General features: G+C 45.5%; 5 protein-coding genes across 5 annotated transcripts; 2 read left to right on the top strand and 3 right to left on the bottom strand.

Annotated features, from left to right (window-relative positions):
• Positions 1–1,753: 1,753 nt before the first annotated feature.
• On the bottom strand, positions 1,754–17,792 carry LOC115320381 (zinc finger protein 184). The gene is made up of 3 exons (XM_029980523.3): positions 16,067–17,792; positions 12,199–12,464; positions 1,754–2,914 (listed from the first exon to the last, which is right to left on the bottom strand). The coding sequence occupies exons 1-3, from the start codon at positions 17,558–17,560 to the stop codon at positions 2,026–2,028; spliced, it is 2,649 nt and encodes an 882-aa protein (XP_029836383.2). The 5' UTR covers positions 17,561–17,792; the 3' UTR covers positions 1,754–2,025.
• Positions 17,793–18,015: 223 nt separating this feature from the next.
• LOC8031988 (pleckstrin homology domain-containing family M member 2) lies at positions 18,016–42,767 on the top strand. The gene is made up of 16 exons (XM_029980438.4): positions 18,016–18,527; positions 18,663–18,763; positions 19,557–19,791; positions 23,238–23,300; positions 23,569–23,682; positions 24,441–25,213; positions 25,698–25,767; positions 28,529–28,690; positions 29,039–29,124; positions 30,622–30,757; positions 33,973–34,154; positions 34,812–34,877; positions 35,758–35,929; positions 38,671–38,814; positions 40,806–40,925; positions 41,277–42,767. Exons 1-16 carry the CDS (start codon positions 18,420–18,422, stop codon positions 41,391–41,393), a joined length of 2,649 nt encoding a protein of 882 aa, XP_029836298.2. The 5' UTR covers positions 18,016–18,419; the 3' UTR covers positions 41,394–42,767.
• A 40-nt stretch (positions 42,768–42,807) lies between these two features.
• LOC8031989 (neprilysin-1) lies at positions 42,808–104,244 on the bottom strand. Its single transcript, XM_029980359.3, has 18 exons — positions 104,205–104,244; positions 85,020–85,181; positions 83,999–84,082; positions 82,365–82,570; positions 76,385–76,567; positions 74,348–74,434; positions 73,820–73,944; positions 69,819–70,041; positions 66,729–66,827; positions 61,327–61,404; positions 60,809–60,912; positions 59,806–59,916; positions 57,417–57,484; positions 54,986–55,116; positions 54,146–54,211; positions 53,961–54,056; positions 45,743–45,819; positions 42,808–44,273 (listed from the first exon to the last, which is right to left on the bottom strand). Exons 2-18 carry the CDS (start codon positions 85,159–85,161, stop codon positions 44,174–44,176), a joined length of 1,980 nt encoding a protein of 659 aa, XP_029836219.2. The 5' UTR covers positions 85,162–85,181; positions 104,205–104,244; the 3' UTR covers positions 42,808–44,173.
• Positions 90,533–92,746, top strand: LOC120840393. Its single transcript, XM_040210892.1, has 3 exons — positions 90,533–90,602; positions 91,393–91,433; positions 92,306–92,746. Exons 1-3 carry the CDS (start codon positions 90,581–90,583, stop codon positions 92,744–92,746), a joined length of 504 nt encoding a protein of 167 aa, XP_040066826.1. The 5' UTR covers positions 90,533–90,580.
• Positions 104,245–108,263: 4,019 nt separating the features above from the next.
• LOC120836310 lies at positions 108,264–111,570 on the bottom strand. Its single transcript, XM_040210891.1, has 2 exons — positions 111,276–111,570; positions 108,264–108,557 (listed from the first exon to the last, which is right to left on the bottom strand). Exons 1-2 carry the CDS (start codon positions 111,447–111,449, stop codon positions 108,264–108,266), a joined length of 468 nt encoding a protein of 155 aa, XP_040066825.1. The 5' UTR covers positions 111,450–111,570.
• Between the last annotated feature and the right edge of the window lie 6,214 nt (positions 111,571–117,784).

The raw sequence follows: 117,784 nt of genomic DNA, 5'->3' as shown, positions 1-117,784 counted from the left end.
TAAGTGCCATAAGCCTCCCCCCTGGCTATTCCAATGAGCGGCGCCCACGGAACAGAGCAGATAAAGCGCTGGATAGATTTTATAAAGAAGTACTGCCAAGCTGCTGCATGCTGGGATGCACCCGAGCCAAAAATGGTAAAGCGTCCCCGCCAATCTAGTTTTGTTTAGCGGCGCGGCGCCGGCATCTGCAGGAGACGAATAGGAGCATGCTTTCAAACGGCGGAGCATCACTAGCAGCCATAGCAGCCTAAAAGGAGCATGCACGTCTGGATGTGGGGGGATCGGTGGCTGGGTGGGCTAACGCACACCGGTTCGGAGCAGGTGCAGCGAAAGCTAGCGCTGCAGAACCCAAGGTTACTGGGTTCAATCCCCACCGCTGCTCGTTTCGATCTGGATGAGCATCGTACCGGCGTGGGGTCGCGTATCACTACTGCGTGGTGCACGTTAAAGACCCCAGGCTACTGGTTGTAGCGCACTGGCTAAATTGCTTATCTACAGCTGAGGCACCAGACACCCACTGAGGCAGACTAACCCCGGCCGGCTGTAGAAACATACACACAATTTGCTTTTGGTTTTGGGATGTGGGATGCGCCAGGAGCCAAAAATGGCAACGTGTCGCCGACATGCAATAGGAGTGCCCACGGCATGATCAAAATACGAATGGGCATCCAGAGAAGGAGGGGGGGGGGGGGGGGCAGGCACTGGCCTCTCGCTTAGGATTCTGACGATATTGATGATGAGATGTTTCGGTGGTGTATTTCTTGGCCGCGGTCACACTGTTAATACAGCCTACAAAAGACAGTCTAGGTACCAGTGGCGTCGGAGCAGGGGGGGGGGGGGGGGGGGGGCACCCCCCAGACAGTTTAGAAATTTGATGGAAACAATACTGAGGAGGGGGCACAAAATCGCTCTCGCCCCCCCCCCCCCCCCCCTCCTGAATAGTTCCGATGCCTCTGCTGCAGACACAATCTAGGTGCGTTTCCTCCTCGTATGACGGTCACATTGGTCATACAGAAACTGTCCGCAGGCATGTGCATACATACATGTATGGAACATACGTGCTTGGGATATGCTTGGGGTGTGTCCGCCAACACATCTGTCATTGTTTCTGCAGCAAATAACATACCTTTTGCATAATGTGCATGGACAATGTGACTCCGGCTTTATAGTTCCTGCTCGGGACGACATGACTAGGACTATTAAGTGTGAACGACAAGCTCGATGGCATGTGTATCAAGCACGGCGGAAGCCTGAAGCCGTAGTGTTTATAAAACCAACACCGTCAAGGTTGACAGTCTGACGTCACTCTTATCTCCGTCAATGAAAGCAGAATAACAGGACCAAAGGACTCTGATCCTACCAAAACATTAGCTGCATTTGATTTACCTGCCCCTCTTACACCGGTGCAGAAAAGTGTGGGGCGTTGTACTTCCGGTCGTATCTCAATACACATACCGGAAATACACTGCCATACACTTTTCTGCACCGGTGCAGGTAAATCGAGTGCAGCTAGTATTGTGCCTATTCAGCCAATCGTAATATCTCCGCTTCAGTGTGCCCCACCCCTTTCGAAATCCAGTCGACCCTATAATATATGTATACATATACTTTTTGGCACTGTCCCGCACCCCAAGTCATAGACATTCCAGGCACCTCAACAATGAACATAAATAGCAATATAGTATCAGTCACTGCCAGAGAAATAGGGGGCTGTTTCTCTACTACAGTGAACAAGTGATGACATAACTTTTTATTGTACATTTGAGTTGCACCATTTATTTTATATGATAAAAAACAAAGAGAGGTTAGTTTTTTATTTATCTGTTTTCCCTCTTTTTTTTTATATCCCTTTCTCAATTCTCTATTTTCCTCGGTTCTCCTACTCCAGTATTGAGGTTGTTAGACAAAACACTCACTTTAGATGGCCACCTCCACGGCCAAAATAAGTCCAAAGAAAGGTGACAGACCCACACTCGACCAACCTGCGACAAACCCAGAATTGTCACGTGCCACGCCACTCCCCACTCACAAAATGATCTGGGAAAAAATAGAGGCAGGGTCCTCGACAATCACATGCGTCACGGGCACTGGAACATCCTCCATTTCCGGAATGTCCAGTTGGTCCGCCGCCGGCAAGGCTGCTGCCGCCCTCCCCGCGCCCTTGCACGTCCCGCCCACGGCCTTGTGCGACAGCAGCAGGTGCTGCCTCAGCTTGAGGTTGCTCACGGCCCCCTTCCCGCACAGTGGGCAGAACAGCTTGAAGTCCTTGGTGTGCTGCGTCACCAGGTGGTTCTTGAGGTTGGCCGGTATGCTGAACGCCCTGCCGCAATGCGGGCACACGTGGGGCTTCTCTCCCGTGTGAGAGCGGATGTGCAGCGACAGCACGCACTGCGAGCTGAACGTGCGGCTGCAGTAGGTGCACGTCAGCTTGTCCGCCTCGGTGTGCTTGTTGAGCCGGTGCGCCGCCAGGCTGCTCTGGTACTTGAAGCGGATGTGGCAGACGTCGCACGTGTGGCGCCACGTGTGGTCCCCGACCCCCTTGCCTGCGCTCGCTGAGGCGCCCCGGTGGTGGAAGCGCAGGTGCACAGAGAGCCCCTGGGAGAACTTGAAGCGCCGCTGGCAGAGGCTGCACTCGAACGGCAGGTCCGGCGAGTGGCTCTGCGCGTGGTGCTCCAGGGCGGCCGTGGTCTCGTAGTAGCTGCCGCACGAGGTGCAAGGGAAGCCCTGCTTCTGCCGGTGGGTCTCCAGGTGGAGCTGGTGCAGCTTGGCGGAGAAGAAGAGCCGTGGGCAGTGCGGGCAGGTCAGCCGGCTCTTGCGGTGCACCGACTGGACGTGGCGCGTCACCTGGTCCTTGAAGATGAATTGTTTGTCGCACTCCGGGCACTGGTGCGGGTACACTCCCGTGTGCTGCACCCTGCGGCAAGGGGAGACCATGACCGGGTGCTTAGAGTCGCCAATCAAGTTACGTTTGAGTACTGTCTGTAAAACGTGTCTCCAACTGGTGTGTTTAGCGTCCTATTCCTCCGCCTATACATCAAAAGTGGTCCCAAAGAGGCAACAAATGGCGTTGCAAAAGCCGGAGTGTCACAATGTCGGATGTCCCAATCCTAGCGCTTGGTCATAGAAATGCTGGCGAAAAAGATGAGTGTCTCCGTCGTCGCACCATCCTGGCTGCTGAAGCTTCCATGGACTATCAAGCTGGAGAGCGACCTGCGGCAGAAATGTCGTCTGCTGCATCCACCACCGTTGCTGTGACACTGCCAGGATTGCAGACGGCGACAGCGTGGCAGTTTTGCGACATCACGAGGCGGAAATGGAGGGACTTCTTTTTTCGGACGCAGTAAACACACCAGTTGGGGGCGCGTTCCAGGCACCATGGGTTTTAGACGATGACACTTCAATCTAGGGTCTAGGGTGACCAACTTCCTGCTAGTGAAATGCGGGACACGCTGACCGGGGGGGGGGGGAGTGTCATCACATTTGCGGTATCTAAGAAGGATACGTTAGAGAAAATGTATTACCACGCACACCACAAAATGTGGATGAAAGCATATTATACACCTGCACACTGTATTGCGGCGATTAAGCTGAAATAGTTCTGACACCCAGTGATGTATATATTCTTTTTTCCATGACAAGTTATTAAATGTGTCTAAGTTGAAAACATCTAAATTGACTGCAACAAAGCTTAATGCATCAAAAGTAAACAAGCAACACTAAACCTTTTTTCGGCTTATTGTTTCCTGTCGATATACGTTTACCAATATACTCTTACTCATTCTAGAACCCTATGCTTTTATTAAAACTTAGGTTTGGACGAGTCGGTTCATACTCAATCAAAAGGTTCAAAGCATAAAAAAAACGAGGACAATAAAGACACAAAGACGACAGGACAGGCTCTAATTATTCACTAAAAAATATTTCACAGCAACCCTTTCGCATTGGCACAGTTTGATTCGAAAATAATTACAATAATTTATATTTCATATTTTGGCTGGAAATTGTCTCACGCAGTACTTTTTCTCCAGGGAGAGGGGCACAATAGCACATGCGCGTCGATATCCTGCAAGAACGCCGGTCGCTTCCCGCAATGCTAGGATAGTAAATAGCGTACCATGGCAATTCACACGATTACCAGCAGCCTCCACGCTTCCCCGCACCCCGTTGTTCGGCAGTGCCATGAGATAAATTGTGAACTTCACAGCGTGAAATGCGGGACATTTTGAACATTTTTGGTATATCTTGCAGGATGCGGGACACAAGCCGTCAATGCGGGACAGTCCCGCGAGTCGCGGGACGGGTGGTCACCCTACTTCAATCGTATTGGTGTGTGGACTCAATATTGCCATTTGACACTGGCTTTTGTTGATGTGCCAGGTAGGAGAGGCAAGAAGTGTTTTCCACCATCTTGCTTGCTGAAATATTTCGCAATAAATAAACAATACTGCAATGATCTCCCACCACAGTACGTACCGCTCAAAGAGTCGCGTCTCAGAACAACAACTGTCGCAGACAGCGCCCGTGCCGTTGTCATGTAACTGCATGTTATGTGACGTGAAAAGGACAAACGATTGTCATGGTGGTGCCGGACAATGGGAGAAAAGGGTGCAGGTGCTCCGAAAGAAGGTTTCTAGTGTCTCTAAAATTGATCAAGCAGGCTGCTTTAGAGCCAAGAATAGAGTTGTGCAGGATGGTGGTAGAACAATGGAATGCCCAACCTTTGCCGTTTTTCAACAGCTTTCCTCAGTAGCAGCAAACAAATAAATAACTGATGGATGTGCATCGTAAGAATGAAAACCTGATCAAGAACAGGGCCTTCTTTGTTTGATGCAAACTGCTGCTACATTCTCCCGGAGCTTTAGAAACATTGAGCAAACAAAGTCTGACAGTCAAGGTGAATATCTCAATTAACCCCAACAAAGAAGTTTGATATCTCATATTCAGGGTTCTGCATTTTGGGATAAATCCGCTCAAACCAGAAAAACACTCGCCGATAAAATTTACTTAGATTCAAACTTATCCGAAAAACTCAAAATTTCAGTGCCACGATGGCAAAAAATAATCCACGGTACTTTACAAATAAGCTTGGTCTGAGCACAGGGTCAGCGGTCCAAAGAAGAGGCCTCCCCAGTTTCCTTTAAAATCTTGGACTACCATATTTATTTGAATATAAGACGAGGTTTTTTTCCAAAATCCATAGTCTCAAAGTCATACCTTGCCTTATATTCGAAGCTCAGTATAGCAATATGACGATTTTTTTTCTTTTTCTTGGGTCCTTCAACTGCCCCCTCGCCTTAAAATCGTGACCTCCTTATACTCGAATAAATACGGTATTGACAAAATGGGGTTCACCGTTTTCTCGTCAAGTTTTGTACAATAAATTGTTGCAATTTCAGGCAATGGCATCAACGTCTATTAAAGCAACACTCACTTGCAAGTTTTTTTGTGCGACAGAACTATCATGGCAAGGGTGCAAATGCCCAATCCAGGTGAAGAAATATCCCTCAACACAAGTGAGTTTTTATAGACCATTCCATTTAGCGCTCTCAGGGTGGCACCATTTTGTACAATAGCAGCGCCCTCTCCACACATCCGGGAAGTTCAGCAGGTTAGGTGGGGTAAAACGAGAGAGAAAGCATGCGCCTGATTCCCTTCGCAGATGGCAAACCGGGAGGTTGCCGTTCTCCATCTTTGGGTTGTACCGGCAGGCTGTACCGAACATTGAACTCTCGCTCGTGGCTGCCAATGTGAAGTGGTCTGCATTTTTAAAATATTTACGGCTACTCTAAAATCAGCCTATGACATTCTGTAGTTTTATTTCAGTAAATGATAAATTAACATATCTTTGTTTTGTTACTTCAATAGCATAGGAGTCAGCCGGCAGTACTACCCTCAACCACTCCATCTATCACGTCAGGAGAGCAAGTTTTTATTCATTATTCCAGACTTGAAAGCCTACACCAGCACAAACTGAGTATACACGGCTCGTATGGACGTCATATCAGCCGCCATTGCTCTGTACCATGCTCCTTTGCCCGTACTTTCTGCTGCACACATTTCACACCATCGAATTTGTTCTTCTTGGCAAGCTTTGCCAGAAGAACAGATACAATTGCACCAAATATTTGCTGCAGAAGGTATGGCACAGGATCATGGTATGAAGCAATGGTGGCTGTACGAGGTAATTTGACCTCACGTGCAAGGCATGTATAGTAAAAAAGGTGCAGCAACCGGATTTTACTTTTTGCTGGAGGTTACTCTGGCAGAGTTTTCCCATTTCTTTTTTTTATTTGCACGCAGGTAACAGCGCAGTTGGACCCGGTTAGCCTTTTATCAAGCATAGCATTACACAATAACTTGCATATCAAAATCCACGCATCTGTGCTTGAAATTTCCAAAATAAAGTGATTTTAAGCCGAATTTAACGTCCAAAATAACGTGATTTTAAGCCGATCTGAAAAACCTTCCCAGGTTTTTCAGATCACCTGATAGTTGAATGAATGAATGAATTTGGAGTTTTCTGGCGCAGCAGCAACATAGGCCATAGTGCGCCAAACACAGTTTAAGTAAATATTACAAGACTAAATGTTTATTATTGCAGTGGACCAAAATATCAAATATCACTTAAAGAAAACTGTAGTTTAAAGTCGATGTAAAATATTAAACTTTTCTAAGAGGTTAGAAACTTGTCTGTACAGAGTAACAGGCTCGTCTCCAGGCAAAAGTGCCAAGTGGAAAGGTATTTGTTTTCTGAAAAAGATAGAAAAGTAGGAGCGGCGTTCGTTATTGAATTGTGGGCATACTAAAAGGGTGTGAAGTACACTTAGGGTTTCTGAGCAGTAGTCGCACATCGGTGGGTCGTCGTTTCTTAAAAAGTAGCTGTGAGTCAAGTGTGTGTGGCCTATCCTGTCGACATAAGATAACCTCATAGAACCTTTCTCGATGTCTGGCACTGCGCCATTCACTTAAAACAGGTTTAACTCTATGCACCTTATTGTGAGGATCAGAATCCCACTCTACTTGCCAGGAATCTTTGATTTTATTTCGTAGTGTAGTTCTATAGTCTGTCACTGGGAGGGTGTGAATTTCAATCGACCTGTTTACACAGGCACCTGCGGCTCCGTCGGCTTCCTCATTGCCGTGTATTCCTATATGGCTAGGAACCCAGCAAAAGTGAATAGTGATGTTTTGCTTTATAGCATTCGTTAAAAGCAGAGAAACAAGGGGATGCTTCCAGCATGTTGCAGAGTTAAGGGCAAGGAGGGAACTGAGCGAGTCTGTAAATATCACAGATAATCTATATTTTTGTTTGATTATTTCATCTACCATCAATAGGAGTCCATGAAGTTCAGCAGTAAACACAGACGCATTGGCATTAATTCATCTAACACGTTGGTAGGACTGCCCAACCGCAGCGCAGCCAGCATAGCCCAGCACCTTTCGTCCCATCAGTAAAAAAACTTTTGTCCGTCTCTTAACGACTAGCAATCTCAAAAAATTCTTGCTTTATAACACTAGTGGCGGCCAGTTTCTTGTTGTATTTTGTCAAAGAGAGGTCGCATGTTATAGCTAGGTCATCCCAAGGAGCAAGTCTTTGTTCAGTTTCCATGACAGAATAGGATATGCCAAAACTGTGAGTCGCTGCAGCATCCGTGGACACCATCGGTTGTGCAGGTCCCCTGTGCACAGCCTCTGCATATGAGCCACGTGAGGCAAACAAGACACGCTTCTTTGCCTCGTGGTATGGAATGTTCTCTTGGACCTTCAATGTAAGTATTTCCTTTTCTTGCTTCCAGAAAGAACAAGACCAAGAGTATGCAGCGTGCTTCCCTTTGCAATTAGTGCACTTTGGATCGTTCTCACAGTGATCTGCACTATGCTCTTTGCTAGAGCACCTCGCACACGTGTCAGATCCGCGAGCCGTGGCCGAAGCGCTGGCACTTGAAGCAGCGCAGCGGGTTTGGTACGTATGGCTGAACGCGGCAATGCAGATAACCTGCCTTGACAGCTTGTAGAAGGGTGGTCATTGCAAAGGTCAGTACGATGTGTTTTGTCTTGTGTTCCACGCCTCTACAGTTTCCGTTTCTGGAGTTTCTAAGAAGTCTTCTTCAGAAATTACGCTTTGTACTGTATTCAGTGTGCGGTGGGGGGTTACGGTGGCTTTGTAATCGGGGACTGAGTTCAATGCTAGTAGAGCATCACTCTGGATCTTTGTGTGAATCTCTACGAAGAGGTCACCTGATGTCATCTTCTTAGCCTGAAAAGTCTTTCCCACAATGCCCTCTAGAGTTTTCGCGACAAGAAAAGGGGACAGTTTACTTAGTGGTTTCTCAGTCACTGAGTGCATCACCAAAAACTTTGGATACTGCGGAGTAACTACTAATGGAACATCAAGTGTACGTGCTTCGGTGCGGACTCTTTTCGGAGCCCGATCGAGGAAGGTTTTGTTTTGCAGACCCATAGAGATGGGAAAGAAAGTTCAGTGCCCGGGTGCACCGCCCACCACGGAGCCCAACAAGGGGGTAGGTAATGTGCCATAGCAAAAAAGGCTTGGCTGACACAATTACACTACCAGTGCTGCCCGGGCACTATACCCTAGTGTGGTTGTAGGGACAGGTGCTGTTTCCACTCAAGGTTGGCCCTTGCCGCCTAAGAAAGAGAAAAAGGAAGGAAGAGAGCGTAGAAGAAAAGAGAAAGAGGTGGGAGGTAAAGTGAAAGAAGGAAGAAGATGGTAGAAGAGGCGACTAACTGAATTATCCTGGTCGAGCCAAGCCAGGACACCCGTCTATGAGAAGCAGAGGCCGAAGCGGTGTATTGCCTCGCCCGGGGGGCCCCGAAGGGTCCAAACATACTTTGGGCTCAGCTCAACCACCAGGGACCCCTTTTCCCCGGACACGGGTACGCCACGCACAGCCAGACGTGGGTGGGCGAACCCACATGGCTCGGGGTTCGCAGTGACGCCACTCACCAAGCACCCACCAAAGTAGGTGCCCCCTGCGTGCGGGTATGGTGGCCCACGTGGCTGGGGTCCGTGGTGACGCTACTCACCAAGCACCTAAGGTGCAGGTGCCCCCTGTGGGGCTCGGGGTCCGTGGAGACGCCACTCTCCAAACACCTGCTTTCACAGGTGCCCCCTGCGGGGACCTGATAGTTAGTGTGATCATGACCTTGACGCCATTTAAAAAAACGCTCAGACCCGTTTCGTCCTACAGAGACTTCGGCATGGCTGATGACACGGCTATTTTAGACGAACTAGATTACCACTACGGACCGTTTGAGGAACTTAGTCGTGATGAGTCAGTAAGTGTTAATGACCTCTGGTTGAAATTTAAAACACTCGTTCATAAATGTATAAATATGTATGTACCATTGAAAAGAAAACGTAAACGAGTGCATAATCCTTGGGTGACGAGAGAAGCTATTCACTTAAAAAGGAAAATAGGGCGGCGCAGATCGCGGTGTCGTCGTACACGTAGTTCGGCATTATCGGATGATATCTCGGCTTTAAGCATGGCACTGAAATCTGTGCTAAAAGAATCTAAATGCAAGTTTTATAACGTGACAATGCAAAAGTTTATCCGTAAATCATCGCAGAAGTTTTGGAGACATTTGGCACCAGTTAGGAAGTCAGTTTCTGAGATCAAAATGAAGCAAGGAATTATAAATGACAAGCGAGAGATTGCAGTTCAATTCAACAAGTTCTTTGCAGGCGTCTTCACAAAAGACGATAAATAGTCTGTAGAGTTTAGATCACCAGCTCAAATTCCAAGGGCTGACGATGACCTGCAACTGTCAGTTGAGGGTATTTTGGCTTTGTTGCTAGACTTAAAAACTTCCAAATCCATGGGGCCGGACGAAATTCCAAATTCTTTTCTAAAGCGATATGCAGAGTGGACGGCAATGTATCTGCACTTAATTTTTCAAAAGTCGATTTTGACTAGCACTGTACCCTATGATTGGAAGCCCAGTAAGATAATTCCAATACTGAAAAGTGGAGATGCTAAGTCAGCATGCAATTATAGACCCATCGCGCTAACCTCTACATCGTGCAAAGCTCTTGAGCATATTGTTTCTAAACATATCCGGCAATTTCTTTTATCGAATAACATTCTCAGCCAGTATCAGCACGGCTTCTGTAAGGGGCTGTCAACAACGGTCACGCAACTAGTAGAAACCATGCATTATTTTTGTGAGGTATCGGATCGTAAGGGACAAACAGACATCATATTTTTAGACTTTAAGAAGGCATTCAACGAAGTTAATCATAGAAAGCTCTTAATTAAATTGATTTCCATCTTGGGAGATAATAAGATTGTTCAGTGGATTGAGGCCTTTCTAGATAATCGTCGACAGTTTGTAAGTATTGAAGGGGTTAGCTCGGACAAATGCAATGTGATCTCGGGTGTTCCACAGGGTTCTGTCCTCGGTCCCCTGCCGTTTTTGGTTTTTGTTAATGACCTCATTGCAGATTCGCCTGCAAAAGCCAGATTATTTGCCGACGATTGTGTTATTTATACTGAAGTAAGGTCCGTTAATGGTCAAATTATGCTAAACGAATATTTGTCCCAGATCAATGAATGGTGTGTTAAGTGGCAAATGTCGATAAACTTAGACAAGACAGTATGTATGACAATCACTCATAAACGACAGCCGTTAGGATATGTGTATATGCTGCACGGAAAAGCATTAAGCCGAGTGTCAGAGTTTAGATACCTTGGTCTTACAATAGCCTCAAACCTAAGTTGAACACCGCACGTTAGCAATATAATCGGAAAAGCTAATAAAAGATTACGATACATCAGGCGCTCTCTTAAACTCGCTTCCTCAGAAACCAAACTCACAGCATACAAGATGCTAGTAAGGCCTTTATGAGAATACGCATGCGAAGTTTGGGACCCGCATGTTAAATATCTTATATCAAATCTGGAGCAAGTTCAACGGCGTGCGTTACGTTTTGTTTTTTCTTGCTATAGACGGCTGGACTGTGTCACCTCTTTATAAAAGGGCAAATCTACCCCTCCTTCAAGTGCGGAGGAAGCAGAAGCAGCTTAACCTTTTTATAACATAATGAATAAACTGGTTCTAGTAAATAAGCAACAGCATATTAATGAGAGCATGTCGCATATAACCCGCAACAAGCATGCTCAGTATGTGGAAGAACAGAAGTTTTCCAAGGACTGTTTTAGGTATTCGTTCTTCTTGCAAACAGCGCGAGAATGGAACAAGCTACTGGCACACTTCGTGACCGCTGAAACTCAAGGAGAGTTTAGTTCCCTTATTTCAGAGATTTCCGACAGCAGTACCTAGTGTTGTCATTTCATTGTTGTGTTGAATATGTGTTATTAACCTGTGCATTTTGAGCGCGTTTATTTTTTTGTGTTGTGCAAAATCCACTCCTATCTTGGTCCTGTGTAGGACCGATAGTATTTCAAATAAATAAATAAATAAATAAATAAATTTGAATACCAGCCTTATGTTAGGTACAGCCCACTCGGCGGAGCAGACGACGCATGTGGTGAGAGGGGGAGGGCATTTCTTCTCTCTCCACTCTTGCTAGTGGAACGGTCTACATATACTTAGGGCAGGTTTGTGTCTGGATAATGTCTGTTTTTATACTGAATATAAAAAAAAATGGGTGCACACAGCAAGATTAAACACCAAGTTTCAGAAAACTGAAAACCGATGATAAAAACACTTTGACAAACTCGAAATTTTTGGCAAAGAACAAACTTAAGAAAAGACAAAAAAACACAAACAACGGTTTGCAAATTTCACGAGAAACGAACTCGGAAAACACATAGTCCTACTCCCATTTTATTGCTTTTCTAACTGTCAAGTTGTTGATGTAGCCATGTTCTCCAGTGCCATTACAAAAAGAAACCACTAGGTATTTCCCATTGCATATTGCCCCCTGCAGTGGAAGACAGTGATTTCCCTACACATCTCCTAGGTGGGGTGTACCCCCCCTTCCCCCCCCCCCCCCCCCTCTTGTTTTTCTGAAGGTACCCCATTAATTCGACGACTCCTCTATTTTCGATGCCCCCCCCTCCCCCCCTAAAAATTTAGACACCCCCTCCTACTTTCAATTCCTGGAGACACCCCTGGGGCAGGATTTGTAGCAGGTCGTAGAAGCGGTGCAAAGCTGCCAGAGAGGGTCACACTGTATGCATAGAAAACAGAGCACAGTAAGAGACTTACCTGTGCCTGGCGAGACGAGGGTAGCTGTAGGTGCGGAAGGGACACTTGGGACAGGTGAGAAGCCGCAGCAGAGACATCTGCCCGCTCTGAGACAAAGCCGCGCCTGCCGCAGCAGATGTGTTGTCGTTGAAGTGCACAAGCGCTTGGTGCTTGAGGAGCTTGCGCTCCGTGGCCAGTCGCTTGCCACACAGCTGGCATTCATGCACCTTCTCTGGGCCGTGGATTGCTCGCAAATGAATGTTGAGGGAACGCTGCAGCTTGAACACCTATAAAAAAACAATTAAGAAATGCTGTAAAATTTTTTTGCAAGAACCTAATTTTAGCAAATCTTGCAATCCAAATAATTTTACAAAATATTTATCACACAAATTATTTCCTCGTAAAGAAAACATAGCACATCGCTACAAATTGCAGAGTTGTGTGCCCGCAAATTATTTCCTTGACCCATGCCTCGCAAAATTCAGAATATATCGAGCTGGCGAAAATGTGTGTGCGTGTAAAACGTTTAATGAGAAAAAAAAAAAAGGAGTGGTTGCACTTGCGCGTGACTTCTTTCACGGGACTTTCCCCTTAGAAAGCTCCCCTTCTAAATGTCCTGACGTAGGTTGCCCGACATCGTATAATTGAGCAGGGTCCGTAAAATTCGGACTCGTCTTCCCCTCCATTACTGTTCATTACAGTAATGGAGAGTCGCCAAACAGTCTGATCCACTCCTCTTAGGAGCTAGGAGTGTCTTGGCCCAGCTGGGCCCAAGCATCACTTCTGTGCGTGGCGAGGGCCTCACATTCCCAAATTAGGTGGTAAAGTTTTGGGAGTGTGCCGTCTCCTTTGCAAAGTTGACATCTTTGGCCGGGGGGTTCGTAATCGGGGTTCAGCTTTCTTTTCTTGATGGTCTCAAATTTTTGAGTCATGTATGGTGTTTCACCATACATGACTCATCACCATTTCCTCGTGTTTGAAGTGGTTCAGTGGAATGGGATTAGGTTCGGGGTTCCAGGATTCCTTTAGTTGGTGCTTCCCTTCTTTTTTGTGCATCCGCATAGCTTCAGCCGGGTCGTATGTTGTGTCGGCAGTTTCAGTGTCAGTCGATGAGGGGTCGCATTCTCTGGCGACACGCAAGGGGTGAGGACTGCTTAGCTCCCTCGCGGCCGCGTCATGTGCCGCCTCGTTGCCGTGGATGCCCGTGTGTCCCAGAATCCATTGGATGCAGACCTCTGTTTGGTGTACGCGTAATAGGTGCAGAGCCGTGTGGAAAATGCGTTTGATGGTTCTGCATGTCGTGGCTCCGTGTCTTTTGCATTCTCGGATGGCGTGCTGAGAGTCCGTAAATATGTATATAGTTGATTTGCATCGTGCTGTCTTGTTTGTAAAAGGGTATTCACTCGGGCTAGTTGGTGGTACATTTTAGGATTAAAAGCACACTAAAAGATTATATGTAGATTATTGGACAATGTATCTACGTGACGTGGATGGCTGTTGAGAAGGCATATATGTTTCTTCTTTGGTTTAAGTCAGATTAAACCTCAGTTGCAAGTGTGCTCTACTGTGTGTGAGTCTTCTTTTACTGGTCCTCGTTTTTTAGTGCTTTTAATCCTGAAAGAAAATAAAGTTGTTTACAGTGGTTCAACGCCACACGGTGGTGTCACTGCTTAGGATCCCAACGGTTCCAGCAAACATTTGTGCTTTGTGCTAGAACTTTAAGACTTCTCATGGGACTTGATCATGGTATATGGATGTCCACGAACAAGGCTGTCACAATATGCTGGTAGTCGTGGCAGTATAGAAATACCCCACTAGGTGAAACAACTTTCTACAACATCCCAGGGATGAGATCGACCAAAGAAGGATTGGCCCGGTCAGTCTTGTTTCAAGCAAGCACATGTGCTTGCTGTGAATGGTAACTGCGATTATAAACATTTCCTGAAAAGCCTGTGCTTCAATTGTGGGGAAAACTAACGTGGAACTCAGTATGTCTGCAGAACCATAGGATGCATTTTTGGGTTAGCGGAGTGCCCAGATGTCCATTCCACTGTCAGCTGGAATCAAGCTGCTACCGCTTTTGGATGCTTCCCTCCTCACAACCCTTCCCAGCTTCGCCTTCACTGTGCTGCCTGCCCAACGGTTAACAACTACAGCACCCGCCCTCCCAGGTGCTGGTTCTACGAGCCACAGCCGTTTCCGTGCATTGTGCTGGGGTCCTCTCGTGTAGCCGGCAAAGCCCTTGCATCACCCCCATCCAGCTAAACCCCCTATAAAAAGCTCTCATGAAATCTCATTCATCCTTGATGCCTCGCATTTGGCACAGCACCTGCCATAAGATACCAAGCCCGCCAAGCTGGAGACGATTCCTAAAAACTGGGGGATAGACACTCGTTGGGTCTGAGAGCTGGAATACAGAAAGGACATAGGGAAGGGTGGGCATTACCAGTTAAGACCGGTGCGTGCGCGTCAGGGATAGGCAGTATTTCAAATACAAGTATTTGAAATATGTATTTCAAATACTTTGTGTATTTTGCATTTGCATTTTAATTACAAATTGGGTAATGTATTTGACGTGTGTATTTAAATACTAAAACGTGGGTATTTCAAATACAATTGTAATTAAATACAATTTTGTGAGTGAAAATACATCCCTCAAATTTATTGTCACTGTCCAGAGCAGGAAGAAAACTATGTTCTGCACTGAATGCAGTGTCTCTCAATCAAGCACAAGCGTTTAGTGACTTTGTGATGACGGTGCTAGTCCAGGGCAAGAATAGTGACGAAATCGACGTTCACAGGCAGACTGGCTAAATAAGTGCCTGTGACAACTTGTGATGCTTTCCAGCCTGATTTCCATCCATATTTTTGCCTGGAACATTCTAAATGCGCGGGTCGTCCAGATTTTCGTAACTGGTGCGAGTTGCAACAATAAAAAATTCTCTAGCTAGTGCTGCGCATCTTGGTCGTCTCGGTTCTTTGTTGGTCTATACCAAAATGTATAATCGGCAAAAAAAGCTGCTTGAAGCTCTGTACTTTTTTCACTTATTACGTCCAAGCTGATTACATTTTTTTTGTGATTATATTTCTATTACGTTACTAGAGCCTCGCACACTACCTCCCGAGTGTGCGATGCAAAATTAAATTGAGATACCCAGAAACCCGTTACAGGTGTCCTGGAGTCGCTGACGCAAATTTTGAGGAATGTATTTGGAAAAGTATTTGGAGGAGACCAAATACATTTGGTTGTATTTGTATCCTGTACTTAAATGTTTTTTTGGAAATGTAATTAGATTTGTAACTAAATACATTTTTGATGAAGTATTTTGTATTTGTATTTCGATACATATTTGCATGTATTTTGCCCATCCTTGGTGCTTGTCAAGGTTCATTGCGCTGCACCAATATGAGTGAAGAAACGTCTGATGCGTAGGAGCGTCTCAGTTACCCAGGTGTGCTCAGAAGTGTGGGCTGGGCACTCAATATCTCACGTGATTGTTTTTCGAAATTATGAAAAGTAGCGGGCGCACGCTTATTGCGACACGGGCGCATGCTTAGTATATTATGTAATTCTGCTTTCCACACCTCCTTGTGACAACGTTCTGGCACCCCCTCTCCCAAGCGTTCTCTACAAGATTGACGTTCAAGGAGTGTTCTATCACCCGGGTTGCCACCGCCACCTCCTGTTGCCTCGCAACATGCCACTTCCATTGTGAAAAAGAAAAAGTGTTCCCAAAGCATTTAAACATCTTTCCCTAAGTAGAAGTGGGGCATGCACACAAACACTGTGTAGATTTCTGAAATGCCCGGAACATGCAGATCGAGTTGGTACCCCGAAAACACAACAACAGAGACCTCCTTAGTTAATTTCCAACTTCCGGCGTCGTACCTTCGGACAGTGGGGGCACTTGGCATCGTCGCCGGGGTCCCCGTGGATGCTGACCATGTGCGCCTTCAGGTTGGCTTTGGACGACAGTGACGCCCCACACTCCCTACACTCAAAGGGACGCACGTTTTTGTGGAAGTTTGTGTGCGCTTGGATGCCCCGGTGGCTCTTAAATACCCGGTCACAGTAGCAGCATGGGTAGAGACGCTGCGGCGTCGTGTCCGGCTGGCTGTGACTGAGCGCATGCTGCTCCAGCATCGCCTTGTGAAGGAACACCTTGCGGCAGACATTGCAGCGGTACAAGGTCGCCTCAGAGTGCTCCACGCTGTGATCGCACAGCCTGGCGTAAGAGGACGCGACGTGGTCGCAGTGAACACAGGCAAATTCCCTTCTCTTTCGTTTGGCCGTCGTGATGCTGAGTGCCTGGTCGCGGTCGCCTCCGGCGCAGTCCTGCAGTCGGTGGTGGGCATTGAAGGTGTTGAAGTCAGCGAACTGCTCCCCGCAGTCCGAGCACTGCAACGAGGACTTTTCACCGGGGACCTTGGTGATGAGAATGTGGGACTCAAGCTCATCCGCGTCTGCACTGGCGGCGATTTCGGCCTTGGGCGACTCCGGCTGACACCACTTGATGTGAGCTTCCAACGACGCCTTCGTGGGGTAGGTCTCTGTGCAGTAGAGGCAGCGAAACGGGAGGTCGGCCTCTTTGCCGCTCGGCCGCACCACCGGGTAGCTCTCTTTCTGGACCGGTTTGGCGGAAGACTCCGCGTGACACAAGAGGTGCACCTGAAGCCGTTGGTTCGAGACGAACTTCTTGCCGCAGTGGACGCAAACGTAACGGAGCTTACTCGAGACACTGGCCGATTTGGCGCCGGATACCGCCTTCGGCCGAGGGCCCTTCAGGTGCGACTTGCAGTGGCTCACTGCCACATCCTTGTCGAATGTTTGGTGCGAACACTGCGTGCACAGAAACACTGTCTGAGTCTCGGGTTCGTTGGCGCTCACGATGTCGTCGATGGCTTTCGCGCATGCCTGCGAGGCTTCGGTGAAGACCATCTCGACGTCGGGGGGCGCATCTTTGGATCTCGGTAGCGCGCCGCTGGCGACGGCGTCGGTCGAGCCCTGCTGGTCCGTCTGGCCCAGGATGTTCTCAGGAACGGAAAGGGTTTCGGCAGAGACCGCCAAAGAAGGGACCGGGAGTCGCAGGTTTTTGAGTTGGCATATTCGTTGGCCGTTGACCCGAGGGGCTCGAACGCTGATGCCCCGAGAGAGGTAGGTCGCGCCGTACTTGTGGTCGTAGTTGTTTCTGGCGACGGGGACTTTTCGGCCGTTGACGTAGGCGTAGTTTAGAGCGAACCTAGGGTCATCCTTGGCACTTTTCGAGGGGGACGACGCCGCGAGGCACAGATCGATTGAACTTCCCGCTGGCAGTCCCATGGGGAAGTAGAGGTCAGCGCATACAGGCTGCGAGTCGAGGCTGATCACGATGTAGATTCCCATCACTCCGATTGACGCGGCCTTCTAACGCGAACTGTTGGGGACTTCGATACCGCAAGGCCGCAAGCGTGGAATCGGACATTCAATTCCGACGTAAATAAAGAACAGCAGCGGATAACTGAACTAAATACGGCGACACTACACGACTACACCAACTACAAATACGTGTACTACATCAAAACCATCAAAACCATCCCAACCATTCCACCCATTCCAAATCTTGTTGGATTGGATTGGATTGAATTATTGGCTTGCCTGGTAGCAACTCGCCCACAACTCGCCTACCTGGACATAATCAGACTTTCGAAACATTTATTGTTTTACAGATGTCTAAATAAAACTGGTAGACTCGCTAGACTTATAAACAAGACGTATTATTATTATTGTGTTTTTTTTTTTTGTTGTCGTGTACGCTTGTCATCGCATCGCTGGTACGCTGGGATCGTCAACATCACAAAGATCACAAACTCAAAAAGCAAAAGAGAAACTTCGACAATTTTTACACGAAGTGAGTGACTGGAGGCCGTGGCCGCTGAGGCATAGTGCACAGATGAACGGTCTCTATCTCGCACCCTCCCTGCCATCCTCCAAGCGCTCTACTGATAAGGAATGTTTGTACACTGACTCACAAGAACGTTTCCAAAACTGCGAAGCCAACGAGGTGCGGGCAAGAGTGGAGCGCGAGTGAATGGGGCATGGCTCCCGTACCATCGGTACCATCACCAGTGTCGGAGGTGCTTGCAAACTTGGTCATGTGAATAATACACGCCTCGTGCTAATTTGTCTTCTCTCGGGACAAAGGTCGACACGGCATCGGCGTTAGCAGCAGCTTCGAAAGTAGTATGATCTGACCGACGAGACGATGTCGCATTTCGGATACGTTCCGGTCTTCTACGTCAAGCAGCTCGACGCCCCGAGCCAAGACTTCAAGAATCGCTTGCTCACGACGCTTCAAAGTGCCATCAGACAGGTAGGCAGCCCTTTCTGGCACGCTAGCACGATGATCTCGGAGTTGTCACCGAAACTTTTTGACTGCCATGTTTTGAGTGCGATTCTGTCGGCAATGGAGAGCTCCTCATCATCGATCATTGTTCTTTTTCTTTAGGTGCAGGATGTTGCCGATGCATCCGCGGATGAAGGTTTGAGTGAGGATTCAGCCGAGGCGTGTTCTTTGTGCGAACAACTGGACAAGGTCTTTCTTTACGGGTAAAAACTTGGTGTCCTTTCCTACTTCCTTTCTTGGATCTACGGGCAACTCACTGCGGGGAAAATTTGGTGGCTTATTTATTGCCACGATTACTCGAATCAGCATTACGCACTGGGTACACAAAGTCTAGTCTTTGATGACAGCAGCAATCTCGCACGTCTTATGTAGTACAACCGAGCTTCAGTGCAGCAGTGTGGGACTGCTCTCCTTCTGATGAGCTCAGTGGCGGCGGAGGTGCTGTTGTGATAGGCTTATTTTCTATTCCAAGCCGCTGCACTTCAACGCTTCAACAGACACGGAATAGAAATTTTGGGACATAGATACAAAGTGTGCTTCGGAAACTAGCCCACCTATCCATTTTACTGCTTCAGAAAGAACCTGTACAATTTAATTACCACCTGCTGTACTGTTCAACTCCACCCTGGGTTAATATGCACCTGCACTGGGCTGTTCATCCGAACCACTGCTATTTGAATGGATCACTTATCCGTCTAAGGTTATTTAAGACATACCTAAATTTTTAAAATAATCTTTTGAATTACTTTTAGAGAGTTTGAGGCACAATCAGTTTTATTTTCATTTTGAAATGCTAGCTACCAGTTCCTGTTAGAGTTTATCAATGACATCAGGACATAAAAATAAAGCATAAAATATGCAGGGTGATACAAGGAGACGCCAGGCTCTTTAAATCGACCACACTACTCCCAGCTTAGTCGCAAGCACTACTCCTAGCTTAGTCGCATCCTTTTGCTTTTGTCGGTTCAAGGCGAAAACTACTTGCCGTCTTTGCAGCTTGCAGCAGCCGGAGTGGGGCTACTGGCCATGGGTTCGAAAGTTCACCCACGAAGAGAGTGTGCAGGAGATATCCTCGCTGTCCAACGTCTCCACGGGGCTGGGCCAGGGGCGTGCCTGGCTCTTTGCTTCCCTCAACGCGGCCCTTCTCGAGGGCTACATGCGCTCCTTTGCTCAGAATCAGAAGCTACTCAAGAAAGGTTACTCCACCGACTCCTTTCTCAGAGATGTTGAGGTGGGTGACCTCTCTGTGCCGTCCTCAAAACCTTTTATTTTTAATTTAATTTCGTTTCACTTGTTGTTTCCTTAAATCTCCCTCAGGGGGCTTTACGTAATGGGGAAACAAAACATCAAAATACATATTAACTAACACTGCGTAAAAATACACCAGTCTTTCGTGCTTCTGTCTGTTTGTACAGGAAAAAGGTTGACTCTACATTGCCATATCGAAGTTTCGTAAAACAAGCTTAAGTTCCTGGGAATAATAGACGGATTCAGAAAAAACACCTTTAGAATTTTCTCCAACTTCAGGGAATGTTATGTAAGGAGTCTTCATGACGAGGTTTGAATTTACTGAAACTCTGAAGTTAATTTGACACCTTTGTACAAGATTGGGCCATTTCCTCCTCTTTCTGGTGATATGTTAGACAACGTCCAACCTTTTCGTGCACAGTACTATATGCAGTCGAAGGAACTTTATAAAGAGGGCTTTGTAAAAGCATTCATGCATTTGAGGAATTTTGATCAACTAAGCATTTGTGCCTTTCGCAAGGCTCCATGGAACTTGTACTGTGTAGTTTAAGGGTCATCTGCACCCCCATGATTGCAAAGGAAAACTGTACATAAGTAAGAAGTCGAAATGGAAAGATTATGAGTTGTGTATGTCTGTTTCAATTTTTTCTCGTTACTACAGGCTGGGATTTGGACTAAGGTATAGAGAGTGAATAGTGCAGTATGTATACCTTCTTTGCACACATTTTTGTGTCAACCACTTTAGCAACATTCAAGTTCCTGTTGGGTCATGCAGATTTTAATTTATAATAATGCTGTTTATAAACAAAGACATTTTTGCTCAATTTTATTGTCCCATATCCCCCACTTTTATTTGACTGTGCACTGCTGCCCAGGCCACTTGACTGTTGGTAGGCACTCGAATAAATCAACCTATCTATCATTTATCTATCTATAACACATGGCCACTTAACCAGAAAAAATTTAGGCCTTTTCACACTTATGACTCCTTAGGTCCAAGTGCCTTAAATCTTCTTAAAATTTCTTGCAACGAGAAAAACAGGGTCACCGCATAAATGGCTTGGTGGCGCCATTTATGCGGTGACCCTGGAACTGCGTTTTACCAGAGCGAAGGCTTTGCGGTATTTGCGAGGCCAACGTCAGCGCTTTCCTTTGTCCAGTGCCATAGATAAGGGAAGAGTTCGGCCAATGCACGTGCCCTGTTCGACAGTCTGTCAACTACGTCACGCGAACAGCGTGGCCACGCCCCGGTTCGCCGTTTTCGAGCCCTAGCCGGTGTCGGGGTGCTATAGTCGCGTGCTTGACTCTCGGTTCCCTCCAACGTACGACTGTTTTATTTTGTTTGAAGGCAGTATTTATGCTGTCTCGCGTTTATTCAAGGACTACAGTAGGCTGGTTTCCACTTACCTTGTCAATTATACGTGTGGCGAGACCAGCCAACACCACCTAGAATAATTACAGCCTTGCATCGCCTCCTCTGCCTTTATCAAACATCATCGCATTCGGATTGCGCCAACTCAGCTGTCGGGCCCGAGCCCGACCTTCGACGTGCCAGTTGAACACAAGCCCCAGTTGGAACACTGACACGGCACTTCTGCCTAGTCTCGAGCTTCGATCGATCTGACTGTGACGATAGTGCAAAGGCGGTGCAGAGGCCTTCTGCTCGCCTAGGTGGTGTTGCACCGGCCCGTTCGTACGCTTTGCGTACGCTCCGTGTTTCGCGAAAATTTTGATATTTTCAGTTCCACTTCATTTTTTTTTGTTTTGGAGCGAAGCACGACGACAACGACTTCTAATTCGTAGCTGACCAACTTTCAGTATCATTTTTGGGTTAGGGAGCGTAGACAGGTGGTCAATGCTTTACAGAATTCCATTATCGCATGAGATTTTCTGGAGTGCACCCATATTTCCCCAAAAAATTTACGTTGGAATGTAAAATCAGCTAAAGCCATTTGTCCGAGGTGTTAGTTTTACGGAACTTTTACTTTATTAAATGGCACTTTCTTTTTTTATCATACATCAACTTGTCAATTGAGATGGCTTGCTCGATGCAATAGTCTTGAGATGGGATGATTGACTTTTGCATGCCTATCAGGAGCCTCAACTAAGCTGTTTCTTCAATGAAACGGCATTCTTGTTAACTGGACAACTTCCAGGAAGCAGGAAGGTTACTGAACAAACGAGCGACTCGGTTTTAGATGACTATCCACATATAGTAAGTTAGCTCGTTTTTAAATAATATATTTAAATTTAATTGATTGGTCCTTTCTAACAGTGCTGAGATCCTGCAGCCTCCATCATCGTGTCAGTACATAAAAATTAACCAGAGGCAAAAATCATCAAGCTCACTTTTTCATATGTAAAATTACATTTATTAGAAGTCATTGGTTAAAGTTTTAATTAATTAACTATATGGTTTGGAAAGGAAGGCAGGTAAAATAAGCTTTGCAGCGTGTAGCATAGGACATCCCTGTCTCACGCTGCAAATAGTCAGATTATTGTCTTGACCAGGGCAGGATCAGCATCATAAGTTGATGTGCAAGCAGCTAGTTAAAGAGCCTGTGTCACCAGCTCGAAGCTACTAAGCATTGTTTAGAAACGCGTACTTGTATGACCACAACTTCAAGGACAGCACAATTCTATAAATAAATGTGTCAAGTGAAAATGAAATTCTTACCTTCCAAAGTCGTGAGCCTGCCGTGGGGGTACACTTTATTTTCAAAAACTTTATATTTTGGTGTTTTATTTATTTTTATTTTTTATTTTTGGGTTGTACAAAAACAAAAACCTTGACGACTGGGGTTGGAGCATTCAATGGCACAAAATCCCACAATTTCCTTACCAGAAAACCTAAAAAAAAAAAACTGAGGTCGGTACGCGGAGAAACATGTGGCCCTGCATCAGGCACGTTGCCAGGGGGGGGCTATGGGGCCCTGGCCCCCCCCCCCCCCCCCCCGAAATCTTCCATTTTTCTGGGGCCTCCTTTCCCCCCTCCCTCTCATACAGCATTTTGTCATGGGGGGGCCCCCCCAAAACAAAATCCTGGCTACGTGCCTGCCCTGCATGCGTGTGCGTGGGGAGTCGGATTGGTAGTGGCTGACAGGCGAAGCGTCGTTCGCAAGGAATCACCCGTTTCTAAGCCGTCGCTAAGCAGTTGCTGGGCGGTTGCTAGATGCGACGTCACTCCTGTGGGAAGAGTCAAGAGGCAGCAAGAGATCGCCGAGGACAATAGATGACCAAACTCTTCCCCTATCTATGACTCTGCTCTCATTGTAACAGATTTTAAGAGGTTTCAAGGCACACGGTCCGAAGTGGTCGCAAGTGTTTGAGTGAGCTTTAAGGCTTCAACTAATATTGTTGCTTGAGTGGCATTGTTTTAAGAACGGAATCATCACTGTTAATGAATATCATGTTTGTTCTACTCAACAGAGTCTAGAGCTGCTGGCAACTATGGTGTCTGGACTTGAATTCATTCCTTTCCAGCTGAACCAGGTATGTCCCTAACAGTTCCATTAGCGCTGTGCACACGGTGTCTAGAAAGCATTTTTATAACATTCATCAAAGTATAAGGTGTAACACCTTGAAATATGTCCTCGAAATAACATTTATTGGTCAGACACCACGTTATGTTGCATTTGGCTAGAACTGGAAATTATGATATTACCGAGATGACCTCTGTAGTTGGAATAATATTAAAATCCTGTTTAGCAGTATTTTCTGAGTGCTTTTCAGTAATAAAGATGCTTTCTCTTCTGGGCAGAACAATTCACACCTTGACGATACCAGTGCTTGGTCCAGGCTGGGGAATGGGAGGTTCCTGCTGACCCAAAACTCCGGTTCCTTCTGTGGCTCCCAGGTCGTCGAACTAACTCCGGTGAGTGGTTCCAGCTGTGACAAAATTAGGCAGCACTTGAGAACCGTGCTTCCCAACAGCGTGTTTCTTGATGGTGGGACTTTGGAACAATGTTCCCCCGAAGCAGCTTGGATGAGCTGTTGAGAGTCGTATAAGACTAGTTTTCCCGTACTATTTATTCTGATGAGCATTCCTCACAACGTCATTGTGCGGTGTGGGACAAATTTCGGAGAATTTGGGAGTAAGACTATGGTAGAAATATATATATATATATTTTATAAATGGATAGCGGTTATAGTGCTAGCACTTGGCACTTTTATGTGCAAGGCAAGTAGACTCGATGGCAATGTCGTGCCAATGACGTTGTAGCGCTCACAACACACGGTACTGTGACGTTACGGGACACTGTGAAGTCACGGTGTCACACGGTCATGCGACGTAGCATCACGTGGCACTGTGATGTCGGTGGACTCAAAGACGTCACAAAGAACCTGTAGAGGCCAGCTGAATGGCAAGCCACATCTTCATGTACACTATTTACAAAGGACAATGTCTTTGTAAAGGAGCTGGCCAGCACTGCCTGTCGGTTGCCCCAAATGCTCCAGCTGTTCTGTCTCGTGCCGCTTGACGATCCTCGCGTGCGACGCAAAACGCACTACAGTTATTCGTGATGTAGAGCTTGCTGTAGCTTGTATGCTACAGACCTATAAATGATACGAATTTAGAGTACCTTTGGGATACACAAAGGAGACAGGCAGTTTTTCTCTCTTTGTGGGCAGGGTGTTTCCTCGTTGACCCTCTCATCGGCGGACGGCTCCTCGGGCGACTCCCACGACGACGGCGAGGACTCCGGCATCCTGAGCGCGCACGTGTCCTCCACGACGCTGGCTTCGCTGGCATCGCCCGCGGAAGAAGTGCACATCCCCGAAACCTGCGGCTGCACGGACTGCGCGACATTCCTCAACGACGAGCGGATAAGACGTATCATCAGCCTCGAAGCAGACTACACTGACCTGGAAGTGATCAGAGCTCCGAGAAGCCGACGGAAAAAGGGCAGCGAGCCCTCAGCGTCGGATGGGTCCTCGGCCGTCAGTGTGATTGTCGGTAGTGCAACGAGTGCAGGTTTTTGTGATTCGTCGGGTGACTGCAGTGGTGCGATCGAAATTGGAGCGGCGAATCCTTCCGGTGAGCTGACCCCCCAAAATAGTGGGGACCAAGCAAGTTTGACGAGAGAGGGCGATTCGACCGGTGTGTTTGGTACTCAGGAGGGCATAAGAGATGTCCCCGAAGAGCAGGTGGATTCTGGAGCCTTGTTGGAGGCCGTGGGCGGAGTTGGCGGGTCGGAAAACTCGGATGGTCCGGCTTTGGAGGAGGATGAGGCCTCAATTTATGACGGCAGAGGAGAAACTGCGACGGCCTGTGCGGTGCAAGAAGAGCAACTCGGGAAGGAGTCTAGCTCTGGTGACGTCGATCGACCCGAGCTCGTTGAAGATGTCCGGGAGGAAGATCTGGCATCAATGCCGCGGCGGAAAAGCGGGGGGCTAGACCTCAAGTATGTCCCATCTTTTTTTTCTGATCTGTTTAAGTTTATTGTCTCTTTACAAAAACTGCTTTGTAGTCATTTATTTGTTTAGTGACAGAACAGTGCAAGGTTACAGGCATAGGCAGACCCATACGAGGTCTAGCATGGAACTACGTCGCATTACAATCTCTCTTACTTGTAACCTACTGTCTTCCAGCACTTCTGTATTGAGGAGTGGTTTTAGCTATGGCTTCTTTCATTCAGTAGCCATCTTGGTAAAGTTTAAGTTGTACGGTGATTTTTTGTTTGTTGCTATGTTGAGTTTAAGCTATTTGCATTGTGTGCAATTGTCTTTTTGTTAGACATATAGACGTGTACCTTCAGTATGAAAGGATTGAGATTTAACTGTTATATGATGTTAGTTACTGGCTTTAGAATTCTTGCGGCTTTTCAATTCTTGCTTCTGATGACACATTTCTGAGATATTTATATTCCTTGTTTTTTCTCTCTAAAGGGTTGAAAACAATTCACTTCTCTTCCTGGTGCTGGAAATCTTCGAAGCCGACGATGAAAAGCTTTATAAGGTGAGATAGGAGGTTTTGCAGTTATCTTTAACAATGCCAACTTTTCAGTTAGCCATATTCACAACCATAATTTTGATGTCATTCATGCTAGCACAAGCTTTACTGGAATGTCAAATCTTTTTGTTTGCACAAGCTTGTTTGTACAAGCCATTTTGTAAAGCTGATTATTGATACAATATTCAAAGGAACAGTTCATGGTAATTTGTAACCTGAACTTTAAAAAGTTATACTGAGGAACTGGCAGGAGATAACAATCCATGTTTTCGTGTCTGTCCTTGTGTAGTATATGCAGTTTCTTCCCGCCCAAAAATATTTTTTTAGTACTTGTTTTATTTTTATATTTGTATTTATGTGCTATGGATTATGTCTTTATTTTGGGTCAAAGGTTTTTGTTGTTCATACTAACAGCTGCGCATGTGTTTTTCATTTTTGGCTCTACTGAAAAGCGGCATCCACGACACCATTGTCCCTAGCGTTACTCCCCTCAGGGCGCTTGAGTGAAGGACAAGACTGTGTGATTAACATAATACAAAAGTTAATGAGAAAGTTGAAATTGAATGCACACATTTTTGAATCAGCAATTTAAAGTTCAGAATACTGCATGTTTTTAAGAATCTGGCCTTGTCCTCCTGGCCTCTTTCATTTCAATGGGTAGTGTGTGATGGAGTCGACGGCGTGCGATGCCATCTAGTGAACTGAATCTTTCCTTAACGGCGCTTATACTCTCTCGTCTTCATTCTTCGGTGACTCACCATACTCCGTTTTACGATGACTTGACGAACTGTGGAGGCTGCGGCCCCCGCGACCCAATTAAAGCATTGGAGCAAGTCGCGTGATAACACTGCATGGTCGAGCCACGGAGGCCCCATTACCGCCACAGCTACAGCGCCGTCCGCAACAAAAAATAGTTCTAGGTTTTGTTTTCTTTTAACGACAATTGGACTTGCGCGATTCCATCTTTTTAAAGAACATAAAAAAAGTAAGTAATAAATATTGATGAATATATGAGTTTGCATTATATTTAAACAAAAAAAGTGACATCACATCCGTATCTGCTCCCGATTTTTTTCCTCCTTGTGGCGTCGTGGCCGTCAGCGATTGCAGTGATGTGATTGCTGCGCCATATGCACCAAAGTGCTCACTCTGCTACATCCTGCTACATTTTACCAAAGTGTGAAGAATTTGCACCAACGTTGCACAAACACTTAATTTCATTTTAATAATACTGAAAATATAATAGCTCAGGCCTTGCTGCCTGTCAAGACCATTACAATATGCTTATGCGAGTTTTCAGAACTTTTGATTATCGTCTCAAATAACATACTATTCGATCGCATTTCATATGAAGGACTATCAGTACTCGAAAGTTTCACAATAATTCTCATGTTCGTCGTCTGCTCTGCTGCGAGGTTACCTAGTCTCGTTGAGTGCACTTCTCACCGTGCACTGGTGTACTGCAGACTAAGGCATAGCGATTTTAGACTGCGATGTCGTGGCAGTTCCTTTTCTAAGTTTGGTATTTAGCAAGGATCCTTTGGTATTGCAAGAACATTTGTATGCACTCTTTTGTATGTCTATTTATTTATGCCAACTCATTCATTTAGCTATCACTTTTATATGCCGTAGAATACCACATATCCGCCCATACCACATTAAGCGCCCATTTCCGAATCTGTAAGACCCGAGAAAATATGCACAGTACATTTATATGTAAAATTGATGACGGGACAAGCGCCAATCCCCCATTTTTTCGCGATTATCTCCAAGTCTTGATGGGTGCTTGCCCGGTATTTTACGATAGATGTGATTAAATTAGAACTAAATTGGCAGGAGCAGTGGCTGGAAGCTTGGGAAGGACCTTAACGAGTTCAGCGAAGTTGTTTTTAAGTTTTGTTCACATGCCGTTTTTGTTATAAAGTTCAACACATAAAATGTAATTAATGTTCATAATCAAATGACAAGTGTTTTGTTTTTGATCTGAATTATACATTGCAGTTTTATTACAAGCACTCGAAATTGAAGGAAATGTTAATTTATGTGCTGTCTAGAGCTTCTCCACGCAACTTAATGCTAGTTTTGTGTTTGAGGGAATCGCTTCTGCTGTGCAATTGTTGCTAACAAAGGGTTGCACATAAATGAAAAGCTAATGTAGAGATTGCCTTTTAGCTTGACAGGCCAACACTTTAATCTTAACATAACGTTTGCATTGGTACAAATAAAAATAAATGTGCACTCATGCTACAAAAGTTTTTTTTGCTGCCCCAAAGTTGGTTTTTGGCTGCTCCAAGAACTGCTGCAAAATGACTTGGACCAATCACATCACTGCGATTGAAGGCGTGTAATCAACAGCTTCCGCTCAAAACATCGCCCTGGCGTTAGTACCCGCCACGGATTAGTGGATAAATTGAGTGTATGGTTGTCTCATGAACTGTTGCTTAAGTGCTCGCTACTCTAGCGGACGGCAATGTTGCGGTGGTGGTTGTCATCGGTGGTTGGTTTCGCAGCAGACGACTCTTGGCCAGCAGACGACAGCCGGTTCCTTGGTGCAGTGACACACACATTCCGTGGCATGGTGTCACATGCCTCGCTCTGACGCCCTTATTGGGTTGCGTAAACTGTAGCCTTCACAGTTCGCCAAGTCATCGTGAAACAGGTTATAGTGACTGCAGTAGAAGTTGGGTATTTTTCTACAAGAATTAGTTGGTTGTATCTCTAACTGGAGCCACGTTTGAGGACGAGCCTGGTGTGCCCGGTCTCGCAGATGTTCCTGTCGTGGAAGCGGTACGACGGGGCTGGACGGTTGCAGCCCGTGTTCTTGCTCCTCTCGACCAGGAACCTCTACTTACTCTCCCCGGGCGGGGAAGGGGGACCGAGATTCGTCAAGGACTCTGTGGTGCCTCTGCACAATGTCGGGCTGATCAATGTGAGCCCCTCTGCCGTTTCGACGCAACAGATAGAAGGAATTGATGGGAGCTGTGTTTGGTGACAAGCTAAGAATGCAACATATGCACCGCCTTCAGCACAAGCTTGAATAAACCTTTGTGGCTCATGCAGCTAGAGCCCAATGGGAGGTAATGAGCTCATGCTGGAGGCAGAGCATCTACCGATTATAGCTTACTCCATGATTCACCTGTCAACCAATGAATTGTCTTTTACATTTTTGTTTATTCTCTAATTATTGTGATTTCCTAGATGTAGTATAAACGTAGTGAGATGTGTTATATAGTGAGATTGTTTTATTTTTTACTTAGACTGTCGTGTATGTGCCCAGGTTTATCTAAACTACCAGGGATTTTCATTGACGACAGTGAATGGAGCCAGGATGGAAATAGCAACGGGTCGCGCTGAACTAACAAGGCAAGTTGTTCTCCTGCAAGGATTCTGAATCAATTCTGTCTAAATTTGGTGTGCATTTTTTTTTTTTTTTTGCTTGATAAAGTGGTATGATGTCCTTTGTTTGTTCTTATTTTAGGTTGTGGTAGTGTCAAATATTGAATACAAATAGGGGAATAGCCTGGCTTCAAATACTGACTTGAATATTGAATGGTTGGAAGGGTAACCAGAAGCCCCTGCTGAGCAATATTTGAAGGAACACTGACACCCCCCAAAATTTATTTTTTATTTTTTGCCAGGCTATTTATTATGGTGTCAGAAGACTACCCAATCAATATTTTGCTACCGCGTCGCATATATTTTAATAAAGTCAGAAAGCGCAACTGCTTGAAGCCGAAACCGAAACTGGACTGGGGAGGAAGAAGAAATATAAAGGGGCGGAAGAGGTGGCGGAAGTTACGGTGCTGTGATATTTCTTTTTTTCCGTATCAACAAATTTGCAGCTTTTTAGAAGCCACAAAAAATGGGCGTCATATTTCTATTCTACTTTTAATGTGGTGTGTGTGCCTTCGATGACCCACGACTTTGATTAAATTTGGTGGTTGTGTCTAAACCATAGAAAACGCCCCGTGACCACGGTGAAGAGAGTGAGCGCAACTCAAATCGGCCAGTTTTCGGGTGGAAAGAAAACTAATTTCGAGTCATGAATTGTTTCCTGGGTAGTTTGGTTATCATATGTCATGTACCAATAAAAATCTTGGCGAGCACAAATACCCTGTCAGTGTCCCTTTAAAGCTTTTACTAATATACCATGCTAAAGTTGAGGCTTGGGCGAGTTGGTACATACTTCGGAATTAAAAACAGCGCGGAAAGACGAAGACCAGACAAAGAAGTGACACGGATGTAGCGCTGACTTACGACTGAGTTTATTGAACGCAAAATCGCAATATATATTTGCGGTGTCGCGAACAAAAGAACAAAAAAAATTCAGCCCATGTGATGTATCACCAATAAAAATAAAACAATGATAGAAAACATTGAAAAAAAATATAATAAAATGCGCCATGACACAGCCGTACAGAGTATGTGCTAAAAAACGAGCAAGTCACATAATATACCATATTATCTTTAAAATGTTATGGTGGTCGGTTTATTCATTTTAATTGTTTGTCATTTCTCGGAACATTTGTTATTTCACCGCACATTCAAAAAGTGCCAAATAAGCTACTCGCATTTTGAACGAAAACCAATTCTAAACAAATATTTGATTATTTAAAAATATTTTAACCATTGCCGAGCTTTACTTTTAGTCATTATTTTGAATAGTCATCTGCTTGCTATCACTTATTTATGTGCTGCTGCAGCTCCTGGTTGCATCACAAGAAGGTCACCAATGACTGCTCTCTGACAAAAAGGACACTTTTTTGCTATACTGTATGAAGTCATCTTAGAACCGTGGCTATCTTACGCAAAGTTTGTTCTCCCATTTGTCATCGCTCTTATCATTGACTCTCTCGGCAGGAACATCATTTCTAGTCTGGATTTGGCCGTACGAAGAACCCACAGAAATGGCAAGAATCTTCTGTCCGTCCTCACAAACTGCTCCTCCCAGTTGACTTCCCTTCAGCATCTCCTGGCTGATGAATTCAAAGTTCCGGTGAGCTTGAGCTATGGTTCTCCCTGAGCTTTAACTTTCAACCTTTTTTTACATCTGACATTTTCTAAATATTTACTGCAATATACCTAGGGTTCTAAATAAGTTAGAGAGAAAAAAAAAAAAAAAAAAAACTTGCCGGTAAGATTTTTGTGGTCCAAAAAACTCAGAAGTTCAAGGTCATGAGAGCAAAACGAAGAGCAAAAAAAGATGGTGTTTCACAAATAAATTTTGCAAGAGCATAGTATTAGTGTTTTTGAAAAGAGGCCACTTTGGTTTGCTTTGCGATTTTGGACTACTGACAAAGAAGGGTTTACCTTTTAGCTTTTCAAGGTTCATTCAGAACAATGTGTCAGGGTACCTTTGGGTCATGATTAAAGCCATTGTTTTTGATTCTAATCAGGAGCATACTGTCTGTGCTTCTTAGAGAAAGGAGGGTAGTGCTTTTATAGCAGTGAAAGCTATGACCCCGTAGATATCAATGGAGGGGAAGTACAGCTGAAGCTTTCATGCTTCCCATTGTGGAAGTCCAGGAGTTTAGTTTTTTCAAGGTATCGACTGTTATTGAGGCAACACTTTGCGATTTTTGTCATGGGACAGATAGTATTCGCAACTTTCAGCGATGGTGGTACCGCGGTGTGAGAATCGCGCTCCCTAGCTCCTGGATGATCGGCTTCACAATAAAGGTGCTTGCCTACACCTTCCTGACGTAAAAAAATAAAGTAAGACTCCAATACTGCTCGTATATAGCAAAGCTAGAACTACTTGCACGTCGCAGACGCCGCCTTGTACTGCTGTTATACGACAATCGTCCAGATGACAGCCATTTTGATAGGTGCCAGTGCGCCCCCTATAGGAGGAAATAAATATCCATGTATATCACAGCGCCTCTACTCAACATATGGTTTGTTTCACCTTGGGTCAGATCACAGGCGAGGGCCCAAACACATACCTCCAACACAGATACTAAAAGCTCAAGTCACGGGACAATCGCTGCACCTGACTGATGTAGGCGATGAAAGAACACATACAGGAAAATGGAAAAATGCCATGATGTCGCGCTTTGACGTTGTTTGATTGGTCTCATTGGTTTGTAGCATTGGCTGTGCTTTGAATTAAGATGAAACAAAGTATTGAGATCGCTCGTCAACTGGCGCTGGCCGGTTGATGCACTGGCGGGCTGATAGCTGACATCGTCTAAATTTCCAGCTGATGTCGGTGATGTCAGGAGCTAAAGGGCGAGAAAACATTTAAAAATAGTGGCAGGATGGTGGCTACTGTGATAAGGCAGAACCTGGGTCTTGTACTCCTGATGAGTTCACTTGATTATCATGCCTGCCGCTTTTCTTCGTGCTGCCTTTCACCATTTTGCTCTCACCGATTTCATCACCACTCTCATCCTTCACTGCTTTGCACCGTAGTGCTAGGAGCAGCAGCTGACATGGATTAGCGCCTGGGTTAGCGCGATAGGTTCGGAAATTATGCTTTGTACTATTACAGGTCTACCTTTGGTCTTGGTTGTAGGTTGATCTCTAATTTTAAAAAAAAGCTTGCGACGAGGAAGAGGAAAAAAATTGCGGGTCTATTTTTAAATACTTACAGTAGTCAAGGTGCAGTGGTCGATCGAAAGAGCACCAAACTTTGACTTTACTCTGGTGCTAACGCCGTCAAAGAGCGGTGCAACTTTTAAATCACAAGTGTAGGTTTGCTTGATATTTGTAGGTGGTTGATTTTGCAGTTCATAATATTAAAGTCTCCAGTTTTGTAGGTTCATAACATTTGGGGGCTGCATCTTTATTGATAGACATGTTAGCAGATATACTGGTTTTTGCTGGCATTTTGCAGAAATTATATTTACAGGCTAAATATTCTACTGGGTGTAAAAGTAGGAGTAGAGCAAAACTTTATCCCAACTGAGGTGTTGCAGTATGATTCCTTTTTCATCAATTTTTTTAGTGCTTATTATAAATAGGACCTACTCTGACCATAGCCTCACATAAAAAAAAAAAAGACTGTTTTTTTTGCACCCTATTTATTCTTATTGCAAAAGGTTATAAATAGCATGCTCCACTTTCAAAGAGGAACTCTCAATGATTATCAAAGGTAAACTCATTTAGCAATGCAATCCATATTTTTAATTTTCAAGTGATGTGCTAACAGATGTTAGCATCTGCTCCAAAAGTGTCAATGGCTACTCCAGGCCAATTTTTTTGCCTTCTGCAGAACCTTATACAAAAGGTCAAATGTTGCCTACTTCATTGAAGTGCTTCTCTTACCCGGGTTATTTAATGAAATCAGCTAACAGCTTGACCACGACAAGCGAGGCCATGTGGTCATTCTTATATCCTTTCTTGTGTAGACTGTCAGGTTGCAAAGTAATGTCTGACTTGTTGGGTTTACACCCCAGTGAAAAAATTTAGTGACCTGGGAAGGTTAAGCTACCAATAGCATGCAAGTTTTAAGGAGCAAAAAGTTGCAACAAGCATGTCTTATCTCATCAATAGATGGGAGTTTTGACAATGCTGAGAGGAAGCTTCTTTTCTTCTGTTCTAGTATATGTGTTTTTTGTGCTGCATATGGTTTATTTTTACAGTGACCCAGTGCAACAATACATGGTTCTCTATAAACTGGTTGTTATAAGTATAGTATATCACTCTGGTTCTCAAGTGGGGTTTCAGTTCTGCAAACCCCCCCCCCCCCCCCCCTCATTTCTTGAAATTCTTTTTTTGTTGACTTTGGTTAGGTGGTTTAAACTACTGCCTATTATAAAGGGTAGAGCTGTTACCATCTATCCATCCATTCATCCTTTTACTTGATGCTTCTCACCACTTCTGTCTATAACAGTAAAGGATGCCCTTTCACAGTGCAATGAGTTGTCTTATTTTATGCCCCCTCCCTGTCCCCCTTCCCCCTTCCCCTGCTGACATGGGGCGGGTCCTCAAGAGGTCCCTGACACATCCATGCTTGAGAACCACTGGTATATTATAAGTGGATTGTACTGTACTGACTTTTTGTTATACATTCAGGTTCACCTTCAATCAGTTGTTTGCATGTATGAAAGTTTGGACCATGCCACAGGCATAGTAAAACCCAAGATTATTTTTGACTGGCAGGAATATGCACACTCTAAGGTTCAAGCCTTCAGCATAGTAGTTTATTTCCTTACAAGTGAGCCTAGTATTCCTAAATATCTGGTTGTGTTGTCCTGTTTCCTCTAGGTGGAAGAGGTGCTGGTAAAGGACTATCGCCTGGTCCACTGGGAAATCGACACGCACCCTGAAGCGGGAGAGTTGTCTCCGGCAGGAGCCACACGGTCTGGTCCACTCATGTGGAGGTTCCTCGAGAACCGGTCGAAGAAGGAGAAGAAGAAGCAGTGGGAAAGCAGCTACTTCTTGCTCAGGTGCTTCTAACGACTTAAAATTCTTTTATCCTTTCTTTAGTGGGTGCGGTTTCTCTTCTTATGCAAAACATCCCTGACTAGAGTCCTTGAGGTTTGGGCATCCTTTTGTGCATGGCAGTCACTTTGTTTTAGCATTACTTCCAAACTATAGGTCACATCTTTTTTTTTTTTTCTTCTAATTTGTTTTGGTGCATTTTATACAATCGGGTTACTTAGGTGCTTTTTTTATGTTATTACATATGGGTCGACATTTACAACAAATAAGGAACAGCAGAGCCCCCATTGATGGCCTGCTTTTCAACGTCCGAACAAAGGCAGCCCGAACCGTTCAGCATAAATCCGTGGCCGCAGCGACTTCGCGCGCTATCCTTCGCAGCACTCCTTATCAATGTGCGACTTGTATAGAAATATGCAACTTTTAGACTGGAAAATACTCTAAATGTGAACATATTAGATGTCAACTTCTCTGGGTTCAGTAGCTAACTTACAAAATGTTAATTTTATGTTTTGCATTTTAGTGTACTAATTTTTAAATATTATTTAAATGGGCTAGCGCAAGTTATCTCATTACATAAAAAGAGAAGTGCACGCCACAGGTATGACTCGACCGATGACAACAAGGCCAGAGCTTTTCGAACTGTTTTCGTACTTGCGCAGGGCGGGAGTCTTGTACAGGTTCAGGTGCCCCGAGGACACAATAGCAAGCTCCAGCTACCTCATCAGGTGAGTCCCGGTTTTCTCGAAATGCGCAACATTGCAGGCTAGTCTAGTCTAGGCTGGGCTAGTATAGTCTGGGCTGGCCTGGGCTGGGCTGGCATGGCCTGGGCTGGGCGGGCTGGGCTGGGCTTTGCTATGCTGGGCTGGGCTGGGCTGGGCTACCAACCAAGGTGAATATTGCCGCGCGCCACGCAAGGTTGGTAGCTGGGCTACCAACCAGGATGTTGGCACACAGGCACAAAAAAAGAAAGAAAAACAGGAATCTCGTGTTTTGTCTTGTAGAATTTACTCTTTCTCTTTTCTTTTTCTGGTGGCAAATAATTTTTTAAAGTTTTTGTTTTTATGTACGTAGGTAGACATTAGTTTATTATACCACTAATTCTTTTAATCAATGTTCCTTGGCACTTGCCAGTCACTTTTTCTGGAAAAAAATCAACTAACAACATTGACATGATCGCTGGCAGGACGAGAAGAGGAGAGAGGTTGTTCAGTCGTGTTTGCTTCCAGCACGAGCTTCTCAACTTCAGTAACGCTTGGGCGTCTCGGAAGCCCCGAGCTTGCACGGACGTCCAAAGCACGGCGAAAGGAAATGAGCGCATAGTTGCGTCGTTCTTATCTTTTCGGTGACTCTAGGAAGTGTTTTGGCGCATAGTTATCTGCCAGTGGGTGGCTCATGTCTGCTAAAGTAGGGCTCAAGCTGATATACAACATTTTACTTAGGGCCTGGATCGGTCAGGGAAGTTTTGGGCGCTTGAGGATCCCATGATGCCCCTCTGGGTTCCTAAGATGCCAGATAGAGATCTCGCGGCGTAGATTAAGAAAGAGGAGGATAACCGTCATGAAGAAAGCGTGGTCTTTGACGTTCCCCCGCCCTCTCGTGCCCCAGCTCGTCGGGCTGCGGGGCGTCCCAGCCTGCCACGGAGGCGGGCAGGCCCCACACCCTGCAGCTGAACCTTGGCCCTAAGGGGGCCTGCCTGCAGCTGGCAGCCTCCAATCAGGCCGACCTGGAGCTATGGGCCAAGGCTTTTCGACGGGCGGCGCAGCACCTCGGGCGTCCGGTGGGTTCGCTCGTCGTCTCGTGTCTTCCTACTCTGCTTTGCAGATGCTTGCGAGTATTTCCTCTGGCTGCCTCCGTCTTGCACCGCCATGTGTAGGTCATTTGATAGTTGAGCCTGGATGGATGGATGCAGGGCTTTAAGTCTGGGGGGTCTCAGGGGGTCTCGGACCCCCCCACTGATTTTAACGGATGGTCTGAGACCCCCCTCCACAGACCCAGCATTAGTGAAATCAAAATCATATCTTGCAATAAAATAGCCTGTTTTCAGGGATGCGACATTTGGGGATTAGCAATTTGATTGTTCCAGGTACAGTGTGGGCAGAGTCAGCAGTGGGGTTTATTTTATGTGCATCTAATACATCTCGTCAAACCCCCCCCCCCCCCCCCCCCCCCATCCCCCAAACCTTCTTGTAGGGACCCCCCTCAACTTGTGGGAGGCTTTAAGCACTGGATGGCATTAGCTCTACCCTCTGTAACGGGCGGTAATTTGCACCACCTAGCCTAGAGTCATTTACACCTCACCTCGCCACAAAATTCGTTTCTAAGTTCTGTTTCTCGTTAAATTGTCTACCCCATTATTGTTATGAATTATCGCACTTCTCTAGAGCTTTTCTACCAATTTTCTAACCTCCATTTTGGGATTGTAATATTTTTTTCCTCCGTTCTTCCATTCTCGTTGGCAAAATCCAGTGTTCTCGCCAAATCCGTAACTCCAGCACAAAGCCCACGGTTTCTAGCCAGTGCTTAAACGGAGCATTTTTCGTCTATGGAGTATTTTCTGTCCAAACAAAGCATTTTTCGTCGTGCTAAAAAAACAGATTTCTTTGTTTTATCACAGTTCAAAAACGTGGGCCACGGTATGTTTCGTCATTATGCAGCTATGGTACTTTACAGCTGATGGCTGTTATACCTATACGGAGTGTTTCATGAAATGCCAGCCTAATTGTTCCTGTGAAAAGTGTGCATTGCACAGAAAAAATAAAAAGTTAATGCCTAATTGATTGCTGCTAAGCAGCTTATTTAGGAAAATGAATAACGTTCATATAATTAAGTTAATGATTACTTTTAAGTAATTTGCTTTTCAATTAGCAAATTTAAAGGTATATTTTCGATTAAAAACTTTCTGGACATCATAAAAACCACTAAACCAGCCAACTTGACAGAAATATTAGGCAGAACCAGCATTTTAGGGCGTTCTTAAAAAACTAAATTTAGACGCATTTTTAAGTTTTTGGTTTTCTATCATAACTCACCTCTTCACAAGTAGTCATGGTGTCCGTGGCCAAAGTACGCAACTACAGTCTCGCCCCTCTCTTAGGAAAAAAGAAATTGTGGTGCCAGGAGGCAGGAGGGCCGCTGTCACAGTGGTGAGACTTCAAACAGGGTTCATATTTAATGTTATTTTTGATGGTAGTAAAATGCTGAGCATATAGTAATGCGTGCCGACTCTGTGCTTTTTAACAGTGTCTAGAAATTTTCTAATCGAAACCGTACCTGTAAATTTACAAAGTAAAAATTAATTACTGAAAAATGATTGAGAACATGATTATTGTGAGCGTGATCAATTCTTCTCTATAGGCCCTCTGGCAGAGGCCAGTAGGACACCAACCTTTTCTCTGTGCGATGCATACTTTTTGCAGGAGCGATTTGGCAAGCATTCCATTAAACATCCTATAAAATTAGGCCTAGTGTACTAAGCGAAGAGCAAAAGTATGATGATAATGCAATTAATGCAAAGGTAAAAGCGAGCTGGACAAGAATGACAATAATAATCCCTGTAGGAGGGGAACAAGGGGGACAATATCTGGAGAAGGGGAACAAGGGTACAATTCATAACCTTCAAAAAATGCAGGCCGTCTACTCTTGTTGGTGTTAGACTGGTGGCAGCTGATAAAACCCGTTCGCTCTACTGATGTCCAACTCCTGGTTAGCTCAGTTGGTAGAGCGCTCCACTGGAAATGGAGAGGCCCTTGGTTCGATATCAGGACCAGGTGGTTTTTTTCGGTCATGCACCAGCCATCTAGTTGTGTTTAGAGATTTGTGTTTGTCCTTTGTCCCTCTTGTTCCCCTTCTCCAGGGTTAGGAAATGTCATAATCTAAACCCTGAGACAAGGAGAAATAAAATAACGAACAAGAGGATAAAAAATCTCGAATATAGCTGAGTTTATTTGCGAGGGAATAGCAATTTATAGCCGTCCACACGGATGAGAAAGTGGGAAGACAAAAAGACATGCCGCTGCACAGTTGGCGGAACTGAGTCAGGCTGGCTGACCTCCACCAAAACATCACACCACCAGCAGACGCCCGCCGCAAAGCTACCCAGGTCAGTCGGTCTGGCTCAGTTCTGCCAACTTTGCAGCGGCATGTCCTTTTGTCTTCCCACTTTCCCGTCTGTGTGGGCAGCTATAAATTGCTGTTCCCTTGCGAATAAACTCAGCTTCATTTGAGATTTTTTGTGTCGTCGTCTGTTATATTTGTTTATCCTTGTCTCAGAGTTTAGATGATGATGCTAGTATAGACCAACACGCGGCCCTGACGTCACGCAGCTGCAGTGGCGCTGTCGACAGCACTGCGCATGCGCAGACGTGACGCTTCACGCAAATTCGGTTTTTGCGCACGCGCAGTGCAGTGCCCACACCTAGTGTGGGCAAACGTGGGCTTGTTTGTAACTAGTGTGTCGGTCTATAAACTAGCTGCTTTGACTGGAGGTGCTTCTCTGATGGCTACTACGTCTGCTTCCAGGCCGACCAGGGGGGCCTCGTGGCCTGCTGCCTGGTCCTGGTGGGCGACCTCGTGCTGACCCTCGTCGAGGGCGGGAGGGTCCTGGGTCGCGGAGGGGTTGTCGATATTGGCCTGGTGCACAGCGAGGACGTCTTCTGCGTGCTGGTCTGTCAACCTTTCTTTCGGGGCGCTCGTCTCGTTCTAAGGGAAGCTTCGGGTGCATGGAAAGTTGGGTAACTGGAAATGCTGTATTGAAAGGAAAAGGTTGCGAACAGTCGTTGTCGGTTGTAGCTTCGTTAGTGCTGGTGTTCAAAGTCCTCGTGGTTGTAGCTCTTCTACGGCTGACATGTTATGGTTTAGGTCGGGGGCAACACTCACAAAAGCGAGCTCCGCAGGTGTTGCTTCTCTGCAGTGCACCGGTTCTCGCTGAGAAGCGCCCTCAATGGGGCTAACCCGCTGCAATCAACATTTCGAAAAGCATGAATATTGTAGTCACATGCGTAAAAGAAAAGCGCGCTTTCAAAGCGGGGGGTGGTGCATGCACTTGCCTGGTGTATGTAAAAAGAAACATAAACTCTGTGAATGTTGATACCTGCACTGCAGTAAAACTTTCAAAATTAAACTGGGGCTATTATGCGCGAGTATACGTTAGGCAGGGATGCCCTGACAACCTGCGTTCATCATTCGTGATTTCTTTTTTAATCAGAGATTGAGGCAAGGATATTTGCATATAGTGAGATTTATAAATCCCCTTGATGAGGTATAGCTGGACATTTCTTTAGGTTTAATTTTACGACAAATCGGTTGTTTACTTGCCATTCCAATGCAGGTATCGGACTTTCTGAGGCCACAGTTCACAAGTATACCGTACAATCCCGTAAGAATGCCCTCTCCTGAATGATCGCCCATCCCATTTTTCTGGCTAAATATCTGTAACATAAAAATTCCGAAACATCGCCCCCCCCCCCCCCCCGATTCCCGTCGGTTGTCAAGCGGTGTCCGACAGAAATCACACGTCAACGGCGCGATTCGCGGTGCCGGTACATCTGACAAGCTAGTTGATATCGGCTCCCATAACACGCGAGTCGTTCCCGCGTGTATATTTCATTGTGAAATGCAAATCTGCTGCGTTTGCCATCTGCGGTATCCATTCCCGAGTTTGTGACAGATTCCCGTGTTTTTGTCCCCGATCTGCACGCTCAATTTCGATTCCTAGCTGTAACACGGGCGAGTTGTTCCCGCGTATACATTGCATCGTGAAATATGATTTTGCTGCATCCACAATCTGCGGTATTTGTTTTCGTGACACGCGAGTTTGTAGCGTATTCCCGCTTTTTTGTCTGCGATCTGCACGCGCGATATCGGTTTCCATGCCAGGCAAGATTGTAGCGGGTTCCCGTGAGATGCGAGTTCTCGGTAGGCATCCGCAGGTCCTTCGCACCGTGAAACGCGAATCCGCTGCGTCGGCCACTTGCGGTATCCTTTCCCCTGACACAGGAGTTTGTATCAAATTCTCGCGTATTTATCGTGCCCGTGAAACGCGAATTTGCCGTGTCCGCAATCTGCGTTATCAGTTCCTGTGTAAGTGGTTTGTAGCGGGTGCCCCGGTGCTTATCATTATTTTTTTATAAAGTTTTGCTCTGGCATCCCCAAAGATGCCCACCCTATGTTTTTCACCATTTATCTCTTCATTTTGGGTGGGCGTTCTTACGGGATTTTACGGTAGTTACATTATAATTTACTTAGATTAGAAAGAGGCAACTTGAAGCTTTAGGAACAACCCTCATCAGCTCAGCTGGGTTTTCATTTTATCATGGTGCAACAGTTGCGAAAGGCTCGGAGAACCTATTCAATATTCAATAAAAAAAAAAATATCCAGCCAAAACCAGCATTCACTTTGAATTCCCTTCAAGCTCAAAACCCAATATTCGCGAATGCCTAGTAATTTTCGTACGTAGAAACTACATGGTGTTTGTGAGAAAAGAAAACCATGTTTTTCTTGGCGCAGAAACAAACTATACCATATTTACAAGATTGCAAGTCGACATTGCACATCACATTGCGCATAGGAAAAAAACATTCAGTCGTCGTGCGCAGAAGCTCAGTACTGTGTGTCCCTCTATCTTTCACATTTCTGGACGCTGCCAATGAAAAAGGAGTTTGAGAGCGGAGAGGCGGAGAGCTGTTGTTTCAACTGGATACTCTGGTTCTCCACTGAGGAAGAGAAGAAGGAGTTCCTGGCTGTCATCTCCTCCTCGTGGCAGGACATATTCAAAGTATGTAATCTTTCTCGCCTTTTTCGTTTTCTTTTTGTTGATAATTTTTTTTTAGGTTTTTCACTTCTTGGAAAGGTGAAAACTCTCAAAGTAAACACTCATAACAATTCCTGCGCAACAGAGACATTCGTGCAGACAGATTAATTTGGAATAAGTTTACATAACAACATAATAGTCAAGATCGAGTTGGGTTCCGCTAAGCGGCTGTGAGATAGTCGTCTGCCTGGAGTGGAATTTCATGTGTTTCTGCCATTTTCATGCTAACAATAACTTGCTCTTGAATAAAAAAGAAATTTTAAAAATTAATGTTTAGTTTGCTGATTATAGTTGCTCTTCTGAACATTGGCGTAGGTTTCGCTCGACATCACGCACCTGAAGAACAACAACCTCAAAAGTCACTGCCTCGAACGAGCGGCGGAGCTTTCGGCGCGGATCAGCGAGCTGCAGGCTCTCTGCCTGGACGTCTGATGCAAAGAGCCGTGGCCCCAGGCCACCCACGACAAAGCCATCCGGTTGGCATGACAAACAAAGTGGAGGCAGTTAGAGAGTTGTTGCGCTGTTTTGGGGAGGCTGTTTCTAATCTACCCGTTTCAGTTGCATTTGAATATCTGTAAACGGCGCCAAAGTCTGTGCTGTTTGGCTGTGATAATGGGACGATGAATTGGAATTTGTGGCATCTAGTGTTGATTTGGAAGTTCTGCAGGATGCTAGAATGGCTGCTTCTGTCATTTTTGCGTAGGACAAGACGGGTGCGGGTGGTTTGATTCGGCGGGTGGCCGCCTTTCGGCGCCATGCATTGCGTGCAATGACTGCGTTGTGCAGCTAGAGTTAAGCCATTTTTTAAGGTTGAATGAATGAACGCGACGCATACTTCTGGCTCCTATTTTCGGTTGGCAACCGTAGCTAGTCATCCTTGAATTCGCACATAGATGTTTTGATGTTGTTTTGTGTGCATTGACTGCCAAAGAATTCTTTTGCTTGTGTTGAATATTTTGTTTTTAGCATGTCAGGATGAATGTGCTCACATGTGCACTGTCCTAATCACATTTCTCATAAGACCTAAAACGAAATCAAAGTGACACTTGTTGCAGATACTGTTCTCAGATTTTTCTGGAGTGTTTTTTTTTAGTTCTTCAGTATCGGACATTCTCAACAGATTGCCCGGTAGGTTAAGAAGTTGTAACAACGAGTTGGTAAACCATGCTGTCGTGCCTGGACATAGCGCAAGTGATAATTGTTGGAACCGTTTTGCAATGGTGGTTTATTAGTTATGGTACAGTTACACTAGCGATGGACGTTTTATGGCATATTTCATTTTGGTTGTTGCTTTGATTTTTGATCAACATATGTACCACCTCTGTCAGGTTCCTTTCAGATTCTTCATTTTTTGACCATTCTACTGAATCTCGGGCTAAGTGTCTTACTGCTTCTTGTTCACATCTATTATTTTTACGTGCAACATTGATTGGTGCAGAAACGCTCCGCTTTCTGTATCTATGTTTATTCTATAGGGGCAACACTGTAAATAGTACTAGTACTATCACTTTCTCTCTCCTTCTAATTTTAATATAATTATCACTGGACATGTATGTGATATGTTTTCACATTACATCAGATCTCATTTCATATGTTTTATGTATAGTGAGCAACTAAGTTTCCTAAGGCTGCAGCTGTGATACCATTGGGTTGATATGCACAAATGTCATTGTGTGTAGGATCGTTTGTGGTGCAAGCAAGCAAGCACATCTTTATGCAATAACTCTTTATAAATCTTGCTTGTGTAGCTGACTTGAACATGTGTAGCAAAGATACGCTATAATAAAAACCTTCTTGCCTGAAAGACTTACCCGTGTCAGAATTCTTCACAAGTGAAAACTGTATGAAAGAGAAACTTTATTTGTATCTTTCTTCTTGGGATGGGAAGGAAGCAGGAAAGAGGAGGGTCCTTAGAATGTGAAATCGCATGAAAATGAACACATTTATTTTGTGTGTGGTGATGGTTTTTCTAGAAATTGAGAGGAGATGGATATATACTTTCATTCTGATGTAATGCTTACAAGAAATCCTGGAAAGGCAAAAGAAAAGGCAATGGGAAACACAGATGAAGGTGCCTGAAGTGTAAATTCAGTTATCGGTGTGCACAATTGTGATCATATAGTCTTATGATTAAGTTGATGCTGTGTGAGCGTATATACATACGTGTCTGTAAAAGTTTGGCACTCTTTTTGAAGTCCAGTCCTTTTTGCTGGCCTTGGAGGAACATTGCTGTAACAATAATATTAGAAAGTAGGCAATCACATCTTCTTTCTTTGGATTCAATGCAGAATTTTACAGCTGGTGTGCAGACAGCGGCGTCACCCCCGCTGTCACGGCCCTCTGCAACACCGCCCCCCTTCTTCCTTTCACTGCCCAGCAGCACCCCCCCCCCCCGAGCACTGCACCCAAAGTGTGCGGATTGCACCCCTGCCCCCCCTTGCAACGCCACTGTGTTTAGATCATCGCAAAAAGTTTCTACGAGAACGGGTAACACAGCGAAGTCATGTGACCTAAAAACAAATAGCCAGACTTCCAAACGAGCGAAACGGCCTCAAACGAGTCAACACAAACACACGACGCATTCTGCCGTCCATAGGCTTTAGGCGAAGTATCGAGGTAAGTTTAGTTTATGTTGGACGCTCGAATGACAAGCAAAATCAAAGAACATGAACGAGCCGTTTCACATAGTGCACAGTTGTAAGAAAGCTTGGCAACTGTCTTCAAACAATTTTCTTAATATTTTTATAGAGTCCCACTATTCCTCTGCGCTATCATTTTTGTGGGGTAACAAGTACCTTGAAGATTGCCACAAAACTTTGTCGTGGGTCGTGGCAGGAGTAGAAATGAAGTGTTTTGAGCTGAGGAGTGTCCTTGAAATCACTGCCTTTTCAACATTTTTGCTGTGGGGTTCCTTTTTTTGTTGGGTTCAATGGGGCAATGAAATTCACTCGTGCTAACACACCACAAAGGTGCATCAGCTATAGTCACTGTCGACACACTCTTCCAATATTTTGGAAATGCTTGTTTGGCTTGTGTGCGTATGTTGACACTGCCGGGTGTTTTGAGCGTACGGGTGTTTTGAGCGTTAAACGCTGCTTCGTCCAACATTCCCGTGAGCGCCGTCGCGAGTCCGTTTTGGATAGATGAGTGCTTGTTGCTTTGTGGGTTGCCGGGTCTTTTCACGTCCTATTGGGCGTTTTGTTGTGCACTGATCACCACACTGAACACTTCTTGGCAGGGTTCATGCGACTCATGTTGGGGCAGTTGTAGGCCCTGGCGAAGTCGTACGAGTTGGACAGCGGCCCCAAGACCCTGCAGTGTTGTAGCAAGAGGTGGAAACAAGAAATTCAGTCATGTTAAAAAGTAGCGTCAAACGAAGGAGTTCAGTTGTTCTTGTAACAATTGCAGCACAGCTAGCCTTCAACCTCATTGCGATTCCAGTTATTTCGCTAATGTACAATAGATTTTCTCCGTGGATAGATGGTAGTGCTATATGCTTTACTTTGGTGCAAGCTACAGCTTCATATTCTTTCTTAACCAATCTAGCGCTGCGAACATAGCACGTGACTACGCGCTCCGCACTGCCTGAAGGCCACGTGACACTCGCATGACAAAGGTCACGTGACGCACAGATGGCTTGTAGGTCCCTCTGCGGCAGACCGTAAAGTACCTTATGATTAACATTTTGTGGCTGACCCACTCCTTTTTGACTTGTGAACAGTGAATTATATGCATTGCTGTCCGTCAACGTTACTAAAACACTCAGTTGAGAAACTTGCCCTTGAGGCCTGGGCTGCTGGCGTCCACCGAGACAGAGCGAAATACGATAACAGGGCCACCTTTTAGTGGCGAGTTGAAACATGAAATTTGCTTTATATGACTACTAGTAGAGTTACTGAATGCTCCCAGAGTACCGAAACTCCCAAGCTTAAGGTGCCAAGACGGCGGCTAAATCTTTTTTCTTTACTGTGGTCACCATGAGCTTTTAGAAAGCATGTTTTTGCGTAAAAACAAACGAAAAAAGCCCCTTCGTTGGAACCTTTATTGGAGATTAGTACAAAATGGCAGGAGCGTGACACTAGCATACAATTTTAGTTTACAGGGTTTTGCGGCACAAATAACACTGTTTTTATACAGCCATGTCTCACAGGTGACTTCAGGTAGCGCGTCCCTACCTGGGTGCGTCCTAACTTAGGTTAATAATTGCTGCGCGTCCGCTTGGGAGACAGGTTGGCAGCCCTCGCTTCCACTGTGTACGTTTAGCACGGTCGCAGCGGACGCTATCGAATGCGATGCACCCGCACCAATACAAGCAGCCGAGTGGCCGTTGCGGGAGAAATGGCGGCGTTGCGATCGTCATTGGTTCGGTTATGGTGCCTTCCGTTTTTGAGTACGGTCTGGTGCAACTCTTCCAGAGCAGGCTCTATGGCAGTTTCCCAACTGTGTCGTTCTAGTAACGTTGGTGTCCGTATATCGTGAAGACTGGTAGACAGGTGTGCTTGCTCGAAGTTTTCCTCTTTCTTTTATTTCCATTTTTTTTTGTTTTTTGCTCATGCTATTTATTTATTAGTTAACCAAGTATATTGCTCGCGCGACTTGTCTAGAAAAGGGCTAAAAAAGTTGTTTTGACATATTCAGCAAAGGCCCGTTACTTCACAACTATTACCCTTGAGGCCTGTTACTTTCTAATAACCAGGACTACAAATGTTTATTCCCCCCCCAAAAAAAAAAAAAAAAAAATCCTTTTCTTTTTTTTTCTTTCCTCCGCTAGTTATACTGACCTAATCGGGCCTGGACTGTGAACCGACGTACGTATCTTGTTGAGGGCTTCCTCTGGCCTCATGGAGCCACACCATATCTGCATATGACAGAATGAAATTGGTTCAGGCACTCCGGGGTATGCGCAGAAGGAAAAACGTGCAATAGCTTTGGGTCTTTTTATCTCTTCCGTTTTATAGCGCGCTTATACACTTGGGGATTCGCGGGTGGTGAATTTCGGAGCCAGATGACGAAATCGACTCGTAGCTGGCGGAAAATCTGGATTAGTCAGGGACCCATATCCAGATGTTTCGCCAGCGACAAGACGATTTCGCCACCCGGCTCCGAAATCCACTTTCCGCCTGCGCGGATCCGCTCGCGAATCCATAAGTGTAAATGCGCCTTTGCAGTATACAAATTTCATAAGAAGCTGTAGGTGAATTAATTCCTGTAGTTTGCCAAACGGAAAGACGAGGCTGTCAAAATTGTTTCATTTGTCTTCTTGAAACGTACTCTTAGGACAAAAGGCATATTTTCGGTGGATGATATGATTATTGTTCGCAGTACCCCTTACGATGCTACCTATCTTGTAAAATTAAATGAAGTAGTGCCCTTATTTTCCAGAAGATTCTAGTAGGACTCCGTGACCAGAGCCAAAACTGCTGACGAAGTTTCAGAGCCCCGAGCGCAGGTTTTGTTTAAAAAAAAAAGCCGTGAAAGCTACACTTACGTGGTTTGTGCATTGAGTTATACGGCCAGGGGTGCATAGTATAGGGAGCTAATCGTAACGATCAGTCGGCTAAATAAGTATAATTTGTTAGTTAACTTTTTAATTAGTGAAACTGGACATACGGCTCCAGTTAAAAACTTGCTAAGCATCATCGAAAACCACTAAGTCAACTCCTTTTACGAAGATATGCGACATGAGCAACAATTTACAGCGTTATATATATATATATAAAAATTGTTTAATTTTGACAAGTTTTTAGGTTTCGGTTTCTTATCCGTGCGCATCTTTCCGCCCGCGGTCCTGCTCCTCGGTGGCCGCGGCCGCGGCGCGAAGTCACCTTCTTGCCTCCTTCGTAGGATGGAGGAAAGTGGGGCGCATGTCTGTGGCGCGCCTCTCTTAACACTCTTCACTCTTCCCTTCAGGATAATTGATTTTCCTGCATAACGCAGAGAGCTTTTGTAAGCTGAGTGTAAGAAAAAACACCAGAATATGTTCATGGAATGTCAGACCGGTGTTGTGTATGACATTCCGCTTTCCTGCGGTGGGTCTTACGTAGGCCAAACTGGGCGTTGTGTAAATGATCGCGCGAGAGAGCATGCTGCTTCCTTAAAACAGTCACCTTCTGGGCACCTGGCTGTGCATCGCAACCGATGTGAGTGCGCACCAGTTTTCAATGACATGGCAATTCTGGGGCGCTACAGCAAAAACGATTACAAGGGAAATTCATGAGGCGTATGCAATAAAGGAGAAGGGTGCAGATAAGTGCGTAAGCGAACCTTTCGTGACTCTGTCAGATAAAGAGCGTTTATTCTTAGATAAAAAGTGGGCACGTGGAAAGTGACGTTGGGTGTCTTAAAGGGTATATGAGACTATGTTTTCCCAGAAATAAAACTTCAGTTGCGAGTGCGCCTTGTGTCGTCGTTTCCTTACTTTGTCCTAGTCTTACGGCGCTTGTCTTTTCCCATAATGAACCAACTGGCCCAACTCACCATTTTGTTATAACATATCTAGTTCGTACTAAAAATAACCGTATTTATTCGAAAAGTCTACTTTTTTTGGTACTGTTATTTAAAAGAAGGGTCGATTTAAATTCGTGACTAAAGAAAGGTCGACCGGTTATTTTCAGCGAAATTTCCAACCCCGTCTAACCAACCGATGGGCTCCCCCGCGTCATCAGCTTCTCCTAGCACGTCGGTGCAAAGCAGTGAAGGTTGATGCGAGCGTTGCAGGGGAGTAATTGCAGCTTGGAAGCGCGGGATTTTGGCTGTTCTGAGATTTCGGCCGATGACGTGGCCGGCGCGATTTACAAAGCAGTTTTATCTAGGGTAACTATGACATGCTGTAAATTATTCCTTTTTTTTTTTTTTTTTTACAAATTTTATTTTTACTGAAAAGAAAAATTCAAGGGATAATTGATTGTTTTGTTATTAATCGTGGTGAGTTCTATATACTGTGGTTCGACTTTTATTGGTAGTCGACCTACATTCGAGTAAATGTGGTAGAGGTGCTTCTTTATCATCGCATTATCGTAATCACCCAATACTTCCTGCCGTGGACAGGGTTCGGTGGACCACAAGAGGACCCGAACCATCAGTGGGTTCTACGCTATAAGTAGGATTATGTGTTTTTGGAGTTCGTTTATCTTGAAATGCGGGTTTTTTTTCTTCGGAGTTTAGTTTTTGCTAAAAAATTTGGGGTTTATCGGAGTTTTTTCTTGTTAGATTGCCAATTTTTTTTTTTTTTTTAAATTTGGAGTTTATTTTATTGGGCATCGAAATTATATATATAAATATATATATATATATATATATATATATATATATATATATATATATATATATATATATACAGGTAAAGTAAGGTAAATATAAAAACAATGGACCGGGAAAAGTTAATAAGTCAAAGATGCGTACTGTCGGAGTTACTAATTCGAAGTTTATTACGACGTTTCGAGCGGGGACCGCTCTTCATCAGGTAGCGAGTGTACAGCCCGCGAATGTTTATATACCCCTAAGAAGAAATTAGAGGGAGTAAAGTGCAGTAGGAAATAGAAACAGCGTTGACAAAACAGATAGTTTACACAGAAAGGAGAGGGCACCAAAACTTGCAAATGCATAAAAAAAAAAAATCGGTTTGCAAAAAGCGATTATTTACGCTCGCGCGCGCAAAAAAAAAAAACAAAGTTTGTGGAGAGATTATTTCCTCTCGCACAAAAAAAAAAAAAAAAAAAAAAAAAAAAAAAAAAAGTGTTTGAAAGTTTTGGGTTGGGAAGGGGTGGCTCGTCTTCAAACCAGAAATAGGATACATGTGACCACTGACGCCCCCCAAATCCCGTGACATTCCTTTGTGCTAGAGGTCGAAGTTTAACACTTTGGGGGATTTTTCCTTGGATAAGAAGTGGTAAGATGTGACAGTCTATGCCTGCCTGAGATTAACCGCTTGAGCCGCATTTATCCGTTTTGGAGGTATCTTCGGACTTAAACGCATTAGGATGTGGTTTAACTATCGATTGTTAAGTTTAAAGATCTTCTAGTGTCTTCAGCGTGTGCATCTAGAGAAGCTCAAGGGCGGAGAGGATCAGCTCTAAAACGAGCCAGCTGCAAACTAAACAGCCTTCCCAGACTTTCATTAATGCCCTGGTTGAACGTAATAAACTTATAAATAAAATATGATTCTTTTTGCTCTCTTTCAATTTTTGTGCTGAAGCCTGATTCCAAAATTACAACAGAAATGTGCTTGATTGAGTGATTAGAAAGAGACAGGTGCTTTGAGAGCGGAAGGTCGGGGAGTGTTTGTGCGTGACATTTGTGGTTGTTAAAGCGTAGTCTGAAAGCCAAATTAGTCTGTCCGACGTACTGTTTATTACAGACATTGCAGTGCAGGAGGTAAATCACGTTTGACGTACCGCAATCGTAGCTACCCCTTATGTTCCACGTGAACTCTGAATTTGTGCTCGTGGCGTTCTGTGTTTCTAACATGTGCTTGCATACTTTACACCTGGGCTTTCGGCATGGTCGGCAACCTAGGTTTGCGGGAGTGGTAGTTTTTGATTTTACTAAGACGTCCCGGAGATTCCTGCCGCGTCGATAGACGACCCGAGGAGCGGCGGGAAAGATTTCTTTGAGGCGGTCGCTCTGTGACAGAAGATTGTAATTTTTGCTCAGTATGTTATTGATGTTTGGAAGATTGCCTGTATACGTTAAAATAAGGTTAGACTGTCTGCTTTCTTGAGGACGCTCTATTCGGTTGCCAATGATGTCTGAGCGGTCGAGGTTTCTTGCCTTGTTTATAGCGTCATCGATTACATTTGCTGGATACCTCTGCTGGGTTAGTACGCGTTTCAGTTCCTGAGCGTTTTGTTCAAAGTCGTTGTTGTCTGAGCATATGCGCTTAAATCTGTGCGCCTGATAGTACGGCAGACTAGTCTTACAGTGTCGAGGATGGCAGCTGTTAAAATGGAGGTATTGTTGTCTATCGGTAGGTTTTCTGTAAAGTTTCGTACTTAATTTGTTATTGGCAATTTCCACAGTTGCATCCAGGAAGTTTATGCACTTTTGTGATACGCAGTGAGTAAATTTTATCGATGAGTGAGCTAAATTGAAGGCGGCGATAAATTTCATGAGTTCGTCTTCAGCACCGGCCCAGATCATGAATATGTCGTCGATGTATCTTGTGTAAAACAGCGGTTGAGTGGGGCGTTCAGCGAGAAAGGTGGTTTCCAGTTGCGACATAAATATGTTAGCGTAATTTGGCGCCATCTTAGTTTCCATAGCGATTCCATTGGTCTGCAGGAAGTGCCTATTCTCAAATTCAAAGTGATTGTTCTCCAAAACCAGTTTCATCAGAATTGAAAGGACGTCCCCCTCGATGTCAAGTGTGTGCTGAGCGTGTTCATACGCTTCGATCACTGCCGCAATTCCGTCTCTGTGGGGTATATTTGTATATAGGGAAGCCACATCAAGGGTTACGAGAAAAGCGTTATCCGGAATGTCTAGTGGGGCAATTTTCTGCAGGAAGTGGCTGGTGTCCTTAACAAACGAAGGGAAGGTTGGAGGAATGTCCTTGATCAGTGTATCGACAAGACTCGAGATGCGTTCGGTGACTGTGCCTATTCCTGACACTATGGGTCGCCCGGGGTTGTTGATCTTGTGTATTTTAGGAAGGAGATAAAAGCGACCGGGTTTCGAGTGGGATGGTTTTATGGCGCTAAAAACCTCCTTGGTTATTTTGCCACTTTTCTTTAGAACTACTAATTCCTTTATGATGGCCGTTTCAAGCCTTTGTGTGGGGTCTGTCGGTAGTTCGCGGTAAAATGATGTGTCATTCAATTGCCGAAAGCCCTCATCAAGATAATCTTGTCTGTTCATAACAACTATGGAGCCGCCCTTATCTGCAGGTTTAATAATTAAATCTGCCCTGGCACTGAGCCTTTTCAGGCACTCATTCTCTGGCCGAGAAAGGTTATATTTTGTCGGTCTTTGCCTCTTCACAGCGGAAATGATTTCGCGTTGCGTGATATCAATGTACATGTCGAGATACTTATCTCTTCGCGGATTAGGCGTCCATTGCTTTTCTGGGTTGGTCAGGATCGTTTGGTTAGGATTCGGTTGGCGGTCGTGAAAGTACTCGCGGAGCCTCATGTTTCGGGCAAACTTGTCCAAATCTTGGTACAATTGAAACTCGTTGTAGTGCCCAGCTGTGGGGCAGAAGGTTAATCCTTTAGAAAGGATGTTGGTCTCTTCCCGCGTTAACACTGCGTCCGATAAATTTACTATGTTGCCTTTGTCCACTGTTTTTTCGCAGTGTCTCCCGGAACGCGCTGCGACTAACCCTGCAGAGGTATCCAGCAAATGTAATCGATGACTCTATAAACAAGGCAAGAAACCTCGACCGCTCAGACATCATTGGCAACCGAATAGAGCGTCCTCAAGAAAGCAGACAGTCTAACCTTATTTTAACGTGTACAGGCAATCTTCCAAACATCAACAACATACTGAGCAAAAATTACAATCTTCTGTCACAGAGCGACCGCCTCAAAGAAATCTTTCCCGCCGCTCCTCGGGTCGTTTATCGACGCGGCAGGAATCTCCGGGACGTCTTAGAAAAATCAAAAACTACCCCTCCCGCAAACCTAGGTTGCCGACCATGCCGAAAGCCCAGGTGTAAAGTATGCAAGCACATGTTAGAAACACAGAACGCCACGAGCACAAATTCAGAGTTCACGTGGAACATAAGGGGTAGCTACGATTGCGGTACGTCAAACGTGATTTACCTCCTGCACTGCAATGTCTGTAATAAACAGTACGTCGGACAGACTAATTTGGCTTTCAGACTACGCTTTAACAACCACAAATGTCACGCACAAACACTCCCCGACCTTCCGCTCTCAAAGCACCTGTCTCTTTCTAATCACTCAATCAAGCACATTTCTGTTGTAATTTTGGAATCAGGCTTCAGCACAAAAATTGAAAGAGAGCAAAAAGAATCATATTTTATTTATAAGTTTATTACGTTCAACCAGGGCATTAATGAAAGTCCGGGAAGGCTGTTTAGTTTGCAGCTGGCTCGTTGGAGAGCTGATCCTCTCCGCCCTTGAGCTTCTCTAGATGCACACGCTGAAGACACTAGAAGATCTTTAAACTTAACAATCGATAGTTAAACCACATCCTAATGCGTTTAAGTCCGAAGAGAACCTCCAAAACGGATAAATGCGGCTCAAGCGGTTAATCTCAGGCAGGCATAGACTGTCACATCTTACCACTCCTTATCCAAGGAAAAATCCCCCAAAGTGTTAAACTTCGACCTCTAGCACAAAGGAATGTCACGGGATTTGGGGGCGTCAGTGGTCACATGTATCCTATTTCTGGTTTGAAGACGAGCCACCCCTTCCCGACCCAAGACTTTCAAACACTTTTTTTTTTTTTTTTTTTTTTTTGTGCGAGAAAAAATAATTTTTTTACAAACTTTTTTTTTTTCTTTTGCGCGTGCGAGCGTAAATAATTGCTTTTTGCAAACCGATTTTTTTTTTTATGCATTTGCAAGTTTTGGTGCCCTCTCCTTTTTGTGTAAACTATCTGTTTTGTCAACGCTGTTTCTATTTCCTACTGCACTTTACTCCCTCTAATTTCTTCTTAGGGGTATATAAACATTCACGGGCTGTACACTCGCTACCTGATGAACAGCGGTCCCCGCTCGAAACGTCGTAATAAACTTCGAATTAGTAACTCCGACAGTACGCATCTTTGACTTATATATATATATATATATATACTTTTACTTATTTTTTCAGATTTGTTTAAAAAAAGCCGTGAAAGCTACTTATGCGCTTAGTGCAGGTGAGTTATGTGGCCAAGAGCACATATTATAGGGAGATAGTCGCACCTATTCGTCATGTAACTAAGTAAAGTTGGTTAATTAACTTTTGAATTAATGCAAGTAGACATATGGGTCCATTTTAAAACTTGCTGAGCATTATCGAAAACCACAAAATAAACTCTTTTTAGAAGGTTATAACGCCGGGGCAGCATTTTACGGCGTTCTGTAAAAACGCTCCATTTGGACGCGTTTTTAGATTTCGGTTTCTTATCGGAGCGCATCTACGCGCCCGCAGTCCCGCTCCCCAGTGGCTGCGACGCGCAACACACATCCGCCCTACTTCCCCCCCGAGGGGGTGGCTTCGCGCCGCGACCACCAGGGAGCAGGACCGCGGGCGCAAAGATGCTTTCCGATAAGAAACCGAAATCTAGAAACGTGTCCAAATGGAGCGTTTTTGACCTTCTAAAAATAGTTGATTTAGTGGTTTTCGATGATGCTCAGCAAGTTTTTTTTGATTGGAACTATATGTCTACTTGCATTCATTCAAAAGTTAATTAACAAACTTTACTTAATTAGCCGACTAATAGTTGCGTCTATCTCCCTATACTATGTGCTCTTGGCCGTATAACTCACCTGCACAAAGCGCATAATGTAGCTTTCACGGCTTTTTTAAAACAAATCTGAAAGAATAAGTAAAAACACCCTGTATATATATCTATATATATATATATATATATATGTGTGTGTGTGTGTGTGTGTGTGTGTGTGTGTGTGTGTGTGTGAATTCCGGGCACCATGACCCTTTTTCCTGAAGGAACCTCGACGAGCTAAAAGACATACCCCTTTTATCGCTAATTCGAGATTTCAAAGGAAACTGAAGTTGCATCTTCTCAGGACCACGATTTTGTGTTCTTATAAAGTGTGTAAAACACCGTCCTTTTTCCTTTTTATTTTGTCGTTGTGACCTCAAAATTTCGAGTTTTTCGGATAAATCTGAATTTACGAAAAATTTACTAGCGTGTGCTTTTAGATTTGTTTTATTTATCCGAAAACACGGAACCCTGTAGTTATAACCATAGTTTTAAACTGTTTCATACAGCGTACAAGAAACACAACATTGAACATTAAATGGAATGCAAAAAAAAAAGTAAAGTGATTTGTTTTTAATAGCTCAAGCACACTTAGCATTATCCTACCTGGGCATAATTCAGGAAGAAGAGCTGGTCGTGGGTCAAGTTGATGCCTGGCAGCAGTGGTTCTTCTCCGTACTGCTTCACCCATTTTTTGTACGCCTGAAATCACGATACACTGGGTCAGTGGATCCTCTTTACAGACCATTCTCGAGCCGTGACTCGCATTGTGATCGACGCTTTTCGCGTACCCGGTAAGCCTGCTTGAGTCCACCGTTGTCAGCGATGTTCTCTCCCTGAGTCATTTTCCCGTTCACCTGAAATTCGAATTCATTTTCCCAAACCTGCTTACTCCTGACGCAGGAATAACTAATAATTTCCAGGCAATTTTGTCTATCTTTTAGCTGTCAATATTACTGCCGCGTGTCATTGGTGTCTGCCAATATCGTAAGCTTTGTCTGTCACCTTCATCTTTTTGAGCCATTTTGGTTGCGAAATCTGTTTTTACGTGGCATCAATGTTCTTAGCTGCAAGCTTGTGGTATTGCTCAAAATAAGCAGTACAACATGACTGATTGTGATTTAAAATGACGAAGGGGGATCGATGGCCGAGTGGGCTAACGCACATCAGCTCGGAGCATGTGGAGCTCGCGCTGCAGAACCCAGGGATCCTTGGTTCAATCTCCACCCCTGCCCGTTTCGATATGAATGAGCATCGTACCGGCGTGCGGTCGTGTATCACTATACTGCTTGGTGCACGTTAAAGACCCCCAGGCTAGCGGTTGTACTGCACTTGCTAAATTTCTCATATACAGCTGAGACAAGTCGCCCATTGGTGCTGACTGACTGCCGACTATATAAACGTACAACATAATTAATCAGAATGACTAGATAGAGAAGCAGCTATACCGTAAATCCGTAATTGAAACTAATGCACACTACAAAAGGCTCCCAAAGGATAACCCCTTTTGCCTCCAGTTCTTCAATCATGACCACCGGCAGAAAAGGTGTCCGTATGAATTATTTTTTAGCACAAATAGTTTATGCGTCGTGTTTTGGAAGTATGCGGAGCAGTAGTTTGCCGCGTCTTACATTGAGGTTGACGTCTTCGAGGACGTAGCTTGAGTACTGGTCCACCATGCACTGCGCCCGCTCTCTGAAGGTACGCACCGTCTGGTTGTTCCACCACTGCTTTAGGTTACCGTCCTTGTCGAATTGGCGACCTGGGAGAGCATTGTTTCGTTCAAGTCTCCTCCCTGGGACCCATAGCTAAACAGCCAGCAACCATGTCGATTGTGCGAGCCTTGACTTAAGCCCCATCATGGACATACTCCATCGACCACATCGCCTCTGTCAGTCTCACACATACAGACGAGCTGCTTAATGGAGTACAAATAACGAAGGATTCAAGCATGAAGGACGACTGCGACTGGCGTTTAAGCAAACAACATACTAACGATGATGTCTCTAAAAAGGAGTCTGTCGATATTCGAAACACGACTACCCTCATTTCATCCCATTGTCCTTTGGTTATTCCTGATCTTCCCAAATCTGTATAGGTATGTCGGGTGCGGCAATGAAGACGTAAAGGGGTGCGTCCTTAATCGTCCAGCGCACGAAAAAAAAATAAATAAATGAAGACAACTTGTTTTGATGTTATGTTTTGTCCCAAGAGAGAATGCTTCGATCTGGATGAGCAACGTACTGGCGTGAGGGCGTGTATCACTACTGCGTGATGCATGTTAACGACCCCAAGCTAGCGGTTGTACTGCACTGCCTAAGTCTTTCGTCTACAACTAAGACACCAGATGCTCACTGATGCTGACTAACTTCCGGCGGTATAAATATACATTATACATAGAGAATGATTCTATATTCCTCCTCTTCTAAAATCGGCTGGTCCTAGTATTTAACAGGTTAAAAAATAGTTGAATAAACGTTGTCAGCACCACTGCGCCCGTCAACATTGGGCAAATCAGAAACTTCTATGAAAATTGTAAACTTCGCTTCCTTGGGGCTCGCTATATCGCTAACCTTATTTATGTCGTAAATCAAACGAACGTATCACTCGTTTTGATAAATTTCGGAATCAGTGTACCGTGTTTTATTTGTACTGCTTGGAATACCGGTTACATCACCAAATTAAACCGTGAAAATCACTTCAGTATTCTAGCGGTTTTGGTAGGAAACCTCCGTGGCCGCCGTTACGAGAGGTTCTTAATTTTCCTCCACGCCACGATTCAGAAATAGCATTCCCCTGTCTCTCTTAAAAAATAAGAAGAAATATTTAAAAAAAAATAAAATAAGAAAGGAGAGCGAGAGAGAGAAGGGGAGGGAAAGAGAAAGAGAGAGATAGAGCTCTTTAAACGCCTTTTTCTCTTTCCTAATTACCTTTCACGCCACATTAATTACTGAATATTCGAAACCATTCGCCATCGCAATTAAATACCGCGCTACAAATACCAAAATCACGGTGTACTCTTTTCACTGCTCGATGACAGAGCCGTGGAAGCTACGTGCTCGCCGAACCGATCAATCGGCTTCCTCTTACCACCCAATGCCTCTCTCCGCGCGCGAGTACGCGCTGAAGGTGTGTTAACGTGATGTGAGACCGACCGTGCTGACTGGTTCAACAAAAACGTAATACCCACCGCTTTGTCAGCTTAGCGGCGAGCAGTGTTCAGTACAAGTCTCTAAACTACGAAGAAAAACAAAACATTGCATACAAATATAGTAAGTTATCGTTTAAAAGAAAAGGGCCTGTTAAAATTATTGCATATTGTTACACAGTGCCTGGTACGGCCTCATGGCGCCGCCATCTTGCTCGCTTCGCTTGGGGTGCGCCTCGGCGCGGCCATAATCCTATTATGAAGCCTTACTAAGGTGTCGTAATCGGATTATGGCCACGCCGAAGCGCACTCCAAGCGAACAACATGGCGGCGCCCTGAGGTCGTACTTGCAAACCTGTATAGCTCGTTTTTTTTTACCCCTCGTCGTTGCCGTCTTTTTATTGACAGAGAAGGGTCACATGCCCCAAGAACTGTCCAAAAGTACTGTGGGGAAGTGGCCCTGGAGAGCACCGACGTTTGGGTGAAACATATACGTTTTCCGAGTGAACTTGCATGCGCAGGCACAGAGGACGAACACGAATGAGTGAACAAGGACAATCGCTTAGTGTTCAAGAGGTGTGGATCTCCCACTCTGACCCGGAAGCGTCAAACTTCTAAATGTTGTATGTACCAGCTGGGCGCCGCTGCGCTTTATTTTCCTACGCAAGCAATATTCTAGAGCGTCCGTCGCAATGTTGGGGTAAGAAGGCGACGGGAGCGATTCTCGCATCTGCGACTGCTCCGGCGCTTCGCCGCACGCCGCCTCGTCTCCTGCAGACGAAGGGTCACTTCCAAGTTCCCACCAATACTAGACATGAGATAGCCGACCTCTGCCCTGGAAGCGGAGGTTAACCAGCTTCTCTTGCGTGATTCTTCGTCTCTTCGACGGAGATTGCAACTGCCGATGATCTCACCTTTGTCGTCAAAGCCGTGAGTTATTTCGTGACCAATGACGACTCCGATGCCGCCGTAGTTGAGGGACCTGCAAGCCAAGCCCAATGGCCGCAAAAAGAAAGAACGTCGCATCGCAATAGACCACTTTCAAAAGCGCGCACCTCTGAGCGAGGGCTGCGCCAGCGGTAGGCTCACGAACAGGACTCAGCTAAAGTAACTATTGATAAGAGCTTCCTCAACTATAAACGATGGACTAAAGGCGAAAGCTACGGACCGCCAGATCCAATCACGAGCTACTTCGAAATTGTGCAGTATTTCGCTTCGATGCACCTATCGGTGCCCGCGTCTGGGATCACTGATAAGGGGACGGGTGGACAGTCCTTCGAATCGAAGAGCACTGAGTGACTCAACAATTTTACATTGCAAAGGAAGCCACAAGATATAAACTTTTTGCAGCGTCGAAGCTATAGATAGAAATCATCCGGCGCTTTTGGATTCGAGCATTATTCGTCCACCCCTAATAAATGTTAAGCGTGTTATAGTATAGCGTGGAACGTGATTGGACCTCGCGGCCCGTGGCTTTGGTCTTTAGTCCATCATTGGATGAGACAAATTATACGCCTCGCAAGTAGGCTCATTTTCGTCTTCTGCGCATGAGAAAGGAAGTAGCGGTGACGTCAGAACGCCGAACCCTGATTGGCTGATCGCGACCCCCTATCTGAGCGTCGTCTGCTTTTTTGCAACGTCGTCTGCTCGCAACGTCGTCTGCGCCTGTCTGACCTTTCGTGCGACTTCCGGAAGTGCAGGTCTTTACGAGCGAGCTCGACTTCGCCTTTCAGAGAGGGCAGACGAAATAACTCGAGCGGTACGTTGTTTTTGTCTAACAACTAGCAGACGCGCATCAAGGAGAGAAGTCAAAGGACTCACTGGCGAGGTGTCCCGAGGCGCCGAGTTCCCTCCCAAATACTTTTTCCCTCCTTTCGTGTGCGGCGAGACTCCTCATTCTTTAACGGCGTCGGCGGGTTGGCGCAGTTAACGTTGTCTGCTTTACGTCTGCTAGTCAAAGCGATGGCTGCTTTACCTTTCGTGCGTCTGTCGGAGATTCACCACTTTTCACCGGCGAGAGTCACCGTTGCCTCGGGAACCAAGGAGATAACAAGAGGAAGAAATTGACCTCTTAATCTAAAACTGAGGTCAGCGATCAAAGTATGATACGGGAAGGGTTCACAAGGGTCGCGCGGGCATATTCCATTCAGCGCGCCAGCCGGTCGTGGGCAGACGGTCGCCGAGTCGCGGAGTGCCTGCTAGGCCTAACTGCCGTGCTCTCTTGGTCGCGTTCGGTGGAATCGTGGCCGTTGAAGCTTTTCCCGGGTGTTTGTGGATCCAGCGTTTTTGTTCGTCGTTTCAAGTACTTTCTACTTTTTTCTTGCTGCTTGAAGTCGGGACGCGTGAGAAGCGCACGTAGAAAAATAAACGTCCATGGGTCGCCGCGACCGCGACGCTGTCGGCCATGCTGATTTAATCGTAAGAAGTGCGTAAGACAGCTTCAGAGCTGTCGTAGGATTTCGTCGTAACCTGCGCAAAAGTTACGAAAATTTCATTTTGTGAATACGAATTTGTTCTTAAGTTATGTCTTACGCACATTTATGGCGTAAGATCGTTTCGTGAATCTGGACTCTGCACTTCCGAAAGTCGCAGGAAAGGTAAGACAGAGGCAGACGATGTTGCGAGCAGACGACGTTCCAAAGGAGCAGACGACGCTCATATAGGGGGTCGCGATCAGCCATTTAGGGCTCGGCGTTCTGACGTCACCGCTACCCCCTGCGCAAGAAGCAGACGAATTTGCCCTCCGCATAGCGACATTCTTTGAAGCACCGAATGCGTGACGGTCCAGCTTTAAAGAAGCTAATGGCGGCGCACAGCAGAAGACTGAACTGAATGACGCCATTTTGTTCCAGCGCAAATGCGTCTTGTCATTTGTATGTTGTCGCTATTTGTAAAAAGAAGTATCAAGGATTCTTAGGCTTAGCCGCTCAGCTCGTATCGAAAACGAGTGCTGAGTCAGCGTTTGGCGACGGCTTGAATCCATTAACATGCTTTTTGTCAAGATACGTCTATTAAAGTTGTTTGAAGCGGGTGTAACGAAATTTCACCCCTTTCCGCAGCCAGCGCGCCCTCATTCTGCACCCTTTGTACACCCTTCGAAAATAAAGGGTGTTCCATGCAACGGCAGCCTCTATTGCCATTAAAAAGAGTGTAAGGGTGCTGAAAGTGTGTAGCTATAGGTCTAAGTGTCTCTGAAACACCCTTTTTACACCCTGAACGGCGTAAATAGTTTTACCGTACACATCCTCAAATGCGGATGTGTATGAGCTGGGTGTGTAGAACGTGCGCCGTGTCATTACTCACTTGGGAAAATGGTGGCTGTAGAAAAGCGGCTGCAGGATGCCAGCCGGGAAGACGATATCATTCTTGTTGGGATTATAGAAAGCGTTTACCACCGCTGGCTCTGTTGTCCACCTGCACGAAAGAGAAAGAAAGAAAGAGAAAAAAAAAAAAAAAAACATTACGTATTTTAACTTTAGAGATTAAGTCAACTCGTCGTCCGCGCAATTAGTGCGACGAGTGCAACAGCTGTAACGGAAGTGTTGTTGCTGCTGCACTTCCGTTACACTTTTTGGGGACATTTTTTTAATGAACCCCTAGCTCTTATGCACAGTATCGAGCTTTTGTAGACCGTTTTTCTCCCTCCGCTATACTCTCAATAACAAAGACGTTGCTATGGCGCACGGGCGGCGCTATGCCAGCTGTTGCAGGTTAGGAAAATGAGAACAAGCTCCTCCCACTAAGCCCCCAACTCTTTCCACTTTAGCGAGCGAACGTTGGAGAGAAGGCGAGGGAGGAGACGCTCTCTCCAGCGTTCGCTCCGCTAAACTGCACAGGGTGGAGGGCTTTGTGGGAGCGCTCCACTCTTTCTTGGGCTTGGTGATATCCCACACTGCCTGGTGATAGTTAGGGGGAGGAATCATGTGGTTGTTTTTTACACTTAGGCTAGGTGGAGCACGCTACCGCCCGTTACAAAGGGTATAGCCATTCACATCCATCCATGCATCCATCCATCCGGAGGAGCTTGTTCTGCTTTACTCTCGCTGAGGAAACTTTTGCTGAACGGTTAAAACGATCTACCAAAAGTTCCTATGTCGCGTAAAAGAGCGTAGCGGCTACATTTTACGTAACCCCCATCGAAGCTATGGCGTGAAATTAAAACGAAACAAAACACAAAAACAAACTCGCGTCGAAGGTTTCTTTCTTTTTTTTTTTTTTTTTGAGACTATGCAACCGAAGTTGAGACGTTGCATCGTGACGCTTTTAAAACTGCTGATTCATGGTTAGGGCTGGGTTGAGTGCTCACTTCTCCTTGTTGACCGGCTGACGCAGCTTGAGCTGGTTACGGATTGCCTCGAAGCGGAGGATGTTGAACACGTTGTCCAGGTACAGGTCCTCGTGTACCACCAGCTGGAAATTAAGTTCGGATGTCGGTTCTATTATTTGCGGTACCGTTTATTTGAGTTCCTCGTAATTTGAGTTTCTTTTTAAACGTAAACTGAAAAAAAGATGAAAAAGCTTTCGTACCCATAATTATTTTTTTGGCACCAGAAGAAAACAAATCGTTATTTGGTAGCTTTAAGAATGGGGGGCCCCGTTGCTCTGAGTCCCCAAACAGCTTGAAGCGTCGCACTCCGTATGCGCAGAGCGTTGGAGCCCCCTATTATAAAATTCTCTGTAATTAGACACTGACTACACGATTGAAAGCCGGGTGTCTAGCTCCCGCCATGTCTCTGGTCGCGTGAGTATAATCAGCACGAGCAGCTGTAAGCCCGCCAAAGCTACCTTCACCTGCATGCACGCCTGAATGCTGAGAGCACTCACCGAGTCGTACTCCTTGGACAGTTCGTACGGGTTGGTGAGCAAGTCCGGGTAGCCGACGCGTTCGTTCATGGCGTTGGCCTGCAATGCACGGTTCGCATTCGGTCAGGCAAGGACGTTCACTGAGGGCTCGGGAGAGAACCCGAAATCAACTACTGCAGTCGAAATTCTGAAGCGGCTCATCAATTGTATACCTTTTGAGCACGGTAGTAGATATGGTACTTAAGGCAGAACTATGGCACCGCGCACGCTGCTCAGCTGCTGCCGCGCACCGCTCGCACAAAAGACGCATTGTTTGCTGCAGACGTGATGACGGAAGTATCTCCGTACACGCCTCAAGCACGCTCCGAGTTTGCATCGCACGTGTGTACACTTTGAACACGTCTGCAGATAGTTTTTGCATAGCCAGTGTGACCGTTATATGAGGAAGACCTCAGGCTGTGTCTGCGGACTGTCTTTTGTACGATGCGTTGTTGCAGTGTGACCGCGATGAGGCTCCGAAACAAATCGTGCAACACGGTCGAACATCTAGTATGCCAAAGGCCGATATAGCGAGGATATGGATATAGCAAAGTTCCGGATAAAGCGAAGATGTGGATATAGCGAAGGTGTGCATATTGACGGAAATGGTGAAGTTTTCAACAAGGTGAAGATAGCGAAGGTGCGGATATTGTGAAGATATTGATATAGCGAAACAATATTTAAAGCATATATACTTTCAAAGTGCAAAAAACAACTAATACACACGAGACATTTGTTTTTTTGAAATAAATAATTGAGTTTACTTTTGGGAGTTTGCATGTGGTACCCGTAAATTTACACATTTAGTGTAAGTTTATAGGCACTTACACACTTTAAATACAGGATATAAAACGAAATAAAATACTGGGCAGTCGGCTGGACATTTTGTGTTCGTGCTTTCATCCACCGATTCGGAAAATAATATTCATTGTGTATTTATCAGTTTTTTTTTGTGAATGTATAGTTTGGAAAGTCTACTAAAAACAGTTTTTAAACATATCGGTTCTAGTCAAGGCATATACAGGGAGTTCCCCAGAGAGGAGTGGCGTGCTTTTCGGCCTGGGAAAATAAACTATGCATCTCATAAAGCTCAAACTCCATGAGAAAGTGATGATAGCGGTTGCGACAGAACGCAAAAGTTTGAGAGCATGAGGTTACCTCTATCAAAAGATAATACCTTTCATACGGGTCGCGGCGTCCACCTAACCCTAGTACCGTCGACACAAGGACTGGCATTCTGGAGGCTTGTGGGATTTATATGACTGAAAAACTTTCGTTAGCAAGAAATGTAATTTTTATTTCTTTCTTGCTAACAAGTTTTTTTAAATTTTTTTTCAACTGCAATAGATGCAAAAGGCAACTACGTCATTTCTTGTTTTGACGATATTAGGCGTAAGTGGAGGTCGGCCCATATATACATTTTGTTTTTCGTAGATTATCTTTTGATCCTGCAAACTTTCGGGTTTTATCGCAGCCGCTAACGTCCTATTCTCCCGTAGTTTCAGCTTTCCACATTGCATAGTTTATTTACCCGGGCCAAAAGACACGGTTCTCTTTTCTCGGGAACTTCCCGGTACCGCAGTGATACGCATATTATCTCTTCTAGTATGTGAATTAGAGAACGCTGACGTTCATAAATTGAACGAATGATAAACAACGCTGACCAATATTTCGCCCTCATATAAACTTTGGTTTATTGTCACAGGCACGTAATACAGTCGCGAACAGACTAAGCTCCAACTTTACCAGTGGTTCTGCCTCAAAACGAGAAGTTGAATTAGGTTCGAGAAAGTGCGTGCAAACCAGAGTACTGCTCGACTTAGCATGATCATGTGAACGAATGCTTTGGCCGGTGCAACAAGACACAATTAAACCAGCGTCAAGCGATGGTAGGCATGCAATAGGGACGAACGTGGGGGGCAGGTGCATTTCATTTAATTTATTTACCCTCAGGGCATAAAGCATTACAGAGGGGGAGTAAGGGAACAGTGAGTCGCTAAAAAAAAAAAAAATCTCACGTGCGAAAATTGATAAAAATCATGATCAACAAAATCAGGTAAAGATACTAATCACCGTCTTTTTAAAAAGAACACTGTCTACATTGAAACAATGGGGGCCGGAAGGTGGTTCCATTCATGGGATGTGCATGGTACAAAATAATGGTAAAAAGCATTGCAATTTGAATGAGGGATGCAAACTTTATGTTGATGATCGACTCGTGATGAAACATAGAAAGGAAGCTCAAAAAGCCTTTCTCGCAGTGTAACATTAGTGTAATAAATTGTGTGAAATAGGCTTAACCGAGCAATTTTTCTGCGTACTGAGAGATGTGGAAGTAAAAGGTTAGCCTTCATTAACGATATTCTTGCGGTTCGATGATAGAGGAAATGAAACGTACTGATCCGTTTTGTACGGCTTCAAGTGATGCAATTAGTGAATATTGGCCAGGGTCCCAAATAGATGATGCATACTCTAGCTTTGGTCGTACGAGTGTTTTGTCCAGTATCACATTTAATGATTGGGGTGCCAATGAGAAGTTTCTCTTCAAGTATCCCAGCATGCGATTTGCATTGTTAGTTACGTCATCTATGTGATGTTTCCATGTCAGATCAGACTTGATATGTACACCAAGGTGCTTATACTCCGAGACCGACTGTAATGGAATTCCTTTAATGTTATAATCTGCAGGTACTTCTGTACATCTGGATATGCGCATAAATTTACATTTAGTTGAGTTTATTTGCATTGACCATGATTCGCACCAAAGTGACTCTGCATTAATATCATTTTGTAACTGTCTTGATTGAGGGTTGTTGGTTACTTCGCTGTATTGGACGCACTCATCAGCGAATAGTGAAATATTGGATGAAATATTAGATGGTAAGTCATTAATATAGATTAAAAATAGCAAAGGTCCTAAGACTAAACCCTGCGGTACTCCTGAAGTGACAGAAACTAAAGTGGAACTAGAGTCATTTATGGTAACCAATTGTTGACGATTAGTCAAGAAAGAATGCATCCAGGTGAGAACTTTAAAGTCGATATTTAGTTCACTGAGTTTTAACAGAAGTAGTTTGTGAGACACTTTATCAAACGCTTTTGAAATATCTAAAATTCAATCTATACTTGACCTCCGGTTAGGTATAGAATGAAGGTCATGTGTGAACGATGCAAGCTGCGTTTCGCATGAGAATGATTCCCGAAAACCATGTTGAAATGGACAAAAGAAGCAGTTTGATTCTAAGAAATTTACTAAATTGGAATAAATTATATGCTAAAGAAATTTGCATGGGACACTGGTCAATGATATAGGGCGAAAATTTAGAGGACTGTTTATCACCTCCCTTGTGAACAGGAACCGCCCTGGCGACCTTCCAATCATCAGGTCAAATACCGAACTGTAGGGATTGAGTAACTATATATATGTCAGAGAGCAAAATTGACGTATACATTTTCGTGTTTTTTAGGAACTTTGTATTAATATCGTCGATTCCTGCTGATGATGAAAGTTTAAGGGAATCAATTATTTGAACAATATTCTCAGGATCAATTGCTAGCGGATACATTGGAAGGAAGTCATATGATGTGCTATCAGAAGTAGGAGAGCTTGAAGGAACCGAGAAACAACTTACAAATACATCATTGAAAATATTAGCGCAATCCACACTAGCAATGAGACTACCATCATCGGCGTTCAATGACACTGAAGTTTTACTCTTTCCTTTCGTGACATTCGAAAACTGTTTAGGATTATTTATTGATGAACGATAAGGTGCAGGGAAAAAAATTTTTGTTTGGCTTCATCTACAGCAGTTTTGTATGAACCAGCAGCAGTGTAATAAGCGACCCATAATCGACCAGTCAAATCTTTTTTCGCAGCACGAAATAGACGCTTTTTCTTGTTACGCAATCTATTGAGCGCTCTATTAAACCATGGCGCATCTGAATTGGAATACACCTTTCTCAGAGGGATATAAAAATTTAAAAATCGATCAAGTTCCGTCTTGAATAAGTTCCAATTATCATTAACAGTACGCTCATGAAAGCAGGGTAAAACAGTTTCTATAAAAGTGCACAGGTCCCTATTAACTGCCTCAAAGTTAGCTTTACCGTAGTCTCGTACACGTTTGAAGGTATTTGGTACAGCCGCCGACGGCATTTTTATATCAAAATGTAATAGGCAATGATCACTTAGACCCGGTAAATGTAATATGGACGAGACTAACTTCGGGCATGTTGTTAGGATAAGGTCTAGTATATTTGTTGATGAGCTGGTAGTGCGGGTAGGTTTGGTTACCGATTGCGAAATACTATATTCAGAACATAAATCTACAAAAGTATTGCTTTCCATAAAAAAAAAAAAATGGCTGAGCAACTGGGGAAATTTCAGACCAAACAATGGTTGGAAAATTAAAATCACCCATAAGAATGATGGGTGAAGTAGGGAAGCGAGTGATTCCCTTATTGAGTGAGTCATGTAAATCGTCACAAAAAAAGTTGTTCGCACTTGGAGGGCGGTAACAGACACCCAATATCAGTCGCTTGTGGTTTACACACAGGTCGACCCACAGTTTCAATTTGGCTACATACAACGATGATTGAAGATGCAATGTTATTCACAACGGCAATGAGTACTCCACCGCCAAGTCTACCACCCTTATATCGATATACATTGAACCGTTTATGGCAGTTAAATATTTTATTGTTTTGAATTTTGTTAGATAACCACGTTTCCGTGAGAACCACTATTGAACAATCACTGGAATCAATAGCGGAACTCAGATCCTCTCGACAACATGCATGACGCTGCAAACATTACCAAAAAGAACTGAAATATTACGTGTTTCGAAGAAACGCTGCGACCCGATCCCCGCTCTTACCTAGCTTAATGTCCTTTCGAGCGCGTCATGGCTGCCAGGACGATGATCACGAATAATATGCCGTGCGCCAGAAGTAATAACCTCGTGAACCAAGTCTTCCCTCGGATCGTAAGCATATACCTTGTTGTTAACGTGCAATTTAATATAACATACGGAAAACACGGATCCCAGTGACTTTCCAAAATCAATCAGCCTTGATCTCGCAAGGGCGCATCCTGGAACAGAGAAGACAACTTGCCGAGTTTCGGTGGTAAACTCTCGTTAGATAGGTAACAAAGCTGTGGTGCAGAGGTTTCGGCAGCACCTAAAGAAGGCCAACGCGGAGCTTGGACACAAATGCTGTGCTGCAGCTACTACATACGCAAAAAAAAAAAAAAAAAAAAAAGAAGACGTGAAAACTTTTTGTTACGTCGTTTCTCCCAGTTTTTTTCCCGTGCACTACGGCGCAGCTTCCCATCAACTGCTGTATAAGCTTATGTTTTAAGCCGTGAAGTGAATGTTCACCTTTTCTTCGGCCACCTTTCGCGTCTCCCGGTCCATCCAGTCGTTTTCTTTGAGCAGTTCGTTGAAGGCTTCCCGAATGTTGTGGATCATCTTGAGGGCCTAAGAGACGAGATAGCACGTAAGAACTTCACTATGCTTGTGTAAATCGCACAAAAATGTGAACTTTTAGACGCATATCATTTCACAATACTATAGGCTTATGATTTTTTTAACCACAACGCATAAAAGCGGCTAGCCGTTAGAGAACGTATGACAACGGCACTTACTCTAGTCGACATTTCCGATCCTTATGCAGGGAAGCGGTTAATCTCTTAAAGTTTCGGAGTATTTTTATTTCTGAAGGGGAAAAAAAAAAACCTTCGGCCACAATATCATATTTTTATTGCCGCAGTTAATTTTGAGGGCGACTGTGTTGACGCAACCACAATTGTCTGGTTCAAAAGAAGCGATGCATCCTTTTCCCTCAGGCTCCCTGCAAAGGGTCAACTACAACACCGAACTTGGAAATGGTTTCCCGGTTACGAGAGGGAGGCTTTAGATAAGCTTACTCCTCGCATCTTGCAACACATAAAAAAAAAAAAAAAACAAACTACAACAACAAAAGGATTAACTTTGGTAATTGTCCTAGTTGACTTCCCTGTGTGGAAGAAGGGGCGTGGCGAATAAAAAAACAAAGACTTACGCTACTCATAAGGTGAAACAAAGCGACAGCTGAGGTGTGACATCGGAACCGCTAAGGTGTCCTTTCGGAGCAGATGGACTGAATGGACGGTAAGGGTGCGAGCGCGCATCCTAAAGTCCGCATAAAATTTCATAGCGTTTTGGAACCAATGGGGGTGTATTAAGTAGAGGGAATTTCGTGAACCTGTTAAATAATTTTATTGGACACAAACTAGAACTGCCTTGTAGTAATTGAAGAACACTCCGGCAATCGCGCGCCTACATTTGAAACCCAGGGAACGTTGAAACTGCATGCATGTGTATGCATGAACCGTGTTACCGTTCCCTGTCGGTGTGACTGCCCGAACGTCTTATGCAATGTTAATGGACACAAACAAACACTGCCTGGTGATCACTAAATAACACTTCCGAAATCGCGCGCTCAAGTTTCAAGGGTGTAACTCCACCTAATTTGACGCCCGTGGTTTCGCCGGCTTAACAGTAACACCCACCTAGCTTTGTTGGTTTTATCGCCCCGAGAACTTTTCTGGCATAATCAAGGAAAACGCCTTGTTTTTTTATTGTTCCTATTATCAGCAGCCTCATGTTTATGTTTCTATACGGGCCGTCATGGTGTAACGTAACGATGTATTGTCACGTGACGTCTGAATGTCACGTGATGCTATAACATCACGTGACTCACGGTGTCACCTGACGTCATTAAGTCGCGTGGCGTCACTGTGCAACGTGACTTGACATGACAGCGTCACGTCATGATGTCATCTGACGCCAGGTAACAGGTGTCGTAATGCGCGGTGTGACATCAGGGTCGTGTCGTGCGGTGCGACGTCAATGGTGAATCTTTTGACGGAGTGTCGAAAATGGCCCGCGTCAATATGGAGCGCAGTCGACGGCGCGAAACCCGCGAAGTGTTCCACTAACTGCTATTGCTGTAAAAAAAAAAAAAAAAAAAAGAAAAAAGAGAAGAAAACCAGCGATAGATAGACGGAAGGTACACGACGCCTAGCACGTCAAAAAACGCACGCATACACATCACTGAACAAACGAATTAAGCTAATCTTCTACAGGCAGAACTTCAGGCGTGTTTTCTTTAGGAAACACGGAAGAGCCTTTGTGGCCTTGGTTTCTTTAAAAGTTCCATTTCAGGAGCCGGGCACTTTCATCTCAGGGAGTGGTCGGTTGCCACGTGGCGGCATGGTGCTGTTGAGAGGACGCAGGGGAGAACACACTTCGGTTTGGCGCGAGTTTAAAGGGGCCGTGCAACGATATTGGGTTGGAGTGTTTTCCACCTCACAGTATACTTACTGGCACTAGACCCAGGTACGATTGTACGCGACGCCGCTGGTAAAGAAGCTTCTTGATCGCGAATAAATTTCAAGGATAAAAGCGAACTTCCTTTTCCAGTCTCTCCTTGACAAAACTTGACGACGTAGTCGTGAATTGCAATGTTGACGTGGGGCACCCGTGGTGACGATACTTAGATGCGGCTCATATACAGGGGACATTAGCACTGCGTGAGCATTCGATTTGGGCTTGAGAAAAGCATTGCCCACACGGGCATTCGGATAATGGCTAGAGTCCAGTGTCTGCAATGACGGGAATAGCCGAACTCTAACAATGTATGAAAGTCAGCGCGTGCCCTGTTCCTTTCCAACCCGAGCTCATGGTTATGATGAACATTGGCAGCATATAACAGGCGGCAGATCGCGTGACCGCTTCTTCTGCCTGCAAGTTGAGGGGGTGAACGCTGCTCGTTTTCTCGAATTTTTCCGCGGATAACGTTGCATGGAGAAAGAAAAAACACAACTAACGTGTGTTTTGTAGGCTGTGAACGCAAAGGAGTAACCCTAAGTGGTATTTAATAAAATTACAGAAGTTGCTGCACCGCCCCTTTAAGCTAAAACATTTTACTGTTGGAGTAGGATCATGACTGGGTTTCTACCTGCTCCGATTTCGTGTATGTCTTCCATGGTTGAATGTACGGGTCTGTGGAGTGCATCTTCGTCCGGTGTGTTTAGTGTCCTCTCCTCTCCATGCATCGAAAGTGGTTTCGAAGTGGCAACAAATGACGTCACAGAAGTCATGTTGTCTAATTCTGCGCTCCTGGCAGATGCTACAAGTCCCGGCAAAGAATACGAGTGAACGCGAGTGCCGCAGTGGTTGCCGCGTCTCAACTTCTGTCTGCTGAAACTTCCGTGTACTGGCAAACTGGAGAGCGACCTGCAGCAGATCAGGCGTCCGCCACGTCCACCACGGTTGCTGTAACACCGCCACGATCGCGGCTGGCGACAGCGTGACACTTCTATGACGCCATCAGGCGGAAATTGAGGGTCCACTTTCTAGGACGCGTTAAACACAACAGCAAGAGGCGCATGCCAGGCACCATGGTGTCAACTCTTCGGCACCTACCGTTTCTTTGCTGTGCGGGTCGAAGTTGTCCTTGATGAAGAGCGCGCCAACGGCCATGCCCATCTTCTTGTTGGCCAACTCGACGCAGTGGTGCCAACGGACCTTGTCAGCTGAGACGCCCAGCATCACCTTGCGGAAGTCGTTTCTCTTGTGTGCGTACTCGCCGTCCAGGTACGTCAGCAAGTAGTTCACGAGCCTCCAAACGGCGAAGTTGTGCAACGTCCTGTAGGCATGTGAGACGTTGACGTACAAAGAGCCGTAAGGGGGGGTGCAGAACATCCGAGGCTTCCGAGAAAATATCCATCCGCCATCTTGCTCAGTTGGGGTGCGCTTGGACACGTCATGATCCGATTACGAAGCCTTGCTAAGGCGTCGGAATCGGATTATGGCCGCGCCCAAAGGCACCCCAAGTGAGGAAGATGGCGGCGCCCCGAGGCCGTACTTGAAAACGTGTACGGTGTTTTGTGGCTCAAGACGGACCATGGAGGTAGGAAGCGTCTGGAGGCAACATGACGCCCCCAGAGGTGAAGCCCGGGGAGGCTTCCGGTTTGCAGGGACACACCCCCAATAATTACCAAAAAACAAAAGACGCTACTGAACGTACTTGGGCACCCTTGGGGGTCTTTCCACCGATCGCGATCTCTCCTTCCGGCTTCACTGGGATTTTCTCGTTTGGCTGGTTTGAGCAGGCGTGTCCCCTCCTCTCCTTCCTACCTCCATGAGACGGAGCGACCTCTGCTTTTGCAAGTGAAAGTTGTTTCCTACTGCAAATCTATGAAAACAACCCCATGCATGAGAGAACACTAAAGTTTTCGGTGGCTTCGGTCAGGCTTTGGCTGCACCAACAAACATCTTTCCAAAACTTTTTCCCAAGGCAAAAAAAAAAAAAAAATGCTGAGACACTAGGCTATGGACCGGCGTTGTGCCAAATACTCAACAAAAGTATTTAAAATGATACTAAATACCTATTTGAAGATGTATTTATAGAAGTATCAAGTTACTTTTAGCACGAACTCTCTTAAGCAAGGTACGAAACTTCAAAAACGTAATTAATTACATTTGAAAATACTTAGTAAGTTTTGCAAGTTGGTAAGATAAGAATAAAAAACAAAAACAAAAAGGGGTGGTCTATTTTCTACTAAAATCACGTTTTTCTGTGATCTTTATCACCTTCAAGAAGCGCCTTAGCGCAGCCAGACTTGTTGATAGTACTTGAGCGAACGACACAGGTGCACGTTAAGGTGACTCGAGGACAACAGCCGCTGTCGATGATTAACAACCAAGAACAAATACTTCGTCCCCCACAGTCAAAAGCGAGAAAAAGCACAACAATCTTCAAGCTGCAAAAAAAAAAAAAAAGAAGGTTACGAGGGAAACAAAGGAGAGTGTCCACAAAACTGCTCCTAAACTTCCTACCCGTACCCTCTCCGCACCAGTTCTGACAATCCTTGACGCATTGAGGTCAAGATGGTCAAGATTCCAGAATCAGAATCCACTAGTTCATAAATGACTCCACCTGGCGGAAAACTGGTTTAACAATGCGCGCATTCGGAAAGCGATGAAAGAAACCCATTTGAATGACCTTCGGAGCAAAACTTAAGCCACGATAGGTACACAAGGAGATTTGGGGAAGCCCAATCTAGCTCAACAAAGCCAGCAGGATCTATAGCTTCCTTGGCCGAAAGAGTGCCTGTGCTCGTATGAACGTGTTCGCGGATTTTCATACTGGAACCCCCTGAATCGGCGATTTTCAAAAATGGTTTATTGTGATCGTACCGAGCGTTTGCTTCACAATCCTCCGCTGACGAAACCACTCTAGTTCCAGACATAAGGTAAAGTCTAAATCTAAAATCCGGATTTTTTTTTATAAATGCAAGCAAAAACAGATTGAAAAAAAAAAAAACAAAGAAAAAAAACGAAGAAAAGTGGACAAAGGGTCAAGAGGACATAGAGGAAATAGAGGCGGGCGTCCTTAGCGCCATCCATTTGGTCGTTTGTTGGCATTTGGAGACTGCGTTTTCCTCGTGCATTGTTTTCTGTTCCGTGTTCAGTCGCTTGGCTCCAAGTTTGCAATCGGTTCAGCTTTACCCTGGAGTTCGACGACCTCTATAGTTCCATAGATTGTTCCGGCTAGAAGATTTCTTCCAGGGTTGCAAAATGTATTTGGGATACTGAGTACAAGACAGTGAGGAATGTAATTAAAATAGAGTAGGGGCAAATACTGTTTAGACTAAATGTTCTTGAGAGATGCCAAGATACTACCAAAAGTATTTGAAATACAGTATTTTGAGTAAAATATTTAAGATTGGCACAAGTCCGCAGTGGACGCATGCGTGGTGTTTGATGTTGAACGCCTTTCGCAACCAATTATACAAATATAGAACTCTACAGAAGGCGATTATCGGGATATTGCATAGAGGGTAATCACTAGGGTTCCGTGTTTTCGGAGTTTATTTTTCGTAAAATTCGCCAAGGGTGTTTTTCGGAGTTTACTTTTTTCCCGAAAATTCAGAGTTTATCGGAGTTTATTTATGTTTGATTCCAAAATCTCCGAAATCTGGAGCTTTATTTCGCAGTGTTTTCTATGAAAAATAAATAAATAATATCCGGATGTAAGCATATGCTAGATAAAAATAAAACGCGCTTATATCAAATAATATTTCTTGAGCTGGATTTGGTGCTGGCTCCATTGCCATTGGCAATACTAAGTTGTCCCACGGCAAAAGTTGCATACATGTGTGGCTTCGATAAACGTCGATACCTTAAAAATAATCTCATGGAGGTAGTCGCTGGATAGCATGTATTCATCCCATCCTATTCCATGCTACCCCGCGGCCGCGCGAGGTGGGGTGGTAAAGGATGTAATAGGGAAGGTTTAACTGGCACCTCTTCCCAATTTTATGCAATCTCTATGGTCCATAGCTTTTACTGTTACAAAATCACAACCTCTCCTTCTCCTTAAAACACAAATATTATGGCCCAAACTGGAAACCAATGCAGAGGCTTGTGTCGTGACCTGAAAGTACAATGAAATCTCGTCCAGAACCTTGACGAGATAAGCGGTAAGAACCCTTTTGTCAATGATCCGAGATTTGAAAGTAAACTTTGGTGTCATTTTCTCGGGATCATTGACCCTGTGCGCTGAACAAACATAATCGTAAAACACCGTCTTTATTTAATGTTGTTGTTTTTTTTGAAAAGGGGGAGGGGGGAGGGGAGCATTGGCATATCAAAGTTCGGAGTTTATCGGATAAATCCGAATTGACCGAAATTTTACCGGCGGGTGTTTTTCGAAGTTTTTTCGGATTTATCCGAAAACACGGAACCCTAGTAATCACTGGACGCCGTATTTGAGGTCATTGTTTGAAGCGCATGCTGAAAACTATGTAGCTCCCATTTACTGCCTGCCAAAAACAAATATCTTGATTGAATATAACCCACGTTTATGCACGTTCGACGTACATTACACTCAAGCAAGATATATGTTCTTGGCAGGCGAGGCACGTAGCCAGGATTTTGTTTCAAGGTGGGGGGGGGGGGGGGGGGGGGGCGGCGCCCATGACAAAATGCTGTATGAGGGGGAGGGGGGAAAGGAGGTCCCAGCAAAATGGAAGATTTCGGGGGGGGGGGGGGGGCGAGCCCCATGGGCCTCCCCCCTGTCTACGTGCCTGCTTAGAGGGGAACAAAAGTGACACTTGCAACACACAAAAAAGGACCTGGGTAAAAGGGGAGTTCATCCTTCACCTCTTCTGTAGCAGATTGGGTCACGCTTTCGCCCTTGTACCTTTCGTAAGGGCTGCCTCGTGCTTCGGATCCGGCGCTCTGATTGGCTCGGAATTAAGACCGTAGCGTTCGCGCTTTGCCAAGGTACGATGAAACGAAGTATATTTCGGAGCACGCGCCACAGACAACGGCCTCAGATATGGCGTCCAGTTGCGACTGCCGCCATGTTTGAACACGACACGACACGACGGACAGACAGGTGAGATGCTCGGGGAGACCTTCTGTCGGGCTCTTGCAGGATCTGACCGATTTGCTGGAGGTAGGGCACCGAGTAGACGACCACGGGCTCGTCTCCGGTCACGTCCACGGGCAGGAAGGTGGACATGTACTCGGTCCAGTTGAACTGCGTCCGGAAAGAAGAAGACGCGGTGGGCGAGGGGCACTGAGTAAAATTATACATCTAGCGAAAACGTAAAGGCAACTCCTATTTACAATAAAGCTTTGATTGGCAACTTTCTAACCACATGACTATTACAAATGATTAGCACTTTTCAAGGAGGAACTCTTTTTTCTGGATTGTGTTCTTTTATATAATATAAAGTCGGGAAAATCGGAACCTTACCCTGCGCAAATTCTGCTGGTTTCGATTGCCGACATTAATTTACACTTTTATTTGGACAACACTAACACTACCGACTCGTGCATCATAAAAAAAAAAGAGAGTACTTTTAATTTTTTGGGAATTCCCCGACTTTATCAAAAACTGCGATTTGGAGATAAGGTTCTAAGATATGGGTATGCCTTACCTGTGGTACCATGTCGGACAGTTCTCGGAGGGTCATCTTGTTGTAGATGGAACCGGTATCGTGCCTGTCTGCTTCGGGAACCGAAATCTGCACAACAATAAAATAGCGCATTAAAAGAAGCAATATATGTGTTGCCTTGTGACTTCCAAGGGGCATCAATCACTCTACAACGCGGCCATCGGCATTAATACCAATGTCTATACTAAAAAACGTGATAAGCCACTGATCAGATATACGAGGAACGGGGGACGTGCGTATACTGTGCGCACAGCCTACGCACAGAAGTCTCAACTAATTTTGTGAAACTAATTTTGTTTCACAGTTTTTGAGATCGAGGTGGAGCATGTACGTGATAACTAGGGGTGTCTGGTACCTGATTCAGGTTAATTTGTTCGCCACCGGGTAGGGCAGGCGCGATTAAACATCCTTCTGGCGCTGAAGAGGGAAACATGTAGCTCAACCGATGATTTGAAACCTTGATGACGAAAGTAAACAGCAGCAACAACTACAATCAACTACTGTTTAGTTAATGCATCTCGCACAGTATTGCCTTCGGCGGCTTTATTGAAATAAAATATTGCATTTTAGTTGTCTGATATATTCATCGGCGAGAGTGTTTTCCCCAGTTTTGGGTAAAGTACCCGCATCTAAAAGTACTTGAAGTAAAGTACAAAGCAAATGAGAGGTTGTGCACTATACTTCAAGTATAGTAGTAGACACACCAGACGCAATGTATACATGAAGTATTATAAATACAATGTACTCTCAAGTAAGCTACAAGAATTTTAACACAATCTTTCACCGTGCCCTTTGATTCCCCTAACAGTGCTTTTTTATCTTTTTCAGCTGGTATGCTGCAAAAAGCATACCAGCTGAGAAAGGGTGCATCAATTGTTTTTTTGTATTGTTCTCTTGGAAATGGCGGTGAATATTGCGTAAAGTCAAGTCGTCAAAGAGTATTAATTTTCGGAAATGGCGCCGAATTCAGAATTCCATCAGACTTTTGAATTTAGTGCCTCTTGCACTGGATTGCACTCAAGGGGGTTAACCGTACTAAAAAAGAGCACGATGTCAGCCGGGTAGCTTCCGCAAGCAATCCTCTGGTGGAACAGTGTCGTCTCCTAATATGTTTAACCTCTTCGCTTGTGCTGATAGAGTAAGTATCGATGTTCGAAACGCTGCGGGAAAGCCGCCCCCAGTCCAAACGGAGCGATGAGGCGTCTGCTCACGTTTCTGGTGTGAGTAGAATATCCCTCCCAGTATACCTTCAGAGTTCGCAAAGCATCATTTTGTGATACAAATATAACAAGACCAAATATCTGGAATGTACGTGTTTGATGTCGGGACTTGTACTTTACTCGAAAAAAAAAAAAAACAAAAAAAAAAAAACAAGAAAACTTTAGGTAAAGTACAAGCAGGTAATCAGAGAATGTACTTCAAGTAAAGTACACGTTTTCTAAGACTACTTGAAGTTGTACCTTAAGTACAATGTACTTAAAGTACTTCCCAACACGGGTTTTCCTTCCTCGCATTAAATCTGGTCGTCTCTAAAACTTTTCAATTTGGTCCCTGTTCCTGTTCAATTCTGTTTAACAAATTGTTGCTCCAACCAGATATGTAAGATTGATCAATCAGACTTCAATACAATGTCTGCAGAAGGCTATTAAATAAGTGCCTGTAAGTCAATTATTGCAGTTTTCTAGAAACCTAGAAAGTGCTTGAAGCAACCTTTAGTACCAAGTACTCAAAATATGCTTTTAAATTGCCACAGCGGAATTACGGAAACATAAACTCTGCTCTGAATCCAACTTGACGAAGCATCTGGGTCGCCATCCTTAATGAACCCACTCGTTCTCGTCATCAAATTCTCTTGAAACTGAGCCGAATGTTTAAGCACCGGCGTTCGCAACCGCTTTGAGAATGCGGTCCAACCGCCCGTGTGATTGAGACACGAGGATGCTCACAAAACGGTGTCATTAAAAATGCGACCCAAAGCCTCGTGAAGCCGACACTGTGGGAAATGTGGACTGTACGTACGTTGGCCAGCCTGGTCTCCAACTGGAGCACCTGTTCCATTTGCGCGTCGGCCTCCTCTGGCTCCGCGCCCAGCAACAGCGCCACCTCGACCATGAGCCTGTGGTAGGCCCTGCGATCCTTTTCGCTACCTTCCTTTAGGTAGTACTCGCGGCTCGGCAAGCCGAACGCCAGCTGCTGGTCCATCTGTGGCAAGGAACCCCAGAGTCTCACTAGAGCGACAAACAGAAACGACCGACGCCGACCAACCTCAAGCACCTGTAGTGTGCACGCGAAGGCATCCTTGGCAGGCTCGCTACCAGTCGTGCTTACTTCAGGAGCACCGACGTACTGCAAGCCTGCCGAAGGATCCTTCGCGTGCATACTACAAGTGCTTGAGGCTGGTCGGTGTCGGTTGTTTTTGTTCGTCGCTCTAGTGGGACTCCGGTGTAAGAATGCAAAGCTGTCGTTTGATGAACCTTTTAAAAGAAAAGTTCGAGCATGCCGGTGCTTTCGTGTGTCTAACAAGAATACACGTTTTGAAGATATTATAAGCTGAACGCTACAAATGGCAGCGGTCAGAAGCGCTTCAGGGAAACGGTCTAAGAACGATTTATGACACACCCCAGCTTAAAATTGTGTCGTGTGTTTATTTGTACAGCGGGAGATTCAACCCCAATGGGCGTTTGGTTTCTCTGGTTTGAGCGTGCAGTGCTTTCCTCCCAATAATTCGGTCACAGTACATGTTTTGGAAGTATGCTGAGTTGTTTTGTGACCTTGAATAGTAATGTTATGGAACCCATGCCTCACAATGCGTAGTATAGAAACGAGAAAAAAAAACAACAACAACAAACAAAGTCCCTCAACTTACGGATTATACGACCGATTTATGAAACGAATAAAGCGAACGCCAAAGAAACAAAAAGCTCGTATCACGGTTTGCTAACTTTTCTAGTGCGTCGTACAAAAAAAAAAAAAAAAAAAAAAGAAAGCAACAGTTTTCTATTTTTTCCTTACCCCCGAAAAAAGAAAAAAGAAAAGCTGAACCGAGATTGTTGCGCACAGCGGTACGAGTGAAGACCGGGCTGAACATCACCAAGGGATCGAAACGCTAGATCCCGACCGAATCAACCAACCAGGCGGACGGACGACGACAATGGCCAGCCTTCTATGTTTTTTTTTTTGTTTTGTTTTGTTTTCAAGAAAGCACAAGGTTGGGAGTAACGAAACTTGACGGCCGTGGCGTCGCGCATGAGCGGCTCTGGAAGCGCGCAGCATTTGTAGCCTTCGCGCCGCGGCCGCCATCGTAACTGTCTAGGCCAAAATTGAGGGTTCCCCACTACTTCCCTACGCGGCTCTCCGCCATTTTTCTCCCCCACCCCCTTTTCCCCCGTTCGCCGAAAGGACGGTTTCGTTTAATAAAGCGTCGAGCGAATCTCGCGTTGGGCGCGGGACGCTCGCTCAAGTCGACTGAGCCGTGAGAAATGGGAGGCGACTCGGCGCAGACGATCCTCGCGCTTCCCTTTTCTCGTTCTTGTATTTTTCCGAGCAGGATCGATTTTTCAGAAAAATTGGAATCTTTTGATGTGACGGTCGGTGTACGGCTACACCGTTGCCACTCGTCGGTCGCGTATAATTTGGCTGTTTGAATACTACACCGGCGGACGCGTGCGGCGTCTTCACCAAATGCCACCGGGTTGTCGGCACGGGGATTTTATTTTTTTTATTAATTTTTTTTAACGTTTTCTTCCATCCAATTACGTATTCCAAATTTATGAGTAACGTGAACGTAATTTTATTCTGCATGGAAGCCCTTCACCTACTTCGCCTTCTTCTTCGGCATTTCCTTTTTCTGTCGTATTCCTTCTGTACCTCGTTTCAGCTCAAGTTCAGAGAAAGCAGACGTGGAATGGTAATGGAACCAATCAAGCAGCGACAAAAACGTAAGTTGCTAGGCCTTTTTTTTGGTCAAGATTGGTTCAGGGATGTATAGAATACGTACAAAAATATGACGAACACCATGATGGTGCACTTTTGACGCTCTCTTATTGGTCCCGTCCGCTCGTATGCGTCGGCTGCGTCTGGGCTTGAATGGAAAGGAAGTATAGTCTTCGTTGGGGCAAGCTTCGCCACTGCTATGCTTCGTTTCAGCTTAGGTTCGAGCACGGCCGATGTTATGAGCCGAAGGGCCAATCAAACAGCGAAAAAGGCGCAACGCCATGGCGTGCCCCCTGCAGTTGATAGGACCAACCGGTATTCGCCGTCTCTCTCTGTGCGTGCTCCTACGCCGGCTAGTCCTATCAGACGCAGAGAGCACGCCATGACGTTGCGAGTTTCGCGCTATCTGATTAGTTCTTCGGCTCATAACATCGGCCACGCTCGGACCTAAGGTGAAACGGAGTATAGTTTATGATTATGCACAAGCAGGGATGGGCAAAATACATGCAAATATGTATCCAAATACAAATGCAAAATACTTCGTCAAAAATGTATTTAATTACAGATCTAATTACATTTCCAAAAAAGCATTTAAGTACAAGATACAAATACAACCAAATGTATTTGGTCTCCTCCAGATACTTTTTCAAATACATTCCTCAAAATTTGCGTCTGCGACTTCAGGGCACCTGTAACGGGTGTCTGGGTATCTCATTTTAATTTTGCATCGCGCACTCGGGAGTTAGTGTGCGAGGCTCTAGTAGCGTAATAGAAATATAATCACAAAAAAATGTAATATGCTTGGACGTAATAGGTGAAAAAAGTACAGAGCTTCAAGCAGCTTTTTTGTCGATTACATTTTGGTATAGACCAAGAAAGAACCGAGACAACCAAGACGCGCAGCACTAGCTAGAGATTTTTTTCATTGTTGCAACTCGCACCAGTTACAAAAATCTGGACGACCCGCGCATTTAGAATGTTCCAGGCAAAAATATGGATGTAAATCAGACTGGGAAGCATCACAAGTTGTCACAGGCACTTATTTAGCCAGTCTACCTGTAAACGTCGATTTCGTCACTATTCTTGCCCTGGACTAGCGCCGTAATCACAAAGTTACCAAACGCTTGTGCTTGATTGAGAGACACTGCATTCGGTGCAGAGCGTAGTTTTTTCTCTACTCTGGACAGGGACAATAAATTTGAGGGATGTATTTTCGCCCACAAAATTGTATTTAATTACAATTGTATTTGAAATACTCACGTTTTACTATTTAAATACACACGTCAAATACATTACCCAATTTGTAATTAAATACAAATGCAAAATACACAAAGTATTTGAAATACGTATTTAAAATACTTGTGTTTGAAATACTGCCCATTCCTGTGCATAAGTATGCGCGTTGTTAGCTGCATATTGACGTGAAACGTTCTTTGGCTAGGTGTTCGGCATTTCGTGAAGCCCAGATATAAGTGAAGCCTGGTTAAAAGAGTGGCCGCGAGGCTCGACACTGATTGGTTGACGGGTGGGAGAGGAGGAGTGAGGTGCTCGACGCCGATTGGCTAACGGGTAGGTCATGCGATCAGAAGGGTAGGGGAGGAGGAGCTTAACCACTTGTGCGCACTGAGAGAGGAGCTCGAGAGTATGGAAGGCTCCGGTAGATCGCCAGGTTTATCAGCCCAATTAGCAGTAGTGTCGATTTATTCTAGGAACAACTATCAAGTCTACACATGGTACGCGTTAAACTCTCTGATGAAGAGCGCCGTGAACGCAGTCGTCTGGACGCTGGAAACTTAGAGTATCGCTAAACGTTGATGCTAGGACGTTTCACGTGTGCAACACAATGGCCTAGCGATTTGCCATACATATTTTCGGTCTCTTTTTGACTGATAGATAGAACGGCGCTCCCTGATATGCATTGACGACTACGCAATGAAGGAAGCAATAAAATTAAAAAAAACCGAACATAATCTTTCTTTCTTCAAATCGCTATGTTTTAAACGTCGAGCACCCACTTTTTATTTTTGATATTGTTTGTCCTATACAGCGTGGTGAGCGGTGCATGTATATGTGATGTAGCTTCATAAAACGCGCACCCTTGAGCGAGCTCGTTCGACCAAAAGCTCCCAAGAGGGCAACAAGAAACATGCTGCGGGACGTTTTAATGGTACAGATTTTGTCTGTTTTGAAGAGTATTTGTTGTGGCACTAAAGAAAATAATAATAATAAGAAATAAAAAAAAGAGGTATTTGAGCAAGAAAGAGTGTAATAAAGGGTCAATGGTAAAGCACGTGAACCCTCTACTTCAATAAAACTCCGTAGGAAATTTGGAGAGGGCAGAGCTCTTATCTTGAAGTGGTGCTTGTTTTAATCCCCGCGGCAGGTGAGGAGGCTTAAGGTTTGTGGTGTCGTAAACGTTGCGCAGGCGCTCCAGAGGCTTGCCATATCGTGGGCTCATAAATTTCAGAACCACCGACAGATCCGGGAGTACGTGTCGTGGCTTCTGGGCGAATCGTATCTACGCGAATGTTGTGCCGATAATGCTTCTGCTGCGTGCGTTCGATTGTCAGCGTCGTTAGCTCAATTTGGCAGAGAGAGCAGCCTAAAATCCGAATAATTGTTTTGTGGGTATGTTTATACAGCCGGAAGTTAGTCATCCCTAATAAGCGTCTGGTGTCTCAGCTGTAGATGAGCAATTGTGCCAATGCGGTACAACCTCTAGCCTGGGGCCTTTAACGTGCATGCACCCCGCAGTACTAGTAATACACGACCGCACGCCGGTACGACGCTCATTCAGATAGTAACGGGCAGAGGTGGGGACTGAGCCCAGTAGCCCAGGATCCTTGGGTTCTGCAGCGCGAACTTTCGCCCCGCGCGCTCCGAGCTGCGGTGCGTTAACATATTCGGCCACCAATTCCCCGCCTAAGATCCCTAGACACGAAAGGTAGCGACGTCTACCTTCTCCTCTGGCGCGCATACTTTTTTCCCCTTTACTCTTTGCTTTCTCGCTGCAGTCGACATTCTGATTATCTCAGGGTTGTAGGCGGCATATACTGATTGTAAGTCAGAGCGCGATTAACAGATACTCGAACGCGCGCACACAAGATAAACAAGCATTGTCACGGTGCAGTTTCTGGATCGGATTGGATTAGCCGGAAAGAATGCACTCACGGAGAGATGCCGAGAGCTGACGCTGTGCGCTCTGGCGTTTCTTAATTCTGGGTCATCGATAGCATCTGCTGTGCTCTGAAGGCATAACTATTTTCCCCTCCTTCCACCTTCTCTTCTTTCGTTGCGCACACTATTCTTTTTTTTATTTTCCATATTCTTGCTCTTCCGCACTTGTTCGCCATCCTAATCTCCAAGGACAGCAAATAGCGCAGTATCTAAGGCGATGAAATTCACCCATTTTTTATCAGAAATTGTCGCTTGTAAGTTATAAGCTAGGTTTCCGTGTTTTGGGGGTTTATTTTTCTTCGAGTTAAAGGTATTCTACAGGGATTTATTTTTTCCCCACAAATTCGGCGAAAAAACAGTACACGCACATGGGATTCCCCAAGCTCCGGGCAGCGTGTGCATGACTAAAATACTGGGATAATGTGGGAATACGGTATGAAAAGTAAACGGCAAGTTTGAAAGAAGCAGCCGCGAATAATTCTGTGCGGGCTGTGTTTCGTACAAAATAAAGCCGCAGATAAATATTTCTTTGCGTGTAACCGTGAGTTTTTTTGTTTGTTCAACGACAGGTGCAATTCGGGATGTTCCGGTTTTCCCCGAGTTATAACTGGTTTTCCCCTGTTATAACTTGTAAGTTATAACACTGCCTAAAGTTTTCACACCCCTTGCAAAAAAAGTAAAATAAGAAAAAAACACACACACGCATATCGAAAGTGTTTTAAGGCTTCTGCGAATAGATCGCTCCAGTGTGTTCTCTTGTCGTAAGCGGTTGCGAGAGGTTTAAACACGATCGATTTCAGTAAAACGACAATGTGGGAACCAGCCATAACTCGATGACCTCGATAGGAGGTTGCCGTCTCTAAACGGAATGTGCGAGAGGGTCGCCGACCTGTATGATGTTGACGGACGAGTTCTTGTCGTCAGGCCCGACCCACTGCTCGACGATGACCCCCTGGTCGAAGTCGCCTCGGAGGATGCCCAAGAGCCTTTCCAGGGTCCACGTGGGCGCCGTCCAGTTCCGCTGAGTCACGGGCCAGCCACCAAGGCGCTTCAGCACGATGCGCAGAGGCCGGTCTCCGATGTCCTCAATGACGTCTGCGAGACGAGCACTTCTGCGTCTACGAACACTGCACTCGATTCGCGTCCCCGATACTTCGCACCGCCTTCCTGCAAGTACTACGGCAACACCATCGATAAAGCAAGCTTAGACTAACGTGGTGTCTTGCAGTTCCTTTTTTTTTTTTTGCCGAAGGCGAACGTACCATTGATCGCCTTCTGCGCACTGCCATTTCTTGCGCATTACGTTCAGAGCACGCGCTTAGCTCTCGCACTCGAAAATAATCCAATGCCGCGCATCTCGCCACCGAAGGTGCATGAAGTGGCGTCAAATATATACTTTCTATAGACTTTTCAAACTTTTTGTCGCGGTCCCACCTTACAGAAGACGCAGCTGCAAACATGATGACAGAATTTTCTGGGGACACGGGTTAAGCATGTTTGCTTTATGCATGTCATGCTTCAAACATGTCTACATGCTGTTTTGTATAATGTGTAAGCAGTGCGAAAGTGAATTTGCTTCTTTTATTTATTTATGACTGCACAAAAGCTCTCGTGTTGTGCCGGTGGCCCGTTCAAAAAGAACGCGCAGAGCTGAATTTATATAACCGCTGACTGGAGTGGAAAACAATTTTGTCGAAATCTGCGGAGTTGTTTAGGTACTGCTACTTGCAGAGCGACGCTTGACCTCGAATCAGCTCCTGGATTGGGGAACGTGAATGAGACGTTCAAACTACATCAGTTGCAGTGACGCTACTCAACGACAACGCAACGCGAAAGTGCTTCCCTTGTGCCTTATACGAAAGCTATATGAATTCTTGCTGGCTCGTCGCCTGGAGCTTTTCATCTGGTTTGGCTTTTTTGCTTCGCGCTTTACCGGACCAGAGGAACGAGTGAGCAGATGGGATGTTGCTTGACATTTAAATTCAGGTTTAGGCTGTATAGACGAAAACCGGCGTTGACTGTTCGACATCAAAAACAGCGACGGTTAGAAGTCCGGTTACCGACTGTTGCCGGCACGCCGGAGTTGACTTGGTTTTGCTGGGACGAACACAGGCTCGCCATTTGCTCGCATTCAGTTACCTTTTTTAAGACGAACCGAAATAAACAGGCAGAGATGGGTCGTGTGCGCACCGTTTTGCATGATGGTCATTTTGGATAAAGGAATAGACGAATGCGAGATGGTTGGTTCTGTCCAATGTCATACAGGGAGGACGCAGGAGGCACCAGCCAGGGTAGTGGGCTCGTGACACGTTTTGTCGATATAATTAAAGCAAAATGTGTCTTGGTCTTTTTAACGTTTTCTTATTTCCAACCAGGTTAAAATACAACTTGAAGAATATTTATAGCGATGAAAGGAGAACATAACATACTCTGACGTTTTGTTCAGTATATTTTTTTAGAGAGAGAAAAATATTATGCTTCAATACACGACCTTGAAGGGTTCAGAAGGTACGGCTTACTTACTCAGCTTCATGCAGGAATGGTACAAAGTCTTAGCCTTGATTGTGGCGCTGTTGTCGTAAGGATTAGGGGGCTCCTCCAAGAGATCTGCATTGGAAAGAATGGCATTGGCGACACCTGGTGTTTCAAAGCATTAAAAACAGTCAGACAGTTACAAAGTGACCGCATACAGTAATACCCACTTCTATACAGAACGAGAACCCGGTCGTCGATAAGAGAATAGTAGAGGCTATGCACACTTGTTACCGGCTTAAGCTGATCAAGTTGGTTCATTGTTGGTGAATGGGCGCCAGCTGAACATAAAAAAAGAACGCACAGAGAAAAAAAACAGCGGTGCGAATGTTCTAATTTTTTCTCTGTGTGTTTTTTATGTTCAGCTGGCCCCATTCACAAGCTATGCACACCTTCGTAGCAAAAACTAAGAAACTGTTGCAATGAATTTTTTTTCCCATGACCGACATTAACCTTCACATAACGAACCCTTCATTGCATTACTAGGTACAACATGGTCTTACAAAATAATGAACATAACGATTTGTCACACAGCCGCGCAGCATCTTTGTACATAGTCACTCAGCAACACATCCTTTTTGTATACAGTCGCCTGCATTTTGGTTCAGTTACCAATTGCCTTACAAAAAAACTTGTAAACAACATTATTTATTTATATATTTGTTGTTTTATTTTAGCCGACTTGTTCTGGCCTCCGGCCTTTCTAGTACACCTCAACCCTCCTCGGTCGAAATAAAAAAAATATTATTATTATTATTATTATCATGGATGTACCTGCTGAAACAACATGCATACCTGGTGCGTCCCAGTGATCGTCTGAGTATTTTTCGTTTAGTGAATATTTCGACGTCCAGCAGAAATCCCATTTAAAAACGTCTGCACACCAGTAAGAGATTGTGGAACAATCGGGTGGAACCACACCGAACCTTGTAGGCCGACGCTTTGCCTCAGAGCCATCAAGGCGGTTACAATTTCTGTCTAGTTCACGTTCGGAGCATGAATGGGACGAGACCTTTGAGGATGATCTGCAGCTCGTCCGAGAGGACTTCGAAGGTGGACACGCTGGACCGGTCCTCAGGAATCTGGTGGCGCTTGTTCCAGGCGCCGCACGCGAACTGGAAGAAGTCCTCGCACGGGTCAGCGCTCTGGTCCATGCCGTTCAGGAGGGACGACGCTGGGAACAACAAGACACGTCGGCAACTCTTCATGAACAGTCGGACGGCAGGCGCCGGGACTTGGCCGCAGCCCATTCTCGGAGATCCACTAAGGGTCCCTTCACACATGCGGTTGAACAGCACTCGCGATGCGGTTGAGAACGCGGCCGCTTAAAGATTGTTCAGTTTCAAAGGCATTCGACGATGAAAAGAAGCGGCTATGCTTCGCGGTGGCGGTTCGAACGCCGGTATGAATGCAGTATAAAGCCCGGGTTGCAATGCTTATACATCATACAAAAGACAGTCTGCATACAGATTCGGACGTGAGTCACTTCGAGATCCGTGCTTCGAATGCCGCATGGCAATGAGTTGAAGGAGAAATTTGACACGCGGCATTCGAACCACGGATATTGCGGTGACTCGTGTTTGCAGACTGTCTTTTGTATAATGTATGAGCAGCGTGACCCCGGCTTTAGGGCTCCGTTCACAAATGCGGTGTACGGTTTGCGTCTCCGGTGCACGTTTGATACATATTTCCCCCGGTTTTGGGGTGCTTAGATTACAGAGTTTTTGCGTTTTCTTCTTTTTTTTTTTTTGTTTGTTTCGCGAGTGTTCTGTGGTCTCGCGTCTTTCAAAACCTGACCCGTGTTCTCGCTGAGCCACGACCATGGGCTAACGGTTCGACTGAGCACAATGCTTGAAGATAAAGCACCGAAGCGCAGTCTGCGCAGCCTTGGTGCCACGACCCCATAATTATTCTTGTGCCCAAGGAACAGATAAAAAAAAAAAGCAAGGAATGTTCAGAATCACCGAGAAAGAATGCGTACGCCGTAAAGCGAAGCCTATATCGCTTGCATTTCAATGAAAAGACGGGAAGCCGACTCACCCAGAAACAAACAAAATAGCTTTTATTTATTATTATTTTTTTTAGTTAGAGTTTAAAGCGGGGAAAAAAAAAAAAAAAGAAACTGCAACGATCTGGTGACTCAATGCTGCAACACGTTGACAAAACATTGAGCGATTGCGTGTGACCTAGGAATTGATCAGTGTCTGGAGCTGTATGGTAGGTAATAAAAAAAAAACAAAAAAAACAATATTTTTGATGCATTGATGATTTCTGTGCACGGCAATTAATCGTCAATTAATTAATAAATAAACTCGAATATGTTCACGACTGCAAATTATTCATGTTTTCTTTTCTTCTAAAATATGCATTATGTTGAAGAAAAAAAGGAGTCTTATGAATCCACAGGGGGAAATTCTTGTTAAGACACTTAAGAAAAAGCTTAATTATTGCAGGCTTTTGGAGCCATAAAAATGCACCGACATCGTTTTCAAAGTTCCTTTTCTTTTTTTTTCATCCCCAATCAATGATAACATGGAATTGCCTACCAAAAGGCACTTCTGATAGCCCGATACCTGATGCATTCTAGGTCAAGTTAAGATCACTTTCTGTAAATTAATTTGCATATTCTGGGTTTACGGGTGGGATGATGCATTTACCATTGTGTTTGATATTCACTCTTGCTGGGAACGTGACGGGGCCTGCAGTACTGGGAACTAAATCAATCAGTAAATAAGTGGGTTTACCACTGTGAGGGTTGCAGGAGACGTTTTTTTTTTAAAAGTTTGTTCAGCATGTTTTTATGACCTTCCCGTTTTGTTCGAAACTCAGCAAGGTCTAAGACCAAGTTCGCACCCAAATGAAGACACGCGAACTCGATCCGCGCGCTCGTTACGCGGAAAGAAGCCCGACGCCCAGAAGGACCAACAAGCGAGTGCAAGGACGTCTCCAAAGCGTGCACCGGCTCTCCGGGAGTCCCCCCTGAGCCATTCACGACATCCCGTGGCCTGGTGGCTATTGCCCCGGCTCTTTTATTTTCGGGGCTGCATTCGTACGATTCCTCGCGAGTCCTGACTTTGAAAAGTAGGCCGCGGACGGCACGACGCGTCGCCCGCACCACCGCCTTGCCTCGTGCACTCAGCACGCCGGTGCGGAAAGGAAAAGCGCCGAGATTCAGCAAAGAACGTCGCTCTCCTGGCCTCTTGCTCCTTGCCTCCGCGCTACGTTCTCTTCGTTTACTTTACAGCAGTCTCCGGAGGATGGTGAAGAGCGTTTTATTGTTCTCCAGTTTTTTAAATATATATTTTTTTTTATTCCGAAGAAGCCGGTAGGTCTTCTGCTCTCGTCCTCTTTCTCTCCTAAGTCGGCGTCTTCCGCTGTTTGGTTTGGTGGAGAGTCCGCGAGAGGTATGGCGTCTCGTATAAAAGGCGGCCGACGTTCTGTTGTCTCTCGCAGAACGTTTCCAGAAAGCTTGTTGCTTCAGCTCATTCCCAGGATAGCAGCTGTCAAGTTCTCGGGTGAGTAGAACGGGACCCCGGCTTAAGTTGCCTTAATGTAACGCGTATGAACGTGAAGTATAGTTTCGGACTAGTATAGTCGTGGTATAGTTTCGGACTAGTATAGTCGTGGTATAGTTTCGGACTAGTATAGTCATAATCATACAGAGGTCGCGAACCCGAATTTTCACCGACTGATTGATCGTTACTAAACTTAAGCCGACTGATTACGCAGTTTATGAGGAGCGCAAGTTCGTCTGCAAGTTCGTCACAGGGGCCGTGAGGACCTCAGAACGCCAAGCTCTTATTGGCTGATTGAAAACAAAATAGTGGGTAGAACCCAAGGCAATCTAGCCTTGAGGTCTACCCACTATCCTTCCAATCAAAACCAATCAGAATTCGGCGTTGTTCTGACGTCACCGCGACCCCTGCGCAAGAAGCAGACGACTTGCTCTCCGAGTTTAGGAAACGCAGGGCGTGGTTTATTATGCTCCCGCCTCTTGCTTCGTGATTGGCTCTTGGACGTTCTTATCGGCCAATACCGTGGTCTTATTGGCTGCTGAGCGACAATAAGACGCTCTGGATTCGCCACACCTACGATAAAATACCGGGACAATTTCTGAAGGGGGAAAAAAAATAGCTGTCTCACTTCAAAAGTTTTACGGCAGAAATTACGTTTTTCACTCCTTACACCTTCATAGGCTAGTTCTCTCGTGCTCAACTAAGTTACATACAAAGTTAGTGACCCCATGCCCCGATGTTAAATTTGCTGTCCACGGTGTGTTGAACAAGCGAGCAAAAACGTTCCAAATGTTTCAGTGGAGAAGCACATAGGAACCGATAAGATGACTGGGCTAAACTCTAAGCACGCCTTAAGGGGATTGGTAGCCGAGTGGGCTAGCACACACCAACTCGGAGCACGTAAAGCGAAATCTCGTGCTGGAGAAGCCAGAAATCCTGGGTTCAATCTCCACCCCTGCCCGTCTCGATCTGGATGAGCATCGTACCGGCGTGCGGTCGTGTATCACTATTGCGTGAGGACGTTAAAGACCCTGCAGGTTAGCTGTCGTACTGCACTGGCAAAATTGCGCATCTACAGCTGAGAGACAAGTCGCTCGTTTAAGGCAGACTAACTTTGAGGCTGTGTGAACATACCCACAACACATCTATTTTTCTAAGCACGCCATTCATGCTGACAAATAATGCGATGACAGGCGGCTATTTATATACAGGGTTTTTCACGAAAGGTGGACAAATTCGATATTGCAAAAACTACACGTCGCAAAAAAAAGAAAAGAAAAAAAAAAAGGCTTGTGTCATTTTGGTCTTGGGCCAGGGGCCTATTTAAGAAAACTGTTGAAGTCCTGGATAATTAGACTTAATTTCTTTTGCGTAATTAAATCTTTTAATATTGTGTTTAAGGGTATGATTTCAATTAGAAAATTGCTGAGAATCATCGACAAAACACTAAATCAACAAATTGCAGAACAATAGAAGGCATGCTAAGCATTTTATGACTTTCTAAAAAACCGTATAAATTCGACGGGTTTTTAGGTTTCGGTTTGGAATCGGAGCGCATCTCGGCACCGACGGCACCGCGCCCCGTGGAGAAATAGTGCATTTAGCCTCTGCTGCGTTGCGCGAGGACAGCGCAGCAGATGTTGGTTGCACTGTTTCTCCACGGTGCGCGTCCAGTGAAGTACCTATTTCACTGAACGCGCCCTATTTTACCTATTAAACCTAATAGGTAATTTTAAATTTTACCTATTAAACAGTTAATAGGTAAAATAAAAGTAACAGTTCGATGGAAAGACAAGAAACAAACAACGGCCGGAATAAAGACGACGCACTATATCAGGGGAGAATCGTGGCCTTTCTCGGTATTGAGTTTCTTATTCATTGTCTCTTCAAGCTTTTTTTTTTTAAATTTTTTTTTCTTGGGAGGTTTTGTTTTACATATAAAGATAATTGATGCCAAACATAAATTATACCATAGTAAAATTTAGTGTTGGTTGATAAAGCGCGTCCAGTGAAATATATGCAAGGCACACAGAAATAGGTGCGATGAGTTCCGCGCTACGTCTGAGAAGCAGATATGACTTTGCTGAGCCAGATGTTTGCGTTTTCCAAAGTCACTCGCCACAGTTAATCAGGCTACTGCTTTCTCAATAAACAAAGGAGGTGTCAGCCTCTTAGCGGTATTCTAGTCGTTCAGTGGTTAACGGTTTAGAGCAATCGATTTTCTGCTAGAAAGAACTGTTTAGTCAGAAGAGATTTGCTTCCTTCTTCTTTTCTTTGTTATGATATTAGGTATATATCTCACGGAATGGCTATTTTCCCGTTGCAAGATCCAGTCACACAGAAAACTTAGCATTGCACCACACGGTGCAGAAAAGATACCTCCCCTCCTTTTTTTCCCCCTCAGAAGGTTATAGCAAACTTAACAGTGTGCCACTTTGTAAATTGAAGTCTAGTGAAGTTGTGTCCCAAGTTCTGCTAGAGGCTTCGCCGGAGATCGCATTCCACATGTACTCGCCTATCTAAACTTTCAAGTTCACACCTTTTGTATGAGGTATATCGCCCATAAAAAAAGGTAGTGGAAGTGTAGCAATATTGTTCACAACTTTAACAATCCCGCTTGTCTACTGACCTCTTTATCTGCAGAAAAAAAAGTGCTGCAAAAAAAAAATTGCATTGAAAGAAAACGAAACGCTGGACAACGATGTACATTACGGAACTTTTGACGTTGGACTGCCGACGATTTAAATTTTTTGCTGGCATTATACTCGACTTGGTGCTGACGTAGTCCTCGGTGCTTGATAGGTTACAAGGTATACTCCGTGTAGTTAGATACCTGCGAACTATGGTGTGATATTGCACTTGACCTGGTTTGGAGAATTAGAGGTTCATCCGGTCTTAAATCACAAGTGCAATTTCGACATACTGTCTGACTAAAACAAATCATTGTACACCATACGCCCTTTTAGGAGTGATTTGCTTTTCGCGTGCCAAAAATAACACCTCTATGTCTCTCTTATTCTTCTCAGAGAATTTTTCAGACGCGCATTTCCGGAGCACCATGAAAACCACCATCTTTTTGGGTGCGTATAAACACGAATGCGAAACTCAACCACTCACATCAATGGTTTTTACATTGTTCTATGAGATATGACAGAGTGAGTCAGCGTGCTCTCCGATTCCCAAGCGGTTCCTGTCACATCCGAACTTTGTGACTGACCATGCTGCTTTCCCTCCTTTACTCTAAAGTGTCAGACAACAGCGGCACAGTGGCCTCACGCTGCAGGTCTCATACAAAAATCCCAAATATGTATATATAAATAAAGATTAAATAATGACGTCATACCCTTACAAAAATTATCAATAAGTTTCTATTGAGTTCCTTAAGTATTCTATAAAATACATTAGAAACTCAATTGAAACTCATTTATCTATTTTTTGCAAGGGTATATGGCCATATATACTGTATAATGGGCTATATATGACCTTAGTTGGCCAGTTCTTGATAGGGTTACATATGACATTTATATACAAAGTCTGGCGCCATTCCATATCTGGGACGTCAGGTTATAAGTATCGCGACAGGTTATTAGTCTGTCCCGTTAATATTTACTATCAATCGGTCCACGCGTGTTCCTTGTGGTCCCTTTGATAGGACACTAATTGTCCGGCCTCAAATGATGCGAGCTGTTCTCATCCAATCTCGAACTAGCCGCCCTACTTCGCCACTGTACTCGAGGAATACAACTACTAGCAGACTATTAGCGGCTTTATGTGCAAACAAATTATTAATAGCGACAAAATGCAGCTGTAGAACTGGTGTCTTGAAACCCTTACGTTTTTTCTTTTTATTTTATTTAATCTTTATTTTAGCTCTCGTCGGCGTCGCAGCAGCTGCACCCTCTATGACGCGGGTAAGCAATGGTCCTCTAAATAAATACAAAATACTCGCTAAAAAACTTGACTTTCAATGTCCTTGTTCACCGCAAGCCTGGTGTCGCGCTTCCCCAACACCCCCTAAAAAACTGTAATGTCAAATTAAAAAAAAAAAAAAAACATCTATTAAATGTTAACGCGCAGGACGGTTTGAACACGAGTGCCGTGTGAGCATTTGGCTTGGACTTATAGGGTTTATCTGATTTAACACGAGTCACAATCGAACGCTGTCAGATCACTCGTGTCCGACCTGCGCCCTGCGTTGTCCAGGGGGCAAGCTACAAGAAAATTCAGCGCTATGGCATTTCGACCCAGACGCTGCTGGCTTGCTACGACTTGGAGTTCCATTGATGCATGACCATGGTGCCTGGAGCGCGTCCTCGATTGGGGTGTTTAGCGTCCTATCCCTCCCATACATCGAAGGTGGTCTCGAAGAACGGCGTCACGGAAACCGGTGTGTCACGTCGTCGGGTGTCGCGATCCTAGCGTTTGGCGCTAGAAGTCCTGGCTCGAAGCACGGCGAACGCGAGTATCGCTGTCGTCGCGGAGTCTCAACTCCTAGATGCATAAGATTCTGTGTAATATGTCTAGCTGGAGAGCGCCCTGCAGCAGAACAGGCGTCTGGCGCACCCATCGCCGGTGCTGTGACACCGCCAGGATCGCTGCCGGAGACAGTGGGACACTTGTATGACGTCATCAGAGACAGTGTGACATTTGTATGACGTCACTAAGTGGGCGGAAATCAAGATACCACTTTATTTTGGACGCGGTAAACACACCAGTCGAAGACGGGTCAGAGGCAAGTACCATACGCGTGGTTTCTCTAACTGTGTTTGACTCGCGGTTGCAGCCGAGGCGGGCCGCGTACGAGCTCCCCGACGGCGTAGAGTTCGTCGTGGGTGGCGTTCAGACGAGCTTCCAGTGCCGACGCAGCGGCTACTTCGCCGACGTCGACAACAACTGCCAAGTCTTCCACATCTGCAACGAGGTCTTCAAGGACGACGGCAGCTTGGAGCTGCAGCAATACAGTTTCTTCTGCGGCAACCAGACCGTGTTCAACCAGCTGAGCTTGACGTGCTCCTTCCCGGAAGAGTCCGTGCCGTGCAGAAATGCGCCGGACTTCTTCTACATCAACGACAACCTGGGACGCGAGGACACGCTGCTGCACAGCGACGACGACCTGCAGCGAGCCGCGCCGCTCATTCCCGGCTTCCAGCAGACGTCCTACACTGCGGCATCTAACCGCGTCGAAGTCAAGGACACGCACGCCCACCGGGGTCTGGAGAACTAAGTTCTGGTCATTGGAGAGAGCGCCGTATCACTCTAGTCGCTGACAGGATGAGAACCGTGGGGAGTCTCTTTTGAATGCCGGTCCTCCAGCACGCGCTCGTTGCCTTTCGACGTAACTATGGCTGCGCGTGAACGCTCGACGCTCACGAGACGAAGAAGGGTTCTAGAAGGCAGGAAGCTTGCGCTGGTGGAGGTACAACAAATAAGGCCCTTTTTATCGTTCTAACCCTGTCGGTGACTAAAAAACATCTGTTCGTTGAGAACGCAAGCGGTAGCTGCGCTTCGCAATGGTGTCCGATGTACCACATGGCACTCCCTGATCCGAAGAGCTGGAAGTTCTGTGTTTTCTTTGGCGACACCTGACATCGGGGTAAAAACTAGGAGCCGCGCTTATGTCGGAGACTTTCTCCCGTGTTTACTTACCCGTTCTTTTACCCTAGTCTCGGGTATCATCGAGGGAATGACCAGGAGATGCCTTTCCGATAATTGGCCGTTGCGCAGCATGGTGGGCGTGCGCGACGAGTCCAACTATATACGTCGTAGGGGGACCTCACAAAAATGACTTCAACTTGGTTAGTGGGACTCGCCAGGTGGCTTCGTGGCGCTAGGATATCCACGAGGACTAAAAATTTTTGTTTCATTTGGAGCGACCTTTGACCTGATTAAAATTCAATGCGCAATAGTTCGATGTTCTACTGGGCTCTTTCGAACATTGAGAATGCGCGCCTTGCGATTCATAGCAAACAACGGGAACGTGCATCGAATATACAATGCAACGACGCTTTCAATGACGGAAGCTGAAGTCAAGTACACCGACACACCTTATATATACAAAAAAGAAAGGGTGGCAGTGTAGCCTTTCACGGCATTTTCGAAAATTAGAGTGCTGCAAGTAAATTAACTGCTGCATTCAAGGGGCGGGGAGATTAATTATGATAAAAAACAATCGATTCAAGACTTTTTAAGTCATAATACAGAAAAAAAAACAGCAACAACAACAACAACAGAAGGCAGCTTTAGAACAAAAGGACAACCCGGGTTTACTCTTGACAGGAGCCTGGGTAAAAGAGGATTTTCGCTAAACTTTATTCATGTCCTTGGACATATCACTGTTTAACAATATTTTTTTTGGTCCTCTTCTAACCTCACTTTGACCCTGGGTATCACAAAGCTTCAACTTATTTCTCGAAGGTGTCTAGGCAGGAATATGTTGATAAAGCTACACCAAACAAATGCACAAAGTCTCCCTTCTCCGTTTTCTAACATTTTAGAAAATCGTTCGAATGCGACGTAGAAGGTCGAGAAACTTCTTCGAAAGTCCTTTTGTCATCTGCTAGTGATATGAAGACTGAACGTCGTGGTGGCGCTTCCTACTCGGCGGGAGGTAGTAAGGGGGGCGGGGGGGGGGGGGGGGGCGGGGTTCACTGGGGGGGGGGGGAGAGGCAGGGAAAGGGAAGTATGGTGACCGAGTGTGTGAGTGTGTTACGGTGTTCTGCAGATCCAAGCACGTGGGGCGAAAGTTTGCGCCGCTGCAGAACCCGAACCATACATGTGGTAGGTGTCGATTTTCATGCTTGTTGTCATTCACAGCTGCAGGATGAACCTGGGAAAGGCTCATGGTGGTTCATTCGTAATAAATGTACTTACTTGTTTGCATGTTATCTCTGTGCGCTTTTTGATTCATTCCCTCCCCCCCCCCCCAGCTAAAAAAACAAACAAAAACAGTGAAAATAAATTGAATTTGAATTCAGGCCTGAACTACAAGACTGTGTTTGGACCTGCTCTTTCTTACACTCACATGTAGGAATACTATACCAGTCCAGGTCTCCAGATGTACTCCCTCGCTTGATTACTTGTGCAGCCGAACCGAAAATTTGAAAAAGAAAGCGAAGAAACTAGAAAAAGAAAATTTCATAGTGTTAGGTAGACAGCAAATATGCGAAAAATCAGCTATCGGAGCCCTGAAATCCGCCGGTCAACGCGATGATCTATAGTTTGTCATCCGGAACGGGTGAATCGTGTTTTTCGGTCTGCAAATATAAACTCCGCATCGCCGAAAGCAGCTCAGAGTCTATTAGAATGTAGCGCTAGAGGCTGGAAAAAGGAGCCAAAGTTTCAAATTCAAAACATAAAGAGACCATTGAACGTTTTCTAGAATTCGTTGAATATACGCTGTTTAGACGTTATCAATAAAGTTCATAATGGACCATTCCACGCCAAACAAAATAATCCTAAAATCGACAACATAACGGATTCCTCTTAAACATTTGTACGCGTTTTTGGCACAATGAGAAAATGCTTTTCAGAATATACAGGGTGTTTGCTTTTTTAATTCGAACAGACTTATTTTTAAGAAATCTGCCAAAGGTACACTAATGCACTCTGCGCAGGTGAGTTATACCGCCAAGGGGACATAATGTAAAGGGATCGTCCTCACGATAAGTAGGAGTATTAACTAAAATTTATTAATTTTTTAGTTCGCGAAAATAAACCCACGATTCCGATTACAAAATTGATGAACGTCATCGAAAACTACTTAATCCGCCAATTTTAAAAAGACTGGACGCAGGCGGGAATAGCGGGGGTACGCCAAATTGATCACTCGTGCAACAGGCACAAGGCTAGCGGTACCAGAACGCGGAGGCCGCTAGCCTTGTACCTGCTGTACGAGGGGTAGCATCGGTGCACTCCTGCACTTCCCATGTGCGTCAAATCTTAAAAAAATGGACTGATTAAGTAGTTTTCGTTGGCACTCAGTAAGATTTTAATTGGAACCACAGCCTATTTTCGTCAATTAAAAAATTAATGAACACATTTCAGTTGATAATCCGAATTATCCTGAGGGTTAGCCCCTTACATTATGTCCCTCTGGCAGTATAACTCACCCGCACAGACTGCATATGCGTTAAAATCAAACACCCTGCATTTTCGCTATGAATGTTTTATAAATGACTTGCAATGACGTCACATGAGCGGTCACTGGGTTGGCCTCGCTGCTTAGCCCGCATCTTCCGCACCGTACATTCAGCATCACCGAATTTTTCGTTCTGCGCAAGAACACGAATGACGATCAGAAAAAAAGTGCGATGACGCCACGTGACAACCATGCATTCCTTCGTGTACACCTTGACTACGGCGAATAATATGTCCCAAGGAGTACGAGGCGCTATTCGTTGATTAAACATTCGAAACGAGACCATCGATACAACACTGCATCGCACGCTCAAAGTGTGCCGCTCCCTCTCTTGTATCTTCTGTTGCGTCCCTTCGTGACGAAAGAAACCGAGTAAAGAGTATTTAAGGAGAAGAACACTAGCCGAGGCACCCAGTGGAGGCACCCTCGGTTTACGCACGGAGAGAAGTAGCGGGGAGGCAATAGCTATAAGGAAAAAAGAACAAACACGATTCTGCAGTCGATCGACGGGAAGCGAATGTCGTAACCACGGGCCCCTCTCATTTCCGTTCAGCAGCGGACAGACGTTCTTTCTTCGGCCTGTTTGGGGAGCACCCTCACGTAGCAGCTCCCGTCCATACTCCGCTTCACCTTAGGATGACCCGCCGGAGACGCCACGAGCCATCCAAGCCAATCCAACACCGTGTAAGTATCACGTGACCTTCGATAGGGGCGCAGTGGTGTGAGGAGGCATATATAGTCACGTGACAGAGTATACAACTCGCGCTTTCTTCCCGTTCGAGCTCTTCGCGCCGCGGAAGTAGCGTAAGCTGTCGCGTATCGGCGTATCCAACCAGATTCACTGCTAACCTGTTGCGAGCTTTTTTTCCTGCCCAATTGCTGGACTGTTTTCTCTTCTGTTCGTTCTCTGCCGGATGGAGCTCATTTTTGGGTCGGTGTCGAAACCAGCGAAAAGAACGAGTTCAGGGAAACTGTTGTGGCGAGTGCTCGGAAAAGTTGTCGTAGACCGCTTTTTCCTTTCTGCTACGCTGCACTGGGGGAGCGGACCGAGCGTTGAGGGACAGCCGAAACGATCTGCCGCCCGATCTCCGTGTCGTACACCTTCAAGCGGTCCGTTTAATGTGCCCGAGTCAAATCCTGTCGTCACTCCTGAAAGAGAGAGGGTACACACATCTCTTTTTCAAGAGCGACTCCCCAATCCCCCCTCTTGTGTACAGACCCTACCGGTACAGACAGAGGTTCACCCAGCTCAGATTTATGGGTCAGCCTGTCTTCAAGATTCCAGCACACTGAACGAACAATCGCTCCGTGCCTCGTGTGACTGTCGTGGATCACAGTGTGTGCCTTAGTTTCGCATAATTTATTAAACGATATGTGAAAGGAACTCTCGGTATGATGCACACCAGGTTTATTATGTTGCAATATCCCCAAAAATTGTTAGTGTTACTATTATGGCAGGCTGCAGCTCAAAGTAAAAGCGATCCCTCTGAGTTTAAAGGCAGCGTAGGAAGCTAATGGATGCTCGAATTCTTAAGTGTTCTGAAAATGTACGACAAGAGTCATGATAAGGTATTCAATGCAGAAATCATAGTCACGCGACTATAATTCTTTTTCTACATTCTTACGATGGAAGCCACTCTCGCTTTATGTGAGGCATCTTCCGTATGGGGTACCGTGGAAGCATATCTGAGCAACTGTCGAAGTCACGTGACTCTGACAGTTGATCAGCTGGACGTCCATGGTTGGCGCCCAGCTGATCCTCGGCTTTATCAAAGTTGCGCAAGTTGGCAGAAGGGAAAAGGTTGGAGGAGCTCATTCCCTGAGCGTCCGCCTCCGTTTTGACTGTCAGCGTACGCGTAACTAAGCTCCAAGGTCTGCCTCAGGCCGAAACGTCGACCAACTTTACAAATAATATGTTTTAAAAACTTCGTCAACCGTCTCAGGTGCGTTTTCTTCCGTATAGACTTTTCGTCATCCTGCGCTACGCTTCTCTCTCTCTCTCTCTCTCTCTCTATATATATATATATATAGTTCATGTCTTAACGCACCAGCAACTGTTTTTCAAAAATAATCTTTTTTTTAAGAGAAGCTGTATGTGGCTAGGGTTCCATGCATTTTCGGTATCCGTGTGCAAAAACAAAAGTAAGAAATTGCATGTAAAAGCGCTCCATGGTATGGAAGTGCATATACGCCTCGTTACCTCGATATGCATTTTGATAAGGAAAGACGTCGAAACGTGTGATAATGGAGATACATCGAAGAACGATGGGCCTTCTCCCGCTCGAGTCGGGTGACGTCACTGCTTTACGTATATAAAAGCAGCAGCTCCCGAGCAGTGCACCCCATTGTGTTCTGCACTTGCTATGCGAAGGGTACGTACAGCTAGAACTCCCGAAGAGCTACGTGCCTATAACAGGCGCCATTGGTCATGTATAGATTTAACTTTAGCAAAAAATCTCACCGAAGTTGTAATGGATTCTATTAGTGTATATCATGGTGACCACAAAGTAATGATAACTATCGCTTCAAGATGATGTATATGTACGGTAAATAAACATTTGGTCAAGTGCTTTTGTGTGCCCCTTGGCGAATCATGTGTGATGGTACTCTACAGCTTCGCTGGCCAACTACCTTCACAGAGTTAAATGGCTGCACAATTTTTTTATGCTGTATACATTCCGGCTTTTGCTAATGTGGCGCTCCACGGGTGCGCTGGACAGCAGTGGAGTATTCAGGCGCAAACAAACTTTTCTTGACCGTCGTACCGGCGTGCGGTCGTGTATCAGTACTACGTATTGCACGTTAAGGACTCCAGGCTAGCGGTTGTACTACAGCGGCTAAATTGCTCATCTACAGCTGAGACAAAATTCGCCCGTTGTAGCAAACTAACCTCAGGCTGTATAAACATACACACAGAAACACCAACCTTCCTCATGGTGGGAAAGCCATTGAAGCTGGAGAGCGCTGTCGAGGTGTCAGTCTTCGATCGTTCCATCTTTATACCTAGCGGTAGTGTCCAGAAATGAAAGTCAAAAGTCACCCAGAGGGCTTGCGAAGATTGGAGGAAGAGGACCTCCCGGCTGCGTATAAACCCTTGCCTCAAGGGCGCCACCATCATGAATTGTCGTCACTTCCATTATGGGCGAAAACATTGTTTTGCCGTCGCCACGCTAATAGAAGACACTTAGGATATAAGCGTAACCGTCACACATTATCGTTTTGCCTCCCCCTTATTATTTTGCTAGTTACAGGTTGAAACGTTTTAGCATTTTTTCGTCGCCCATACCGGATACGCCTACTAGGTGGCTGAGGACGAGAGTACACAGAAAAGGTCTATACTTTTTTGCAGTGTTTTAAGCGAGCAGTGAAGTTATCGCCACTTATTCGACAAGGTCAAAGTGCAGTTCATAGCAGGGCCATGGTAACACCGGGTGTAGCACGATTGCCCCGCGTGCCGAATCCCTGTCGCAAAAGCCCCGCGTGATTCGCCTCACGTTTTAAAAATCCCGCGTTCACTTGCCCCGTCCCGTATTCCCAGCATGCCAAAGGCACCGTCCTCACTGTTCCCGTACCACCCTCTTCGCGCTTCAACCATCATTGTTCCATGTCTTAACTTAAGTAATCTTTTTAAAGCTATACAAATGAAATTGTAAGTATATGAACAACCAAATAAGGTTAACTTGAAGCGTCGTAAAAGTTAAAATGACGTACAAGTGTCCAATTGCATAAATCTGCATCACCAGCGATGCTCTCCGTTGTCATGGAGATATACTCAGACGCAGAATTATGCGGAGAGCAAATCGTCTGCTTCTTGCGGAGTTGCTGTGACGTCAGAATGAGGCCGGGTTATGAATGGCTTTGATTGAAAGGATAGTGGGTAGACGTCGATGCTAGAAGCTTTGAAATCTACCCACTATTTTTTTTTTCAATCAGCCAATAAAAGCTCGGCGTTCTGACATGATCGTAATCCCTGTGCAAGAAGCAGACGAACTGGAACTCCGCATATATACCTATATTCATTTTCACCCCAAGAACCGAGGTAGAAAAGTAGGGCCACTTTTTTGGGGCAGTCAACACATCAGTCGGAGACCTGTTCCAGCCACCGTGCCAATGGCGCCCGCTCTGCACTAAGCCCTAAAATGGCGACGCCTACAGGAAAATCGGAATAGGAGATGTCAATACTTGACGTGTTCTTTTTTTTTTTTTTATGAAGTGACCCCAGGATGAACAGCACAGTAGTTCAACGCATCGTGGCAAGGGTTATGCTTCGGTATGCCTTCGTCTGCAACCATCTGATTGCGACTAATACAAAGTTTACCGCCGAAACAGGAAAAACGAAACATTCAGAGTGATGAATGATCCTAACGTAACACCTGAGACTGTGGAGCGGAAAAAAAAACTTTTAGGTCGAAGACACGTACAGGCAACAACAGAAGAACCCAGGAGAACAACAGTAGGCGAGCAACAGTAGAAGCAGAAGAGTAGGAGAACCTTCTGCCGTTGTCTTTTTCTTCGACTTAAAAGGTTTTTTTTTCGCATTGCAGTCTTAGTTGTTACATCATTATTAATTATCATAAGCTCGCCACCACACTCATAGTAGAAAATCCCCAAAGAAATTACGTGCAAAAAAATGATGTTGTGCGCTTAGAGTCTACGCGTAGACTCCGCCGGCCTCCAGATGGTGTTATTACAAGCTATCACGGCGACGAGGACGTATAGGAGCGGAAGAAATAACCAGCCGCGCAATAACGAGGACGAACGAGGACGCAGGGGGTTGTGTCGGTACGCCGCGGCGGAAGCAGATACACAGCCAAACAACACTGGTAGGTCTGGGGGCAAAGGTGAGTAGGATGGAGGCGCGGGGCGTCAATTGGATTAGCCGTACGCTCGCCCGAGCGGGTGGACTGCCCCGAACCGTTTCACCTTAACGATGGACCGTAGAGGGCGCTACGAGCCATCGGAGGCAATCCGATGCTGTGTAAATGTCAGGTGACATCCCGGAGGGGCGCAGCAAGTGTGGGTCACCTGGTCACGTGATGCGTTCGCATCACCTGATTGGCTGGGGCGGTTCGTAGCGTCCGTTGCAGTCCATAGTAAGGCGGCACGGAGGAGTTTAGACCCAGAGCTCGGCTTCCGTCGGCAGCTTGTCTTTGGCTCAGGCTTCGGCCATCCGAACCTGGGGCACGTACGGTCGTCTGCCACCCCCCTCTTTCCAGCAGCGTGCTAAATGAAGTGCAAGCCAGCTCCGGCGTGCATCCAGCGAGCGCTGCTCCCAGATTCTGATTGGATTTAGGGGCGAGAAAGGAGATTGGAGGCCGAGGGAACGACGGCGGGGGACAGCTAGCTGGCCAGCAGCGCGCGTAAACTCTGCAGAGTCATGGCTCGACACTCCTTTCGCTCTCGTCCGGCTGGGGTTGGTGGGATAGGCAGAGGGGCGAAGGGGATATTTAGTTGCGCGCCACTCTTCTTCGCACTACATCCCTTCGCCCCTTCCCCCTTTCTTTCTCCCTCACACGCACCGTCTCTGGGGGCTATGGAGCGAGTGCCGTTGTGTTCGCCGCCTGTCACCACCACCAGCGACTGTTCACTCTGGCAGAGTTTTGGCAGAGTTATTTCTAGGGTTGGGGAACCCCCCTCCACGTTCGTCCAGAGTCTGTGAGTTCAGTCGAATCCACAAAACAGGCTCTCGGTGTAGCATCCCTTGTATGCGTTTCCATGACTGATTGCCCATAACACCGTTTATGCTGGGTTGCGCGTATGTGTGCAGTCATAAGTGAGGAAAGGAAGGCGGCTGGTTCCTAAGCCGATAGTGCGTTGAGCGTTCCTGCCGGTCCAATCCAAGGTCTGCTTTTCCTCACCTGATCCCGCTCGTTGCACGTGCGAGAGCGATCACGTGGCGGTACATGGACGTATGACTGTTCCAGTGAGCACGTAGCTTCCACCGCACTGTCAGCTTAGCGGGGAACGGAGTATGGGAGATCGTCGCGTTTTCGGCACGTCGGATTTATTTACGGGAAAGCCCGCGCTGCCGGGGCAGAAAACGCTGTCGAGCGCGACAAACGCGCCGCACAAAAGGTTTTAGAAAATGGCGCTTTTTGAACAAAGGACGAATCATCCCTCGTTTTCCGGAGGTCCTGCCGCGAGAGCGCGAAACAAAGGCCAGAAGTGTTCGGGTACACAACCCCGAGGGCTCCGATTATGCCCGCTTTGTTGTATGAAAATGCAATACGAGCCCTATTGGAAGCTGCGTGCTGTGCTGTTGAACTCGCCCAGACAGCTAGCTTCCACAACGTTAATTTTAGAACGACTGAGGATGGTTTTCTTGGAGCGATTGACAGGTAACGTTACCGACGAGATTGTAGTTTGAAACACGTGAAAAAGAGAGTTTGCGCGACAGAAAAAAAAAAAGGGAAAAACAAGGCATCCTACGTTTAATATTTTCCTTTCCCGGGCTGGTTTCAAATGAGCGGGCATTGTACTGACGTGCGGTCGTATAATCATTGCTGCCTGATTCGCGGTAAAGACCTCTTTTCAGCATTCACACTGTACTGGCTAAATTGACCATTCATAACGTTGCACTTGTATTGACGACACATCTGTGGAGAGGAATTAGGTTGCTTGTACATACATTCACAACACTCAGTAGCTTTTGCAGCCAGAAAGAATCTGAGATAATTTAATTAAGGTGTTACTTTCATCGTGTTGTATGTCATTGTGATGATGTGACTAACCGCCGAATTCAGAAACCTCACTCAAACTATACACTCAAGCTGAAGGGCCCCTCCACTTCCTCGAGGAAACTTGTGACGGCTTGAAGCTGAGCTAGTTGGTTCATGATTGTTAAAGTGTCAGCTGAACGCTCATTAAAATTATTTATTTATTTTATTTATTTATTTAACAATACTGCAGGCCAGTTCTCTGGCCCAAGCAGGAGGGGCAAAAAATGCAACATATGGGTGCACATGAAAAAATGACAAAAACAATAATACAAAAGAAGACAAGACCACTGCTGCGGAATGCATTATCGAATTAGGTACCGTTCTAATTCCTGAATGAAATTGGCTGACTGAATAATGGTTTCTGGTAGCAAGTTCCAGTCCGAAATAGTGCGTGGAAAAAAACTGTGCTTAAAGGCATTTGTTTTTGCGAAGATGGGCTGTAGTGCGTGATCCCTAGTGTGTCGTGTTTTTCTTGAAGTTAGTTGATTGAGATATGGGAGTGTATTTAGGCTTACTCTGGATGTCAGGATGTTGTAAAGAAATAGTTGATAGTCCAGCGGTGTGTCTGCCTTTTTCGTTCGTCTCTGTGTGTGTGTCCGTAAAACGTTCAGCTGGCACTTTAACAATTCCTCGAGGAAGGCGCGAGGGCCGGCGCTGGCCAATCGCGAGGACGGATCCGCCGTCGCGATTGGCTAGCGCCGGCCCTCGCGTCTTCCTCAAGGAAGTGGAGGGGCCCTTCAGTTTGAGTGCAAGTCGACCCATGGATCGGCTCGGAGGGCGAAGGAAGATGACGAAGAAGGGGAGAGATTTGTAGTGCGTGCACGGAGCGCGTGCAAACGACGGGCCGTGAGAACGTGCTGGGTCGGAACGACACCATCGACCGGGGCAATCGGCGGTTCGCTCCTACTGTCTGACTGGCAGCCTGTTCCAGCGAGGGCAGCGCATAGAAACCTACGCTGCCCGGCTTCCTACTGTGCGAGCACTTGGTGCGGTGACCCTTGGGTCATCGACGGAAGCCAACCGCTCCCGCTCCTGACTGCCTGCCACAACCGTGGGCCGACAACGACAGCTCCAGACACAAGACCCGCTGCTGCGCATGGTGATTCAAAGACATGGTGACTGTTGCGTTTTCCTTTTTTCCATTTTTTAACTAAGTTTTCTTTTTTTTCTTTCAGTATAAGCATATGAACTCTTTGATTTCTTTTGTAAATACATGTTTTAAGAGAAACGAAGGACATTGTATCTTGTCAATTATTAACCCCAAAGAACCTCGCAACAGTCATGTAACTTATTGTATGTCAGGGACAACTAAATTGATTGTGTATATTGAGGATGATAGAATCTCGCTTTCAGCTTGTACAAAACATTAGCATATACATGCTCTACTATGTGTTTATTAGGAAGGGAAGGGGAAGGTCTAGTGGAGTTTAGAACTACCTAATCCGAATCTGCAGATGATGAACCCGCGTGACATAAAAACCTAGGAAACAGAAACCGCGCGAAAATAAATTTCCAGCGGTTGGACGCCGTTTTGGTCTCAGAAGATGCAATGCGATGTTTACGGCGGGGACGATTTGGGTCGTTTCGGTACGCGGTACGTTTGGTACGTGAAATTAAAAGTATGGGAGGGTTTCAATACAAAACGCATGGCGTGGGTGAGTACCAAGCGTATTATTATCACTCTAAAGCTAATGTCATTGTGGCGTTAATCAGAACGCCGAGGAGCTCCAAGAAAGCAAGGATCGTTCAAATAATAAGCCACGCTCTGAATTTTTTAGGTTGCGAGTGACTATAGTGGCGGAACGTATCGTGCGAAGTCGTCTCACCGGTCTTGACGCACTCGGGTGTGAGGCAGATCTTGGCAGCGGACTCTGGAATGAGGAATGAAAGAGCACGGGTTCACTTTTTCAGTTCGATATTTCAAGGTTGCTTTACTGAAAACAAACTATTTTTGCGAAACTATGCTTGCTGTTAATAACCAGAAAATACAGTGCGCCAGCGACACGTTTTACAATATTAGCAGATAAACAAATCTACAAAATAACAGAAAAAAAATGCTGCTTTTGGCGGCCGAGTTGTGAGGCCGCGTAAGCAGATCGTTAAAATATCTTTCGCACAAGTGGAGACGCTTGGATCTTTTTCTCGCACAAGTGGAGACGCTTGGATATTTTCCTAAATATTATTAAAAAATGAAAGCCGTTTACAACTCCCCGTAACGCCGAATTAGAGCGCAGCTCTTGGGGAGGAGAAGGAGGGAAGGGTACTGAGGGGGGGTCATCTGGCCTCGGGGGGGGGGGGGCGGTCAAGTGACCTCGGGGGGTAACGTGACCTCGGGGCGTCACGTGACCTGGTGACCTCGGAACGTCACGTGACCTCGGGGGTTCACGTGACCTCGGGGTTGCATGCAACCCGGCGACTGCGGCGGGTTGCATGCAACGAGGGTTGCATGCAGCTGGAACTAAATGCAACGTGGGTTGCATGCAGCGCGTGATTACGTTGACGCCGGCAAGTTGCATGCAACGCGGGTTGCATGCAACATGAGATGCATGCAACGTGCGGTTACGCCGACGGCGACGCCGACGCCGCTCAAGCCGGAAACGGGCGCCTAAGAGCTGCACTCTAAAATAAAATTGGCGTACAAATTAGCAGCTAAGCAAAAAAAGTGGGTCTAATGAAAGGACGCAGGTTAGCCGGTGTTTCTACTGGAGCACTTTTGTCCACCCTCGCCTTTGTTAAACATGCTTCTTTTTAAGCCGAAGTCACAGTGCTCCTACCATCCTACAAAAGACAGTCTGCAAAGACGAGTCACCGCAATATCCGTGGTTCGAGAGCCGCGTGTCAAGTTTCTCCTTGAACTCAGTGCCGTGCGGCATTCGTAACACGGATCTCGCGTTGATTCGCGTTTGAGTCTGTATGCGTACTGTCTTTTGTATGATGTATATAAAGTGTGACTCCGGTCTTACATTGACACATTAAAATTTTACTGATTTTATTTGCATATTTTTTCGCAATTTTCCGAAGCTACCATAATAATTGGTTGGACGGGAACCTGAAGGGATGGGGAAGGTTATCTTAAGGCCAGGGCTCCAGGTCTATATAGCTTCGTGTGAATACCTGATCGGTTCAACCGATTGCCATCCGAGAATTGGTTCGCTGCCTAAATCGCACTTTGATAAGCCAACACCACATAGAATAATCGGAGACCGTGCAATAGTATTTCGACGACATCCCTAGAGCTCTGTGTGGATAAAGGTTCGATCATCCGTACCCGATCTACATCCGGAACATTTGTGTCCGTAATCGAACCGCATCCGCAAAATTCGGAGCCGCATCCGACCAGCAATCCGCGCATTAATTTTACATCATAAAATCAAGCATTAATACATAATAGAAAGCATCTGAAGGTGGTATCCTATACGGCCTGCAAGTCCCTCTGCTCCTCGCGCACCTCGTCCGTTTGTTTACCCCCCCCCCCCCCCCCCCCGTCCCTTACATCCACGTGCTTTTGTTTTCCCCCGACCTTAACCAATGACTGCGCGCGCATGGCTGCCTTCTTCGAGTGTTCCTTGCGTGTTCTCTATATTGCCGTTTGATTGGAGTGTCCCTCCTTGCGTTCCGCTGCGCCAAAGACGCCTTTTGGAACACTTTCCTGCTGTATAAGCCGTCCGTTTATACACGATGCAAAGAAGGAATCGTGTCAGAATACGGTGAAAACAATTTTATCGTACTCTGTTTTATCGTACATATATTATAAGCGATCATCCTTCTAGAGACGCTTCGCATCGCTGGGAAGATGATCGCAGTTATGGGATCGTCCTGGGAGTCCGTGACACTCTGTCTAGAAGATGCTCTCAAAATAAAATATATTTCATTTTGTTTTTCTTTTTGCTTTGTAACTTCTTTCAAGCAGACGCATATTTCTACGCATAAAAATTAACAAAAAAACATTCCGACATTTTATTTAGGTCAAACAATAAAATATTGAGAGAGGAAAGGCGGTCACTCACCGCAGCAAAGTACTCGTATATAACGCGCGAGTACACCACTGGAAAATCTCACAATATTCAATAATGGCGACACCTCCTTTCGGTTTCAGTTTTATACACGAACCCTCAACTGCATTCCCGGACCCACGTACTTACGACTTACCAAATGTCGGGAGAAGCAAACAAAATGCACACACACGCAACGTTTTACTTGTCGAAGTTGCTGTGTAGAAGAAACAGAATATCGTCAGAACGGGCGGATGCAGACTGGTTCGCCTCTCTTAAATTAAGACCCGGTAATGAGAAGTCTCTTTCCGCTGACGTATTTGATGCCGGGATGGAAGGCACGAACTGCGCCACAAAGAGTAAGGTACGGAAACTCCGGGCTGGTGCAAGTTTCCCTCTCACTCACGTATTCACTCTACACTCTGTGGTCGCGCACGTTTATGGGCAGCCTCGGCAAAAATGTAGATCCGGATCCGATCTGCATCCGCAGCCCTTGGCATCCTCATTCAAACCGCAATCCAACAAACCTGATACATTTTTATCCGTATCCGCCAGTTTACTGCGGATATCCGCAGATGATCCGCGGGTCATCCGCGGATATGCAGGACTGAAGCCATAACTGTGAGATCGAGCGACTAATCTCTATGTCTACTCACTGGATCGCGTTTGCCCGCTTCGCGAATGTGGCCACTGGCTGCCATCTTTTTGGTACAGGTATATTACCTCTAGCCACAGCATAGTAGTATGGTGGCGTAATTTACCGCCCGTTAGATAGGGTACAGCTGGTGCAGCCATTATCATTCATCCATGGCAGACAGCGTTGAGGCAGTTGTGGTTGCGGGCTGTCATAAAAATAGCCGTGGGGAATATTTCGTGCCTGATTGAAATTGTTCGACGAAACATATTGTTGAAACCCGGCGTGAACGGCAGCCCGGTCTTTGAGGACCCGGCGAAAGTTTCACGAAATCGCAGCAACGGGGAAAAGCAGCACCGCTCGCATAGAAAGCGGATTTGGGCGATGGCTGACACACAGCTGATTTCGCACGACACTGATGACGAACTGTCTGCGTTCTCTCAGTGAAGCGGAGGACGCTCTGGGCCTCTGGCTATGACCAGTATGATCAGGAGAAGACATCAATTCACTTCGTGTAAATGCATTTTATTTAGAACGTCGCATGCGAATATATGATACAAACATATATAAATCACTCACGGGCACATCGGTACGCAAGTTTGTGGAGAGACCCCAGTGAGTATATACACTCGCGAGAATTTCCTAAATGCACAAGACTTCACCACCACCGAAATCACAACACCACCTGTCAACAATGTCGAACCGCGGAGGGGCCCATTCCCGGTAGTTCTCGGTACGTCGTCTGCTTTCGATGCGAGCTGCACTGCTTTCCCCCGGTGCTGTGCTTTTGTAAAACTTTCGCCGGGTCCTCAAAGATGCGGGGCTACCCTTCACGCCGGATTTTAAAAATCTGCTTCGTCGAACAACTTCAATCAAGCACGAAATATCGCCCATGGTATACAGTGTACTAGACCCACAGCTATTTTTATGGCAGTCTGTCGCCACAGCGCTGTCCGCCATATTATTATGAAGTATAGAGAGGATATAAACTCAACCAAAAAGATGGCCGACCGTGGCCGCATTCCCGTCCATAGGCGGAGCTGGTCAAATGCGATCCAGCAAATAGACATAGAGATCAGTGGATCGAGCGCAAACCACAGGTTGGACCTGAGTGCTGCGACAGCTCTCAGGTTTGTCTCGCGTCCATTCAACTCGTTGAAGGAAGCTGGACCATTACGATGAGTTAAAGAAGGCTGTTCACAGACTTTGATTATTGCAGGCGGTGTTGGTCATGCGTTCTTTTATACTCGAGGATGTATCTAAAGAGGCCACCTACCGGTGATGGCCACTGGCGTCGTGCGTTGCGGTCGAAGGAAGGCCAGGTAGCCCAGAACGCAGCAGACGGCTCCCAAGAGCGTCACGAAGCCGAGGAAGGACAAGTCCCGCGCCCTCTGTCTCGTTCTGGACGAAGAGAGCTTGACTTGGCTCACCCGGTGTCCGCCGGGGCTGTGGCACGACTCGTCGCGGGATGGCTTCTTGCTGGACAGCGCCGCCAGCTCCCGACCGGACAGGATAGGCAGACTGACCACCGCATCCGCGCGGTTGTCCTGGTACTGGCCAATAAAATGGAAAGAGCATACGTGCCAAGTTTAGATGTGTCTGCTGCACTTCGGAGGGAACCTTGAGCCGCGCTCACTCTGCTAATGCATCATACCAAAAACAGTCTGCAGACACTGACTAAAGCCTACGTATGTATAAAGCACACATGTTTTGAACATGCGTGAGGCGTTTCCGCGGATAATTTTGTCAACATGTCAGCCATGAACTCCGTGTCTTTTGTATATGACGTACGGTCAGCGGGACTGCGGTTTTAACTAATTGGTGGTAATAGGGGGGGTATCTCCTGGGCGCCATATTTGTGGGCGATGTTTAGAGCGCATGCTCAGAGGTAATTTCGACGGTCCGGAATGCATGGTGCGGAAGAACTGTGGAAGCTCGCCGCCGGCACGCGCTCAGCAGCCGCGCACACCGTCAGTGAATACTTCCTCATGTGCGCTTTGCTTAGGGTGGTGGCATCTCGCCATTTTGTCACACACGTTTATTTTTATTTTTTGTTCAGAAGCGCGTAAAAGAGCGTGTCCCTGCACGCCCTTGTGGCGCTGACTGTGCTATGGCGACATTTTGTTTTCATCGATTTCTTTGTATCTTTCCCGTGAGCGCGTGCTGTCGGCATGTGGTACTACAAAGGGTGGCATCACCCTAAACAGAAGGACATTGAGGCACCCTGATACTTCCTATATCGGTAATGTCCTCACACTTATACTGCAGTTATACTTGATGTGTATGTTGCCTTCTGGTGTTTCAAAGAGTTTATGGTACTGAAGGGAGGTACCTCCCTGCTTAGGAGCGCGATGGGTTGTCCAACTTGCTCGACAAAATCATGGCCTCCGAGATTTTTCGCGCGCTCTGGTTGCGCCCCTAAGGCCGTTGCAATCGCCGGTAGAGATGGATGCTGCGGGGCGCTTGGTGGCATTCGCAACAAAATAAAGCGACACAACGAAATAACCGCGAATCCTCATCATCACCATTATCCTCGGTCTACGGAACTTAGGAGCAGAGCGAATTGTGCTTCCCGCCTCTGGCCGCAACACACAACCTTTGGAAAGGAAGAAGTTGCTCGTAATTTAAAAGTTCATATTTTCAAAGCGCGAAAGGAGTAGACCAAATGTTCTCGCACGTAAGTGAGGTTCAAAAAGCTGTCATCATGTATGACGGCAAAAATATTTCTTTGCCTCTCCCGCCGGGGCCCAGACAGTATCCGCCGGTGACAACTATCGATTCGCACTAAATATTCCACTGTGAACTATCATCCAGAGAAGCAGCGCAAAGACCGAACCAGCAAATAAATACTGCGAATCAAGAGAGATTGATTTACCTGTCTCTATTATGATTGCGAGAGCAGTGAAAATGCAGCGTTCATGCCGCGGGCTCACACTTGACAGCGTGCTTCAAGGCGATTCTGTTTCCGTCTCTGGTCTGGTTATAAGCGCCGCATGCGGAAATCTAGAGAACTGACTCGGCGCTTTTTCTGCTGGGTGACCGAGCGTTTGAACAGGCCGGAGCAGAGCGCAAGGAAAAATCTTGGAGGCCATGACAATATGAAAAGATAAAGTGTTTTGATTCTTAAGAATACGCAGATTATGACGACGTACTTCTGTTTTTTATCACGTTATCAGGCTCCTGTCCTTGCTCACGCGCCGAGAACGGGGTAAAGACGAAAGCTAATAACAAAAGAGACGGTTGATTTGTTCGGCTAATACGTAGTAGTTCTCAGCGCATTGTCAGCTTATGGGTGTACAGAGTTTGCTTTTCTCAGCAGAAGTTCACCCATAAAGTTGCAAAAAACAACATCCTTTCCGGGGCTATAATAGCGTACCGAACCAACCGTATGGACAACCGTAGCCTCGATTTTTGTCGTGCTCGTTGGAACCCTCAAAACATACTACTGACAAATGCGCTTTTCTTTTACTTCCCATTCCTGATGATGTCCACGACAAGGTGATCGATTTAGATGAAGCTGACACTGACGCCTTTAGAAGGATTTTGTCTGGTGTCTCTATTGGAACAATGCTCAGAATTTTCGGTGTTGACGACTTTGTGCACGCGATCAGAAGCTTGAACTGTGCGCTTTACAGATGCCACCAAAACTGCCCCCCCCCCCCCCCAAAAAAAAAAAAAAAAAAAATCAGTGATTAAGGGTTGGTTTACAAATACATCCATCGCAGCGCTAAAAGTAAAAGAGCACTATAGGATCTGCACTGAGGCAGCATTATTTTCAGCGCTGACTAATAGCGCTGAGGTAACGTTGTGGTGTATGCGTGATCAGGCCTTAAGGTCGACACCCATGTGCAGGTTTCCATATAATACATAATTGTACAACTGTCGCTTTAGCACTCTCAAAACAAAATCGGTTGTCGACGAGGCATTGTTGCATGACAGTGTTGGGTGTCCGTGGTCTCGGCGTCTTTGGTAGGATAGGGAGCGCCCGCTTCATTTTGGTGACACTGTACTCAGTTCCAGTGTAAGGCCCACCGTAGTCAACTTGTGATCCGATAGAGCCAATCAAGCAGCGGCAAACGTGAAACGTCATGGTTCTCGTCGTCTTTTTGTGTTTGTGATCACCGGCCAAACCAGTACCGCACATTAAATATTTCACAATTCTGCATTCTATTGCTTTAGCCGGTTCTAGCAGACGGACAAGAATGACAAGACGGAGACAGTTCAAACAACGGCCGTGTCTGGACTGTCTCCGGTAGGTGGCCGCGTCGTACCTGCGGCACAGGAGACGGGGTCCTCCGATACTCGAGCACGGTGCTGAGCGGGTTCTCGTGCACGGTGACCCGGAGTCCCGACTGCGACGCCTGGTACGTGAGGCCGTTGGGCAGGCGGTCACCGCTGGGCGACGTCCGGAAGCTGGCCGCCGCGGGCTCTTCCGGTGACGCCATTTCCGCCGTCAACACCTGGCCCTCCTCGAGTCTGAATATGGCATGCAGGGTGCTGCCTTGCTTTCCGCCGTTCACCAGGAGGCCGCCCGAGGGCTGTCCCGCTGACCGACGCCCAAGTCTTGAATCCTGGCGCGGAAAGAAAAGAAGGATTGCAGATGGGACGTTTATACATAGCTTACACTTAACGTCCTCACACCGCGCTTCAGTGTTCTGGTGGTCATTCTGATTTGTTATTGCCAAGAAAAACAATATTAGTGATTTGAAATTAAAGCTGCAGAGCGTACGGGACCCGCAGCAAGGCCACCACAATTGCCTCAGATCTGACGTCAATGCAAGCCGCTTGTTGCTCATCCTTTGCGTAGACCGTACGTGTTTTCTTTTTGTTTGTTTTTTTGTGTATGGACGTATGCTTATTTTTTTTATATTGACTTGTGATTATTCGGTTTCTGAAAACACGAGCTTAAGAAAGTATGAATAGCGAGTAAAGAAGGTAGTGCAATGGATGTGTCAAGCTAGAAGTGTGATAAACGGTTTGGCTTGTGTCCCATGATGTATAATGTAATCTTTCACTAAAAAAATAGCTTTTTTTTAAAAATTAAACAGACATCGGAGACCTTTGTTTGCATCTCTATAGTATCAAATGAATAAAGGTTGGCAGCGTGATCGTGCCTTATTTTTGCCTCTCCACTAATAACGCGACCAAACGCTATAGGAACATCATAACGTGCGAGTAAGACGCTTAATAAACTTGTATTAAACTGGGTTGGCGCAAAACTTTCTCCACTAAATTTAGCGGTGCAATGGTTATCTTAAGCTACGTTGGAGTTTCCCCGCTAAACTTAGCAGAAAGCGTTTTTCGACTAAGCTTGGCGGAGAATGTGCGACGTCACGTGGCGATGTCATCTTCGCACCTCTGCCACGTTTTGAATGGTGATGGAGAATGATGGCGTGTAGTCTGCGATGAAAGTGCGACAGTCGACGCGTCCCACGAGCGCGTGTCTCCCATCGCCCCATCGGCTTAGGGGGAAAAGGAGTGCGCGTGTGAACCACGTTATAGACCAACTCAACTCACCGACGTCACGCCGGTGCGGTGGCGCTGCTGTCGGCACGGCGCACGCGCAGACGCTTTACTCTTTCCGAATTTAGTTTCCGCACCGGCGCAGTGCCCACACCTGGTGTGGGCAAAGCGGGCTTGTTTAAAAACACTGTGCTTGTGTATACGAGACTTGTGTTGTAAATGGGGTACCCATGTACACGTTACTTTTGTACGACAAACCCCAGTAGCGCAAAACAACGCAACCCCAATTAAAAAAAAAAATCTGGCGCAGCCATTATAAAAAAAAAAAGAATAAAAACGACTTTTAGCTCATATTGCTTGTTTACGTATGCACATATATGAAAGTTTCCGAGTCTTCCGAATTGGGCACTATCTTATCTGAAAGCTCTATTTTCATTAACCTTTTCGTTCGTTTTTGTGTCGTTCAAAACACAAGTATAGAGGTTAAACAAAAGGCGACCGTTATGTTTTTTTTTTTCGTTTTTTTTTTTAAGTTGTGATTTACAAGTTACACGTCAACTTTATCGGAAAGTTCTCGTACAGTTCAGTGCTCGCTCTCTGTGTCTTGGGATACGATCGTAACACGTGCAAGACGTGAATAAAAATAAAAAGAAAAGATGAAGCTATTTCGAAATATATCTAAGGCTATCTGGGCTCTTGAACAATGAAGGAACGGCATATGCCCCCACATCAACCAAACAGCAATATTTTATGTGTAAAAACCTTTTAATGCAAAGTTCTAAATATCCTAAATGGAAAACAAGCTTAGATCACTGTATACATGTTCAGAGTTTATTACACTGAAAATATTACGGCAACAACAACATTAAAAAGCAATCGACGACATCACATGGGGAGAGAAACCGAAGATATTACGGCAAGTGAAAGTGACACAAACTGGTAAGTTTCGCACATGTGTGTAAGAGAAGTCTGCGATATTATACGGCAAGGTCTGTTTTGTTTACGTTTGGCCGTGTAGAGTTTCGTAGTTTCATTTATCTTCCTTTACAGGTTTTATATTTCATTTTCTTTTCGTACCGATGCACTTTGTTGGCTATCACGTAGACATATACAGTTACTGAAATAATGGTTCTTTGTGTAGAAAAATAAACTCACTCGCGTCGTACTTTCAGTCGCAGTTTTTATTTTTTTATTTTTTTAAGTTCCTACGTTCGTTTAACTTCAGTCTTGCCGATAACAGCGTTTCCTCCGCGTCTATTGTCGGTTTTTGAAGATCATAAACGACGGCGCTGGTGCTACTCTTTTTTAGATGCTGCTTCTGTCATCTTAAACGCTGTCAAGTAAAAAAAAAAAAAAAAGAAGAAAACGAACAAACAACACAAGAGGCGGAGATTCCGATTTGTTTGTATTCGTTTACTTTGGACAAACAGAGCTGAAAGGTTTTCTTTGAAACCGCCAAACATACGTGCTATCGCTGTTCCTCGCCTGTTTCCTATCGTTGTCACATTTTGTGTCGCGATCGTCTTGTTTGCGCCTTCGCGTTTTGTATTCGACGTTCAACTTCCTTTCGTTTTCGGTTCATTTGATCAGCGTTGGGTGCCATTGTGAGCCTTTTTCGTCCCCGGTTTTTGTTTTTATAGTTACACTCATTTCAAAGCTTTTTTGTTGTTTTTTTTTGCACTTTCTAAACACCGGAAACGAACTTAATTTGAGGCTTCTGCTCATTCTGGGGCATGACGTTTGGACAACCTCCCTGCCTTTTTCGTGTAAGAATTTCACTTTGCTGACGAGAAATGACAGTTTGAGTCTCCTTTCAGGGAGGAGGGGGGGGGGGGGGGGGGAAGGGGGGGGAGTCAATGAAATTTTGTATTTCGTTATTTACTTTGTATGATAGTGTTTGTCAGCTGTCAAAACGGAAAAAAGTTAATATTTTATTTTTATTCTTTTCTTTTAGGTGTCGCCTCCAAGTTGAAGCAATCTACGTGATGGGAAAGTCACTTTCCGTCCGCCGTGTTCCTCCCGAATGCTGTCACCACAGTTCGTAAAGAGATAACGTCGTATACAGTTTCCAAGGATCGTACGGGAACGTGACAACTGTCATAGCATTGAAAACAACAACAACAACAACAACAACAATTGTGATGTCGTTAAAAAAAAAAAAAATTCTATCGACTTTTATTATTAAACTCATATGACGCATAGGATGCAATATTTAAACAACGATTGTTTCAATTCGAATCGTAAAGCATTAAACAGTCGTTTGGGTGAGTGAGGAACAGATTAAGTATTAATTTTCCTATACATTTTTCAGGGAAAGTGACTTCTTTTTCGTTTCCTGACATTATTCTACGTGGTCACGTGACGTGACATGTTACGTGATACCGTTACGTCACGTGGCGTCAATATTCCTGCTAAGTTTAGTGGGGAGCTGCACGGACGGACAGACAAATATTTGGGGTTTAGGGGTTGCGTAAGAAACATTCCACGCCTTACAAAACTGAGGCAAAGTGGAAAAAATTGGGCTTGGGGAGAAATCGTCGTACGTCGAACGCATTTTGGAGCCGGTCAATCTTGATGCAATTGTTTATGCACCGAGCCTCGCATCGCAGCATTCTTCGGAAAGCCGTTGGTTGTCGCTGTAGTCACGTGATCGCTTACACTAGCCAATGGGATGGAGGCGGTACCCGCGAGGGAGCTGTTCAGGAACCAAAGAACACAAAGAAAATACGCTAGACTATCGATCGGTGCGACTTTATCGTTTGTTTTTTGTTTTCAGACTGAGTAAAAAAACCCAAAGCACGAGCTCCCTCGCTTCCCGTCTTCTTCATCGTCCGGTTGCAACAAGAGCCTCTTGATTCAAAGCGGAGGGGTCCCTTGAAGCAGACTTACATTCTGCTGTCTAAATGTACATGCAACAGAATGAGTTAGCAGCCTCTGCCAACTTCCGGTTCGTCCAAAAATTTTGCTTTCCAGATGGAAGACAAGGTTTGTTTTAGGTGCAAGTGCGAGGATGGCGCGAATGTGAATCTTATCATGCTTCATATTTGCCACAGCGCATGCCCAGCTACTTTTGAACAGCGTAGCAGAATAAATCTTTGTTAACGAAAGATGGCGACTTGACCAAACGCCGCCATTGCTTTGAAGTGAACAACGTTCTCGTAACGCACCGTAACGTGACTCAACCTCACGTTATAAAACATCACGTGACACAACGTCATGTGACGCAGTGACAGCGGACACACCACCAATCGTAACGCTTTGGAGTCGTGCGTTTTCACCGGGTTACACTCGTTAAAACGCATTCTACAATAAAATACGAGTGCTATGTTACGGACATGCTGCTATACAAAATCGCGAGTTGTTCTGGCAGTGGGGTGATATATGTAAACCGGTCACAAGCTTGTAGAAGTGGCACATCACACTTCGAAGTCTCGTAGGAGACGGAGCTTCCCGCATTTTTTTTAAACGGTAGCTTTATAGCGTTAATTAATCTCAGCAGTCGCGTAAGCACGAAATGTGCAGGTCGGTCAATCCGTCACCACTAAACGACCTTTAAAAAAAAGAAAAAAGAAATGGTAACCGGTGACAAGGATTGATCTCCGATCACCGGCGTGTAAGCCAAGTGCGATGCTGTCCAAGCTACGGACCCAGCACGCAAGAATGAGAGGAGCAGGAGCAGGTGGTTTGAGAAAGCGCGCGGAGCGGAGAGGACTGGAAAAGGCAAGAAGGAGAGGACCCGAAACAGGTGGTGTAGAAAGAGCGCGCGGAACGAGGGGGTGTGGAAAGGGCAGAATAGCGCGCTTCTCCTCTCTTAGTGACCAAGAAAACTCAGCGCAAAGGATACGTATATGTATCAGGGTGGTGCCGAAGGGAAGCGCGCGCAGCGTCACGAAGAGACAATGGCGTGACGCAATCTGTTTCCATACAAAACCTTGCCCTAAGCACCAGCTAACCTAAGAGCACCACCCAGTTTCTGTATGATTTTAAGCTGTCACTGACATCTTAAAACAAGCGGAGTGTGGCGTAATATGTTAGCGCTTCTTATCGGCTAATGCCGCACTATCATTGGCTACGGATTCGCCACGTCCTGCGTTTCTTAAACTCTTAGCAACCACACCGAGCCTGAACTCGCCACAGAACATGGAACAGAAATGTCTTTGAGGGAATTTAACAACTGTTAGGGTCTATTTTGATGAAGAGCTAGCGTGCTTGAGCATATTACTCGTCCTAAGTTTGAGCTAGTGTACACTAATACAACGTAATTTTTTTTTCTCGAGTTTTAAGCAAGTAGTTAGTTTTTTGAGATAGTGGTAACGCTATCTCAAAAACACCATTTTTGTATTTAAAATTAGTTTTCTTTTTACATTGACTTTCAGCGTAAAAAAATAATAGGCGATAACAAGGGTCGCTTTTTTTTAAACATTGCATGGGACGAGGGGAAATGTTCAAAAGAAGGCTTACAGATGTTCCTCTTTTCTTATTTAATAAATGAGTTTCTTTTGGCGATGTTGGCACTGTCTGCGCGGTGCTGACCACTTCAAATATTTACGGTTATTTTCTTCGAGGGGACGGGGGTGTATAAAAGCGATTATGCAAATTGACTGTTTTACTCTCTTGTTAATTAAAAATGCAAGTATTCTGAGTAAGATCGCCTAGTAGCCAACAAAAACAACTCAGAAGAAAAGAAGAAAGAAAGCCAATGGCAAACGATTTACATAAAAAGAAGACTCTTACATAAGTTTCGCGAAACATCATTTATTCAAGGACGCACGTATTCAGCCCCGTTGCTAGTATACCCTGCGCTCACGCAGAGCGCATGCTGGATCGAGAGAAAAAAAAAAAGGCACGCACACACACACACATATACGCAGAAGGAATACGTGTTCAAACTTTAAGTACATACCACGGCGGAACTCAAAACGAATGGCGTGTCCCGGACATTTGTCGTCCGAAAGTCTTCCTTTGACGGGAATGCGTTTTGGCCAACGAATTCTGGCGACGTCTTTCAGGGCAACGAAAACACAGTTTGATGCCGATAGAATAACTGGAAGTCGTGCTTCGAAGGCATAAAGAGGGCGGGATGTCTTGGCCACTTGTTGCAACTAAAAGATCTTCGGAAGGGCCGTCGTCTCAACCCCCGCCTGCGTATTCTTGGGTTTTCATTGCGGTGTATCGCTACTCTAACGTTTTTTTTTTCTTTCAGTGTCAGGCATGCCCACTTGAGGTTAGGCTTTGAATCTAAACTACGAGTTTGTCAGTATGATGCGTTTTCTGGACGAAGTGTACATGTTAAACATGCAAGGGGGCCTCCGAGAAG

Source organism: Ixodes scapularis, unplaced genomic scaffold (assembly GCF_016920785.2).
Source record: "Ixodes scapularis isolate PalLabHiFi unplaced genomic scaffold, ASM1692078v2 PGA_scaffold1__304_contigs__length_218370807, whole genome shotgun sequence".
Taxonomy (NCBI): domain Eukaryota; kingdom Metazoa; phylum Arthropoda; class Arachnida; order Ixodida; family Ixodidae; genus Ixodes; species Ixodes scapularis.
This window is presented reverse-complemented; position numbering and strand designations above follow the sequence as displayed.

Bases quoted from the DNA above. Each gene is read 5' to 3' on its own strand.
- LOC115320381 (XM_029980523.3), bottom strand. From the start codon at position 17,560: ATGGGAATCTACATCGTGATCAGCCTCGACTCGCAGCCTGTATGCGCT. The intron at 12,465-16,066 runs GTACGACGCCGG...GTTTTTTTATAG, and splicing joins AGTGCCCCCACTGTCCGAAG to GTGTTCAAGCTGCAGCGTTC. The intron at 2,915-12,198 runs GTAAGTCTCTTA...CCCTTGCCGCAG, and splicing joins CCTCGTCTCGCCAGGCACAG to GGTGCAGCACACGGGAGTGT.
- LOC8031988 (XM_029980438.4), top strand. From the start codon at position 18,420: ATGTCGCATTTCGGATACGTTCCGGTCTTCTACGTCAAGCAGCTCGAC. The intron at 34,878-35,757 runs GTGAGTCCCGGT...CTCGTGCCCCAG, and splicing joins AGCTCCAGCTACCTCATCAG to CTCGTCGGGCTGCGGGGCGT. The intron at 35,930-38,670 runs GTGGGTTCGCTC...GTCTGCTTCCAG, and splicing joins CGCAGCACCTCGGGCGTCCG to GCCGACCAGGGGGGCCTCGT.
- LOC8031989 (XM_029980359.3), bottom strand. From the start codon at position 85,161: ATGGACCAGAGCGCTGACCCGTGCGAGGACTTCTTCCAGTTCGCGTGC. The intron at 73,945-74,347 runs GTAAGGCATACC...TTCCGGACGCAG, and splicing joins TGTCCGACATGGTACCACAG to TTCAACTGGACCGAGTACAT. The intron at 66,828-69,818 runs GTAGGTGCCGAA...CTCGTCTCTTAG, and splicing joins ACCCGCACAGCAAAGAAACG to GCCCTCAAGATGATCCACAA.
- LOC120840393 (XM_040210892.1), top strand. From the start codon at position 90,581: ATGAAAACCACCATCTTTTTGG. The intron at 90,603-91,392 runs GTGCGTATAAAC...TCTTTATTTTAG, and splicing joins GAAAACCACCATCTTTTTGG to CTCTCGTCGGCGTCGCAGCA. The intron at 91,434-92,305 runs GTAAGCAATGGT...TCGCGGTTGCAG, and splicing joins CTGCACCCTCTATGACGCGG to CCGAGGCGGGCCGCGTACGA.
- LOC120836310 (XM_040210891.1), bottom strand. From the start codon at position 111,449: ATGGCGTCACCGGAAGAGCCCGCGGCGGCCAGCTTCCGGACGTCGCCC. The intron at 108,558-111,275 runs GTACGACGCGGC...TTTATTGGCCAG, and splicing joins CCCCGTCTCCTGTGCCGCAG to TACCAGGACAACCGCGCGGA.